Source organism: Opisthocomus hoazin, chromosome 13 (genome assembly GCF_030867145.1).
Source record: "Opisthocomus hoazin isolate bOpiHoa1 chromosome 13, bOpiHoa1.hap1, whole genome shotgun sequence".
Taxonomy (NCBI): Eukaryota; Metazoa; Chordata; class Aves; order Opisthocomiformes; family Opisthocomidae; genus Opisthocomus; species Opisthocomus hoazin.
This window is the reverse complement of record NC_134426.1, coordinates 28,359,872-28,465,760: the sequence shown is the minus strand read 5'-3', so window position 1 is coordinate 28,465,760 and position 105,889 is coordinate 28,359,872. Positions and strand designations below refer to the sequence as shown.

Sequence of the window (105,889 nt, the reverse complement as noted above, 5' to 3'; positions counted from 1 at the left end):
GGTCACCCCAGCCCCACCACCTGGGGCTGCCCACAGCCCCCGGACCCCCGGCCACCGCCGCGCCCTGGGCTGGACGCCCTCCCGCAGGGGAGCCGGCAGCGCTGGGGAGAGCAGGGAAAAAGCCACGAGCAGAGCTCCCCCCGCCCGGGGAGATGCTTTGAGAAGGGGCAGAGGGACGGGAAAAGCCCTTGGCAAGTGCCCCAAGCCCACCGCCCCGGGGCAGGGCTCCACGCCGCTCCGCTCACCGGTTATTCCTGGAGAGCTGCAGCCTTCACGTAACGCTGCACAGACTCGCTCTGTACCTGCCCCTGCTCTGCACGGGAGCTGCTGGGGGGCCACGTGGTCCACGCCTGGACCACAGCTTGACTTGCTGCACCCCCCCAAGCCCAGCCCCAACCCCAGTCCAGGCAGGCCCTCGGCAGCCTCCAGCTCAGAGCTTTATTGAGGTTTTGCACAGAAAAACACCAAGGTCACGCCTCAGCCGGGGGCATCGTGTCAGCCAGCCCCCGGCGCGCACAGCAGCGGGGCCGGGGTCCCTCAGCTGTTCTCGAAGGCTCCCCGCTGGTGCCACTGCTGGTCCCGCACGCGGCGCACGGACTGGAGGAGGGGCTGGTTGGCGTCCCACTCGTTCCAGTGGCGGTACTCGCCCTTCTCGAAGACGTGCTGCCGGCCCCGGTACCCGGGGTACTCGTAGCCCACCCATCTGCAGGGGACGGAGGCGGCGCTGAGCTCCAGCCGCAGCCCCCCACCCCCTGGGCACGGTCCCCCCAGGGTGGGACAGCAGCATCCCCGTGCCAACCCAGAGGCGGTGGCAGTGCTGGTGCCACGCGATGCTCCGCGACGCTGCCCGGGGCCACAGCTCCATCACCACCCAGTGCCACCGCAACAAGGCTGCGGCTGCAGAGCCCCAGGTCAGGGTGACGAGCCGTGGCACAGCCCCGGTGACACTGCCTCGGTCCCCATCCCTCCCTGCGGGCCAGGGAAAGGCTGGCAGTGGGGAGGGGGTGAGGGATGGGACGGGCCCGAGCAGCATCGTGGGGACAGCTGCCACCGTGCCGGTGGGACCAACCACGGTGCCAGGGGATGGGACCTCGTCGGGGTGTCCCCGTGTCCCCACTCCCCCATCCTTACGTTCCGTTCAGGGCCCTGACGCTGGCCACGCGGTCCTGGAAGCCGTGAGCCCAGAGGCTGGGGACGTCGTCATCCACGATCTCCATCTTCCGCCCGGTGTAGCCCGCGTTCTCAAAGAGGTGGATCTTGTGGTCGGGGCCGTCCTGGGGAGCAGCACGGGTCAGGGCTGCCCTGCCCCGCGTGCCCCCGGCCCCCAGGACCCTCCCAGCCTGACGGTCCCCATCACCGCTCGTCCCCGGGGGCACGGACCCCCCAACGCAGCCACTACTCACGATCTGGAGGGGGCGGATGGACATCAGGCTGTCGCTGCTGCGGCTGTTGGACCAGGAGTCCCAGCGCGGGTAGTCCCCCTTCTCCAGCACAAACTGCTCCCCAGCGAAGCCTTGCCGCTCGAAGCCCAGCCACCTGCGGGACCGGGGGGTCGGGGACGGCACGGCCACCCCGCGCGGGGCAGCGCTGCTCCCCCCACCCCGGGGCTTGTCCGTCCTCCGCACCCCGGACTTACGGGCCAGACTCCACCTGGATGGAGCCCACTTTCTCCAGGTCTTGCTCGTTGATGTTGGAGAGCTCCTCTGTCAGCTCGCACTTCTTCCCCTGGAAATTCTCCAGCTCATAGATCGTGATCTAACGGGGGGGAGACGCCATCAGCTGCCGCTCCAGCCACGCCGGGGACCAGCGCAGGACCCCCCCTCAGCAAACGCAGGCAGCAGCGGAGCGAAGCACTCTGCCCATGTCCCCTCCGTCCCTGCTGCCCCACGCCAACGTCGCTCCTCTCCCACAGCAGAGCCGGGTCCCTCCACGTGCCTCTGCCCCGACAGACGGCTCCTGGGCTTCGCTGCGCAGCCGTGTGTTATAGAACCACAGAGTCACTGAGGTTGAAAAGATCTCTAAGATCATCAGGTCCAACCATCACCCCAACACCCCCCTGCCTGCTAAACCTTGTCCCGAAGTGCCACATCCACACGGGTTTTGAACCCCTCCAGGGATGGGGACTCCCCCACTGCCCTGGGCAGCCTGTCCCAGTGCCTGACCACTCTGCCAGTAAAGACATTTTTCCTAATATCCAGTCTAAACCTCCCCTGACGCAGCTTGAGGCCATCTCCTTACATCCTACCATGAGTTACTTGGGAGAAGAGACCAACAAAGGTCCACTATCGGCTAAAGACCTTTGCTCAGTAAAACACAGGCTGATATTTCATCCATGGCAGGCTAAAAACAAGCTGACCGCCTCAAACACGGCATAGAAAACAGAGAGGGTTTGTGCTAGGAGACCTGTGGGGCCGTGGGCTGTGGGCTCTGGCCCCCTGCCTGGTCATAGCCCGTCCTTCCCTTCTCGCTGCTCCCTCCAGACTCATCCCTTCCCCTGGCCTGGCCCAAGCTCAGTTTTCGGTGTTTTCCTCTGGCGGGTGCAGAGACCCCAACGCCTCCCTGGGGTCTCCTGCTCTTGGTAGAGCTTCGAGGCTGAGCTGCAGGTGAGCCTGAGCCGGGGCCAGCAGCCGGCAGGGAGCGGGGCCCAGGGCGCCCGGCACAATTCGGGGAGCGGGAGGGTCAGCACGGCAGCCAGGCACCCCCCGGCCCCTGCCCCAAAGGGGTCCCCGCCGAAACCCCTGGGTCTGGGGCAAGGGCAGAGCCTCCTGCAGACACCGCGTGACGGGGTATCGAGGGACGGAGGTGACACCCGTGGGCCTCGGGGACTTCTTCCCACCCCACAGCAGAAGCAGCCCCAGCTCCCAGCACCTCTTCACCCCAGTTGCAGGGTCTGCTCCCACACCCGGCCTTCCCCGGCCAGAAGCGGCTTTGCCCAGCGTCCCGAGCCGCGGGAGCCGTTGCGGCCGTCGCGACGCCCGCAGCCGATGTACCTCCAACCAACCCACCAGCGTGGGAATCACAGCCTAAAAAAACACGCCAGGAGTTTCACCGCCCGAGCCCACAGCCGATCCCCGCCGTGAGGGGATACTTCATCTCCCAGATCCGAACGCTGCGCAGCCGCACGCCAGCCCAGCTCGGCAGCCACAAACGCGGCGAGCAGCGTCTCCTCCTGCCAGGCAGCAGCAAATCCCCGGACGAAGCCTCCCTCCCCGCCTGCAGCTCTGCTCGGCTCCGCTCGGCGGACGAGGAGTGGATTTATCAGAGCGGTGACACTAACGAGCTGCTGCATTAGGCGAGCCGGAGGCCGCTCACCGCCCCAGTGCAGCCTGCAGCGCTCCCCAGTACGGCCTGCAGCGCTCCCCAGTACGGCCTGCAGCGCTCCCCAGTGCAGCCTGTAGCGCTCCCCAGTGCAGCCTGTAGCGCTCCCCAGTGCAGCCTGCAGCGCTCCCCAGTGCAGCCTGCAGCGCTCCCCAGTGCAGCCTGTAGCGCTCCCCAGTGCAGCCTGCAGCGCTCCCCAGTACAGCCTGCAGCGCTCCCCAGTACGGCCTGCAGCGCTCCCCAGTACGGCCTGCAGCGCTCCCCAGTACGGCCTGCAGCGCTCCCCAGTACAGCCTGCAGCGCTCCCCAGTACGGCCTGCAGCGCTCCCCAGTACAGCCTGCAGCGCTCCCCAGTACAGCCTGCAGCGCTCCCCAGTGCAGCCTGCAGCGCTCCCCAGTGCAGCCTGTAGCGCTCCCCAGTGCAGCCTGTAGCGCTCCCCAGTGCAGCCTGCAGCGCTCCCCAGTGCAGCCTGCAGCGCTCCCCAGTGCAGCCTGCAGCGCTCCCCAGTGCAGCCTGCAGCGCTCCCCAGTACAGCCTGCAGCGCTCCCCAGTACGGCCTGCAGCGCTCCCCAGTACGGCCTGCAGCGCTCCCCAGTACGGCCTGCAGCGCTCCCCAGTACAGCCTGCAGCGCTCCCCAGTACGGCCTGCAGCGCTCCCCAGTACAGCCTGCAGTGCTCCCCAGTACGGCCTGCAGTGCTCCAACGCTGGCACCAGCCTGGTGCACGCACGCTGCAACGCGCAGTGACCGACAGCATCACCCAAAGTCCCTCCATAACCAGTTGCTCCCAGTATACCTTGTAATTGCCACCTGGCTCGCTGGCACCCTCCCCAGTCGCCATCTGCTCGGGGGGACTTTGCTGCTCCGTCATCGTGCCTGGAAAACCCAAATTGCAGGAGGTTAACGCAGCGCCGCTTCCATGCGAGGTGTCAGCCTTGAAATTCTACAGCGCTTCGTAACCGAGCGCGGCCGCTGTAAATCCCCAGGGATGTCCAGGCCGGAAGGAAGCGCTCCGTTCTCCATCCTCCTCCTCTCCCTCCCGCACACGGGCCCTGCATCCTCAGCCAGGGATCACTGTGGGGCCGCAGAGCCCGTGGCCAAACCGAGCCGCCTTCCGAGTGGCCCGGGATCCCTCTCTGACCCCGGGCCGCTCGCCCAGTTGCTCGTTAAACTCACGTCTAAGAGCCCGGCCTTTGCTTCCGGCAGGAATTTGCCGGGTTTCAGCTTCCAGCTGCTGACATCTTTCCCCTCTAACAGAAACCTCCCGCAGCCCAGCGTCCCGGGGGGATCAGACCCCGGGGGGGATCAGGCCCTGGGGGGGATCAGGCCCCGGCAGCCAGAGCTGCTGCCACACGTCGGCTGGTGGGACGGCAGCGAGAGCCCCCTCCTTGCTCTCCAGGAACATCTCACAAAGCTCCTACTCGCACGGGAAAGCCCGGCCGAACACGCCTCGCTCGCCTGCTCCCGCCACGCGAACGCAGGGGGCTGTCCAGAGGTTAACAGGAGACCAAGAAAAGAAACCAAGCTTGACCGGCGTCCTTAACCAAAACCCTGCGGCATCGCTTCTCGCCGAGCACCAGCACAACACCCGCTGCAGCGAGACCTCGACTCGGACACGCTCATTCTCTTTTACAGCCCCTTCCAGTCCAAGCAGTGGTGCCGCTACCTCTCCCGGCGTGGTTCCGCTCTGCCGGCCGCCACGGGCGGCCCTGCTATTTATGGGTTGCTTCTGAACAGAACAGCACATTATTCGGACGCTGATACAGCAGCTGCGTCCACCGAATTCCATCCGTGAGATTTCATCTCAATAGCACAGGCTCGCGGCGCGCTGTGGAAGCGTTATTCGGATTTCTCCCGGCTGCCCCTTAAAAATGTGCCACTCGATTTACAGAAGATTAACGGCGAAATTCAACTCAGCACGTTCACGCTGCTTCTTGCCAGGTTCTCTGGAAAACTCTCCCGTCAGCAGTTAGGGGAGGGGTTCAGCCTGGAAACCAGGCGCAGCGCAACGCAAGGACAACACGCAGAATATTCACAGCGCGTTTGGGCTCGGAGGCAAGACGAGACGCGGGGCCGGTGTCCGCTCCCGGCAGCTCTGCTGGAAGCTGGGGGTGGTGGGTGCCACGGCAGGAGAGCTCGGCTCGTGCTTCAGCTTCGACCCTTACCGGGGACATCGCCTCCATCGAGGCTCTTCTCCGCGCCCCGGCACGCGCCCTGCCCCGGGCTCAGGGGACCAACGGGGCCGGTGGAGCCGCGCGCCTTGGGCTCACCCACCGTCACACAGCACGACGGAATGGGGGAAGCGCAGCCCCGCTGGCCCAGACGCCGAGCCGAGGGCGTTCTGGGGTTCTGCTCTGCTGGTGGTGGGCCCGATCCCTTCTCCTGCAGGGAACACCAAGCTGCGCACGTCTCCATCTACCCTGCTCTTGGCACATCTCATCTTGAAACCAAGAGCACCTTGTGAATTATTCACCGAAATGGCCAAAAAGCCACCCCGCTAGGACACGTCAGACGAACCTGACGTTTGTCCAGTTGGCAGACGGCCGGAAAACTGCCCCGTCCCGACCCAGAGCTCTCCGCTGCCGTTGGCCGTGCGGTGCCACGCACGCTGTGCATGGCGAGGCTCCTCTTCCCCGTCCCGGTCCTGCGGCCACGCTGGCGGCTCTCCCGGGGAGCCTCAGCGCCGGCACAGCGCGGGGCGAGCCGCGGGGGGATGCGCCCAGCCCGCTGCGGCAGAGACGTCCCGCGCTGGGTCTGCGGCTGTGCACCAACAGCCACCTCCACCCCTGCCCGCTGCTGCAGCTCTGGGGAATCCCACAATCCCAGCATGGCTGGGGTTGGAAGGGACCTCTGGGGTCTCCCAGCCCAACCCCCTGCCCAAGCAGGGTCACCCAGAGCAGGCTGCACAGCACCACGGCCAGGCGGGGCTGGAATATCTCCAGAGAAGGAGACTCCACAGCCTCCCTGGGCAGCCTGGGCCAGGGCTCCATCACCCTCAGAGGGAAGAAGTTCTTCCTCGGGTTCAGACGGAAAAGGACGAGGCACATCGCCTCCAACCGCACCTCGCCCTCCCCGCCGCACGGCTCCGCAAACGGGGCGCAGGCAGCACGGGACGGGGATGCTGGTGGTGTAAAGCTGAACACGGAGCACAGCCGGCAGCCGGCGCGAGCCCGTTTGTTGTCACTGTTGCACCTACAAAGACCCCCGCACGGACAGCGCCTCGACAGCCCTTCGTTACTGCAGTTATTTTTCACATTTTCACCTTTTCTTCAAATACAAAACCTGTAAAATATAAAATCGCTTCCATAGAGGACTCAAAGGAGAGCACAGAATGGATTAATTTGTCTCTTTTACCAAACACAACAGCATCCATTTTCCACAGAAATGCAGAATTTTTCTCACCAGCCCAGCCCTCGCCAGCGTCCCCCCTACCCTCAGCTGCGCAGCGGCTGCCGTGCCCGGGCCTCTTCCTCTCCCAGGCTCACGGAGCCCGCGCATCGATACGGCAGCTACAGAAACGCGGCAGAAGGGACACTGCATCCCACCGATTTCTCTTCCTACAGAACTCCACTTCCTTTCGTGGTCAGCCTCTTAAATCCCCTTGAGAAATGCTTCCACTACAGTGACAGAAAATGGATTTTTTTTTTCTTAATACCTGGCAAAGCTAAATTTGAATCATGATTGTACAGTACAACGCAGAACAGCCTGAATATCTTTATTACTTAGGAAACTACGCAGTACAAAATATTTTCTATAGCACAATGTATTTTGTGACCCGTATTTACACACTCCGTAAGGCTATGTGGAACAGTTCAAAACTTCCATCTATGCGACAGCGCCTTTACAAACAGGCTTGGTACCACCCTGACTAACAGGGAAAAATCCGTAAGCCCTTAGGCCTCGTCTCTGCTTCTCCAGGTTACTCCCGCTGCTGTTCTTGTGCAAACACCTTGAGCCGAGGGTGCCCACGGGAGGGGACGGGGGCGGCTGGGCTGCTCAGCACCCGGCTCGCCCCCAGCAGCTCTTCCCAAGGCCACCTCAGCAGGGCCGCCCAGCAGCCTCCCTCCCCGCATCGGCGCAGGCAGAGCTGGGTGAGACCAGAGGTTCCTGGACACCGCAGTCCCAGATGAGAGGCCTTGGAACGCTGCGTCCCCAAATCCACGCTAAAGCTCCACGGAGGCTGGGCTCTGCCCCAAAAGCCCTGTCCTCCTTAAAAGCCCACTTTTGTTCCTTGAATTCACCTGATGATCTAGGAGAAACGACCAATAGCTCTCAGGAGCACTGAGCTCCCGGCGACGAGCAAACACAGAATCACAGAATGGTAGGGGTTGGAAGGGACCTCTGTGGGTCACCCAGCCCAACCCCCTGCCCAAGCAGGGTTACCCACAGCAGGCTGCACAGGACCTTGTCCAGGCGGGTCTTGAATATCTCCAGAGAAGGAGACTCCACAACCTCCCTGGGCAGCCTGGGCCAGGGCTCCGGCACCCTCAGAGGGAAGAAGTTCTTCCTCATCTTCAGACGGAACTTCCTGTGCCTCAGTTTGTGCCCATTGCCCCTTGTCCTGTCACTGGGCACCACTGAAAAGAGCTTGGCCCCATCCTCCTGACACCCACCCTTCAGATATTTGTAGGCATTTATAAGGTCCCCTCGCAGCCTTCTCTTCTTCAGGCTGAACAAGCCCACACCTGCGTTTCCTTCACAGCATTTCTCTCTGAGGACGGCGAGACGTCCACCTCCGGCCCTCAGCCCGCAGGCAGCGGCTGGGGTGACCCCCCCAACACAGAGCGTCATGGAAGGGCCCCTATAGCTCATCCTTCACGCCTTGCGACGCAGGCTGGGCTGCAGGCTGCTCTGCTGCTTCTACACCACACACGGGTCCTTCAGGACGGTGAAGACAGTGATCTCTGACCACAGGCGTCTTCCTCACGTGAGCACGGTCTGGTGTAGGCTGGAACAGTCCGTTTCCTTCACCGGGGCTGGCTTGGCAGCAGAGCAACAGCGCTGAGAACACGGCTCCAGGAGCTTCTGCCCTGGACACCTGCGGAAGAGCCATCCTGCGTGGCCGGACGCCGAACACCCACCCCACCTCCCAGCAAGCCAAGCCACCCAGCAGAACGCGCGGGTTCACCGTTCGGTCATCTGCGGGAGGCGACCAGCAAAGCCCTCGCGCTGCACGCACGTGGGAGATGCCACCACCGCCCAGAAAGCCACGTCCAGCTGACTTCACCATTTCTCACCGAGCAGAGCGAGCCGGCGGTCCTGCTCTGCCCCGCGGACGCACCGACCGCAGTCGGGCACCGCGCACACGGAGCGCGGCGGGGCTGGGACCACCGGAGTGCGGACACGCAGCTCCTCCGGCTCCCGAGGGCCGAGCCGAACGTCTGCCGAGGGTTCCCTCGCCTCCCGCGGGCAGCGACACTCCGGGCAGCCCTGCTGCGGTGTCGGCACCAGGTATTTTTCATAGTAAAGGGAAAAAGGCAGAGACAGAGGTGCCTTTTACTGAGGCACAGACTTTTAAAGCGTTGTATTTAACCTATTTACATGATACTTGTCTTAGAAGTGCCCCGATCCCCTCCGAGCTATTTCGGTATGCCAGCTCTCCGTTTCACACCGTGCCTCGGCCGAACGCTTCGCACAGCGGGCGCACTGCCCTGTGTTTGCCCAAGCACCACAGGCTACGAAGCACCTGATGCTGCTGCGCCCCATGAAACGGCCGATCAGCAGCTTGCATTTACACACCTGACACACCGTGCATTTAACAGCTTGCCAAAAATTGTCTGCCAGCAAACAGCAGCGTGAAACACGCTCTTGTGCAAGCAAAAAGGCGAGGGGGATAACTCCGATAGGGCCCCTTCACAAGGGGGTTTCAGACTTCAAAGGCTGCAGAACAGAAACGCTGCCTCTCTCTCTGCAGGGAGCAAAACCAGGGCAGCAAGACTCGGAACAGCTAAGGGCTCAAATTCAAGCTGCACAGACCTTAAACGGGTGAACTTGCAAACAGAAGGAGGAGGAAATCCACAACCGGGGATTCCAATAAAAAGAAACAGAACAGCAGCGTGAATCCACAACTGACAAACTCCCCAAATTACAAACTAAAACGGAGGGAGGATTTCTGGTAATAACGAGAGAAGCACAATCGGAAAAGAGGTGTTTCTAAATCCCACAAACCATGTACTTTCACTTTTAAAAAAATATTACTGATGCAGCTTTTTAAGCAAGCGAAAAAAAGGTGAGCAGCTGTACCAGCAGGGACGAGGGCACTGCACTCCATGGGGAGGGACAGGATCTCCATCACGCTCGTTACTCCTCAGACACTGCTCGGACAAGAGCTGAAGCCTGCTCTGAAGCACACCTGAAGCAAGCGCTGAAGCTCAGAGCTCACTCCCATCCTGTATCAATGGCAAAAAAGGCATGTAGCAACAAAAGTAAAAGCGTAAAGAAATCAAACGAGCAATATTTGGAATTAAAATAGAATTATATAAAGTGTATTACAGTTTGTTCTATTATTTCAGAAGTAATAACATATTTATATATCTTTATTACATAGTGATAACCTGAAGAGAAGGAAGTAGATATTTAATCCATGTACAATATAAAGAAATGATAGAGCAGAAAAAAACACTTTCCCATTCAACAACATTCTAAAGATGCTTTTTAATCGGACACTTAAGCATTAAACATTTCTCAGTAGTATGTTCAGCTACTACACACAGTCAGTTTCAGTGCATCGTCCAAGCGATGTGGAAACGCACACACATTCACCGGGCTTTGGGGAAACCTCGCATTGATCCCCTCCGTTTCCGCAAACACCGAGCAAACCCTGCAGGGGCAGAACCTCTGGCCTTTGTTTATTCGACCAAGAACCAGTAACTCCTCCAACTGTCGGCAATGCCACTCTGTCAACCTGCTGAATTCGAAAATCAAGCCTGTGTAACACTCCTGTAAGCAGGGGGAATTTACCTGATTTCTAGATACTGTTTGAAGTAAGCCCCACTTCACCCGGGTGAGAAAAGCCATCACCGTTCCTCTCCTACGCCTGCCCACGCCGCTGCTCGGGGCTGACCCAAGCGTGCGTTGTCGCACGTGGCATGCAGCTGGCGGTACCCTCGAGCGCTGCCGTCAAAAAAAATATCCCAAAAGACACATATGCAAAGCTTATCTTAAAAAGTCACCCTTTCCACCGTCATCTAGAGAAAAGGGAAGAAGAAAACCTGTGCAACGTTTTAAAATTCGCTAAGAGGAGCTCTTTAACAGTCTGGTCGGGCGCATTCCATCTCCCATCGCCCAGTTAGAAGCCACTCAGAACGAAACGCTTGGCAGAAATCTCGGGTGATCATTTCTTAACTGGTCAGAAGGGGCTGTAAAACAGTGGCAACAGCTCTGATGTGAAACAGGGCAAAGCAGCAAGTAAAGACTGTTCTACACAAGAGACACGTACCCATCTCATCTCCATCACGCACACGGAGCCGCTATCGGACTAAGCCTGGGAGAGAGATAGGCGCATATGGGACTCGTCTCCTGACACACTGCTGTTCTTTCCTGTGAGCAGACTGGGACTAAAAATCACCTCATCTGCGACTCCTCCATGAGGAGAATTGGCACGTGGGTTTGGCAGCGACAAGCTTGATAGACAGCAGACCAGGCACGCTACTCTGGCTCGCAGACACACCGCTGTGGTAACCCCACAGAAATCAAGCTTTCTGAAACGCTGGTCACAACAAAAAACAAAAAAAACAACAAAAAAAGGAAAATGAGTTCAAGTGCTGGTGCTTTATCTTCAATACCTAGCGAAGCCCGTCAGCAGGGCGCGGGAGGTGCAGCTCGCCGCTGCCCGGCCGTCCCACGGTGCTGGGGGCATGGGGAGCTCCCCTCTCGCTGCGGCTGCCCGCGCTGCGGCTCGCTCAGTCGAGTCGAGGGGAACGCTGACGCGACAGAATACCCTCCCTCGTTGGGCTACATTTTTCAAGGTTTACTGAAAAGAGCACTTCTTCGGGGAAAGAATAAAGTACGTCTTAAATGGACATCTTGGTTGATCTCAGAATCTGTATTCAAGGATATTAACATATTTCAGATATTAGTGATATTCATAACACCCGTGTTATGCATGAGATATCCATACTGCTATTATAACATCAGTCTTACCAGAAGAAGAAGAGTAAATCACCAGAGAAATTGAAGATCACACTTAGGTGATCTTCACATTTAGGTTATCCCACAAAATCAGCACAAAAATAAAAACTTAAACCTGGTATTTACAGATTAGCGAATAAAAATATGAAGTGGGACTATCCAAACTGCTATTAAAGTGACATTCAACAATTAACGGGAACCCTGATATGAGTGTAATAGCCTCCCTCTTCCCTTCCTTTTTTGTTATAAAAACAGTATTTACATATTTTTCTTTTTTTTTTTTTTTTTAAAGAGAACTGGTTGACATTATTGCTTGATCGTTTTTAGGAAAGACACTCCAATGAAGCAATTATTCCACATGCTGACAAAACACAGAATATACCACTTCAAGAGTGACAAAAGTTAAGATTTTGTTCATCTAAAAATTACATTCATCTGCTAGGTCAGCAGATCACACGTAAATATAAGCCAATCAAAAATACGTTTTACAAAAAATAATCAAGTTTCCTTTTTCAATATGGCAGTAAACATAATTTGTTCTTTCACTCTCACCTTCCACAAACTTCATTCTAAACAGGAGCTTACTATTTTTTCACAAAAAAAGATAAATTTGATTAAAATTGTTATTTTCATAGACAAACACAAAGCCCAGCCTTACACCTGACATGCCTACCGAAGGTCGTCCTCCCGAGTTGCTGCACACCTACGCAGCAGCGCAGCCTTTGCTCACAGCGAGGGGACTTTCCCGGTGCACAGCGCTCCTAGCTCAAACCCTACGATCTTTCAAGGCTTTCTCAAGTGCTAACCCTGCATCCCCGGTCCTTCTTCCAGGCAGGTCTACGGGGACTGTCCTCCCTCATCTGAAAAGATACAGCTTTGTGTTTGACTATGAACACTAAGCAGCTTTCTCCACGAAACAGGAAGGCACCATGCACATAGCAGTTGAGGCAGGAAGCAAACAGCAGCAACATGACGTGTGAATTTTAGGTTCAGATGAGTTAAGGCTTCTGTCAAACTTCTTCATCTTCTTTTCGTTAGAATCACTATCTGGAAAGGAAAAACAGAAGCAATTGAAGCAATGGTATGACACGGTCGAGCAAGCATTTAGGCCTCTCTCAGCATCTGTAACAGGTAAGCCCCCACAAATACGTATTCTGGTTGCAAGGCCACCTTTGTCTCGTCCCATTTAATGTGCCAGATGCTCAAGAGCAGTCCAGATTTACAAAATGTGTGCAAGCCTCAGTTATCCAGCGACAGCCTCGCTCCTGCTTGATGGAAGCACTGCGAAATGGCAGCACAACCGAGCGCTGTCAACGTGAAATTCTCTGCAGAGATCAGCGAGACTGCATCACCCGCGAATGAACACCTCACTTCTACAAGAACTGCTCTGCCTCTGCACAGAGCTACTTCACATTCCTGGGCGCACGCTTCACGGGAAGTCTGCGTTAATATTTCCACCCAGAGCTGCCATACTGACAGGTTACCGAAACCCCTTCCACGCGTGTTTTTACTACTACGTGCGTTTCCTTAGCCAAGCCCCTCTTTCTGCCAGAGGTACCTTTTCAAACCTGATTCTCGTAATGGCTCTGTCTCTTCTTTGATTTCAGCTCCTTCAGCCACTGTGGAGACTTTTCTTCTGACCTAAGATATAAAAAAAAATAATCCTTATTCTTTAATTACAAAACTCATTACAGAAATTTTAAAAAAAAAAAAGAAATCTCCAATTTCCCCTACAGCCTTGGGAAGCCTACTTCCACTCCTTTTTTCCCCCCACAAAAAGGAGTCCTGGTGTCTTTCTGCACGGGTGGCAGGCTCTCACCTGTCCTCCTTCTCCACGCTGGAGGGCAGCACTCTGCTGCCAGGAGCTCCGAGCTGCAGCTTCGGGGATCTGAACTGCTGAGCAGAACTTGCTTCACCAGGACTCTCAGACTCATGTCTTTTCCGCAGTTGGGCCTAAATATAAAAATAAAGCAGAGGGCTCTTTTTTAAGCCAGCATTCAGACTTTTTTTTGGAGTGCAACACAAATTACTCAGATTTATAAAAACAAAAACCCCATGCCTGAAACCAGTGAAGGGATTCCTTACAAACCTATGCAGTTTTGAAAGCGCATTTGCTATTGCGAAGCTAATTTTTTTCCAAAGCGCTCCATATTTCAAGCCAACAGTTAGAAGTGAGAAAGGTAGCTGCAAGGTTTTCTACACCTCACACCCGTACCCCATGGAGAACACTGTCATCTCCAGCACAGTCTCCTAGCTGCACTCCTGGAGAGCACCTGCGGCTACCGAACCGGCCTGACTCTGCTGGCGTGTCCTGCCCACGCTCACCTTGAGCACGGCGGGGTCCATCCCTGGAAATATGGGAAGTCTCTGAGCGTGCGCAGAGGACGATCTCGCAGTATGCTGTACCTTTTCTTCCTCATCAGAATCTTCCTGTTGCATAGTTTTTTTCTCTTCTAATTAATTGTTAAAAAAAAAAAATAGAAGAGGGAAAAACCCCGTTAGTCAGCACGCTTTTCATCTATACCTTGTTCTAGATCTCTGCTTCCATTCAAAAACGTATGAAGAGCAGTATCAACACACCACGGAACCGAGTTCAGCGCTTCAAGAGGGATCAAAGCAACAAACATACTAAGTACTGAGCAGTGGAAAGATCTCTTGCCGACAGAGATGAGGGAGCAGAAGGTACTCCTAATTTAATGAACGTTGCTGCTTCTATACACCTGAGCTGATCACAGAATGTGAGACTTCTTTAGATGGGAAGAGACATCTCAGAGTTCTCTGGCCCACCCCCAGCCCGCACACTACCAGGAAAGGCGCAATGGTGTGGTCGCCTTCACACGCACTGGGTCCTCAGCTGATAATGGAACTCCAGCTTCCAGTACAGCGTTTCTTTTCAAGGTAAGTCTTCAAAAATATTTTAGGTCTGGTAGACCTGCACCAAAGCAACCACCACACAGATAACAGCGTTTCCACTGATTGGGAGGCTACAGAAGAGAGCAGTTTGATCACACGTTCTTCCCTACACTCACAGGCTTTCAGGGAAAGCAGAAACGCAGGTCACAAAACCGACTTTTTTAATAGGGCCCCTCAGTTACAAACACATCACCAGCCTCTCTGAAGAAGAGGCTGCAACACCAGCAATTCCTCCGCTCGGGGGTATCAGAAGGGTGTCTGCAGCACATACCACCACAGGACCAAAGTGCCGCAGGTACTAAACCATGCGTCCATCATGAGCACGTGCATTAAGCCGTTCATTCTCTTCCCCAAGCAAGCATTTTCAAGGCCCGATGCATTTCCTTAATGCATCCTAAGGAACAGGACAGGCCAGGAGGAGCAGATCTTTAATAGAATGGATTTGAAGGAGTTGATTTATCCTTAACTAGGCCTCTTTAGTCCTGTAGTACTTACAGCTGCTAGAAAGAATATTTATGAGCACCTACAGAATATGAATAATTACAGTTGCTCTTATCAATAACACACAGGCTTAGATATAAAGCATGTGCTAGAGAATGCATCCAACCACAGCAGTTTCTGAACTCAGTATTTTCTCAGTGAACCAAACTCTCTTCAGTCAGCAGCCAGAAGCTAAAGGAAATTGCATCAAAGCTCTCCCTCGCCCTGCTCATCTGTAGGTCTGGCTACTGCTGTTCCCTCACTCCACAGGCTCCAAGGCATGAAGACGACAACTTCATTTCGAGGATGACCCAGAGGTGGGAAAAGGAAGCTGTTAAACCTGGATGCTACTTCAGGTGTGTTATACGGTTTAGAAATTCCTGCTCTTACAGTCGATGACGGCTAAGTATTTCAGATAGTTGAGGGATACCTGTGGAATCTCTAAACATCCAGGTATTATCTGGTTCTTCCGTCAAAGAAAATCTGTTTTCATACTCCAGCCCTCTGCTTCTTCTAAGCGAGTGGGAAATAGGAGCCCGATGGCGTCTCTTTTTGCTGAGCTGTGCACGAGTTTTCAGCGCGCTGGAGTCCAGAATAGTGGTCTGCTATAAAAAGAAACAAAGCCTTTACTTTCAACCAGCCTGAACATAAAAGTCATCTCCTCCACAATGATTTCCCAACCTACTTTAATGCATTAACCCATTCAGTTTAATTAAACTATATCTATTTGCCTGATTATTATTCTTGTAGTCACTTAAAGCTATATTAAAGAGAATTTATGATGAGGATATGCTACATTGTGAATAACTGGGTGCCATGCTGATTCTTTGATCTCTCTTGGCTGTGGATGTCTTATCTGTGTGAATTATCTTCACTAAATTAATAAAAAAAATTACCACTATAAATAGGATTTTGGTTCCTAGAGTGCTTTAAGAATACAGGCCTTGCAAGCTAGTAACAGCCAAAGGCCAGTAAAAAGACTGGGATCTAAAAAGAGCAACTACACAAAATTCTCCTGTAGCAGAGTGCTGCAATTGCATCGTTCTGAGGGGTTGCCATTCATGGAAATTTCAAGCCACTCACCAGCAGCAAGCAGACTGCAAGTTAAGTGCCATGGGATTCAGAAAATTTCTGTGATCAGTCATTTCAAACACCCCCACCCTTGTGCATGACAGTAAGGCAGTAACATTCACCGAGTAAAAGAATGAGCTGCAATTTATTCATTTATTTAAAGCAATTTGTTGTTAGCAACTCCCTGTAACCAGCAAGCATCACTGAGTCTCCTCTTCTTCTCCACAAGATGTGGTTTTGTTTCTTTTCAAGAGATTTCAGGTCAGGAATAAACTCCTCATTAAAACAGCAGATTGCCAGCTGCACTTGGAGCTATTAATGTTTCAGAGAGACACCTCCAGATGTGCAGGGAACAGCACAACACAGGACCCATCTCCACGACCTGCGGAACCTCTGATGGACGGAGACAAAATGCCACCCGCACTGCTGTGGGCTGCTAACGCTGCCTTCCCAGAACAAAACGTGCACTTGGGCCATCCCGCCAAGGGACTGTTCACTGACACCGCGGCCACGGCACATGCGGTTCGGGATCACCACCAAACGTGGCCTCTGCTTCAGAGCCGGAGGGGGCTGGCAGACGAGAGCAGCACCCGCTCTGGCAAAACAGAGGCGTCTGCCGCTCCCCTCGGACAGCAGCGCCGGCGGAGAGCAGAGCGGGCCGGCGGCACTTTCCACCAGCCTGGCAGGAAGCGGCTGGGGTATTAACAGTCAATTCTGCTGCACCAGACCACGCTGCCTCCAGCACAAACCTGCCTGCATCCCTCCCACGTTTTACAGAGCAGCCTGCTCCTCAGTTCCGAAGGCATTTCGGCACTTCGACAGGCCCAGCAGTGTGCCAAGACCTTCCTAGCAGCTTCACGATCCATTTCAGCTGGGAATCTCGCACTTGCCAATATATCTGTCATTAGATATTATAGAACTAAAAAAAGGGGCACCAATTCTTAGTAAAGAAAAAGCAGTACTTTCCAGATGCTATACTGAAAAACTACAGTTGCATTAGTGCTTTCAGAAAAACACTAAACCTCATCCAACCACATATGGCCAGCAACTACTGTTCTTAGAGCAGCTGCAAGAGTCTTAAGTATGAAAACAATCCTTTAAAATGCAGTTGTAAGCTACTACAGAAAGAGACCAACTGTAAATAAGAACAGTATTAGTAAACATCTTTATAGCCTTAAATCTGCATGGTTTATAGCACAGCACTCGCTAGCTATTTGTGTCATTTATGTTCCCAAAGTTCACAGAGCCATTGAACTCCTCTGTTACAGCCCACTGAGGAGCAGAAAGAGAAACAGCAACTTTATCAAGCCACTGGCAGACATTCTCCGAGGACAATAGCTTTTTGGAATCTCTTAGAACCTAGGCATTACAGGGACTAGAAGAATTCTGCAGCTTTGATCTTCAACTTTTCAGGCAGGAAGTCAGCTGGGAAAATTCATTGTGGTAAAGAAATGGCAGAGGAAGATTGGGCGCAAAGTTTCCAGCAGATACTGCTTCCTGGTGATCAAGGCGGGTAACAACAGAGTTAACACAGCAGGAGATGGGCTGTGTCCCGTTCTGGTGACTTACGTCAATGAAAGAGAAATCGGTGGTCTTCGCATCAGGGTAGGTGTCTCCCGGAGGAGGCAAATCGGTCCCATCAGTAGAGTCCATGTCAGTGCTGGAACGGTCCAAACTCGTGCTCCTTTGGTCTTTTGAGAAGTCATGGTGATCCACCAGGGAGGCAGGTTCCGTCTGAGAGGACAGCGAAGACGGGTGGCTATTGGGAGGTTGCTTTCTTGTTGAAATGACGCCATTTTCCGAGGAAGGAGATTCAGGCGCAAAACTGCAAATTGAAATGAAATCTGTGAGACTGCAGGGTAAACAAACACATGCAAGTATAGTTTGGATCACGCACACTCAGCAGATGATAAATAAAGGCAGAACTGAAGCTACAGGTACAGTAACCACGGCGTCTGCGGAGGCAGCAGGTACCAGCCGCAAGGCTGAATCGCTTCCATTATCACAGCTTTTCACCCACTTGGATTTACAGCGTATTGAATAATACAAATATGCAGATAAACTGTAATGACTTGATTGTAATGTGCTTTTATTGCTTGGGGTTTCTTCTCCCCAACACGAAGGCCCCTTGCCAAGCTCTTTTCAGTGGTGCCCAGCGACAGGACAAGGGGCAACGGGCACAAACTGGAGCAGAGGAAGCTCCAGCTGAAGATGAGGAAGAACTTCTTCCCTCTGAGGGTGACGGAGCCCTGGCCCAGGCTGCCCAGGGAGGCTGTGGAGTCTCCTTCTCTGGAGATATTCCAGCCCCGCCTGCACAAGGTCCTGTGCAGCCTGCTCTGGGTGACCCTGCTTCAGCAGGAGGGTTGGACTGGATGACCCACAGAGGTCCCTTCCAATCCCTACTATTCTGTGATTCTGTGAAATGAGACGATGGAAACAGCAAGCTGCTTAAAACCTGCTTAACTTTGCCCACTTGATATACAACATCAGCAGACCTCACACTTTGGCACTGTATACACTTCAAAACCTTGCGAAGGGTTTGCAGGCCACAGCCAAAGAGTAACTGTTGAAAGATTCTTCTCCTTGCTCATCCAAAATTACCTTAGATACATATAAATGCTTATAAATAGAAAACAACAAATACTTGTTTACTGCAAGTGAATTCCTGCAGGACACCACAAGCTTCCCGCAGCCCTTTTCAGAGCACACCTCACCAACACTTCTGTTGTTCATGTTCCCATCTTCTCCCTAGGAGGGCGCTTTTTTATATATATATATATATATATATAAATATGTATATATATATAGTGTATTTATTTTAATTCATACTCATCTGTTCTTAATATATTATATATTCATATTTTTATATATATGGTAAATACCAAAGTTTCATGCATACTTTCTGAAGTGGCAACAAGGCTGTGCATAGACGCCTGGCCCTGAAGAAGACGCGGCTGCACTGGGAGCAGCCCTGGCCACCACGGCAGCTCCTGCAGCGCAGGGCATGCTCCACGCAGACCCAGCAGCTGGCGGGAGGAACTGCCATTTCACAGGACGTCACGGAAACTGAAGCATCTTCAGCAGCCCCGAGGACTTAAACACTGTGGGATGCGATTTTTAGATGCTAGTAGACATTGGCTTTAAAAAAACTGCATCCCTTGTGTCCTGACAGAAAGACGCGTCTCCGTCGGCACGATCCCAACAGCTCTCCCACTGGAGCTGCCTTAGATTTTGTTTCTCTTACTGCCTCTCGTTTTGGTCCGCACGAGACCAGGAACACAGCAACAGTAACCCAGTGACCCAAACTGCCAAGGTGTGAATGTGGAGGGCGGACGCTGCCCGTTCAGGTGGCTCAGACGCTGCTGGGAAGTCCAGCAGCCACACAGAAGTGCTGAGGGCTTATCGACTCGCTCCTGCCAGGCTCCCCTGCTGCTTCAGAGCGGGTGACTTTGAAGCAGGCAAAGAGCGAACTGGCAGGGAACGGGACTGGAAAGGGGCAAGAGGACAACTGGAAACCACCCCAGAAAACTCTGCAGGGGAGAGGCTGAGCCAGTACCCCTGGACTGGGGACGATGGTCAGGACAAATGCCCTGTGCTGCCCCACCACGCTCATTTGCAGCACGGAAACCAACCTGAGTGATGCCCACGCAACCGGTTCTGCGAGCCAGCCCCTTCCTTACGAGCATCTCTTATCTCTGGGGCTGTTTCGGAGAGAGCTGCCCCGCCAGCCAGCGGTATTTTTCTTGCTCAGAGGAGCTGAAGGGAGAGGGGGGCAGCAGGTGGCACCCGAAGGCAGGGCTCGAGGAGCAGAGGCTTTCGGGGTGCTGGGGGAGAGCCCCAAGGGCGGCACCCCGGCGCTCCCCGTGTATTCCTAGAAATCGTCCCTTTGCCTAGACTCACAGAAACGCGTTGCAGTGGCAGGGCTGAAAGCTGCATACAGCTATGTGTCTCCCTTTGCCATGCAGGTCGGAGCGTTCCTTCAAGCAGCAGGAGACTGCAGGAAACAGTAAGACTCTACTGTCAGTAACAATAGGGCTGTCTTGCTTCTCATTTTAGGAGTTTCTCATTTAAAAAACAAAACCTAAAGTATTTAAGGAGTTCAGTTTTTTTTTCCCCTCTGCCTAACAAGAGTCTTTTGTTACTAAGCACCTTTTCTTCAGCAAATGGTCTAGGAAAACCATTCTAAACCAAAAAAATCTGAACACGTATGTATGAACGCATGCACATTTTTGAAACAATGGACCTCAGCATTTGGCACAGTCCACAGCGATAGCGATCTGCGGAGGAAAACACTCATGAGCCTACTGTTGAATAACAACTTTCTAGCAAGCTGCAGTACGTGATATAATTTCCAGCCTGGCAGAGCAAACACTGCACAGAGGCGTTCCAGCACACGAGGAGAGCGAAGGCCTCTTCCCTCCCTCAGCAGTGGGCCCCGGGATAATTAAGAAATGGTAATGAGCTGCAGGGGGAAGTTTTTGTCTAGTATTTTTGCTTCGAATGATATCTGGTATCTGCTGTGTTAGGCTTTAGATCCACTAGAATACGGAAGAATGCAGGGAGGAAAGACAATCTGCAGTCTTCTCACCTTTCATGGCAATTAAAACGCGTATTAAAAGGATCCCGCCTGTTCTGCACGCCTCCAGAAAGCCTCTTCCCTTCCACCTCCCAGGGCCTCAGCTAATACAGCTCAGTGCAGTTCCTCAAACTGAAATATCCGAGTAAGCCATGACGGAAACAGAGATAAATTCACACTGCCTGGTGGCTTCTAATGCACACACCTCCCTGATGGATTCTCGTCTGGGGCTCTGGCACAGCTACGGCATCGTTACACACTAAGCACTGTGGCACCGCTAATCACCCAACGCGGCGAGGACGGCTCGAGCACAAGCGCTCTGCTACGCACAGTGGATTCTTTCCATCCAAACAGCAAATTAGGGACAAAGTCCCTTCAGAATATTGAAATTTAAAACATGTTCTCAGTTCTCATTACTGAGATGCGCTATGTATCTTCCTCTCCTGCTTCAGAGCTGAAGCTCTACGAGCGTATCCGTAAGCTGCCCACAACGTCAGCAGGTGTCGTCTGCAGACACTTGCTTCTCTGAAAAACCATCCTTCATGCAGCACACACAAATGCCAGCAGATTGGTTATCACAAATACGCAATAAACGAAGCTAGGCCTTCACTTTCAATCCCAATTAAATTTAATTAGTTTTAGCAAGACAGTGCTAAGAGCCTATAAAGAACGTGTTGCTTCATCATGTGCAACCAGGAGTCAAAAAGAACAGGAATCCTGCTTTTTACAGCAGCACTGCTGAGGAGCCAGAATCAAAAGGCAGCTCTCAGTGCTTGCCTAGGGCACCACACCAGAAATAACGGCCACGGAAAAATGCCCTTTCATGTTCTGTAACTGCAGAGTCCCATCTATTACAGGTAGCGGATACCCTACAGCGGCTTTTCTTTTCTGAAACTTTGTTGTAGTCTAGCTTCAGGGATTTGAAGAAACAAATAGCTGAAACCTTTTGAAGTCAGAGCTGTGTAGATCCATCATCTAAAAAACATAGCCCCTTCTCTGCAAAAGAGAACTGTTCATCATTACGAAGACTGTTCTGATCTAAAAGTAAGAATTTTCTGTGACGCCAAGTTGGAAGAGCTTACCAAAGCACTTCAGAAAAAAGAAAATCTTTTAGATAAGCTAAGAGAAATCCAAGTAACGCCTCCAAATTAAACCATCTCCTTCCATTCTCAGAAGTTATTTGCCCAAGCCCGTTGCAGCCAGCCAAGAGCAGCCCCTTCTCATTGACAGCGATCCTTCCTCCGCCTTCCTAGCAGCCTGTCTAGCTACAGGACCACATTCACCCTGTTGCCAGGTAGTCAAGCCTTTTTACTTTAAAATTCTCTTCCTCTCTCAGAGAAAATTAGTTCTTTCACAGATGCATTAATGAAACACTCCTAAAAGGGCTAAAATAATCCTTTCACGACTCAAATACTGCAAAATGCCAGCCCCCGGGACTCCCTCCCACAGAGCAGCAGCAGCAGGCCGGTGGCGTTGCTTTGTCCCCCGTCTGCCCCGTGGGTGCCCTCCCGGGGTGCCGGTAAGCGAGGCACGGCGCCGGTTCCCCCGTCACCCTCTCAGCGTGGCCAAACGCCGGCTGCGAGGGCGTATCGAGGAATGCAACGCCACGGCCGTAGGCTGGCAAGCTACAGAGGCTAAGGGAAGCGAGCCAGGCAAAACAGGAAAGCGGAATTCTCAGGGTCTCCTGCGAGTTCCTGCCCCGGGGCCAGGCAGAGGAGGAGACGACGACCGCTGCGGCAGCGCCGAACGCAGAGACGTGCTCCAGTCACCCATGGTAAGAGGAGGACAGTGCCTGCACCTGGCCTGGCTTCTACTGTGTAAAACAAACTGCAGAAAAAAAAAGCAGTTTCAGTATATTCCAGGAAGATTTCCATTACAAATTTGGTATTTAAAAGTACGTTGCCCTCATTCCTCTCCAAATGCTTGAATTAATACACCAGTAATTCCCCCAGGATGAACCATAAGTCAAGCTAAAGCAGAGCAAGGGGGTGGCATAATGCTGAAGAGTCACTATACTAAACATTTCTTACAGTGGAAACCAAATTCCAGGACATGGGGACTGAGTTCAATACTTCAGTAAACCAGAATGTTTAGGTGGAGTTTTTCTAATCAGGAATAATCCTCCGGGTTTGAAACAACATTCAAACGCTGTCTGTTTGGGAGCTGAGACAAGCAGCTTCGTTCAGAAACCGATTTCAGAAGATGTTGGAACATACTGAAATCAAAGTTAGTTTTACAGAAGACTTGGATGTCACTGTTGGCACGTCACTTAGCTCCCTGAACTTTAGGCTCAAAGCTATCCTGATTGCATAAGCAATAAAGTATTTATAAGCACAGTTCTCAAGTGCAGAACACACCAAACATAATTGACACTAATGTCTGCTATAAGATCTCAACAAGTATCACATTAAAATAACCCACAGCAGATACAATGCTATTTTCAGACCACACGGAGCAGATAAGGTCTTGGCTCAGACAGCGCAGCTCGAGCTATAACTTACACAACACCTCACACTTTAACGCTCTGGGTTTACTTCACGAATTCGTTTTAGTAACAGAAAATCATCAGTAATACATCTTTCATTCAACTCCATTTCACCCACCCCACTGAAACGCTTCAGAGCTGGGCAGGGGCCACGCCAGCAGACGCACCGCGCGGAGCCGGTGCCTGGCCTTCGGGGCACCCACTGCACACTGTTTGCTGTTCAGCCTCCCTGGCTGCACAGCTTTTAAGGCAGTGCTAACTGGTACGGGAGAGACCCAAATTTACAAAAAAACCCAAAACCACCCCCCAGACTGTTAGTGTACCCTGTCTCACCACAATCAGAATCTTCCTTACCCACCTGAGAGGGAGGAAATCAGACAATTTTAGCAAAATCCTCCCGGAACCCTAGTTCTACCCACCAGAGGCACATAGCACACAAGCAGGAAATCGCTTTCTACATGTGAAATTTCTAATTACAAACACGTAAATACAAAGCATAAAAAAAAGTTTTAGTATCTATGTTTAATCTAGTGAAAGCCATTTGGTGCACTCATTGGGAAAAACTGTTTTTCCCATCTCTTCTTTCTACCATTTTAGCACTAAAAACTAACATCTAACTTGTGTTTCGCTCACTAGCAGACTTGTTAAATCTATTCCAGTCCAAGCGGGTTTTGTCGTCGCTTATGAAAGTGGCAATACTGCACTCTCACTGGAGGATGGAGTTTACATTTCAAAGCTTATTGCAATTTGCAGACCTTAAAGAAAATTTCCTCCAGTCACAGACTAAAGGAACCGTACAGTCACTGAAGCTGAGCAGCTTTCAAACCCCACGTGTGTACACGCACGCGCCCACCCACAGCAAGGGTTTCCTCCGCTTCCCCAGCCAGGGCAAAGCCCCTGCTCCCCCGTACCTGTCCCCGCTGTGCCGCTGCTCGGCCCAGGTGCCGTACTGGCTGTCCCGCTCCGGCACGAGCGTGTCTGTGTCCTTGGCGTCCGGGGGCTCTCTGGAGAAGCACTTCTTCAGCTGATCCTGCAACAGAACAGTTCCGACATTTCATCACTCTATAGCCCTTGGCCGAACGCTTACCAGATGTTAATTGCCATAGTGGTTCTGAATCTACCAGTTAAACTTGGTCAACACAAAACTGGGAATAAACTTAAACCTGGAAACTGGCTATGAAGACAGAACAAGAAGCACCGTTCTCCTGGGCAAATAACCAGTTCTAGAGGCCGGAATTGACTCCCTGGCTTTAGTAACTCCCCCTTGCTTTAAAACTAGTCTTATCTCAGGCTGCACAAAATTTTTAGAACTAACTATGCAAACACAAACAATTCTGCTGGGGACTAAATTTAATCTCCCCAAGCACACAAGGGAAACATCAACTCTGCTGCTCTTTTCCTGGGTTTACTAAAAAGACCTTTTTTTTAGGTCTTTCTCTGGAAGATATTCAAAATACAAACCAGAAATAAATAAATAAGCACAGAGCCAGACACTAGAAAGCCTCTGACAAATTGATGTGTGCTAATGTAAAGTTCAAACACGATGTACAGAGCAGAAGGACAGACCGTGGTGGGTTTTTCTGTGTTCTACTCCGACCTTTCATTTCCTGAGTAACTATTTTTATCCCACAGATCTGCGGCTTTCCTGCGAGCGAGCCGGAGCACCGGAGCACCGGCCTCCGAGGGGAGCGAAGTGGGTCAGCTGCTGCTGCTGGCACCCCAGATTTGCAGCAGTTAACATGCTCCAGAATGTAGCACTGTCGCACCCTTTGTGCTGCAGTTGTACTGAGTTACACACTGAAGTTAGATAGTTACTGAAATAACACATTGTGCACAGATAACTAATGTTAGCCTCCTTTGCAGCCATTATCCTGAATAAATACAAGTATGGCTTTCAGCGCCGTATCAGCTTTGCTTACGAAGATCTCATCTGACAGCAGATTTCATTGTTTTCCACCTGTCCCAAGCTTTTTCTTTCTTTCAAAAAAAAGAAAAAAAAGGGGGGTGGGTGGAATAGACAACACTCCTGCACCCCCTCAGTTCCCCAGCAGAACCTACAGGTGGAAACACCGACACATCTCTCTCGCTTCAGGCAGCGCACACAAAGCGACAGCCGTGTTCAACAACACGCGATTCCTTAGTATCAGAGGAAAAAAAAGAGGGGTTTTTTTTGTGTGGTTTAATTTTGTAAACCTAAAGACTGCTGCCTTAATACTATACAAGTATTGATGTTCAGGATAATTCACCAATACTGGCACTTGGCTACTGCAGAAGTCCTACAACGCTTGCATCTTTTGCAACCGGCTGACAAACGATTGCCGCTCTCTGGTTACACCACACTCCTCGCTGCTGACAAAGGGGTCTATTTTCATGCCGAGTAAAATAAACAACAAAAGGCTCCACCACCTATTCCCACTATTGCAATGCACTGTTACTAGACCAAGTCAAATTCTCATTTTGCAATACTCAAGTAGTACAGGGGCTCGGTTTGTGAGTTACAAGAAACAGAAGTTCCCTGCTTTCCATCTTCCAGATGTTCCCACAGCCTAACAACTCGCTGGCAGCAATTCTGACGCTTTCAGCACAGATGCATACACGCGTGGACAGAGTTCTCCCATCTCCAGTCCCTTCCAGGCACACGCGGTCCATCGTGCCCACAGCACACACTTCACAGCGAGCTGGGTGGAGGGGGAAGCGTCTTGGACTCCCCCGACCCCACAGGGCCTTTCCCCCTTCTTGGCTCGGGCATATGCCTTGGTTTCCCAAACTCCCTCTAGCTCCACGATGCCACGCTTCGCACCGGGGGCTACAGCAAGGCCCCTGGGCTCGGGCTCCTGCTGTCACGTGGTGGCCGTGCCACCTTGGGAAGCCGATTCGCTGCTAGGGAAGGCACGTCGCTCTTCTCGCGTTCCTCCCTACTGCTCAGCTTAGCTCAGGGGTTTCTTTTCTTTCAACTTGATGCTTGTTATGAATTTTTTTTCAATCCCAATCTCACATTACAAACTACCGCTCTTGCCAACAATACGGCCAGAGCATTTATCAACTTTTGCCACTCTGCGCAGCAGAAGCCGCCTCTGCACGAGGAGCTGTAGCTGCAGCCCTGGCACACCCGCCTCCACCGCCCGGCACCCCGGGGCACGCTGCCCGGGCAGGCGACCCGGCAGACACCGGCAGGTTACCCCCTGTACTGGACGCCAGTACCTTCCACCAGCGACGACCACAGCACATTGTCTCTACGGGCGGCACAGACCGTACCACTGCTTGCAATTACTCACACTGGACTGCAGCCAAAAGCAAAAAGCTCAGCAGCAGGAAGGGGAGCAGCAGAGCAGCAACTCCGCGCGCTGCACTTGGGAGACGTTGTTTATAAAAAGTGCAGTGTTAGCGTGAATGCAATGGTTGCAAGGAGAGCACAGGCACAACCCAGATAATACCATTTCGGTCGCGACAGGAAAGAAATGTAGATGCAATTACACCGCCCATCTGAAGGCTCAGTAATTCTTACTAAAGTTTCACACTGCAGACAAACCCATCGGCACATATTCCTCGGTTTCGGGCAACAGTTTACTTGATGCTCTATGCATTTGAACCCTGAGCTGTGGTTTTATAACCCAAATGACATAATTAACACTCAGCAATTCTATGTGCTAAAACCAAAACAAGCTTGAAAAAGCAATAACACTACTACTTCTGTAGACTTTGTGAACTTAAACTCAATAAAACAGACTGGAAAGTCTAAATGTAAGGAATACGACGCTCCAGATTTTATGAGATTACTTTGTTATATCAAGTAATGTTATTACATTTTGCTTCTGGAGGAGGCTACTTATTTCAGAAGACAACTGTGCATCTTTCCCCAGTGATCCCTTTCCAGCCATACTTCTTCACAGGCCAAATGATTAGCTGGGAAAAATACACATTCTTCCACATCTACAAATCACTCTTCAGGCCTAAACTATCTAAAGACTCCGGCTTCTCCCAGCTGCGAAGAACTGCAGAGAATTTAGTGCGGCGCGGTAGCCTGGTCAGCTAGCTGAGCGGAAATCGGAGGGGGCCGCAGCGGGGGCACCGAGGGCGACGCAGAAAAGCAGTTTATAGCCCGTGCAGCTTGGAGGAGACAGCGTGTGATGAAGAAGGAAGCGACAAACAACCATAAAGATTATTCTTTCCAGTACGTGATTAGTAGCAAGCACATGAATGATGAGTTTTGGCTCTTCATTTGCAGATCTTTTCTCTATCCTCTTCACCACACTCCAGAAAGACTCCAGGCAATCTGGTAATACCGAGGCACTGGGAATCAGGACCCTGGAGGTGCCTGGGAAAAATCCATCCCCTCCATTTTCAAAATGTTTACTCTCAGTAACAATAAGCTTGTTTTAAAAAAACAGTAGAGGCTGGCAAAAAAAAGGGTGGGGAGGAGGGGGCAATTTTCTCTACTTCCATCCTCGTTCAGCCTTCACGCTCTCTGGATAGCGCTTGCTATTAAACTTGCTATTAAGTTGCTATTAACCTTCTGGGTTTTAAAATACCGGTCAAAACCACACAAATTCTCTGAGAACTATACATACATACCGCTGTGTTTTACGGCTGAGATGCTTTTAGACACAAGCAACTGAAATCAGATCATACAGCTACATTTGCATTTCCTGGCACTAACATTTTACTTGGAACAACTTGGCATTACAGACCAAAAGCATGAATGAAGAACAAACTGGGATTACAAATCGAAAGCTTTAAAGCATATGACAGACTGGGAAATAACGTCAGACTTAGCGAATGCACCAGAGTGACAAGCTGCAGTCTGCCGCAAGCCCGCTCGATCGCACAGCGCTCAGCGCCCTGGCTCACGTGAATTTACAGACAGCCAGAGCAGGCAGCCCGAAGCGCCCTGCCTGTCGCCCACCAGCGCCTGCAAAGCACCCGGTGGCACGAGAAAGTGCACCAAAGCCACTTTTTTACCCAAGGATTGGGAGGAGAAAGGAGGAAATACTTTCCAACATGTACCGCTCCCAAACGTGAACAGTTTCTTCTTCATACTTTGCTCCCTAGCCTAAATCCTAATTTAAAGCTCACTTCTTCAGATGGAAGAAAATCATGTGGGTGGGGATTTTTTAGTTTTTTGGGTTGATTTCTTCTAACGTATAAGCTCCATAGAACAAGAGATCCTGCACGATGAAGAACTGGCACATCTGGCTTTGGCTTTTGTTGCTCTCATGAACAGGTCTGATCACCATCCCCCAGAAGAGACCAAAGCTGAAAGAAGAGGTGTCCAACACGAGAAGCCAGGCCAGATAACAGCCATGCGCTTGATAAACAGAGTATTCATGATACAGTAAAAACAGACATTTCAAAACAAAAGGCAATAAAAAGACGGGTCTGGTGTCTTCTTAGCACACAAGATAAACTCAAATTAGGAATTTTCTTATTTATGATCACAGAAAAATCTCCCCAATCACATAAATACTACTCTCAATCCAGCATTCAAATGCTGTAATTCTCCATGCTTTGATCTTGAACTTCATAATTCTTACAACAGCAGCCAGGAAAAAATCAACTTCATTTTCATATGAAATAAAACAGCCAAGTTGTGTACTGCCTTGCTTCTAGTTCTTCTTCTAAAATGAGACATTATGATTATGCCTCTTCCAGGACTCCCTTGGAATCAAGCTGGGTTTGGCAGCAGCCCAGGGCTGATTACTCCTGCAATTTCCAGTTCCTGAACATGATGCACACACAATATTGGTCCTACCAGTGGGAAAATTAACTGTAACCAAGAATGAATGCACACGTTTATGTGGAAAATTCTTTTGCACTGATGTGAAGACCTGGCATATGAGGAATACCAGCTGAAAGAGATCTCATGAGTCAGAATCTGCACAGACGGTTTCAAAAATATCTTTGTTTGCAAGAGAGCCCGAGACACCAGACAGCCAGAACGACACCCCACAGCTTGAAGGGTAAAAATTGCAATCTACTGCCATGACCTGAATATGAAATTGCACAATGGAATCAACTTTTGACCATCCACCTTGTTAATGCAGAATTCAAAGCGAAAAATTTTTGTCGATTTCCTGAAAAGCTTCCCCCCCCCCCCCAATCTTTTTAATTACAAGAAGTGAGAAGCTGGGTCGAGTTGCCCACGTTCAGACCTCCCCTGCCGCGTGAGCGTGACACTGCACTTGAGGAGAGCTCACAGGCCCTCACAAACCCAGAAAGCCGTCCCAGCTGTTCCCTGCAATATGGCAGGAAGATGGCAACACACCTTGTTCTAGTAAACCTTTCTTCTGCTGTTTCACAGCTGACTCTGCTTTGAGCAGGACGCTAGGCTACATGACCTCCAGGGGCCCTTTCTACCCAAATTATTCCACAATTACTCTAATGATTCTCAGGATTATTGCTAAAAGGTAAATTATGTATTTTGGACCACTACTAACATAATCACCAAGAGCATAACACCACAACAAAACCCACCAACCAACCCACCCCACCACAAAGAGAGGGCCTTAGAAACGATACAACATGTCACAAGCCGTACTGTTTTTTCTTTGCAAGTGTCTAAATGCCAGCACAGCGAGTGGAAAGTCTAACGTTGTGGACTCAGCACCCTAGGATTTCCATGTATACTTACGATCCGGCGAACAAGTGCTGCCCACAAGGAGTAAGTCATGGCTCAAGACCAACGCTCCAGTTTGTTCCTAGCGACCAGGCAAGAAGATTTGCCAACTCAGACTTTAAATAAATTATTGAGAGAAGCAACTGCCTTAGAGTAACGTCCCCGGCAGCAGGCAGCACCTTCTGCCTCCCACCCCACCCCACCCCTGGTGCTGCAGTGACAGATAACAGTTCCAGGAATTGTACATTTTCCTTCTGACCTCACTGGCGAGGGAAGTTCAGAGACCTCCAGCGCAGGCTCCACCCACGGGCATCGGTACGTGGGGACGTCCCCAGCCCTGTCCAACACCCTGCTCAGCGCAACATCTCCAAGCCGAGGAAGCGGCTTCGCAAACGCTGCAGACCAGGCCCAAGAGCAGTGGCAAAAGGAACTGAACCAATTAATCCCATAACCTCCACGTCTCTACGCTGCCGCACAGGCCACCTCCAGGGCTGCCGGCGGGGTGGGCAGGGGGGCCGCAGCGAGCAGCCCGGGGGTCTGCTCCAGAGGAACGCCCCGCCAGCCCCGGTGCCCTCCGTGCTGGAGGGAACAACCTGGTGCAAGGTGACAAACCGCAGCCGCTGCCGGGGTGCGTGAGCACACACACGGGGAGGCACAAGCGTGTCCCAGCCTGGCTCTGAAAGCACTCACACAACACATTTAGCACCGTTACGTCCTAAGGAGCGACACTGCTCTACCCGAAAAACCTTTACAGAATCACAGAATCCCAGCATGGCAGGGGTTGGCAGGGACCTCTGTGGGGTCATCTAGTCCAACCCTCCTGCTGAACCAGGGTCACCCAGAGCCGGCTGCACAGGACCTTGTCCAGGCGGGGCTGGAATATCTCCAGAGAAGGAGACTCCACAGCCTCCCTGGGCAGCCTGGGCCAGGGCTCCGTCACCCTCAGAGGGAAGAAGTTCTTCCTCGGGTTCAGCTGGAGCTTCCTCTGCTTCAGTTTGTGCCCGGTGCCCCTTGTCCTGTCGCTGGGCACCACTGAAAAGAGCTTGGCCCCATCCTCCTGACACCCACCCTGCAGATATTTATAAGCATTTATTAGGTCCCCTCGCAGTCTTCTCTTCTTCAGGCTGAACAAGCCCAGCTCCCTCAGCCTCTCCTCGTAGGGGAGATGTTCCAGTCCCCTCACCATCCTCGTAGCCCTCCGCTGGACTCTCTCCAGTAGCTCCTCATCTTTCTTGAACTGGGGAGCCCAGAACTGGACACAGTACTCTAGATGGGGCCTCACCAGGACAGTGTAGAGGGGAAGGAGAACCTCCCTCGTCCTGCTGGCCACACTCTTCTTGATGCACCCCAGGATCCCATTGGCTTTCTTGGCAGCCAGGGCACACTGCTGGCTCATGGTTAACCTGTCGTCCACCAGGACACCCAGGTCCCTCTCCGCAGAGCTGCTCTCCAGCAGGTCCACCCCAAGCCTGTACTGGTGCATGGGGTTGTTCCTCCCCAGGTGCAGGACCCCGCATTTGCCTTTGTTGAACCTCATCAGGTTCCTCTCTGCCCAGCTTTCCAGCCTATCCAGGTCACGCTGAATGGCAGCACAGCCTTCCGGTGTGTCTACCACACCTCCCAGTTTGGTGTCATCAGCAAACTTGCTGAGGGTACATTCTTTAAATCGGAAATGTTTAGGTCTTCCGTGTGCTGTGGAGTACATACCAAGTGCCACGGTATAAAGCATTCTCATAAATGACATCAGCCACTACATCCTCACCGTTGCTATGCAACCCGGGGCTGTCTCAGCCATACGTGTGTTCTCTACCTCTTCCACCGGGATACGATAAGCAACCGCCAATTATAGCCTGAATGTTCAAAGCTTACGAAACGCAGGTTGTTTTTAGAGGGTGACTGGTGTAATTCTTCACCTTTTCATGGCTTCCCAGCTTGATGCACGGGCCTGAATCTCAATCCCTTACTCCAGGGATGGCATGCCAAGAAACGCCGAAGAGCAGCCCTGCGCCTGCAGAAATAACGGGAAGGGCAGTCGCTGCTCCCAGCCCCCAACCCGAGGGAGCAAATGCCAGGAGTAAGCTGTGAACAGCTGGTACCACGAGTAACTGGATAGAGGGGCAGAGAACAGCCCAAGCCGCGACACCCCACGTCCACGGCTAGCTCAGCTGCTCCCCTTTGAAAAGCTCTGTATTACACCCACGACGGGCCTTACCACCGCTCCTGCGGCCGTGCTGATGGGACAGCCAGCCCTCATCTCAGAAGCAAACCTCTTTGCTTCGGTACTGCATTTGAATTGAATCCAAACAAAACTAAATCCACTGTATTTAACTTCTATCCCTTTGAAATGTATACACGCCTTACGCTATGGTAGAAATATTTTCTCAGCTTAATCAAAACACTGAAACCATGCAACAGACCTAAACGCTACAAACGCTTTGACAAGAGGGTTAGGGCAGAGCCGACAGGGATCCTCCCCACCACGCCAGCACAAACAGCAACAAAGGAGCCGGAGAAAATCACTGCCAGCAAGTTCAATGATTTACCCAAGTTCAAACAGCACGTTCCCAGCGACACCTTTCCAGCCTAAACTTAAACTCCCGAGAGGCTGAATACTATCACAGCTCCCCAAAACCCAGCATTTTCCATGCCTTTTGAGCATACAAAATTACTTCCCCTGCTTGCCGGTCTTTAGCCAGACTTCCTCAGCTTCTCTGTTAGCGGATCTTTCGCTCACAAGCCCCAGGTACCCCATGCTCCGGAGCCAGGCCCAGCCGAGAGGCTCCCGATTGCAAAGGCAGCAGCACCAAATCAGACCTGACGTCTGCCTGGAGCTGGCTCTGGCACAAAAGGGAATGTGGCCAAGTTTTCATTAAATTGATGAAGATGAAGTTAGTTTTGCCAGGAATATGGTTACCATTGCACAAAGAAATCCGCTCCCTGCTTCTGCAGTGACTCTTGGTGAAGTTCACCTCCTGGCTCCACTGAGGATTTCAAAGACGTTTCAGAGTTTGTCATTTTTTTGTACCCTGAAAACAGAGCTGCTATGACTCGCTGTGAACACTCACCACACGTGGTTTCAGTGCAAGGCTGAAGAGAGAGCAGAGGCTGCCTTGATGTGCAAAAGGCAGCCTAGAGCCAGGTGCTAAATGTGTGCCTTGCTAGGGCCGAGCGAGCCGTGACAGCGCTCCCTCCGGGAAGTGGGAAAGTAGCAAACCAGCACAGAGCAGAGGAAATAGTTGGGAACATCTTTAAAATCCCTCCTGTATGAACACAGCAGATCCTCCTCTCAGCCTCGGGCAGCCAGGCCAGGCAGCGCGGGCAGGCGCAGAGCCAGCGGAGCAGCCTGTCCACCCGGCAGGCTCTGCCCTCCTCCAGGAACCCGCTCTCTCGCAGCGGGCACGCGCAGCTCCCACCAGCGCTAATGGAAGCTGGCACCGAGAGCTGAGCAGGATCCCTCATCGCCAACATCGCGAGAGGCGCAAGCCAGAACACGACCGTTTCATGCCGTTATGCTAGGAAGTGAATATATTTGCTTTTTTTGAAAAGCTGCATACTTGAAATCAACACCTCCTACTTGAAACACTTTATTTCACAGCTCTTCTGCACAGTTAACGTGTTTCCACATAAGAAACAAAGTCAAACTTCAAACAAACACTCCTGGGAAAAAGGACTCCTTCAGTTTAAAGTCTAGGTTTAAAGATGCACAGAAAATTATAGGATTTCTTGACAACAAGTGAATAACAAATACGCAGACTTTGGAGACTGCACTGCTCGTTTAAACAAAAATCTCAGACAACTTTGAAGATGTTCTAGAAGAGAACAGTCAAAATACACACACGGAGACCAACGAGACACCGCCAGCCTCTCCTCAAACGACCACAACGTCACAAAGTTTCAGCTGAAATGGGTTGCCAGCGTTGTGTTCAGGGATGGTTTCGTTTAATGCGATTTATTTTCCTCTGAAAGCTAACTGCTATCACTTTGTGCTTTTTAAAGAAAGAAAAAAGCAAGGTGAATGAGCACAAAATGATCAGCTCTAAATGTATTTACGTTCTTTTCTTGCACTCTAAGAATACGGTAAAAATCAACTCCTTGCAGCCAGCCTAAGTAAAATCACGAGTGAAGTCATTTAAGTGATTATTCCTGTCAAACTAACAAGGGAACAACAAAGGCAGCCTGCTAAATACCCATCACTGCAGTTTTCTGGCCCAGATTTATGCTGCCAGCTATCTTCATGGCCTGTTAAACCAAAGAAAAGTTATTAAGAATGAAAAAGCATGAACTCTTTCAGTATTGGCCCTTGTATCTTCATTAATTAAACTGCACAGCTTTACTCCGGAAACAAGACAAACAACTCATTTTTAAAAGCGTGCTTTCTGCAAACATGCTTCACGCCACCATAACAGCTTGATGGAAATTTAAAGATAAAGTCTATTCACTGATGGTACCAAAAAAAAAAAAAATATTTCTGAGAGCAATCCATTGCACTTCCACTGGATATTCGGGCAAAAGAGCTCAGCAGCTGTTTGTTGCAGGGTCCGCACCGCAATAGCCAAGCTCAGAATAAAAATGCCAACTTGTGCTGACTTGTTTCCACAGTTTGTTGAAGGATGTTCACCACGAAGGCCAAACCCTGGCAGACAGACTTTGGGTAAAACCGAACCAGACAGCACAGGGCCACGCTCTCTCACGTGCCGAGCCGCAGCCCCTGGCGACGCGCAGCTGAGCGGCACGGCTACGACTCAACGCGGGTTTGAGCCGCGCTCCTCCTGGTCCCTCACCCGCTCTTCAGCGCCAGAGAGGGACCCTGCTCAGACGGAAAAAGCGATACCCACCAGCTCTCCCAGGAAACCACCCGACTGCACAACCTTGTACTGGCTTCGGCAGAAACACCTGTGCAGATCACAAAACCAGGCTGGGAGTTCCGACCCCCAGCAGAGCGGGTGCTAGCGAGCGGGCTGCGGGTGCAAAGCAAACCCTCGGAAGGACTACAGGCCCTCCCAGCAAGCTGGGACATGTGCAGTCAAACCCACCTTTCTTCTGGAACTATATTAAAACTGAATCCAAACAAAATAACTAATGCTCTCAGACCAAGCATGGTCAAAACGACCATTTTCATCAACTGAGCAGTGCAGCAGAAAGCAAAACACAATTAGTGAACTTCAGCGTGATTTTCAGCATGTCAGAACAACTCGCGTAAAACACGCTGACTACTCACAGCCCGAGCAGCCACGGAGTTCAGCGTTTCTGTTCTATTTCAAAATCTTCTCCCAAAGAACTCGAAACACCTCTGGAGTTTTCCATAGCTCTGTTGCTCATGCCAGCAGTCTGAAAGCAGTTAAACTTCTTACAAAGAAGCAAACTGCCACACTTTTTTAGCAGGGGAAGGGGATAGCTAAGGAACTGAGGGCATTAAGCAAGGACCCTGTTTTTACTGCGTGGCAACAAACTTAAGAGATCTAGAACTCATGGTGTTGGCTGTGAAACCAGATATTACACCCATAGTAGAAACATGAGCAATACTACCATGATTAAAACAGAGGCAATGTTTAACGAAAGTATCTCTGCTCTTATTACAGCAAAGACACTCAGGTGACGTGAGAGGAAAAATGGAAAAAAGCCTCAAAAAAAAAATATTTGGGAGAAGAATCAGTTTCCATCTAAAAGGTTTCACTGTAAAGCAAAAAATTCTGCAAGCTCAGCTACAGATTCCCGGATCTGATATTAATATGCCAGAATAATGACGCAATTAAGACGGGTCCTGTGTCCTGACGTGCGGACACCTCCACGTACGCGTGACCCCCAACAGCAGGGCCCAGCCGCTCGTGGGTGCAGCAGCCAGGCAGTCTGCTCAGCCATGATGACACCTTTTTTCCTTAAATTCCATATGAGAACACTGTATTACATCTATTTGTAGAAAATAATCTCAGACCAATTAAATTCAGTTTCAGTGGAAACAAGAAGGCCAGATGAGTAGCTTTGAAGACACAGCTGCACAACCAGACCACCACAAGGCAACAGAGAGGAAGGCAAGGCTTGCTGGGAAACAGCAACCCATGAGAAAACCAGTGTGCCATGCAGGAAGGCAGGGCAAAGCCCAGAGTATTCTGTTCCAGTGAAGAAATTAATAGGAGTACTACAGGGAAAAATAATAATTAAAAAAATAATCTTTTTTCCAAATAGTCCACGATTGAATATACCAGACCAGCTATTTAAAATAAAAATCATTCTTGCACTCCTGTCTGTGATTTGCATATATTACGTTCTGACTGATCAACTGTTGGTTTGACAACCACAAGATAAATTAGTTTTAGCTCTCAGGCTCATTTTACCCCTTGATTGGACTAGCTTTTAAGCAATTCTTAAAAACGTGCCTGTACTCCTCTAGAATCAGAATCAGATCGCCCCGTGTTAGACATTTATTTATCTAGGTGTAATTTAAGGCGTATGGATTTAAATTTAAAAAAAAAAAGGAAAGAAAAAAGGGAGGTTAGAATAGATTTTAAAAGGCACAAATGAAATTCACAATGTTCTGTGTATGAAGACTGGTTCCCATACAAAAATGAGAGGATTACATATTATTTTAGGCCTGTGCAGCCAGCCCTTCCTGAGGGATCTGCTGCAGAACCTCCTCTCCGTGGGGGCACAGCGAAACACTGAGCCTCAGAGACGGCAGCAGGTCAGGAAGCCCGTCCTGCCAGACATCGAACGGGAAAACGTGACAAGGGATGAACAGAAGGACAAGGCAAACCCGTAATCCCCGAGCTGCTAAACAGAAGTGTTTGAAAAGAAAACTATTTCTCTCTCTTGCAGCCCCATTCCTATCTCTGTAGCCTCCAGCAAGGAAATCACCAATTACGTCAAATCCCTTTCACTCCAACCTTAAAGCTCCTCTGCAGTGGATAAAAATCTCCCTCACAGGCCAGAAAAAAACTGTGATATCCATGAGCCCTTCCCCAGCTGCATAGCTTGCAGTAGTCGCCATCTAACATATGTTGGAGTATGTTACTGGTATGGTGCCGACCTGCCAGCTTCCCCACATTTGAAAAGATTCGGAACTGCACCTACGTCAGACCTACGGAACAGCCCCAGGTTTTGCCCCGCCACCAGGCACAGCACCAGCCCTTCTCCAGAACAGCTGGCACAAACCGAGGATGGAAACTGCTGTACAGAACTAAACGGAAAACAAGACCATCTTTGAGCCTAAGCATTTTTTAAAAGTCACAGATATCCAAATAAACGGATGAATACTTACAATACTCCTAATTCCTCTAGAAGATATGTGAAGCAGCGATAGGAGAGCCACACAAACTGTAACCTAGTATTTCCCTTGGTTATTTAACATGAAGGTCCGCCACATTCACGAGAGGGGACACACGGACAGCTACATGGATGCAGCTGAATGCCCTCTCACACCTCCACCACCTTCAACCTCAGCAGCAAGTTCACTCACACCATCTCAAACTGTGTTGTCAGACTGGCGTTTTGAGAGGTTTCTCGGCCTGGTCCAGCGCTGCGGTCTCAGCCAGCAGCGACAGCAGAGCCCCGGGCCCTCGCCGTGCCCGGCCCAAGGCAGCAGCTGGCTCTGCAGCCCGCCAGCCCGGCCACTCCGCGTTCAAAAACCACATCGCTGAAGTATCAGCACGAGTCACTACTCTACAACACATCCCTAAAACAACAAACGAGTCAGTTCATGATGAATTACACGCTTTACACTAATTCCACAGATCTTTTGTAGAAAAATGTTAGTAGTTCCAAGGACTAAGTAAAACCAGGACCCTGTTCCAGCCAGACAAAAAAAACAAAAATAACAGCTCAAGGTCCATGTTCACAAGTTGTTCTGCAGAAGATGCAATGGCATGAACTTCCACAAGTGTCAAGACCTTAAGTTTGAGCACAGGAGTCGGGCGCACGTTAAACCAAATTCATGCAGAAAGCCGGGCCCGTGCAAAATCTCTGCTGGAACAGAGGGTCAGCAGCTCCCGTGGCCGTCACCGGTGCACGGAGCGGAAAGGTCATCCCGCACCACACGATTTCGGCTCTGCAAGCTGTGGCCGTGGAAGGAGAGCAGTACAGTTGCCCTCTGCAGGTTCCACATCTCCATTTTTCAGTCTTCATTTCTTTTAAACAAGTGTTTTATTCCGATGATTCTACTAAATCTAAAATATCAGCTTAAAAAAAGAAACCAACAGAACTTCACCGTGCTGACACTGTAACAGTGGTTACCAAATATTTTTCTCTTCATTCCTTTGTGCTCACTTGACAACATCTTCTTTTCCAGTACAGCCAAACAGGAGATGAATAGCAAGCTAGGACAAAAATGCTGTAACCATAACGGATAAAAAGCACTGGAAACAGCCCGCACACAAACACCACGCCTGCCTGAGGAATGCAGCTTCACCTCCAGTCACTCAATGAACAAACCTCTGCAAGGCCACACCACAACTTCACACTTTACAATGAATAACCACTCCATTTGAAACAAACAAAGCCAACCCCAAACATTTTCGCCACTTCAGAGAGCAAGCTGCCCAGGATTCACCCACGTGCTGGTGCCAAGGCTTCGGTCCCGGCTCCCCGCAAGCCAACCACGGAACTGCCGCTGCCCACAGCTGGGGCGTCAGTCTCAAACCACCAGTTCCAGGTACAACTCAAATCACCAGTTAGGCTCCCCTCTATGAAATAAAACAGAATAAACCGGATTCGTTTACCTTTCACACACTATAACCTAAAAACATCGCAGCTTTGCAGGAACTAGAAGCAGGGGGTGTCGAATAATGCCTGCAAGGAGCCTGGCAGACCCCAGCCCAGCGACAAGAGCCTGCGCTCCTTCACCCGGGAACAACTGGGCTGCCTCCACCGCTCTGCCACGCCATTCAGCAGAGACCTTCCCTCCTGAAAATAGCCCAGAGACCAGGAAAGTATTTAACAGAAAAGGGAGGGGTGGGGGGCTCTGCCTGGCACCCAGCGCGGTGAACCCAGGGCTCTTCACCTCTCCTTTGCTCCCAGGACATCACCCCCTGCCTCCGCCCCACCACAGACCTCAAGTCATGCTGGTCATGTAACTTCTATTTCATGACAAAGTAGCAATTATACTAAGAATAAACACCTCTTTTTCAACAGAGACTAATGAACATTTACCATCGATGCAGCGTGACAGCATTTAACTCTTTCTACAAGTTCAGCTTCAGGCATTTTTCTACCAAAAGATTACAAATACCGATCTGCACTCAAAGTCACGCTGACCCGCGGTGTTGAACTGACCCACACAAGGACAGTCTCAGACTAACTTTCTACTTCTAATTTTAGACAAATATTTGTCCTGTCCTGCTGTGTTGCTTTAAAACAGATCAACAGCATTCTTCCCCATTCCCAGACCCCTGGTTAACTGTGTTCCCTGGTAAATGAAAATATCCACCTGGCTGCAGCAGGAAACCAGCCGGGAGCAGACAGGCAGACACCGCTACCTGGAAGTGTTCCGGGGGCTATTTTTAAACTGAAAAGCAGACACGATACAGGTTTTGTGATTAGTCAAAATGCTGCAACAAAACCCAGGTTTTTTCATTGTATTCTCTACCTCGAGAGTGTCAGAAAGGTGTATAGCTTACAAGCTCAGGCGGCTCTGAACTGGTCTGCCTCTTCCTCAAAGAGGAAAACCTCTGCTGACTCCGCACTGAAAACCTTCGGAAGGACTCTCTGCTCCGGGATGCAAAGTGCCTGAAGGAGGAGGTTCGCTTGAAGGGAGTCCTGCTTCCACCTTCCCCGCTAGTCCGCTCGTGAGCAACCGCAGTAGTGACCAAATTTAGTGCTTCCTGTAAGGATCTCCGCACTGTACCCATCCACTGGGTCATGTGAGTTTGTGCCACTGTCAGCTTGTCTCCAAGGTAATCCATTTTTCCAGCAGAGATGAGAAATCGATTTTCAGTAGCAACTACTGTAAAATATATTCTCCTTAACAACCCTGATTATATTTTGCAAAAAACATTCCACTTCTAAAATATTTTCAAGCTAATGTAAATAGCACTACATTATAACCATCAGCATATTTCTATATTTAAATAACAAAAGATATCCGAGGCTGGAGACTGGCATTTGTCAAGTAGGAAAAAATAAAAGACTTTTCCTACTTACAATTAGATTTCCAGAGTTCCATCAAAATATGTTTAATTCAGCCATGTTAAAGAGAGAAATCAAGGTTTAAATCCTGACACAGTCACCTGAAATTAGTCCATTTACGAGCACTAAATTAGTCTCTTACTGTCTGACTTCGCAGCTGGAAAAGCAACTCCCTTTTTAAGCCAAGTTTTTGTTTTCCTGTAAATATCAGAAGAATAAAAAAAATCGTCGTCTTCTGGCTTGGCAGCTTTTCAGGTAACAGTACATTAAACAAAGTTCTGATGCTTCTATACAATCCATTTAGCAGCAAAGCGATTAGATCTTCTGACCAATAAATCCAAATTATTTTCTTCCCAAACAACTCTGCGGGAAGGTATCAGCACCGGCAGAATCCCCTCCTCAGCAGCCTTCCCACCTTCAGAGCCAGTCTCGAGATTTTTCACCTCCCGAGACGCAGACCACGGGCTCGTGCGGCTCCATGAAGCTGGCGGGGAACCGCGTCCAGCTCAGAGCCTGCCAGCAGATCTGAACGACCTCAGCTCCTCTGCTTCGAGAGGGGCTGCACCGCGGAGGAATGTGCCTGGGAAGGGCAAAGCGCTGAGCCAGTAGCCAGCACAGAGACTTTCCCCACGCCGGCAGAAGCCGCGGCACACGCCGGCTCCTCTCCTCACGCAGCCGGCAGACGCACTCGGAAGATGCTGCTGGGCATCGTGGCTGCTCGCAAGCCCAGCCCAGGCTGGCACAGCGAGGTCCGCCGTGCTCCCGACGCTCCCTGAACCAGGCGCAGGAGGTCACACGCAGGCGAGAGCTGCCTCTGGTGTCCAGCTGCCCCTGCTCCGGGAGGAAACAACGAGCGAGGTGCAAGAGCCGCAGAGGTCTGCCCAAGGAAGGATCTGGGCTGGGCTTTATTATAGTACAGGCAGGGTTACCATGGCAACAAAGGGAACAGCATCTGCTTGCTGCCTAAGCGGGCAGGAGTTGCACAGATCTATTGGAATGATTCATAGTTTGCATATGTCACGTGTACTTACTGATTTTAACCCTTCCTTGGGAAAACAAGAGCAACGTCTTTGCCAGGGAACGTTTCACACGGACACCAAAGGGCTTCCCGTGGGATGGGGCAGGTTGGGACAAGCCCCAGGCCCCGCTCCCGCTGTCTGACGGGGCACTCGGGCAGCACCATCACCTACAGCTGTTTCGTGTATGATTTACAGACGCAGACCAGACACTCGCAAGTTAGCGACTACGGTATCAGCGCAAGATAATCATTAAGCCAGAAGTTCGTAACGAAGCTGAACAGGTCTGACCATTTGAAGCAGTTTTCTCCCCACTTTCACCCACTGTTAACAACTTTTGCAAGCAAGGGCTCGCTGTCAGTCCCCAGCTCTGCTCCCTCCCCAGCAGCCGGAGAGCACGGGGTCGGTTCTGGGACCCCAGAACGGGTCGGGGTAATGAGAGGGGCTCATCGATAAAAGCAGGTAACGCTCAGCGGTCAGATGTCACCAGCCACGCAATTTCTGGAAACATTTGGGAGGACAGCAGAAGTAAGAGCTACAGTTTTAAATAAATAAACCTAAGTAAGTGTCTAAAGTCAAGACGTGACTAGTTCAGAACGGAGGGGAGAGAGAGACAGGTATGAAGGTAAGAAAAGCGTGTTGAAAGCTGCTCGCTTTCTTGTTTGTTCAAGGGGGGGTTTGCTGCTGTTGCTTAATTTGTGACACAAAGTACCATGGCCTTGCATCATCTGCTCCTCCCCTAAGCCTTTCAGGAAGAGATTTAATGGAATGAATAATTTCTAGATAATATTTTCTGAAATGGTTCTCACATAAAGCTTTATCGTATCAGAAATGCTACTGACAAACACGGCACGCCAGCAGAAGATGCTCCGAGGAAACGGGGTGTCTTGCCTTTTACGCATTGTTTTTAACAACTCACCAACCTGTAGCTATCTCCAAGAAAAACTTCAGTGACAAAGCGCAGCATTCCATATCTTATTCTTCATTTCTGAATACATTATATTTGTTCTGAACATTCTCAAATTAGCAGTCTAATAAAAACCATCAGTCTTGAAAGGGAATCTGACCAACAGAGAAAAACCTTTTTTCCTCACATAGCTCCTCTTTTAAAGAGCTACAGAGTTGTTTTTGTATGGAAATGGAAAGATACTTTTGAGCAGGTGCCCCAAGGGCTGAGTGTTTCTTACATTTTTAGAAACAGGAAAACATTTTTATATTTATTCTGTCACAGTTATGGATAACGCTTCATGAACAATGGAGATCCTATGTCCCAGGCTAAAATTTCAGACTCACTACACATTTTCACGCTGTTTAATCTAAGCTTTATATTTCAAAGATCTGCACATTTGCAAGTGCAGCTCTGTGCTTGCTGCAGTACAGGGATTCTTCACGAGGCACTTTGCTATTTTAGATGGTTTCAGGCTCTGTCTGACGCGGAACCCCCTGAAATAGCAAGCGGAGAGCTGTGGACTGTGGCTGCCACGCAAGTTCGGCAGCGGTCCCTTCACCTGACCAGGACGGGCAGAGCAGAACTGAAACGTAACCGACCTTCTGGCGTGTGCCTGTCACAAAACCGGAGGAGATGGGCGACCAGATGCAGCCCAGCATCCACGGAAGGCGGCTTTCTTACAGCTTGCTGCAAGAACTTCTCACGCGTGTATGTGACTTGGAAGGAACTGAAAATTCACTAGAGAATATATTCCACCTTTTCATTAGGCCTCCCCTGAAAAGAGTGAGATGTTACGACCACTTTACCATTTTCATCCTTAGAAGACTGTAAAACTGCTGATTTGAGTCTATCTGCAATACTAAATTTAGTATCTCTGGCTACCACGTGAACATACTGCTGGGTATTTAAGTATGCTCAGCATCTAAACTATTGCTTAGATTTACACTTCAATTAACATCATGGAAAAACGTTGTAGAAGATAAATCAGATGCACTTTCCTCATCAGATTCAAACGGGTGAAGATTTTTCCACCCCTTCAGCTGAAATGCAGAAAGTGACTGCATGTTCTCCTGCTCGAGCTCCAGACCAAAAGCGGCCGAGTTCAGCGGCTGCCAGGAGACCGACCGACTACGCGGCCAAACTTCGGCTCCTTAGAAAATCCATCTAAAAACAACTGAGGTCTCAAATAAAAAGGATTAAGTTTTAAGAAAATTTGTAGGAATATTGCTTTATTGGAACGCATCTGCATAGCAATTAATTAGAAGAAGAAGCGTCCTCAAAAATATGTCTCACTGGACACTGCAAGGACTGGATAGATTATTTCACAATCTATTTTTTGATTTTCACTCCTCCCCGCCAAACGCATAACATGCTGACCTCTGCCTTGATCCGAGCAGAGCGTGCGTGTGTGAGGCGGGTTATTCTACTTTATTAAAATGGACTGCTTCTGTCCCTTCTATTCTGGTAAGTAAAATAATCCACCGAAGCCTCAGAGGACCCTGTTACATCAGCCACCAAAACTGGAGAACACTTCAAAAGTCTAAAGGATGGAGCTTTCCAAAGCTGGATAAAACCGAGTAGCGGACAAGCGAGATTTCACCTGTATGAAAAACACAAGCTACAATTAAAAATAATTTTAAGAGACATAAATCAACATCACGATGGATTAGGGACTACGCTAGCCATAGCAGAGTACCAATTTCAAAGAGCACGCTGCCAGGACGAGATCTCCTGCCTGCGGGCACGCACACAGCGGACCAGGCAAGCCCGGGCTCCCCGGGGAGCACACCCTTTTGTTCTCTTTATTTCTTTTCTAAGGCTGCCCAGAATATGCTGCTCTGCAGGACTCCACAAAAAACTTTCCAGCCAGCAACAGCTCGTAACTGTATTTTAATTAAATAACAGCATGTGGGTTACACAGGGGCTATATTTACTTCTGTTCTGGTGAATCTACGTATCTTTTTAAAACCGTCAGCCTACAGAACTTAGCCCAAACCATACAGATGTGCTATAGTTGTCTCCCAGCCACTTCAGTCCGGCAGTCTTCCTGGCTGAGCAAGGGGTTGTTTCTAAACAAGAACAGCACAAGATGCTCTTCTGCCCTTGAAAAATTAGTGATTATATCATGCAGCAGCCACCCTGCCTCTGTCAGGGGTCTGCGGTTTCAGGAAACAGAGAGCTCACGTTGCCAACCAGTACCGCACGGCTAATTACCACCGCCGCAAACAGGACCTTGTTATTCAAACATTGCTGGGTACTTCTATTGTAAGATCTATTCCACCTACAACTAAAAAATACAATCCTGCACAAAGAAGTAACAACCCCTATTTTCCCCTCAATTCAGTAGAAACCGAACCGCTGCGGTTACACCCTATTTTCCGAAAGCTTCTTTCAGCTCATTTTGAGCTCTACCCGTTCTCAAATACACACAATCATGCTAATGGCTACAGAGGACTGGAAGGTCAAATTAAGCACAGGCCTGCTCGTAGCCCAGCACAGCACAGAGCCCCGTGAGCAGACGGAGCCTGCAGCACAGCCCCTCGATGAGTGCGAGCCGTCCATGCCCACGGGCCTTCAGCAACGGCCAGGCCCCCCCCCTCCCCTTTCTGGCAGCACTGGCATGCATGGAGCTGGGAAGGCCATCCAGCTGGAGACCCAGCCAAAGGATACTGGGGATTCGTTTTCACCCAGACTGGATCCCTGAACCACCCTCTGTCAGCAAAGCAGATGTGACAGGAAAGGATGGGCAACATTAGTTTAAACTCACGGCAAAAACCAAGTCCCCGCTTTTCCCTTGCGGGACCCGCAGTCAGAAACCCATTCTCCTGATGCTCACCTGCTTCACACCCCATCGCTCCGCTTAAGCTAGCAATTATTAATAATTCATGCATTTCCCAAGTGTTTTCTGTGAGCCATCATCCCACATACAAACAAACACCATGATCAAGTACACGCAGAGATCACGACAGCTTCACCTCCGTCTCGAGCCCCGCAGTTTGTCCATCTCAATTGCGCCCGGTCATCAGCAGCCACGGCGCAGCAGAGCCTGCCCTTGTAAGGCTGTTCTGGCCTTGCATTCCACACCGAATCTCTTTCCGTTTCATTAGTAAGAGAACTTAATTTAACCTGTTGTGTTTGACATTACGGACTATTTAAAGATGCAGCACTGTGCTGAGCTTAGCTGCATGGCTCCTGACTCAATTACTCCTTGGGTTCCTCAGACGCTACAAAACAATTTATGTTTTTCATATCCTCCTTATTTTTGCTTATGTATTCTCTGTTTTGCCACCCGAATTGTCCCGTTCAAAGAAGGACTAGCAAGCACTCTTAACTACAGGCTGAATTTCTCACATGTAACATCCCATAACAGAAGTTTTTACTACATCACCTTCAAATTCTCATTTGAAGTAAAAAAGCAATGCTCTAGTGCTCAGCTATCTGAAATGCCAAGTATTATTCTCAAAGATTCCCAATGATCCACCAGTCTGCAACCATCCCGCTCCCCCCACGAACCGTTCCCCATCCGGGCCGGCCGGCAGGGCCCTGGCCGCACATCTGGCAGACTCCAGAGCCTAACAGCTGGAGCAGAGGCTTTTGGGTTTTTCTTTCATTCCAAACCAAGACCAACGAACTGCTTTAAAACAGTCTTAACTTGGGCAAACACATCATTTGCTCAGTGCCTGGGCAGATACAGTGTGTTTTGCTTTCCACATACAAAGAACAAAACTGTTTGTGTATCAAGTTGGTTCCTTGAACGTGCTCCTATCTGCTTGCCAGCTCTCAGCCCCCCCGTCTCTTCCAAATGACTTGCTACTGCACTAACAACAGACAGATGCCCTGGGTGCATTTTGTACAATATCTGGATTTGGGGAAATCTGAAAAATGCGCAAGTTTCAGTCAGATTATCAGATTTATGGGTAATACCTGTCTTAAGTTTGTCTGCCAGGTTAAATCTCACGTCACTGGCAAGAAGTCAGACTTATAGAACTAAAGGCACTTCCTCTGTCACTGTCAGTGAGCTGTCACAACTATTCACAGAACAGCCTTACTGCACAACATCTTTAATTTTCATCTTTGTTCACAGCACACAGCAACCCTTTTCATTTAAGCTGAAAAAAGTTAACTCAGAGCTTAAGTTAAACAAAAGGCTTACGCTGAGGTCCATGCACAGAACACTGGGACTGCTCAGGCTCCTGCCCACGTTTCTACCTGCCAGAGTTCAAAACTGAACCAAGCTGCTCGGTGCACGGGTGCAGAAGGCTGCCGTGAAACGCATCACCTAGGGGAACAGAAATCAACCCCTTGGTGCAGCCAGGGTCTGTTCCGAGAGAGGAGCCCGAGCTGCCACGACTCGCACCGCAGCATCGGTGTGGACCTCGCAGCCCGCAGGCCAGGCACCGGCCGGCAGCAGGCTGGCACCTTGGCTCCAGCTCAGCGTCCCGCAGACTCGCGCCTTCCCCGCACGCTTCCAACACGCTGGCCGTCACCAGCTGTGCCCACGCTGCAACAGATTCACGACACTAGGGCTACAAGGATGGTGAGGGGACTGGAGCATCTCCACTACGAGGAGAGGTTGAGGGAACTGGGCTTGTTCAGCCTGAAGAAGAGAAGGCTGAGAGGGGACCTTAGAAATGCCTCTAAATATCTGAAGGGTGGGGGTCAGGAGGACGGGGCCAGACTCTTTCCAGTGGTGCCCAGCGACAGGACAAGGGGCAACGGGCACAAACTGAAGCAGAGGAAGCTCCAGCTGAACCCGAGGAAGAACTTCTTCCCTCTGAGGGTGACGGAGCCCTGGCCCAGGCTGCCCAGGGAGGCTGTGGAGTCTCCTTCTCTGGAGATATTCCAGACCCGCCTGGACAAGGTCCTGTGCAGCCTGCTGTAGGTGACCCTGCTTCGGCAGGAGGGTTGGACTAGATGACCCACAGAGGTCCCCTCCAACCCCTGCTATTCTGTGATTCTGTGACACAGGCCACGACAAAACCAACGCTGCTGCCCAGGGACTCGGCAGACAACAAACCCTCGCCTCCCCTCTGATTTTCACACAGTGTCACATACACCGTCACAAAATAATTGACACGACACGGACTCGACGCCAGTCGCTGGGGTATGTTTGCTTCCTACTTCGTCCTTTTTCCATCTGCTGTACCCAGCTCTCCCACCCCTCAAATCCAAGATTCCCCATGAAACTTTACACAGCCAGAGTTGAAAGGACCTCACGATTTTATCTGTCTTGGATTTTCTCATTTTCATGGTGGTACGATAAATACAGTTCATTCAGACGGCTCGACTGTCTCAGCCGCCACAATAGCCATAAGCAGTCTATGGTCAAAAGGGAAAAAAAAAGGGTGAGGAAAAAAAATGGTTGAATGGATGGAGCATTTCAGCACAAGGACTTTGTACAGCACCCATATACAGCGAAATCTCTTTTGCAACCTGAAACACTGGGTATCTCAATATTTACACTAAATATTTGTTTTCTGTTCCTGTTTTTGCTTCCTACTGAAACTAAGTGAATTCAGCTTACGTATACAGTTTTAATTTATACTTATTCATAATTAAGACAACTTATTCCCCTCGTACACACAGCCAATTACAAATGAGATTGAAATTCCATTTCCAGACTTTCTTCTTATATTAAGTTATCTTAAAAGCCACAGAGGCCTCACAAACTAGTGAGCAAGGAGAAACTGCAGTAGCGAGCACACATTAATACAAGAGACTTTCAAAATAAAGGTGCTGAAGCACTTCATAAAGTATCTCCATGTAGTCCATGGCCGTTTTTAAAACCTTTGTTTTAAACCGAGGGAATAACCTCAGAGCAATACTAATTCCTTAAAAGAAGTAATGCATTTCAAACGTGGGAAACAATTACATTTTGAAATTCAGTTGCTGAATTTCAAGACAGTTGCTTTGCAGACAAACACTTTCGAATTTATTCCTCCAGATTGAAGAGCAAAAGGAATTTTCTCGATACTTAGCACCACAACTGCAAAAAGGCCTATGTAATACAACTGTCTTTGCAATTTGCTTCTGAAATCTGAGTCTCATCTGATCTGGAACAGGACACAAGAATTCTTTATTTATCATCCAGTCCAATTTGCTTCAGGACAACCCTCGCTCAGGAACTAATTTGTGTCCCTTTGAAGACACCACATTCCCCAGCACGCAAGCGTCCGCACAGACCACGTCACGTTAGGACAAATACTCATCATGGCCTCATCTCCTGCCCCGCGACGGAACGGAACGGTGGCAGCGCAAGCTCTGGAAGGCTGAATCCCTTTGACAGCCGGCTGTCGAAACCGCATGCTGCACATCCTTATTGCACAACTACCCGACTCTGGCAGTTGACCCATGGTGTTACTACTTTGATAAATAACAGAGTTGAACTCACTTGGCTGCCACCACGCTACCCTGCCTGCTCCAGCTGAAACATCCAGCGCAAGGAGAAAATGATGATCCAGAGCAGCCCAGCTCCCAGGCACGGAAGGGTAGGGGAAGGCTCTGCTCTCTGCCTTGCTGTGCGCTAACCTGGCGATCCTCGCAAAGCACAAAAAGCAGTATAAAAATAACCCTGTTGTACGGCAAGCACAACAGAGTGCCCTCGTGCAGGGGTGGAAAATGAGCAAGAACATTCCCTGCCACAGAAAGTGACTCCAGCGAGGAAGCCAGCAACCTCCCTGCAGCCCCACGGCACAGGTCTTGCCACTTCCCCAATACAGATGAATACGCTCGGCCAAGCTTGCACCAACAGCCAAACAGCTCAGAGGCCCTGCACGTAGTTTCTTGAATATCAGCTGAGAGACGACAATAAAAGGAACACGGAAAGACAAAACAAGAGAAAAAACATCCTTTCTCCAGGCCTCGTGCAGAAAGAGACTTCGTTGACTACAGAGGGGACAAAATGGCAGTGAAATTAAAATTCTAAAAAAAGGGAAAGAAGAAACAAAATCCCTGCACTCCCCAGGTATAGCTGGCATCTCACAGCATCGCTGGAACCTCCCTGGCCAGGCGAAGGGACAGGTACGAGCTGCTCCCCGCTCAGCGTGCAGAGGGATAGTGGACACGCTGCTCCCGGGCTCGGCGCTGGCCGAGCGCTGCTGCCCAGAGGGGCCAACGCTCCGCGACGGTAAGAATGGAGCTGACATCAGACAGGGCCTCCTTCCTCACCTGCAGTCCAGCTCCTCTCTCCCTGTCCCCACTGCAGAACGTGAGTTTTGCTTCCAAAGGTCTCTACAAGCAGCAGATCGCCTGTCCGGGGAGCAGGAAGGAAATCTTTTTCACCGTATGTTGTAGCATTTTTCTTGACTGCAGGCACTCCAACCTGCTCGCTCTGTATATATTCATCTGCAGCAAGAATGACTTGGAGTCAGGAGCGTGAAAACAAGCAGAAAAAACGCACCTGGTGCTCAGGAAGTAAAGGTTAAAACGGCCAGTTCTAAAGAGAACTGGAGGATTTGGAAGCAGGGAGGAGGGAGGTCCTGGACACTGTAACCCAACAAGGTGGCAGGACCATTAAAGGAGTAGAAGTCCCGTACCTACCTAGTGGCAACTTACTCAAGCTGAAGCTCATGCCTGAACATGGATTCCTGTCTCGCCCATCTCTTCTGACAAATCAAGCATTCTCCACAGCACACAGTCAGAACTGCCCACCACAACTGAAAACAGCAAAAAGCTGTGGAAGTGTTACGTGCGCAGCTGATGAAACTTCCGTGCGCGAGGTTCCAAACCGTTTTTATATACAAAGAGCTACCACTTTTAACTTCTTTTCTTCATCAATCTCTCACAAAAATAGAGCGACCCAGTCTGACCAATAAATCCAAAACACACAGTTAGACATCCCCACGCTTCAAAAAAGACAAGAAAAAGATCAGAAGTTTTCCTGGGACACCATCTTTTCCCCTGTGACACAAGCAGCACGTTAGCACATGTGAAATGAAGCTTTTTATCCCAGCGCAGCGTTTTGCCATGTTTGCTAACGGAGGTCGGGTAGCGAGGGCCTCCACTCCGCCTGCGAGGCCAGCCCGCAGCCCAGCTCCTCGCACCGGGAAGGCTCGGTGCCCCTCTGCCCGCTTCTGCATCTCTCACCCGCACCGCCCCGCCGCTGCCACCCGCGCCCAACCCGTGCCGTGGTGTCGCCTGGCTTACGCCCGCTCTTTACATCACGAATCTTCCAGGGTAGATTTGTCCTTTTCTGTAAAAGAAACACTCCTGTACAATGGAACAACAACAAACCAAAAACATAACCACAAAGTCACAGCACTGTCACCTCTGTAAGACACAATTCTGTACCTCGCATTCTCATTCACGAAAAGACACATGGAAGTAGGATATTTACACTTCTTACAGATTTAAATCAAAAAATTGTAACAGAAGGGGCAGGAACAGGGGGAAGCAGAGGTACAGGGTGAGTCTTACTGAGCACTTGAAAGCGGCCCTTTCCTCCGAATTAGCCAATATTAGAGAAACCAGGTAAGAAGGAAAAAAAATGACCCTTCAATATGCATTCCTTGTTTTCCTTACAGAACTACACTTGTGCTGAAAGAAAACACATTAATAATTTTCAGAACTTAACACTCCACATACTTGTTTAAACCTTCCAAATAATTTTGCCATTCTACTACCATGGTCACCCTTGATGGGATCAGTAAAAAACTGCCGCTTCCTATTTCATTTGCAATCAAAGCAGGAAGTCAGCCAACCTTTTCTCTGTACAAAACTCTGTGCACTTTTACAGCAGTACACAGTTATTCTAATAAAAATCTGTAAACAAAGGTAATTATGAAATACAACTTTTAATCTAAGTTTTTAAAACAATTTAAATACAGTTACCAGTAATAATTGCAACAACTGGAGTGCCAAAACAGGGTTTTTGGAAAATGTTAGTTCTTTTGTCCCCTCCAACCACGTTTCTCTTGAACTTCAGCAAGGCCCAGTTAAACATCCTGAACATGCATAGTTTTGGTACCTTGAATTGTTTAGCTATAAAACAAAGCTATCAACGTTAAAGCTGAGGGAACAAGCTAAAAATATACTATGTTGTTTGAAAGCCCATGTACATAATCATTCAGCACTTCCCTTCCACCTCAATGGAGGAGGAAAAACTGAGAAACAAAACAGAAACAGGAAATTCCTACAGCACAAATATTCTGGAAAGTACTAAAAACATTTTCTTTACGTTGTTTACGTCAAAAGGATCAGGGCAAGTGAAAGACGGATAGTTACAGTTTTTTCCATTTACACAAATAAAAATCCACCATGAAGAAAGCGCTTTGTCGATAAACCTTACCATACAAATACTAGACATTCCCTCCAGTGTGGGCTGAAACTACAAACAAATCGGCTACGAGCTTAGCAATAAGGTAAGCATCAGCTTTTGTATCCCCCAAGACAGATGCCATGGAAAACCAGGAGCTATCTTACAGCAGGGGAGATATCTAATGTCAACAAGAAACACAGTGTGAAACTCACCCGTGAGGAAGGGAAGCTACTTGCACAGTGAAATGAAAATGTGAGCAGTACAAACACAAAGCCGGCTGAACCCCACGCGCTCCCTGCCAACGTGCCCGAGCGCCTCGGGAGCAGTTCGGTTGTTTGGATCCAATGCGGGATCTCAACAAGTGACCGATCCCACCTTCCCCGAGGTGCCCATCTCCAGCCAGCGAATCTGCCCAGCACGCCGGCAGCCACAGTGTGCAAGCTTCAGCGGGTGAAGGATCTCCTTGCTGCAGGGAGGCAAAGCAGAGCAGTACCAGAGCCATGGCTGCTATACCAAGTCCAACATGGGAACAGTTATTTCTCCATCACTTGAGCCAACGGACTCTCACACGTTGAGCATAGGTAGCTGCAAAATGTCTTTAACAGAGACTCCCCGAGGACAGAATGGGGCCTAAAACACCTCCAGCTGCTAAACTTCTCTCACGGGGCAAAGAAGGTAAGTGAAGGTAAAGAAAACAAGCATGGGAACAGGCTACTTCTGCTCAAAACAACAGGAAGAAGAGTGGTTGGGAAATCTCTTGTTCCCATAAGAGTGAGTCAAGTTACGTGCAAATGAGACACGGAATCCAACACGAAGAGACATTCAAAGTCTTTCCTTCTCTTTGACTGGTACGAAGTCCTGCTGTCGCTTCAGACCCGCTTACAAGCAGTCATTCCAAGCCCTCCTCACCAACATCCTCTGCAAAGGCATCAACATCCAACCTCAGCCATAATGCCAGATTCACCCATTTCTCTCCACCTCCTTAAAATTTCGCCACGAAATTCTGAACCACCTCGCCAAACACTGTCTGAGCAGTTTTGCAGCGTTACAGCTCAGCCAGCATCTCCCTCCTCAGCAGCGGCAGCCAGCCCCGCTACGTAGGCTGGACGGGGTTTGTCACCCCACCCTGTCACGGCAGGAATCCCCCTTCGTGAGCAGAGCTCTTCTCTGGTGCGTCGCTGAGCTTTTGGGGAAGCAGGATTCGGCCCACACACGTTACATTCATGAAGCAGGTTCCAGCAGTCAGCAAATGTCTCCTCACACCTCACAAGTTTTGGTGTTGCGTGGTAATGCTCTGCCTGACGTCAGGGCCCGTTTCAGTGTGCTCCCGAGCGTCAGGCAGCACGGGCGACTCAAAACACAGCACACAGGCGCGGGCCGATTTCAAGAAGTGACAGACAGACAGACTGCATGCTATGCTGGGGAACGGGATGTTCTCTGAAGAGTTAGATTTGGTCCAAAGCACACGGCTCTCTTACATCAGTCAGTAAATGCCAAATTTACTGTTTCTTAAATAGTGCATTTCTGTCACCCTTTTCAAAGAGATAAAATACAGAACTTCTTGTTACTGCCTGCCTGGAGAAATTTGCCAGTACTACTTCTCACAGAGGGTGCTCGGGTGATCTCCAGCCACTGAAGGCTCAAATCTGACTTTCAGAACTCAGAGAACACGCCGAAGGAAGAGCGTGTTTTTTTGTGCAAGGGACTTCCTTCTTCAAAGAGTAGCACCAAGCAGCTGGACAATAAAACTGCATCTTCCATCACTTCAGGTGTTCTCCGCACACTCACACAGTGCCTAACACCTGTCTGAAGCACCTTCCACCGCCCAGCCGGGAAGCACTGCGTGCCTGATTGCTCTTCCCATTTCCTCCCTGAAAAACACTATTCCACACAGCTTTCATTTACACCAAGTAGAACAAATACCAGGTATAAGTTTATACAATACATCTTTCACCCATTCTATCTCACAACATGTTGTTTTTATGAAAAAAGCAATCGCGCTTCTTTGCCACTGCCGTGTAGCACCGAGTGCGCACACGGTTCCATCACTCCGTGGACTCTCTGCTCTTCCCGTCTCCTCCTCCTCCCATGCACAGCACGGCAGCCCCACATCCCCTGACATGAGGGTGGTTGCACAAGGGCCTGAAGCTCCCCGGTCCCCTGGGACAGGGTCAGTGTGCTGGCGGGGGACCCCGTGGCCGCGCTGAGCTCCACCCAGGCAGCACGCTCTCCTGGAGCCCCGAGCTGCGGCACCGCACACCAACAGCCCGCGACTCCGCGGAAGGCTGCATCTTAAACTGCTTATCAGGTTCATTGGTACAGGCGTGGCCTTCGCTTACATTTTTTAGATGAAGTGCATTATTTCCTACTGGGCCTGGGACTCTGTGGAGCTAAAAGGCTGATTTGCTATGATTCCTTCTGTGTTCCCAACCGGATTTTCTGTATTTCCTGCCCCAAACGGTGAAGTACTGCTGAATTACAGAACAAACGCAGCAGTAAACCCAGTCTCACCCAACATCTGCAATCTCCAACCCTAGCAATCAAAGCTTGCCAAACATGTACTGCGGCCAGCAAACAATCTACACCGCCGTCCTTCACGTGGCAAGCATTTATTAGCCTCAGCCATGAATCACTAAACCAAATACCACACTTTTTCCAAGCTTCATTCAGGCTTAAGATTTACCTTAAGTTACTTTTAAAGAGAAGCTTTGCACTACAGCACAGAGTCCTGCCGCATCTTGAGGAAAGGCCACCACAAAGAACTGCTTTCACCACGCTCAAGTTGCTCTCCAGAACGCCGCTTCCTTTCGGTACAGTAAACACGCACCGGCTGCACGAACAACTCGCAACTGCCGCAAGAACAGGGACAATAGTGGGAACTTGGCCGTCCCCCAGCATCAGCGGCAGGGACAACAGCACGGGGAAGCAGGAACTGAGTCAAAACAGCTTCAGATCAAAATATTAGTGGAGAGGCAGTGCGGTTACCTCTGCTTTGTATTTATAAATGAGGTTCAACAACCCACTTTACCCTTGTATCAGAAGCGTACTCGCTCCTTTGGATTCAAATTCAAGAGGTGAGGGGCAGGGGCAGACAGCCCTCCAGTTCCAGCTGCTCTGAGCCAGGAATGACACAGTCATTACAAAAAAAAAAATTACCAGGTCTACAAATGGTTACGTCTTACTAAATGCAAACCTTATTGCACCGAGTTAACCCAGAACGCACTATTTCATAAAAGCATTTTATGGTAAATTAAGCTTAATACCACACCTAATTATAACAAACCGTCCTGGATTCTGCACGGCTTCCCAGCTCTGAGCTGCGAGGACGCGTGGCCTGAGGCCAGCACGCCGGCCTCGCACGGCTGAACAGCACTCTCTCGCGTTCCCGCGGGGAGCAGGCTTCCCCGGCCGGGTTCACTTTGTCTTCCTGCTCCTAACAATGACACCAAAGTTAGAAATCCTCTTCGACAGCAGCATTCAGGAATTAGGAAAATGCCTTTCCGAGCAGATTTTCCCCTGCAACAGGGCTTCGTTTACTCAGATGATTCCAAAGGAAGATTTAGCCGCTGACACCAGCCCAGCAGATGCACCTCCGACACCACCCGCGTGTCAGGGATTTTTAAGCATTTGGCAAACACACCCGCCCGAAACGCGACTGCCCCATCATCAAAGCAAACCCGGTAACAGGGCGGCAGCAGACGCTGCCCACAGGCAATCCGCCGGCCGCGCAGACGACGGGAAGCCACACCACACCGACACAGCAGGCCTTCCCTCCCTCGGAGCAGGGGTAGCCACCCGCCGTGGCACGCAGGCCCGTGGTCAGGGTTTCCTTCCAACACCCATCAAAATGCCGCTGCCGTGACGTGCCGCGGCAGCACGGTTATTAACGAGCTGCCACTTCCTCTGGAGTCACCTGATAAAGAGAGGTATCAAAACCCCTCTTAAGAGGCAGCAACTAAAATCTTGTCAAAACAAACCTAGATCTATCTTGAACATCCCCAATTTTCTTTTGATTTTGTAATTATTGTTGCATGACTGTCAATAAAGAATAAGGTCTTTTTAAACCATCACAGCGCCGCAGAGTAACATTTTCTTTAAAACATGCCATTTTCTTTTGAGCGCTTTCAGGATGTAGCATTTGTTTGCTACTGGAACAAAGACTAGTGCCAGACTGGGAAGAAACCACTCATCAACAGTGGCACCCAGCACGCTCAGGGGACTCGCCACCATCATCCACAGCGGGCGGCCACAGCTGAGCAACGACTCTGGAGCCCACCCTCGCTTCCACAGTGTCTCACAGCATGATGTATGCATAACGCAGAGCTACAGGATTTACGAGACAGTCACAGAATCACAGAATAGTAGGGGTTGGAAGGGACCTCTGTGGGTCATCTAGTCCAACCCCCCTGCCGAAGCAGGGTCACCTACAGCAGGCTGCACAGGACCTTGTCCAGGCGGGGCTGGAATATCTCCAGAGAAGGAGACTCCACAGCCTCCCTGGGCAGCCTGGGCCAGGGCTCCGGCACCCTCAGAGGGAAGAAGTTCTTCCTCATGGTCAGACGGAACTTCCTGTGCCTCAGTTTGTGCCCATTGCCCCTTGTCCTGTCACTGGGCACCACTGAAAAGAGCTTGGCCCCATCCTCCTGACCCCCACCCTGCAGATATTTGTAAGCATTTATTAGGTCCCCTCGCAGCCTTCTCTTCTTCAGGCTGAACAAGCCCAGTTCCCTCAACCTCTCCTCGTAGGGGAGATGCTCCAGTCCCGTCCTCATCCTCGTAGCCCTCCGCTGGACTCTCTCCAGTAGCTCCTCATCCTTCTTGAACTGGGGAGCCCAGAACTGGACACAGTACTCCAGATGAGGCCTCACTAGGGCAGTGTAGAGGGGAAGGAGAACCTCCCTCCACCTGCTGGCCACGCTCTTCTTGATGCACCCCAGGATCCCGTTGGCTTTCTTGGCAGTCAGGGCACACTGCTGGCTCATGGTTAACCTGTCGTCCTCCCACAGGCTCTTCTGACCTTCATTCTGTTAAAGTGGAGCCAAGGCCACTCTTAGACCATACCTATCATGTTTTCATGGCATCTTCAGTCGCTCACCTGCCCCAGATGTTTCTCCTGTCACACTCAGTTGGAACTAATGAAACCATCCATTTTAGGTGTCAGATTTATCCACCAACCACCCATGCTGTGGGGGATCCAGACCAGGCCAACACCTGACTGCCGAGGAGAGCCCACCTATTCACCAGAGATCGCAGGGCCCTCTCACATCAGGGGCTGTGCCGGCAGCTGCCCTCAGCTCTTCCAGCTGTCTTCTCTCATCTACTGACTTTATCTGCCTTATCTGGATTGAACAGCAATCCCAGAGCTCTCCATCACACTCTAGGATTTTGATCGTCGATTGTCTCCGGTACAACAGCTGGAGGCTCCGCCAGCTCTCCGCCCCGTCCCACACTAACCATCAAACCAGCCAGGACCATTCTGAAGGTGGCTCAGCAGAAGCAACAACCAAAGCTGCAGCTGGTTCCTGACCAAGGCACTAAGAACTACACCTCCCAGCACAGTTCCTGTCCTGACACCAGCCCTCTTCTCCCCGCGAGTACTGCAGCGCCTGTTCCAAATCAGCCAGGGCCCCTATTCTTTCCCTCCAGCACCTCTTCTGGAACGGATCCAGAGCTCCCTATCTCTTGCCAGCTCTGCCCCCACTGCAGGAGGCCTGGCCTCCACTCACTGAGATGGCTTAGGTTACCCGGTCCCACTCGAGACTCGGGTCGTTGTTTATCAGTGTGCTCCTACAGCAGCCTCAGGTCCAGCAACAGGGAGATTACATCGCCAACCTGGAGCAGCCCACAAAACGCCCTGGGGCAGAGCAAGCATTGCTCACAGCTCTGAGATGGCTACGGGCCGGAACAGAACCAACTGAGAGCACTCCACGAGTGGCTGTGTCCACAAGCAAGCCAAAAACGCTGGTTATCGGACACGGGGCACTACACAGGAACAGGAAACCTCATCGCTGTGGCTGCATACCTGGCGCGCTGACCAGCAATGGGTGCGAGCAGCTGGACAACAGACTGCTGAGCTGCGCTTCGAGGCCTTCTGACGCAAGTCAGACCTAAAGATGTCTTGCATCAGCTGCAGCAAAGCTCCTCACCAACTGGAGAAGGGATGATGACTACCCCATGTACCCTGGAAAATACTCAAATATAATAAATATAGCACATGGTCACTGAAAGACTGGCACTTGAATACATAATTACAATAATTAACCAATTAAAGATGATGAAAAGATCAGAGCTAGGAGGAAGGTACATGGCAGAGCAGAGAAGGAAGTGATGATGGGGAACACGGAGGGGCTATGATTCAGTCTCTGAATTTCAGCGGCTGAACTACAGACCACCACAGTGCATTTGGTGATCAGAGTGCCGTGCTCTGCTTTATGCTTACCTGAACATCTGACTGAAGGGCTCCAAACAACAAACACAGTCTGTAACTGAGAACAGGACTGAAAGCAACACAGGAAGTTTACATTCCAGGTTGATGGAAAAGGCAGCAAAAGGAATCAGTGCTGACACCAGCTGGCTGGTGAACATCCAGCCCTGAAACCGCCAGGAAGAAAAGCATCAGCAGCAGCCTCTGGGAAAGCACAGGTACGGCAGGACCTAGCAAGGGCTGCAGACAGACCTCGGAGGCAGCCTGGACCCTTTTTGCCCCCCACGACCAGCAAAAGGTCAGCTGTATGCCATACAGGTTATGTATCACACCATCTGTAATCTGTATGGTCAGAACCAAGGAAGGATCGATATACTGCTGGAGTCACAAACCACAAACTGCTGAGAAGTGTCTCTCAACAACGAGCACGTTTACCGTATGAAGAGACAATTTTCTGAGAGTGAACCAAACACAGAGTGGTGTTTAAGAGTCCTGCTCCTCCCCCACCCAAAGAAACATCAACAAACTTGACCAAACCCAGACTGCGTTATCACACCAGCCAGGAACTTCTGCATTCTTGAACAGCCATCCTAAAGACTCATAGAAGCCTCACGCAGCAAGCCACAAGGCCTCGTCAGTACTCTTGGCTTTCCTCTTCTATTGCTTTTTGTTTGGTTTTTTTTTTCCTAGCTGGTACAGTTGCAGCGATAGCTTTCAGTTAGTCCATCTTCTGTGATCAAAAAGTCCAACGCTCAGTCTTCCCCAGGAACCCGCTTCTCAGCAACGCCTGCTTCAGTGTTACACTGAACTAAAGATGCAGAATTTCAGAGTCCTGCAGCGCGCGCCACGAAGAATGCAAATGATCCAGGCTTGATAAGCTTGCTCTTCTCATCATTACAAACAAAATCGAACAGGGAGCTGACAGGGTTGAGTTACTGCACAGAACTCTGCCTGCATCTCATGCAAGCTACTGAACAAAACATGTTGCTGGACACACAGACAGCTTCTCCAAAACTTAGAGCTGTCAGTCAACACCCCTGACTATAGGACACAGACCTTTTGGTGGTCAGTCATCACCTCACACACACTCAGGCAGAGCACAAACTATGCTGTGTGCAAAAAATACCATGAGGACTTCTTTTGACAACTTTCCTATGCATCACAGCAATACATACCCTATTCAAAAGACCAGAAGAGGAATCAGCAAGTCATCAGCAGATAGCTGGCACTGACTGGGTTCACTGATGCCCAGCAGCTCCACCACTGTGTAGGAGTAAAACAAATACACAGCAGAAGAGATGCAACCTATCAACAATTCAAAATAGTAGCCTTAAAAATGGATTTTCATTATAATATTTTTTCATTAAGCATTACAGCTTCTTCAGGTATGTCTACCTAATGAATAAAGTATCTTAGCTTCTCAGGATAGATCGAATAACACAAAGCTTGACAACTAACCCCGACATCTCTGGTTACTCCTGATGATAAAGAGAGAGAAGGGATAAATATCTCCTTAGTAGCCTTCAGCTGTAACATCAACACAGAAAGCGCCAACAGGCACAGCTGTGCTTTTCCTTTTACATTTCTTTTTTTATATATATTTAATGTTTAACAATATGAATATATTATTTCATTTATATCTATTTAATATTACATTTAATATATGCAGCATATCAGGAGAGTGTACACTAATGAAAATGTTTAAGAAATACTTCAAGGCCCCCAAAAGAGCATATACACACAGAAAATACAACATAGCTGTTCTGTTACAGACCAAAACTGCAGAATAGTAGATATCACCCCAGTGACCTTCTGGACCAATCAAAAAGTTTGGTTTATGTTTTTTTTTTCCTGACCGTACGGAAAAATCACCAAATATACGTGAAAGCAAAAGCGTTCAGCAATCTCCTTCCGACTTCTCACACTGGCAAACCACGAAGAACATCCGCCCTCTCATCGTATTGAAGTCTGCTATATCATGCTCGTTTTTTAATGTGCAATTTAAAGAAAGCTTGTCACTTAAAAATGTAGCTAAACAAACAAAGAAATTAAGAAATGTCCAAAGACTTCCATGTTTTACGATGCTACAGTCTCCAACAGGAAAAGGCTTTTAAGAAAATCTTCAAGTACTATGCTCTCTCCCAGCTCCAAAAAAATTACAGTAGGCAATCTCATCTCCCTTCTGATCAAAGCACACACAAGGCAAGGACTGTAAAAGTCAACTCTAAATGAGGGACACCAGCTCTTTGCTACAGTTTCAAAATGCACCAGCAAGCAGCTACCATTAAAAGGCTTAAAGTGTCAGTGCGGATTACACGCTGAATTTATAGGCGAAAAAATTGCTAGATCAATGCAGACAATACCACAAACAAATGAAAATTGGTATTAGTAGCAATGAAATTAAAACACTAAGTAATTAGGTTCAAAGTAGTACAGTATCTATTCATAAAAGCTTTAAAAAAAAATCAAATTCACCTTTTCTAAATGTGAAAATATCAGACAAATAGCAATCACTGTGCAAAAGTAACCCTTCCCAGCTGGCAGACTAGCACAGTAAAAGCAGCCTGTTAAAAAGAGCTTTTCATTGGAGAGGGCCCGAGGGATTGTTTGAAGAGGAAGTGCTCACCAAGACAAGTGAAACCTATTAAGAGAGTCGAATTAAAAATAAGTAAGGAATTGTAAAAGTACACACTTCTAGAGCCATTAGTGCTGGCCCTTTGACTTAACCAGCAGGCAGCAGCTCTCGCTAGCAGCAGGGGAAGGAGAGCTTCCGCAAGCAGCCGTCTCCAGCGTCCAAGACAGCTTCTCAACACCTGGGGAAGAACGTTTCCAATACGCAGCTACAACTCCCATGGTTGGGCATAAGCAAGGAAGAAATTCCAGTTACTAAGAGGGTTTTCTGAGGCACGTTTAAGTAGTCTGCAGTCTCCTCATTTTAAGCGAGTATTAAAGATAAAACAGTCTTTCTCACTCAAAATAAACCCCAAGTTCAATGTCACCATTCAGAAGGATCAGGAAGAAACTGCAAAGCAAAGCCATCGCCACACACGAACACTCTCAGGATTTCTGCAAACAGCTAAAAACAGCCAACTTGGTACGTGCAGTTACATTAAAGAGTACACTTACCCACAAATATTGCAGCAACTTTAGCAAACGTGGACAGTAATAATACTCCATCTTCCACAGCACGAAGTTAACGCAAAACCATCGCCGCTCGAGCCAGCCTCCCCACTCCTCCCTGCCTCCAGCAGAAGTTAACAGCAGACCCGAGCAAATAAAGGCCACATGAATAACGTACGGTGTCTGCTTCGCCGGCCCCACGTCACCAGGCTGAGCTCTGCGCCTTTAACAGATGCTGTGGCTACTTATAAGCAGTAGCTGAGCTACCCGCACCACGTGACTTCACCACTTGTTATTTGGCGTCCAACTGCTCCGACTTCTCCCATCTCGGTAAGCTGCAACGTGTTAGTCTAGAATTAATAATAGCACTTTGGGTTTCACACTCAAAAGCCCTTCATCTGGAAGGGGAGAGAAGCTTCTAAACCCACTCGGTTTTGCTGGCAGGGTTATGAAACGCTGTTAATGCCAGAGCAGTTGGCGGGGTTGCTGGCTGACCTTATTTTTCAGTAATGTACAAGAAAAAGGAAAAAAAAAAACACAGGAAAGAAAAGCTCCTGCTTTTAATATAAAAATGTCTTTTGTGAACAAGCAGAAACAGACACAACAAAGTATCTTTTTCTATACCCCTGGAATGTTCCCAGCAAACGAATACTACCAAAAAAGGAAGAAAGCCTGGGCAAGCCGAGTTATTAACCAACACTGGCTCATCTGCTCTGGGCTGTTTTTAGAAATAGGAAGCAGAGCTGAATGACCAAATGATGGTAGGTATTCTGTGAAGAGAGAAAATGGGAAACGGAACACTTCTACCTGTTCCTACTTTTTTGACCTGCGCCCCTTTTTTCGACAGGAAAAGGAAAGGTAATGGCAAGGGCTGGAAGGGAGCCAGCGCAGGGAGGGCTGCGGCTGCCTCCCCCCTCCCAGCACGCCTCCGGCCTCACCTTTCCCAGGGAGGGACACCGCCAGGGTGACACAAACCAGCTCCCTGGACTCCACAGTCTGCCTGAAATTTCAGTTCTGGATGTTTGAGAAAAACCTCCCCCACTTTCCTAATCGCCACCTATAAGACCTCGTGCTGCTGGCAAATTGCTTTGATTTTCTGCCAGGCTGATTCAGGTTTTAAGCGAACACAACGATTTGGCGGTGATGATTTTTCAGCACGTCTGGGTCCACCTGGGAAGGAGCGAAGCCGCAATATTAGAGCTTGACACGGTCAGAAGATGAGAACGTTGCTTTTCGATGGGCAGGAGAGCTGTCATGGCCAGAACTGGGAACAACTGGTGATCTCTGACAAGCCAAACTATAAATTCATCTGGCCATGTTTATAAAATATTTATCTTCTCTCCCTTGCCGTTCATTTCCAAAATATTTTTAAGAGTCAGCTCATGATTTTCTTAGGCAAATCCTTTTCCACCCACACATCACAGTCTCAAATAAGTGCATCTTTATATGGAGACCATTATAGATACCAGATTTTCCTCACCAAAGGAAAAAACAAAGTTAAATATAAGATAAGTTTAAAATACATATATAACTTCAAAATAATTCACGCCTACACCAGTCCTAGCACCAGAGTGCTCCCTTTTAACTACACAAAGCAGCACTTTTGGTTATAAACCATGGTCGCGTTAAAGCTGCTCTGTTTCCAGACGAAGGCCCACTAGAGCAAGCACAGTTACTTCTGCTGGGGAAGGAGCCACATCGCTCCTTCCTCAGTTTTTAATTCATCAGACTCCTATAGGTCTTGATGACTTCATCAGGAGTTGAGGTTTGTGACCAAACGTCAGAGGATGAGACCTGTCAGCTGTGACGGAATCATCACCAGCTACGAAAGCCGACCCTTGAAGACGTCTGCTGAAACGCCCGTGGTTTGCCACAGCGCGCTGCCAGCCCAGCGCAGAGCGCGCAACAACCCCGAGCCTTACCGCAGACCCACAGCCAGAGAGCACTTCTGTTCTACAGACAGTTACAGCAGAGGCTCGCAGACTGCGTTCACGGGCTGGAGGCAGACTCCTCCACCAGCCGAAGGCACTAAGCCGTGCAGATGAGCTCCCTGCCCGAGAGGTTTGCAGCTAATTCTGTGAGCAGAAATCCCAGTTGTCCAGAGCAACCGTAAGGAAAACAACTTCATTTTTATACCTATACTGTGCTGCAGGCAGGGCTAAGCACAACATTCCAAGTATTTGACTTCTTGAAGGAGTAAATATTTTTAAATGGGCAGGGAAAAGTTTTGTTTTCTCGATACTGTTAGCTCTAGTGAAGCAAACAAGAAACCACTTATTCATATAAATTCTATTCTTTTCCTTAATTCTCTATTAGATTAATGCATTTAAAACTGAAACTATTTCATTTTTTACTAGAATCAGGCTATATCAAAGAGTGAGAAGGGAAAGAAAAAAAAGGCTTATGTGGGCATAGAACATTTAAGCATTAAGCTACAGTTAGCAGTAATATTTATAACATAGTCGGTCAATTGTTACAAAAATACTAACAACAAAGCTTACAATCATAAACTTACTCTAACTTCCAGGGAACAGAAATAAAGGCCAAAATACTCACACAGGAATCATAAATTAGAAGAACTTGCCTTGCTGTTCACCAGTCCCTCTGCCACTGCGGCACCCTGGGAAGCAGAAGTCCAGGTCCAGCCCTATCCCAAGGCCGGGGCTATCGGGCTGGCTCCTGCTGCACAGGTCACCTTCCGAACACCTCAGCAGGAGGGAGCCAAGGGAACACCAAAGCCTCCCACCACACAGCAGCAGGAACAGCTTGCAGATCATCGCTGTCCTCCAGTACATGAGACACGTAATGCTACTGACCTCCGAGAAAAATACACTCCAAGAAATCTGTCAGGCTTCAAAGTTCTTCTCAGTTTGAAGGTGTTAAACCATGACACCTCCACAGACTCAAAGACCATCGCATTAAAATGTAGACTGTGTTATCTTCTATCCTGGAACAGCCCAAATTAATACGGGGCAGTTCCAAACTGTGATATTTGTATTTCTCATGGGGAGGGAAACCATCTTTTCAGGTTGTAGAACACGCTGTAGCCCTGTTCTTCCTCAAGCTCCACCATATAAACCACAGGTAGTACGATACGTCTGAAGTCATTAATTTACCACAGTCCAATACATTCACTGTCATTAATTCACCACAATCTTCGAAGCTGGTGAAGTCTGGAAGCTACTGCTCTAAGAACAGAACACCTCTCCTTTCCTTCCCACTAGGAACATCACCTCTCCGAACGCTGTGACGCTGCACCAGCCTTGTAATGCTTACAGCACTGAGGATTTTCTTCGTAAGAGACACCCCAAGGGAAGTACCACCCACAGTAAAAACACAGAGGATTACAGTCTAGCAACGATGCTGGAATCTTTATAAAAGCCTTATTCTGGCTTCAAGCAATACAAACTCAGAATAGCTAAAAGAAGCAATCCAGATGAGTGTTAAATCTGAAGAGTATCATCCTTCACAATTTCAACCACCAAGCCCATATTGTCAATTGTATATTGTAATGGTTTGATCTCAAAGAAGTCCTACATAATGTTTCGAAAAATAACCTCATCGGAAGCAGATTCCCTAGAATATAATCACAAAGAAATGACTTCACCAGAAGTAAAATTCTACTATGGCACCTTGCTTCCATTTAGAATTGTGTTTATCCGTAAGAGTCTAGTTCATCAGCTGTCCTGGAAAAATTCATTCAAGAAGTTCTTCATAATCATAGACATAAAATAATGCAACAAACGCCTGTTAATTTAGGTTAGCTTGTCAAATACCAAAGGGTACAGGACAGTTCATGACACTACTTTAGTAGTCAATGTGAATGAAAGTGAATCTTTTATTCTACAGTCAAGGTAGGAACTTGTCACTCTGAGCACTACAGTCTCGTTAGGAAGATAACGGCATCTTGAGGGACCAGCGAGACGTACTGTAGCATATTTTTTGTCACTATGCCACAAGAAAAAGCAAGGAACTTCGCAGCTAAACAGACAGACTAGAAACTGTTCAAACAGCGGCAGTTTTCTTTCCTTCTAATCCTCTTTCAGAGGTGTACTAAGCCAAACACAGATTGCACTCAAATTCAGAGGCAATGTATCACTTAACAGTGATTCTCCTGTGGATTTATCTTGACCTCTCGCATCCCTCGAACTCAACACAACGCATCTCTCTGCCAGAGGGAAGCACTGAAACGTGCTGCCGAGAACGGCGACTGCACAGCAAACATCTTCGTATTTTCTCCAAATGAAAACAAAGGTATTAACCTTAGGGCCAGAAGAAATGGTTCAGTTCTACAAAATATTCTGCAATATCTATGTGGGGCTTTGGAAAACACGAAAGTATGGCGAGTTTTCGACCTCCAGAACGTGTGTAAAAATCACCTCTCTGCACCTGCTCCCTCGCGATTTCTGTGCACAAAGGCAGAGTGCCTTTTTGCTACCATGGCACTGCAGAACAACAAATACAGCACCATCAGGCTTTTCAAAGCAACACAAAGGAGCGCAGCACTTGGATCCTACCGAATTCCAGTGGACGCTGGACGTGCAAGTTTTCTCTTTTCCTGGGGCTGACAGCCTTCCTTCCCCGTCTTGGGCTACACTTGATGAAGTCAAGGGTTTATTCTGAGAAATCTCAAACTTAATGACCAAGTTGGAGAATAAAAGCTGTATTTTGCCAAGTACACTACCTAAATAGCTCAATTATTCCAGCACTGTTCCTGACAGCACTTTTCTCCCACATATTCTACCTTGTCACTGACATCTTTATATATTTGTGCTGTAAGCTGAAGGCATGTAACAACTTTTAGGGATTGAGTGACAGTTGCCAATTCTGTAAATAACCCAAACTCCCACCAAGATGAACATTCAACCTGAAGTCCATGCTAAAAATGGGAAAGACAAGGAGCTATCAGCCCCTGGATACCTTTCCTGAAGTTTTAAGAGTAGAATTGGAACAATATGAGCCTGTTTCCAAAATTCCTATTTAGAAACTTCTTTACAAAATCCTTATAGGTTTGGGTTTTTTCTTTTTCTTCACTTCGAGAGAAAAAAGGACTCGCTCTGTTCCTTTCCTTTTTTACCTTTTTGTCTGCTCTCTATCAAAGGGCTGTCCATAGCGGCACGAGTCCCTGCAAACCCGGGCTCTCTGCAGAGGGCAGTACGTTCCGCCACCACACGGGTGCGCTAGCAGACCAAGAGCACGGACGAGATTTGACCTTGGGACCGTTAGCGGGGGAACATCGTTCAGTCACCCCAGATTTTCAAAAGACTGCAAATATGAATGTACAGAGTTACAAAAGACTGCACTCTGAAGTGACTACAATATTATTCCAGTGTATCAAATATGTTTCCATGCATAAGGTTTAAAAAAAAAACAAAAACGCATCACAGCCCTTGCGGTGGTTCAAAACAAGTCCTTCCAGTAAGGAAGGATTTCAGTAGCAGCAGCAACGTCTCTCCAAACTGTAGAGTTCTGTGCTGTTGATGTGGTTTACAAATCCTTTATTTTTCACAGAAAATTTTGGTACTTCTTTTACCGTGTAACTTTCGGAAGATTGAGATCTTTGCATGGTATCTCAGAACAACACCTGGACATAGCACGCTAACTATTTCCCAGTGTAAACGCCACCTGTGGACTAAAGTCAGGGAATCCTTCTGTAACTTAAGAGTATCACCCAACAACTTTAAGCAGGAATTAACCCCGAAAGTATGCATATTAGAGACAAATGAGACTTCCAAAAAAGTCAGCTGTGATTCTTCACTGTGTGCTGCCAACAGAGAGAAAGTTAAGCCCATCATTTTTCAGGCTATGACATGGCTCTACTGGTCTGCACAGTTTTCCAGAAAAGTTTTTCTGGTATCTAACCAGTTTTCATCGTCTAAGCTGAGAAACAAACAGCGTAATGACCTAGATCCATCCTCCTGGCTTCGGTTGAGATAGTTGATTTTCTTTCTGGTAGCTCGTGTAATGCTGTGTTTTGGATTTGGGATGAAAACAATGTTGGTAACATACTGATGTTTTCAGTTGTTGCTAGGCAGTCCGGGATTCTTTCAGCTGCTCAGGCCGGCCTGGCCTGCCAGGCGTACGGGAAGCAGGGAGCTGGACCCAGCCGGGACAGCGGACCCAAACTGCCCGCAGGGATACTCCACACCATGCTCAGTGCATCAGCTGGGGGAGCTGGCCAAGCGGGAGCGATCGCTGCTTGGGGTGGGCTGGGTATCGTTCATCCAGCGGTGAGCAATTGCATTTGTGCACTACTTGTTTTGTGTATATATTATTACTACTATTATTATTATAATCTCTTCCTTTGCTTTGCTATTAGACTGTCCTTATCTCAACCCACGAGTTTTTACTTTTTCCTATTCTCCTCCCCATTCCGCAGGGGAAAGAGAAGAAACAAGTGAGCAGCTGTCTGGTGCTTAGTTGCTGGCAGGGGTTAAACCACGACACCCATCTTCAGAGTTCAGGATGAAAACTCTTTGCTTAGAAAGAAAAACGGATAAGCTGCGCGGTTAACACTTTGTGTTTGAAGATTTCGCATAGACCGGTGCGACGGAATCCCAGAGAGAAGCATTCTCTGCCAGTCAAGCTCCACAGAAAGTGCACCTGCGCCTTCTGCTAAGAAGACACATACTTTCTTTCACAGCTATTTGCAAAAAGGAAAACAGTGCTGAATGCAGTAAGCCAGGCTGCACCTCCCTCATCTCTCCCCTAGCCCCTGCCCAAGAACCTCCTCCAAAACAATATACCAACATACCGTGCCGTCGTCTGCCCTTCTGTCCTTGTAAAAACTGTGGCGGCTTTTCTGAGTCGAAACCAAGGAAAAGTCTGTTCCGCCTGTTTTGTCTGAACTCTGCTTGGTCCCCTCCTTCCTAGAAGCCTGTTAAAGTAAAGTTCGGTATGTTGTTACAGACAGATGCATACTACATTTGTATACGAAATACCCTTTTGAATGAAAACTGAGAAAGTTCAAAGCTGAAAATGTAAAATGGAAAGCACTATACCCAATAACACGTAGCCAGCTGGACGCTGATATGTCACTGCGTTAAATGAATCACTGGCGCTCCACTGAAGTCACTATCAGTAGTGAGGTTTCACAGACAAATGAGGGCAACTCACCCAGGGAAAAAAAAAATTGCTTCCTTCAGGAAAAAACACACCAAACCCAACAAAAAGCACTCCAAAAAGATCACTGTTGACAACTTGTAAAATAAACCCAAAGCATTTCTTTTCAAATAATTATAAAATTGCAGAGTTAATCTAACATCCTAGGTTCACAGCATTAACAATATGCACGTTCTAAAGATTTTTGAAGCTCTCCATGGAAACATCAATAAATATTTATCCACTTGAAACAAAAGTCTAGTCACCTAGTACAATACCAACTCCTTAAGAAAATACAACCCAAAAGGAAATGAACGCTATTGAAAAGTATGTATCCGCTCACTTGCTGCACCGCCACAGCTAACTCTGAACAGCAGCACAGAGCCATCACCCAAGCTTCTCCTCGCTCTCCATGTTAGTTACAGGAAACACGTAGACACCATTTGGCAATACCTTTTTATCCTCATGGAAGAAAGTTTCTGACTGAGACAACATCTTGTGTTTCCACCCGTTGTCTGCAGTGTCCAGCGGGAAGCTTTGCCGGCATCGGTACAGATCCCTTCTTCCCCTCACTTCCTGCACAAGCAGCAGGCTGTCTTTTCCTTGGCGGCTCTTTTCTGAATAGGATCGTCTCAAATCGGGGGCTGCACTTCCTAAACCACATGTATAGCTCTGCCAACCAGTTTTACTTCTCACATTGGAAGAGTCATTCTCCCACACCGTCTTAGTTGCATTGTCTCTGTTCCTTGTTATAGAGCTCCTTGCTGCATTTTTGCTCCAGTGACCTTCTGGAGACACCCCCAAGAACTCCTCTTTTGTGACCAACTTCTGTAAGAGGCCATCCTCTGCCTTTATGGACAACCTGGAAGCAAAATTACCTTCCAGCCTGTGGTCTGCACCAGCTGTATTTACAGGCTGCACCTTTTCAACTACAGATTTTGCACTTTGATTCCTGGAAGTTAAGTTCACTTCTTCATCCTCATCAACGATGAATGTCTTCTTCCTAGCGAACTCCACAGGCGAATTTACAAACTTCTCTGAAAAAAAGCTGCTGGGATTTCCCCAGTAAGGAGGACTGAACTTTCTGTCTTTGGACTTTCGTTTATCAAATTCAGCGCCACAGGGTTCCAGTTTCTCTTTGCTCTTTTCACTTACAATTAATTTCTCTGGCCTGTGATACTCTCCCGCACCGCTGCCTTGTTTGTTATTAACAGAATAGCGATCTGATCCCTTCCACTCTTTCCAGCTATGGGAAGAAGTTGTCCTATCTGACACATTTGCTTTGTTCTTTGATTTCTCCCTACTAAATAAACTGTGATCTTCAGAGAGCTTGTCTTGAATGTTACCGGCCTTCACTGATTCTTCCTTATACTCTGCCATAAGCGCATCAATATCAAGAATTTGGGATCTGTAACCATTCTCAGACTTCCTTCCAGATAAATCATAATTATTTTCACTACTTTTCGGGGCGACTGGTTCACTGTCTTTCTGTAGCTGTGCAAAATGTAGGGGGGATCTGGGTTCATGGTAAGAGGAGACTTTTCTTCTGCTACTTTTGAGATCAGTTTGAGTTGTATTTTCCAGATCCTGTTTTAACAGAAAAGCATCAACATCTGTAATTTTCTCTTTAGAATGATCCAGACCTCTTTCACTATACTGCTGGTTATCCTTCCCAGGTACATGAAAATTACCAAATGCAGTGTTTTTGGAAAAAATATCATCCTTATCTTCTTCTTTGACCCAATCCTCATTAATACGCACTTCCCGCAGGTCTTCTCTACAATTTGTACTCACCATATTTTTATTTGGCTGCTGCAATAAAGGTTTGGACCTTCCAGGGAAAACAGGGTCCAGATTAATTGTTGCTCCCTCACTTGAGCCAGAAATGGTCGTAGTTTCACTTGCACTAGGAGTACCAACAAAGCTTTTCTCTTTCTTGTTATCAGGAATCTGGTAAGTCACTGCAAAGTAAGTTGCCTTTGGCTCAAAAGCAGAACTCTGCTTTTTCAAGTAATCATCAGGACTGCCAAGAACAGTTTGGTTTGCCTCATTCCCTTCCATCCCTTCTTTGATTTTTTTGCTTCTCTTTTTAATCGAACCTTCATCCAATTGCAATGAATCTGTCCGACTCAGCCTTTTGATATCCTCAGGAGTGAGCCATGCAACTTCTTCTGTCTTGCCAGAATCCTGAGGCAACGTCTTCCTCCTCCACCTTTCAGAAATCTTCAAGTCAGAAATGCTACTTCTCGTTCTCCGGACCTTTTCTTCTGCATCTGTTACTCTGATTTTTTTGCTGTTTTCATGAGCTGTACTAGCTAAGCTAAAGTCTTGTTCTTTGCAGTTTAAGTCTAGACTTCTCCTTAAACCAAAGGCCCTCGATTCCTCTTTAATGGCTTGTACCTTTGTATTAGGATGGTGGCTACTGGAAGATTTACAAAATTGCTCACTTGAAAGCACTGCAGAAGACTGGACCCCATGTTTATTTCCGCTCGCTGAAATACCTTCATGATCAAATTTAGTTCTGAACTCATAGCTGTCTGTCCCACCTGGTCTAAAATTCCCTTTCTCAGAAGAGCATTTCATTATATTAGACCTCTCTGTTTTATTCATGGAAGAGATTTCACTCTTATAATGTTTAATTTCAGAATGTAGTTCGTTTACTTTTTCATTCATTCCCAAATATTTACTTTTGTTTGTAGAATAAGGTATTTTCTCAGCTATTGATATCGGATCAGTTTTGGTTTTCTCAGACTCTTTCTTCTGCTCATGTGAAGTGCATTCACTGGCGAAAAACCCAGCAGGTTCTCTCAACACAGACGTGCTCATAAATCCTTTTGTGTCTCTAGTTTCTGAAATAATGTTATCTTCTTTCAAGTAGAGAGTTTTATTACTCGCCCTAGCCGACTGACCAGTGTGTAAAACATCCTCATCAGTTTTTTTCTCTTTCACAGATGATTTTCTAGTTCTGAGTGTCATGGCCTTTTTTTCAGGAGCCATTGTAATGGCTTCACTAAGAGCTCTTTCACCACACGTCTGAAAGATTTCATATCTCGGCTCTACTCTTTGGTAAATTAGAGAGTCTTCTCCATTTTTAGGCGCCAGTTTTTCACTCTTACCAACCAAAGATTTTTCTAAGAGAATTCCCGGAGTCATTTTCTTGTCTTCACTCGAACAGGCTGGTTTTCCACTTTTTTCTACATCTGTTATATGTTTTGATGAATCAGCTTGTTTGTGATACTCCTTCATACTAGCGGCTTCCTCCACCTCTCCCATCCACGACCGTCTGTTGTGCCCCGAAGTCACTACATCATCCTTTGCCTCAAGCTCATGATTCGTTTTCAGTGCAGACTCAATTCCAGGGTGATCAGCAGCAATGTTATGCCTCTGAACATTATGGTCAAACATGGTGGCTCGGACAGTTTTAATGTAGGTCTTTTCCGTAAGTGTGGTTGGCTTTAATTTTTTTTCCAAGTTGCTTGTGAATGAGACAGAATTTCCACTTTGCTCGGAAAAATGCTGACCATCTCCAAGGAAGCTTCCTTTTCTCTCTATCTGATCAGGTTTATTTGTTATTTTTAAAATCTGCCGCTGTTTCCAAGAGCTCCCAGTAGCACGCGCTTCAGTGACATCTGTGCCATGTGCCAGCTTGATTTCTTTACTCTGGAACAAGAAAATCCAACAGTTAAGAAAGTTTATTTAAAAATGTGTAATAACATTTATTTTAAAACTTGCACCTACTCTGTGCAACACAGCCTGCACAACTTAACCACATCCATCTTCTCCAAGCACAAAACCCACTGAGACCAAGGTGATCTAAGCAAATGTGTACCTCCAGCTCCTGAATCTTCATTATAACAGAATTATGTCATAGCTTGATTTTTACTTTTAACACAAGAAAGGAAAAAACATATGAAGTGTTGATACATGAGATATGCATGGTTCTGTGAGTTCCTGAGTTCCAATTTCACAAGACATTTTAAACTGCAGCAAATTTATACCCACACCACACTCCCAAGCAGGCAACACATGCAAAAACAGTACAAAACTTCCGAAGGTCATCCATGACCCCAGCGACCACAAACATTTCTGACCGCTTACGTTGCAAGTCCTACAGAAATTCAAGTTCAAAAGCAAAGCACAGAACAGCACCACAGGGATGCAGACACCTTCAGAGGAAGCCTAAACTCCTTGGAGGCATCAGATCTGCTGGATTGTGTCAAAACTGTCCTTCAAATAACGGCTGTTTGCTAACTAAACAGTTACATGGTCAGTAACTGCAAGGAACGTGAAGATCTGAGTAAACATCGCAGCTGGAGCTGCTCAGCTACGAAGGATGTTAAGGCTGAGCTGAAGTAAAAAGAGAAAGCAGGAATTAATATTTATTTCCAGTTCTTTACTATTCTTTACTTGCAGGAAATACAACTAGCATCCTGAAAGCTGTTATTTTTAATAACATTTGTTGAAAAAGCACAGCATGCAAATAATAAACAGAACCAAAGAATACTCCCTGGTCCTACAAGAGTTCAATCTTTTTTCAAGTTTTAAAAACTATAACTTGGAATTGACTTAAGAGTCTCTTAAGACAAAAAAAAAAGCGGAAGAATGTCAGAAAATTAACACTAAAGGCATTTATAAATAAAGATTTTAAAATCTGATCCGTGTTTTTCTAGGCACAGCAAAGGATTTTTTTTTTAATCCTACTTTATTGTCAGATTCTGAAAACAGCACTTGCATTAATGGAAGATTTCCTTTTTAAAACAAATTGATCTTATTCAAAAGAAAACTAACTTACAGAAAAATTGTATCTAGCTGCTAGTTTCCTTACCATATATGCCTCTCTTACACCTAGACAGTAAAAAAACCATATCCATGAGTACTCACAAGAAATACCCTTAAAACTACATTAAATCTCCAACACTAAGAGGCGTCAGCAGAGAATTCATGGTTTGCAACGCCAAAGTGTTGCTTAGAAACAAAGACAGCCTAACAGCTCTCGTAGCAGATCAGAACTTCCTGTGTAATACATTATTGTCAAACCTTCCAAGTTAAATGTTATTTAGGAGATTGATATGAAACACACAGCATGTATTTAATAAGGAGTTGTGACCTGGACGTAGAATGCACTACACTAACGCTATGCTTAGAAAAAATAAAGGATAATCACTGCACAAAACCACAACAGCCACAGTCGATTCACTACAGGTTTTGATGCATTGAAAGTCCCATTAAAATAGTATATAAAATATTTCTTACTCTGTATCACTGCATGTATTTAACAGCATGCATATCTAACTTTTTAAAAAGCTCAGCGGAGATGATACTCCAATACTTTATCAGTGTGTCCTAAAGATAGACTGACACAAGTAAACCTATCAGGATTACGTCACTCTTAATACCCTCAATACCCATTCTAAGGTCACTGATTGATAGAGACACACGCACAGGACACAGGACAGCGTGCTCTGCATCCTACACGCGAACCTGGGTGGAGACCACACCACCTGACGCCATTTACTTACTTTTTGATTTTCTTGCATTTCATCGATAGAGTCGTTTCTAGCTTCTGCAGGTTTCTCATGCTTTATTTCACTCGATGTTGGACTTGAAAACCTAAGACAAAAGACACTTGTTAATTCTTTTAGTCCTGTTAGTTAGCAGATACACTTCCTACCAAAGTGTAGAAGTCATCCAATACATTATATTTCATTATGAAGAAACATCACTATTTCACAGTTAGTAACTGTATTTGGTGGTTTAATTGTATCTAGACCGAAGGACTGTTGTTTCCTGAAAAATGGTTAGTTATTATTGTACAGTATAAAATTTTAGAGACACATAAGGAGGCACAGTGAAAGAGATACTAGCACTCTTATGCGTCAGTTAAATATATTTTCTTTATTCTGATAACAATGTCAAAAGACCAAGGTTTACTCAAAATTTGAACTATTCCAGTGTTCATAAAGCAGGTCCTGTTAGCCAAACATCTGCTGCATTCATTATGCAAAGCACCATTCCTTCACACTACCAAAAAACCATGATTCTTCCTTCCTCACCCCTCTGCCATCACATACAGAACACAAACTACCCAGACCAGTCCAGGCCCTGCACTGTGGCCTCAGGCAGTACTGCAAAGGGCATAAAGTGCTATCTTACTGCAAAAAAAAAATGTTTATGACTTTGAATTATCAATGACCCAACTTTGTACTGAGAAAATAGATTTTATCTTGGACTAAATGTCTTCTTACTGGAAAAGACTGAGTTTGTTTCGGTATGTAAAAATTAGCAGATCTCGTATTACTCTGAAAACGCCACTCACAGCCACAGCTTAGGCAGAATGGACACGGATCTGTAGGCTTTAACATGACAGCAAAACAGATTCCTGTCTGGCTGAAAACCTGACACTCTACACCGCTGTCAGAGACATGGCAACCATTCTTTCGCTTTCTCACAAACACACAAGCTTGCAGTCTACAATGCTCACCTCCAGATTTCAGAATGCACGAAATTTTGCAAATAGATATACAGTTACATTAACATGCAAAGGCTGCATTATCGACAGCATTTTTTCTTTTCTACAGCTGTTGTCAAGGTATATTTCATTAAATTTTCTTTTTATGGGGTCAGAAAAGGTGGGAAAGAGGCTCAAGAATAATAGTATAAAAAAATAATTACAGTTAGTGAAACCAAAACATTTAGCTATTTTACTGTACTGAAAGAGCAAGTTTTACTGAAGGAGAAGCAGTTAGGAAGATTAAACAGCACTTCTCTGCAACCTACATCTTTGTTAAGTCCGCAGAAAGTGGTCGTGATTGAAGCGACCTACGTAGATTTCCTGGCTTAACATCAGTATTATCTGTTGTCAGTTCTTTGATTCTCTGTTGGATATTCATGCATCTGTTTTCCCTCTCAGCAGCTGACTGGGGAAGTTCTGTATCCACTGAGATACCGGGATTTTCTGAAGTAAACAAACTAATGTGTTTTTTAACACTACCTCTTACGATAGCGTTCTCTTTTTCTGAGGAAGCTGCAGGGCTCTCAGAGCCTAGAAACACATTAGTTTCTTTTTGCTCCAGTCTATTCCCCTCCTTATTAGTTCTGCTTCCACTAGTGGTTTCATGGCTTCTTTCAGAACTGTGCAAGTTAGTCGTTATTTCTGATTTTGTCTCAGTTTGCTCACTTTTAGATTTAAGTTTCGATTCCCATATGTACTTTCCATTATTTAAGATTCCAATGTCCCGACTACTGCACTTCAAATTTGTTTTAGAAGAACTGCCTTTATTAAACTCAGTTTCTTCAGTTTTTGGCCTCATTTCAGACTGATCACGACAGCCTATGTCAATAAAAGAAATTACTGATACGTTCTCCTTGCTTTCATGAGACAAACAAGTCTTCTTGCAAGAAGAAAGATCTTTATGTTCAAACTTCGCTGTCAGGTCCATGGACAAAGGCCTTGGTTTTCTAACCCAGGATTTCTCTGTAGGAGACTTTTCCTCGGAAGCTTCCACAGTCTGATGCTTTTGATCTCGTAATGACTCCAGAAAAACAGCAGATACTGGTCTATGTTTTGGCCTTTGCTGCACATCAACAGAAAAATCAACTTTATTGTTAGTATTATTTGCATCATCGTTTTTCTCCCCCGGATGACCTTCATAAGCATCTTTTTTTTCACCAGTTTTGATGGAGTTCCAAGAGACTGGTCTAATACTGGAGGAAAGCGATATCTGCCTATGAAGAGACCCTGCAGGATTCCTGGATGTCTCCGATGGCTGAGGTGGTTTCTCCAGCTTCGCACTGCACTGAAGCTCTTTTGTTTGCATAGTACTAAACACTCTGCCATCAGCAGCAGCTGTTTTTTCTTGGGCCAGGCTTACTTTTGATTGCTCTGTGCCTGTTGTCTCAAAAAGAATGACAGTATTTGCACTGGGACCAGTGTAGAAAGTCATGTTTGTGACTACTTCACTGCCAGTCTTATTTTCATTTTCAATTACTTTCTGGTCTACTAATGGAGGAACATTTCCGCTTAATACCTTAACAGATGATGTTTCCTCAGTGGCCTTTCTAATAAGACTACTTGATCTGAAAGCTGGAATAGGTGGTTTTACATTTGCAAAAGTATCTGAAGATTTCTCTTTAGAAAAAGGCTTTGGGAAAAGTCTTGGCCTCGATCCTAGCGACGGCATTGTTGCAGATCTCAAAGCGCTCCCAAATTTGTTCTTGTCTTCAAGAGTCAGTGATGCTGAATCTTCCTTTGTCTTGTTACTTGCATCCGAAAGCACACTTACATACACACGCTGTGATTTGTCCTCAGCTCGGATTTCATTTAAGTCAGGTACTGTCGTCAAAGACGCCAAAGTAGAATTTATTTCTACTCTTGTTGCCATAGTTGTAACTACACATTCAACAGAATTGAAAAGATCCAACAAGGAAAAAGAATCTGAAAAAAAAAAAAAGAAAGGAAATGCAAGTATTGATGTAGAGTCAGCATGAACATCAGATAACATTATTCTAATTTAAATTCATAAGGTAGCTAAACTCAGATTAAGGTGCCTTTCAGGTACACTGTTCACAGAGTGTATCACATAATGAAAGACATGCTCTTCCTCCTCCTCTAGAAAAACAGCAAGCAATACAATTATTCATTGATTAGGCCTGACAACCAAAGAATACACCACAAAACCTACAAGAGCATCAGCACAGCGCTGAGTTCCCATTAGTCAAGTAAATTTCAAGGGTTGAGATACTTAAAAATAAACAAATTAATTTCTTTTTGGAAGCAGACTTCTCATTGTTGACATACAAACATCAACTCCTTTTTACAATATAAATAGCTGGCCAGATGCACTGAGTATGTACTTTCAAACAAAACAGTGAGACTGGTGTGACTGAAAGTGTTATTTGTTATCTATTAACTAAGGTCTACAATTAAACAATGGAGATAAATGCATATTCTGCAAGTCTCTGAAGGCTTTGCCACCACTCACCATGATTTGCATTTTCTGCTGCAACCAGTCTATACAACCCGATTCTCTTCTCATAGTGAAAACACGATCTGGGTCGCCAGGATCACACTGCGAACAGGGGGAAGCGACGGCTCCAGCAGCAGCGATCAGACCTCTCCTGCAAACAAACAGAGCGCTCAGATTCAAGTCTGGCACACACCCAGATCTACGCAGGTAACACCACCTAGGACAAAAATCCTGCGCATTCGAAAGAAAAAAGCTGGCTCCCGTTTTGAAGTATAAAGCCACCCGATTTAACCATATAAAGCAAAAGAGTGTTTATTTTTCAGACAGTTACTAAAGAATCGACAAGAAATTATCCTCTAACGCCTGAAAGGTGAAGGGTAAATACGAGTCTGCACAACAGACAGACCAAACGTGAACACAGTTAAAATCACATTTCAGGGAGTTCTGTTTGCAAATTCAAGTGTTGTCAATCACTGGGGAAACACAGCTCTGTATTACTGTAATCGCAATTACTGTAATTTACTTTCTATTGTAAATCTCCTTTCTGCAACAACAGCATGTGAAGTGCTACCTGAGACGCTGACCTTCAAACGGCCAATTTTCAATCAAAATATGAATTTTACCATGACAAAGCAGTTTTTCCAGTATCTGCCCAACAAAGGCAGGAGATTAGCTTTGGTTTTAATTATATTCTTACTGCACAGATGAGGGAAACCCAACAGTAATTAGAATTCCAGCAACCAGAAGTAACACGAATTTTTCCTAATAAAAAGTATATTTAAACTTTGTAGCACTTGCAGGTGATATGTGAGGTCAGATGCCTTCCCCCCCCCCCCCCCCCCCTTCAAAAGCTGTCATGCTCTTGATTTTTAGGAAATTCATACTGTATTTCACGGTCTTTCACTTGAGGTCTCAATCTTGTGTTGCCACCCTCTTGTCTACTTTTGGGCAGTCTTTGAAGAGGAAGTCTTTGGACTCCTCCCACCTGATCTGTTTCAGTGTGTGTTTACCCTACAAAAATGCCTGTTTGTAGATTCTGTGGAATACGCAGTCCCTTGCATGTGAATATTTAAAAAAAAGAAAGAAAAAAAAAAGAATATTGCCTTCCTGAGTCTGCAGCCTGGAGAAATGGTTATTTCACCTCCAGCTTCCCTAGAACAGACCAATCCACACTGGCACCATGAATTGCAGAGATTTATTTTTGTCCCTTGCATTTATGCTGCTTCTCTCCGGCAGGCTAATGAGCTCTGTTCACCTTGCGCGTTCCCTTTCATCTTTCAATCCACTTGAAATTCTGCCTCAACTACTTAGACACCACGCTAGTCCCCTCCGAGCCCACGACCTCTGCTTTCCAAAATAGTCACTAATGCAATCAGCTTATCAGAATCAATCTGTCCTTTCCACAATCTCACAGCTGTTAATGAAATCTTCCTCCCTCGCCCGCTCCTTATTCCAGGAACCACCATCAAACTCCGACTAAAATGCTCTCACATTCCAAGGTGAGGGGGAAGAGCTGTTATGATCTAGAAGTAGAATAGTAACACTTGCTGAAAAAGGGCTGATGCTAACAGCAAATCCCGTGAAGCGAAAAATGAACCCATAAAACCAGCATCTGTCTTTCAATACCTGAGAACAGGCTCGCTCGTATCATTCTGTAGCTCTTTCTCTTTGGAAAAGAAGAAGGGGGCACAGAGCTTCTTAAATGGAATAAAACTTGATCCTCAACGGAACGCAAGGCGGTGAGTATACAATGCGGGACATAATCCTTGCTAACAGCATACAACTCGTTTCTCCTGCCAACATTCCTAAACCACAGTTTACCCTTCTGATATTTGTCCCTTAGTTTTATTACACTACACTTCAGCTTTACAGGATCCCGATTTTTCTACATGATCTAGTGAAGACAGTTTTGAAGTTTTAAATTCTTATTACTCGGATGCCCTACAACAGACACATGGCCCAAAACAGCCAAGTATTCAAAAAAGGAGAACAAAATAATTGGGGAAAAAAATATCACCCAATTTTGGAACTGACCAAGCTCCTGGAACTTCAAAGAGCTGTACATTTGATAAAGAGGAATCACATTATCAATGCCACATATAACATACACTACACACTGTCTCTCCGTCTTGAAATTCACACCTTGGTTTTGATAAATGTGCTTCTCTAATAGAAGAGTATCTAGTTGAGTTGGCAATGTACAAAAATCAACTGTCAATGAAATTGCATGAGAATGTGGATGCTATTCATATTGAGTGTTACAACTGTAATCGCACTGCTACAGTTGTGAGCCCCTCATCGTCACCTACGGTGTGTTCTACTGCCTGCCCCTGACTTGACGCTGCGCAGGGGCAGTCGGCCCATTTACACCCGCATCCGCGGCCAACGGCCGGCTGCGCTGCCCCACGCTGCCAGTCCGTCCTCTCCGCGTCCCCCCCCACGCTGCCAGTCCGTCCTCTCCGCGTCCCCCCCCACGCTGCCAGTCCGTCCTCTCCGCGTCCCCACCCCGTGCAAAGCATCCAAACCGCGCTGTCACCTCTTCTGGGCAATCCCTAAGCTTCGGTCACACTCCCCTCGGCTGTTCTGGGCTGCATTCCGCATCCACAAATAAAGTATAAATGGTACTGAAATACCTTTTATAACTCGTCTTGTTTTTAATGAAAAGAATGGTGCACGAAGGCCTGGCTTTTCCCCTGCTGCTTCTCTTCCTCAGCTTCAAAACAGCTGCAACTGTGATTTTTCCTGGGCCAAGCTGAACCACACAGGGTGTCACAGAGATGCACACACAAACACCATTCCAGGCTTACACCCAGTCTTCAACCCTTCATGTCTTGGTGTTGTCTGGGTTTTTAACTAAACAATCTATTTTCACAAAGATTACTAACATTGCTCATTAGAAATCAAAATAGATTATTCACTTCAGTGCTATTTTTGCAAAAATCATATGGGAAGGCCTTTACCCAGAACACACCCTTCACATTTGGTGCTTGCCCGCCCTGCCTTGCCCACCAGCCGCACACAGAACTATTATTTACATCGGTGGTAATTCCTTTAAGCCTATTAGGGCAACAGGAGCAGCAGCCTGCAGATAATTTTTCCACCATGAATCACGTGATCACTGCCAACTTCCTTACTCATAAATACGAATGTTTTGAATGACACAAAGCAAAATAACCTATAATCTGTCCCCCAACCTCACAGCAGATAAACAAGTCCATGTGTCTTTTGTAAGGATATAAAGCATAAAAAGTCTACACAGAAAATCTCTCTGCTATTAAAAAAAGAAGTTTATAAAATGGAAAAGAACCAGAAAGCACGGCTCCAACAGTGAACATCCATGCCTGTTTACACTAAGACTACTCCAGTAGAAAACTACCAAATAAACACAAGCTTTTCCTCCTTTAAACATAATTTAACCAGCAAACCAGCTACAAGTATGATAAAATTACTCCCTTAGTGTGTATATACAGGCAGAGATTTGTACAAGGACATATACTAGCAGCTTCTGAACACACAGCTTTGCCAGTGACCACACGCTCACCAGTCCTGCGGGTTGTCACTGGTGCAGCAAGCCACAGGAGCTACTGAGAGCAAACGCGAATGACCACATACGCTGCACAGCCACAAAACAATACCAGATGTATTTCATTCCCTCTACAAAAAGCTTCCCCTCTGTCTTCAATGTTTCAGTCTTTAAAAAGAAGTTCTTTTTTCCCCTTTCTCTCCTGACTGACCATATACTGACATCAGGCTACAGCAATTCATGTCAGCCAGCCTCAGCAATCATCCTGCTGCTGCTTCCTACGACCCGTGGAGTTGCCGGTAAGAATTAGCAGAGCGGATCCTATTTAACCCAGTCACTTACTGGGCATGTATGAAGAAAAGAACAACTTCCGTGTGAATGCTGTCAACAACACAAGACTTACCACAGCACAATCAAAATAACACGGAGAGAAAAGAAAACCTTTTCTGAAACTTTTATAGCTAAGTAGATCATGCAACTAATTCAGTAAAAAAAAGGCTTTTTCTATTCTTGGATTTAAGCCTGATTCACATTATTAGTACCGTCATTCACTGAAATGGGATCCATCAGTTGTATTTAAGAGGACATACAGGGTCTTTTCAAGAGAAAGATTAACTAAAATATTGTCATACTGGCTCTAGTTTTCAAAAGTATCCCCGGACAAATTTATTCAACAAAGTAAGAACAAGTAATTAAATACATTTAAATTATCTTTTCCCAAATTCACAGTGAGAAGTTCATTAAAACAAGACACTTGCTCTGCTTCTCAATAATTACAGTTAACAAGTTGAGAACTAAAAATACATATTCCAGATCTCAAAAGACAGGTATCTTCTGACCTACAAAGCCCCACAGATCTTTAATACTAATATTCCACAGCATTGCAAAATTTAAAATATTCCTCCTCCATTTCCCATGTGCAAGCCTATTTGAATCCTCCAGGTTGGTTTTTTTTTTTAATAAAAAAAGGATGAAGTACTGCTCTTTTGGATATTATAGTCCAGTCCCATCACAAGGATGAAATACTCCACTCTGACATTTTCTTCCATTGCAGAGAAAGATTAGCATTTTGCTAAATAAAGTGCCCATCCTATAAATAGCAGCATTTACAAGCACTTGTAAGTCTCTAATTGCTATTGCCAGTACAATTGCATAACTATCATCCCTTGTTAGAGCCTCACTGAGATCTAGACATGTACTAAAGAACAGAAACATTTTCAGCTACCCTTTTGATTTTGCTGGCATCTCAGTTCTAGAGTGAAAACTTTACACCTTGTATTTTAATACCCATTATTTTAATAATTCAAATACTCTAATCCATGCTACAAGGTAGGATAGTTAAATGGGTAACAAATTATAAAGCACTACAACCAAGTAGCTCCAATAACTCTAACTGACCCCACACAGTCAATACCACTTACAGCGAACCAAAAATTTTAATGTCAAATACACTGATGTGTCCATGTAAAGACAACATTCTTGATGCAGCAGGGCAACGAATTGATTGAGACAACCATTCAGAACACACACTAATTTATATTAAAATGGGATTCAACAGCACAATGCAACTGTCTGTGACTGAGGCGGAACACACTGTGCCAGCTGTGGGGTAGAGGGAGTCACCATCCTCCAAATTTCCTTGAATTTGTGAGACAAAGACTAGTCTGGAGGGAATGACTTGTGAAAAAAATTACAGGTAATTGGCTGCTTCCGCAGCTGTCAGTCCTATAGAGTTTTCATAACGATGTTTGCTCGTCACATATAAAAGTAACCAAACAGGATTAATCTACAAAACCCACAATCACTGCTGGCGAGCAGTGACGTCCCCGGCCCCTGCCTGTTCGGCAACGTGTCTGCACTCTGTTCAGACAGAAAAGGTTACTCTACAAAACCGTTTCAGAATTCCACCCTTTACAAATGTCGGGTTTGAGCCTGGATTATCAGCCTGCCTGCTCCGTTGCTCTTCGCCCCACGCAGCACCGGTGGACGCGGCACCCACCAGCCCAACAAACCGCTCTTCTCCTCTGTGCTGCTGAAAGGCTTTGAAGGAAGAACCCATGATTCCTCCCAGCAAATGGAAATCCCGCCAAACACCAACCATGACCATACTTTCACCTGCACGGTCATCACATTTATTATCAATCCTCATCCATTTTCAGGGTTTTCAGCTCTGAAAAGATCGCCAAAAAAATCTGCAGTGTGAGTTTTGGGGGTAACTACTACCATTCCACAGACAACTAAGGGCAACTACTGCTGTGTCAAGGTAAACTTTGTTAAAAGCAGACTCTTGGCTAGGGTTTTTACTCTTTGTTGCCAGTGTGTTCTTCTCAAGAGAGAGATCCACCATGAGCACACAGGCTGAAAAAGCACGCTAGGCACTTCCTCTGACCTGTACAACTACCTCATTACTTCTCATTCTTCCATAATTTCATTCTCCACAATCCTCTCATCGACAGTTTGAGAGCAAACTCTTTTCCATTCCAAGTTTCAGAGAGTCTAATTTGTTTTGATAGTCTCAGGAGACCCAGCTAGAACAAACCCTAACCAAAGGAAAAATGTTTTGAAATGTTGGTGAATCATCATTTTTTGGTCCCAGATACTGTGCATCCTCACCCTCCTGAGTGAGTCATCTTTCATTTCCAGCTAGCAGTCTGCATGAGGGATTCCACCTGGCTCATTAGTGGGTGGGTATTTTCAGAAAGCGCAATTCTTTCAGTCGTTAAAACAGAGAACAAAAGCAAAATCTCAATTTCTGCCAACGGAGGATGACGTTCAGCAGGAACAACACGAATTACTGGATAAGGCTGAAGTCAGGCTAAAAGCATGTTTGTGCGGAAGGACGGTATTCCCAGCAGGCCTCAGAAAGCGCTGGTTTGTTTGCTTATGTCATCAAACATTTGCTTTTGTGGTCAGCTTCAACTCCTGCTAATATTCGTTTAGGTTTCATCCTCATAAATGCGCTGCACCCACAAACAAGCCCTGCAAATAACTCCCCCCCATTACATGCACTTTAGCATGAAAAAAAAGACATTCCAGAAACAACTGCATTGCATGTCAGATGAAATATTAATGATCAGGTTTGGCTACAAGCAAGAAAAATTGACTATGGAACTGAATAAAGAAAAAGAAGTCAAACCAAGGCTCTTGCAGGAAGATGCTCAGTTGCTTCAGGCAGAATTCTGTTCCCCACGCAGCTCCCACTGGTCAGCAGGGTTACATCCCTAACCCCACCGAGGGTGGATACTTTCACCTGCAACCTGGCAAGTTTCTCCTCAAACCTTTTTAGAATCGTTATAAAACTTCTCCTGGTTAATTTCTAGGAACAACACTGTCTTCTTGATGCAGGAAGCTTACCTTGACTTTTAATGGTATTTAAAATAAACTTTGATTAGAATAAGGGGGGGAGGGGTTTGCACAGATTCTAAAGGAACAGGGTTAAATCCCTTGCTATGTCTTTTTTGTACTCTTTTGCTGCACGTCATGAATATGATGAAATTAATCACATACTAATTTATTCATACCTCCTTTGACTGTATGATCTCCATCGCCTTACTTTAGAAGAGGTGCAATTTGATTCATTACTGTCTCAGAAATACATCAAGTAGCTACCGATCCCTCTGACCTCGAGCAGGCAGCGCGTTCCATCAGCCTTTCTAGCCGCAGCCCATCGAGGCGAGGCAGGGCTGCGTTTTCTCTAGAGGCTCCAGCCTTGACGGAGAATGCTCTCATTTGGCAGGCACACCATGGACGCGGCTGAAGGAGGCTAAGGAGATGGATGAGCCAGCTGTCTGCAGCACGGACAGAAATACAGGACTGGAAAAAAAACTTTGGCACTCTTCATTTAATACTCCCCTACAGAATACCATGCTCAAGACCATGTTTCCACAGTAAAAGGAGCTTAGAGACCACACACACCTGAAAATATTTACCGTAACTGCACGTACTCCTTGTCCTCTTGGCAGTAAGGGAGGACAAAGGGCAACCATCTCCGACCTCAGAGCTGACAGGACACAGATGCTACCACTGGATTTTCTCTTTCACTCACTGCGCTTGCGGTCGTACCAGCTGCTGAAAATGCTTTATAAAGCAGTAACAACATGATTGGTGCAGTCTCCTCCCAGAACACTGGTGAAAACTACACAGACACTAACATTGGAACTATTTCCTTCATGGAGAAAATGCAAAGTTAACATACCCCTCAGCAAATCTCTGCACTCAACCGCCTCGCTAAGCTTGCTAGCCAGGATGGAAACAAGCAAAGCTAATGAGAACTGCAAAGGTGCAGCATTGCGCCAGCTCATGAGAGATGGGTCTTCTTCTGACCTGCAGTGGCATGCAAGGCAAAGTATCGAGTGAAACAGATCTGTGGGCTTTGGTTTATTAAAGAAAAATCCACCTACTTGTTATAAAAATAGACAAGTGCCTTCACAGAACTACTGCTTGCAAGCAAAGGCTATGAAGCCTTCAGAAATAAACCTGACCCGTTGCCCTCTGCACCCAGGAAGGAATCAGTGGGAACAGATCATTTCATCTCAACCGAGCTTCTGAAGGTCACTATACTACAGAAATAGCCCGACGTGAGAAGACATTTCCTGCTTGCCTTTCTGCCTGGCAGGTGCTTTTGTGTCAGAAGGGACTGTACAAAAGGACAAAGCCCATAATCCTCTGATCTTCCTCTTCAAATTCTAACAGGATTTCCAGCGCTGGAAAATGCATTTGTGACCTGGCCCGGTAGGTAAACTGCCTTCAGAAAGCACAACCAGCTCGCTTTGTTCTGTGATTCGGAATCTCCGCTACTAATTTGTAAATGCTATGTCTTTTATACATTTGTCTGGCTGCTGAACAACGGATTAAGGTACCACCACATGGAGAAAGAACAAATTAGTTTCATCAAGACTAAGAAAACCTGAGGCTACTGGCCTTGGAGCACTACCTTCAACACGCTAGGAGATCACTTCAGCAGTCTCATCATCTGAAGAAAACCCATAAAATGAAGGACAAAGGAAATGGAGTGAAGGGATAGAAGACCAAAACGAATCATGACAGATTAAAAATTATATATATATACACATATATATGCATCTTCTCCAAGACAGAACACCTGGGCAAAGCTGAACTGCACAGCTTCCATAAGGAAGGTGGCTTTCCTCCCATTTTAATCCTCAGGATCTGATCTTGCCATGAAGGTTTAAAGCCAGCTCGGGCCTCTGTACAGCTACTGCCAACAATCCTTAAAGAACAAAAACTAACTGACCCTAGGAAAATGTCTCTGGTGTTAGCTTCACACCTGTACTTATCTTGGAGGATAGATTTTGAGCTGCACACTCACTAGCTAACAGACTCCTTCACAAAAAGCATGTGCCAGCTACAGATGAAATACTTCGAGCAAAGATGCTGTAATAGATTACGCTGCTTTTAAGATTTCACCTAAATAAAAAGAAATTTGTCATCGCCTATTCTTGTTACAAATGTTTATGTTCCACTTCAGCTCTTACAGCTATGCCATCGATGTCTTCACTAGCTTATTTTCCACTTCTTTTCTTAAAAATAATACACGAAAAAGCTCTCTGTTCAACAGCCTTGGATTTTGCTGCTAACGACGCATTTTCTTTCAATAGAGACAGTCAATATTGTCTAGCAGCAATTTCTCCATTCAGTCTACCATTCCACCTTTCAAATATCTGCGTTAGTCGCAACAGAAGCATGTAGCTCAGCTTGGTCAACAAGTAACTATACTCAAGCCCAAAACAGTTGTCCCCAGCACTTCTCTAGAAATGAACTGCAGCATAACAGGAGAACCACACTCTGAACTGGCCCTGCCCGGGACAGGGGGTCGGACCAGATGATTCCCAGGAACAGATCATCCTGTTCCATGAACAAATGAACAATTTCTAAGCCTGCTCCGCTAAGTTATAGCAACCTTTGTCTTAAAGATCAAGCTTGCCACGAAGCTGCACAATGGTGGCACCTATCTGAAGTGGACAATAACAGTATCTCACTGCTACCGTTGGAAAAGACAAATGCTATGACAACAGACCGTCAGAGTTAGCATTAATCATAGACTCACAGAATGGTTTGCGTTGGAAGGGACCTTATAGCTCACCTCATTCCAGCCCCCCTGCCATGGGCAGGGACCCCTTCCACCAGACCGGGTTGCTCAAAGTCCCATGCAACCTGGCCTTGAGCACTGCCAGGGAGGCGGCAGCCACAGCTTCTCTGGGCAGCCTGGGCCTCACCACCCTCACAGTAAACCATTTCTTTCTTGTACCTAATCTAAATCTCCCCTCTTTCAGTCTAAAGCCATTACCCCTTGCCCTATCACTCCATGCCCTTGTAAAAAGCCCCTCTCCAGCTCTCTCACAGGCCCCTTCAGGTACTGGAAGGCTGCTCTAAGGTGTCCTCTAACAAACACCACAACTCGGTCTCACTGCTCCCGTTCCCATGCCAAGGCAGGCAGGTGGTCCCACGGAGCAGCTTTCGAAGGCTCTGCCAGCAGGAACACTGAGTGCTGGCACCAGAACAACGCCTCGCACCAAGCTTCTCCAAGATTCAGCTCGGAATCGCCACAGGATGCAACCAAGCGCACTGTATACAAACATCAAAACAAAAAAAAAAGGCATAGGCACTAAGAGATTTGGACTACAGACATTGCTAACAGCTGTCATAACACCGGTGGCAGCAGACGTAACATGGACTGCCAGGAAAGGGGGAAGCACCTCCGTCCCGAGCCGCGGGGTCTGCAGCCGCAGGGCTGACTGGCACTGCCCAGCCTCGCTGACAAGCTGCCTTTTGTGCGCCCGCACAGGCGCGTCCCGACACGTCTCACTCGGACGGGTGACCGCAGAGCAGTTTTTGTGACTCACTCTTTTTTATGCGTGGTCTCCAGAACCCAAAAATGTTTAAGGCAAAATGAAGGGAATAGTAGAACTGAAATTGGACTTGGGTTAACATGTCATCGGCATCAGCAATGGCCTGACCACGGTGAAAATCCACCCTCGGCGCCAGTTCTGGTCGGCCAACACCACGCAGCACGGAAAATACCTGTCTCTCGGCTGTTTTACCCAGCACTACCTATGATGCAGGGTGGGTTATCTGATAAAAATCCTCCTTCACCCAAGCTCTTGGTCCTATGGCAGCAATTCAAATGCTTTACTTAAAAGATGACACAATTTTGAACAAGCCAATTATTAACAATCTTCAATTGGATTAATTTTACTCTAGTTATGCCTTTCAGTATACAGATGGAGCCACTAAAACTCATCCAAATTCAAATGGACGCAACCATCAGATTTATAATTTCCACTCACTTCCCATAAATACTGAAAAAAGCTACTAGACTAGCAAGAAATGGGTGGATCTATTGTGACTCAAAATACCATTGCAGAAGGAAAATACTTGGCGGCATTTATCATTCTCTGGACCAAAATCCCTTATGTCACCCTCCGCTCTACAAAACAACTACATACTTTGAAATTAATCTTTTTGCCTCTGAGGTTGTTAACAATTTTCAGACAGCTTTTTGATCTCTTCCTTGTACACTCAACACAGCCTTCATTTGGGTAGCAGCATTACTGCAGCAGGGTGCTGCCTCCTGTCAGGCATCAATAATCTGCCCCAAGCTGCACACCCATAAAAAAGCTGCTATGTCAAGAATGTTTTATGTACCCGAGGAGCTGCTGCTGCTCCCTTGATGATAAGGCTCCCATTTTTCCTTCAGTGGTCACATCTAGCTTTTCACACATGCAGGAAACACTCTATGTTTTTTGCCCCCACCAACGCAATTACCCATTTCAGAAACACTGCCTGGTTTTGCCAACTTGTACACGTTTCTTCTGTTACCTGCTAACACGTTATTGTTATCAGCACTCCACAACAGAGTTTCCTCTTCCTCCAAAAGCGATACCAAATGAACAGAGCATCAGAGTCCTGTATGACCACGAGGAGTCAAAGCAGTGACACCGCGTTTCTCCCCGTTTGTGAACAAAGGCACGTTTAAGCCAAGAACTCTGACAACACAGAGCCTGCCCATGCACGTTAGCCATCTTTTGCTACCTTGTTCTTCAGAAACACGATGTTATTCAGCGAAATCAAGGCCTGTAATGAATTATTGGTCAACACACCATCCAGAAGCTCTATGACTATAAAACAATCTCCCTATATGCTTGAGAAAGCACAGGAAGGGAAAAACTGCCTATTAATTAAAAGGCAACAGTTCAAATACTTAAAATGTTAACATTTTTATTGAGGGGGGCGGAACAACAAAAAAAATCCAGCAGCAGTGTGAACAAAACAGCAGTGAAATCCAACCCGTGGAGGCACTGGGAACCTGGAAGGGCCCGGCTGTGAGCAAACACTCGCAGGGGCACGCGGGGCGAGCGAAGGAAAGCCCAAGTGGCCACTTCAGCAACACTCACAGGCTTTAGCACAGAAGTGCATTTTTAACAACAAGTGAACAGTGGGGTTTTTAAACTTTCTGGTAAGTTTTAAGCACAGAAGCCACAGAACCACTCTAACACATCAAAATAAGGTAAGAGAGTAACATAAAAAACACTTGAAAAAAAAAATGCAGACAGTGTAAAAGAACACATGGTACAGCGTAGAGATCACCTACATTTTAAGGCAGGGTAATAATGAATCACTGGCACAGGCATATTTTGGAGCTGACAAAAATTAGCAGGAATGAAAGATCACAGGTATGTTCTCAACAGTCCATCCAGACCGGAGAACCTCCGCATGAGCACCCACTTGCCTGTGAGCGTTCAGGCCGAGCAACTTCCATCACATCACGCCCACCTAACCACACTCACACGGGTATGGCAGCAGCCCCAGCGCCTGACCCAAATGTCTCAGGGCATATCCAAAGAAGGGATTTTGCCAGCATTTTAGTAACCTGAGAATGATCTCACAGTGAACTTGGAACATCATCTTTCCAAGCTTCTTAGAAAGAAGGTTCCTTCGACTGAAGTCTAATCCAAAACAAAATCAGAACACACCGAGCTCTCCCAGCTCCCCTCCTCTGTCCACTCCTGCCAACAGAAAGCCCCACAGCGAAGCGTGACTCACTGCCCGTGGGTTTACCCTCACTGTTAACACGGCTGGATGCCTCTGGAAGGCACGAGACACATTCACAAGCTTCCGGAGGCACTGTAAGTCCTGCAGCTACTGGGGAATCTGCTGAGCTGACTCCCTCACTGGCCTTTTTGTTCCAGATCTGCAAGTCCTTCAAACAGCGACATGATGCCATCATGAAAACAACAGGTAACTGACACTGGATCCAGAACTCCTGCAGGAGGAATCCCATCCGAATCAAACCATTTACAGAACAGCAGCCATGCCAATCCAAGTAGCCGAACGTTAAGGCCAAACGTATCTTCGGCTTCCTCAAGTCAGTGGCAAACTGGGTAAGTGAAATCAAAGATCCACACATCCCAGCACAGAATCACAGAATCACAGAATGGTAGGGGTTGGCAGGGACCTCTGGGGTCACCCAGCCCAGCCCCCTGCCCAAGCAGGGTCACCCAGAGCAGGGGGCACAGCACCACGGCCAGGCGGGGCTGGAATATCTCCAGAGAAGGAGACTCCACAGCCTCCCTGGGCAGCCTGGGCCAGGGCTCCGTCACCCTCAGAGGGAAGAAGTTCTTCCTCATCTTCAGCTGGAGCTTCCTCTGCTTCAGTTTGTGCCCGTTGCCCCTTGTCCTGTCGCTGGGCACCACTGGAAAGAGTCTGGCCCCGTCCTCCTGACCCCCCCCTGCAGATATTTAGAGGCATTTCTAAGGTCCCCTCTCAGCCTTCTCTTCTCCAGGCTGAACAAGCCCAGCTCCCTCAGCCTCTCCTCGCAGGAGAGATGCTCCAGTCCCCTCCTCATCCTCGCAGCCCTCCGCTGGACTCTCTCCACCAGCTCCTCATCTCTCTTGAACTGGGGAGCCCAGCACTGGACACAGCACTGCAGATGGGGCCTCACTAGGGCAGTGTAGAGGGGGAGGAGAACCTCCCTCGCCCTGCTGCCCACACTCTGCTTAATGCACCCCAGGATCCCTTCTTGGCACCCAGGGCACGCTGCTGGCTCATGGTTAACCTGTCATCCACCAGAACACCCAGGTCCCTCTCTGCAGAGCTGCTCTCCAGCAGGTCCACCCCGCCACTCCAGCCTCCTCTCCAATACACTCTCCAGACACAATCGAGAGCAGAACCATTCAATGTGGCCAACAGTGCACTCTCTAGTTCGTCTTTGAACACAAGTTCGGGTATTGACTCTCCCCGTTTCATTAGCAGTCACCGCTCCTCATCTCAAACACATCAGAGAGCTCCACAACCAGAGCCCATGAAGCACTGGCAGTGGCCACCACAGCCACAGCAATGTCAGGGACTCAGACTAACCCCCTCAGCAGCAGCAGCTGAGCAGGGAGCTGCCAGGCAGCACAGTGTCCAAATGCCATCCTCTGCCTTCCAGTATGGGCTGTTACCAGTGTTAAAGCTCTCCAGATGCTGGTCTGCCATCTGCTTCATCATCTCCTCCTTCACACTCCTGACAATGTTCTCAAAATGCCGGGTTTCGGTGCCCCTCCCATATTCACAGGCTTCTTCCACACTCCCATCAGCAGCTGAGTCCTGGTGAAACCAGTGTAATTAACAGGATGCCGAGATGCAGATCTCCAGAATAGCGTTGCCTCACAGTATTTCAAGGAGCCAACATAAGCAGAAAATGGAGCAGGCCACAGTTTATAAAGGTTTTCAAAGCAGTAAGAAAAATCCAGGCTACAGCAGCCCTGAGCAGGAGGTAGGCAGCAAAGCAGAAGCCGCCCTGCCCCGAGAGCTTGTGGGCAGGCTCCAGCTGCCCCGAGGTAGAATAATGCTTCCAGTTCATCAGGAGAAGCACCACCGAGTTCAACTTCCCAGTGCTATTAAAAAAGACATAACAGACATAAGAGCACAGTCATTTCGAGAGCCAGGCTGAACAGAGAAGATGGCAAGGTCTTTAGCCTCCAAGTAGCAGGAGCATCTATAAAGCATTCTCAGCATCTATAAAGGCAGCATTCTGAAAGTGTACTAATCTGGAATTAAAGCTGTTATATTAAAAAAAAAAAAAACCCCTCAATGGAGCCATGACAAGACTTTCGGAGACAATTTGAAAAATATACTAACCTGCTCCTTACAGAGCCAAGCTTGCAGAAAAGCCATCTTAGTCAACCACACATCCACAGTACAAAAATACTGGATTCAAAATTGACTACATTTTACGTTGTGTGCAATAGTCCAATACCAACAAATATGACACACTGTGTGATCATTACTTTACACGTATATCGCATACGCTTTAACACATCACAGATAATCTCTAAAGATACTACACATGCTGGTTAGGAAACAACACTAACATGCATTCCTACTATTCAAGACCAAATGCAAGAGAAAAGGCTTAGTATTGTCTGTAAGAGGTGTTGCATCTGCTTCAACACCCACTCTCATTTCATTTTTGCACGCCCACAAACAATGAATTCAATCCTTACAGCTGCTTGTCTCCCCTAGCCTTTTACCCCAATATAAAGTGCCTTTGGGAGAGGAAAATATGTATTTCATCTTAAACTAGGCTTCAATCTCTCCATCATGGTATCATCTCCTTGGAGTTCATCTTCATGCATAAGCACCAACATGACAGTGACGCTATTTAAGCGATTGCTTCATGTAAAGAACTCGATCCAAACCGAGATCTGCAGAACCGTTTCTCGCAGGCGGTTCTAATACAGCACACAAGAAAGCTTCTCCCTGTCCAAAACTCACCCTCTGCACTCCAAGCGCAGAGCAAAGGCTCTGATGGAATCTGCAAGCACTGCAGAAGCAAAAGGAAGCGCAATTCCAATATGTTTAACACCCGAATTAGCATAATGCTCACCATGCAGAAACCAGCTTCCCTGACCTTCTTGAAATGCTGATCTGTAACTATTGACGAATCTTTCCTATGTGTACTGTGATTCAAGTATATTAAGGAAGAAGTCAAGAAAACATCCACTGCCCTATCAAGTTTAGTGAGAATAGGTCAGACACGCGGAAACCTCTCCTGCAGCCTCACACGACCATGCAGCAGTAGTGAGCACCCCTTCCCTACTAGGTAAAATTCTGTTTAGGAGAGTAACAACAGATCTGAAGTTGTACCAGAAACTCTGCTGTCATCAAATCAATTCACTCAATCTCTCCTTCAAAAGCAGTAACCACAGAGAGCTGCAGTGATTTATTAAAAAAAAAAAAACAAAACCAACTCGTTTTGTGAAGAACGCAAACTGAACAATACAACAACCAGCAAGAATTACGAGATATATAAATTCAAACATGTTTTAGAAATACTTACATTATTTGCATAAATCAAGATACCTATTTTCTTGGACATAAGTGTTACTGTAGGCTCGAACATGTAAAAGAAAAACCCTGAATCATTTGTACCTGAGTACTGCAAGAATAGGATGATATTTAGATAAGTCTGCAACCATCGTGTTGCTTAAAAAGTTCTAAGGGCAGATGACGCTAATATCTGACATTCAATAGTGCCAATACAGTAAGAGCACTGTTTGACAACAAATAATAAAAATTACATTTCTTGTAAGGTCTCTAAATAAAGGAAGGAGCCAGCTGAGCTGCACGACTTCAGCATAAATGCCCGTTTCAGAAAGGCACCTGTGCTCATTTTGTTCAATGAAGGCTTCTGAGTGTTCTCATAAAGTATCAAATACAATTACAGCAGCCAAAAATTCCAACCCTGTTTAAAATGTATCCTGGCTTTGCTGGGCCAAATGCTTTCATTACGGATGAGACAGCTTGGTCCATCGAATGCCTTGTATGGTTGAACACAACCCGCAGCAAATAAACATCCCTCTTAAATTTTGGCACAACTCACTCCCTACCAAGAGCTACTGATGCTATGGCTGAACTGAAAAAGCGGCCAGGCTTAATCCAAGCTGAAGTCTGACCTCATTAAAAGGACAGAATAAAGACAAACTTAAATTCCGTTCCTCTTTATGTCTTTCAAATTCTCATTAACATTGTAAAATAAAGATCATCCTAGTACTATAACAGGAGGAATAACAAATTCTAGAACTTCACATTTATTAATATCACTTGTTGAAAGGCACAGAAAGCATGTAACCAATACTAAGAGCAGAAAAAACAGTCACTATGAAAACATAAACAGAAGGGGCTGATGTGTATAGCACCATTGTTTGCATCAGCAAAAGCACAGACAAATACTCATCTTTTCATGCATTTCACTAAAAAAACATCAGCTTTTTACTCTTAGAAACTACAAAGGGTAAAACAGTTTTTCTTTAGCAGTTGAAAATGAAAAGAATAAAGCATTAGCATCTTCACTTCTTCATCTCTCCTCCCATGTGCCAAACCTCTGTATTTCAGATTTAAACAACAAAATGCAGCTAATTTCTTTTTCTTCTACTTTTGCCATCCATCTTACTTGCAGACAAGTGCCGCTGCGGCAGCCCAGTTCAAGCTGGCTGTTCCCATGCCGGCCCGGCTCGGAGCACACGCGCTGCCCAGCCACGCCGCAGCTCGGCAGCCCTCGCTGCCCAACTGCAACTGGGTCAAGCCCGTTGCTGGAGTTCACCGGCCTCTTCACCACAGCAACCCTCACCCCAGCCCCCGCCCCAATTAAAGGGATGTTTTGACCTGGAAGTAGAGGGTGTTATATCTCCTATCACCCCACATTAAAGCTTACACTAATTCTGTAAAATGAGACAAGTAAAAATCACACCAAAGCTAGAGCCGTTCGTAAGCTGCACACATGTGCTCTCTAACGCAACTGCTGGAACGCACCCTTTTTCCCCTCCAAGTGAAAACTGTGTAGATAATTCAATCGCTGAAGGTTTGGTTATCTTCTACTTGTTACAGCAGGCTAATGACCATCCTGACTCATAATTACTACAACAGTAAGAAGCTTTCAGTTCTCACACTGCTGCAAGACCAACGCTTATCTTCTTTCAGGCATGCAGCAGCTTTACTATAACCCAAAACTGAAAGTTTTGGCACTTAATTCTGATAAGAACTTTCAATGAATGGCTCTGAAAGCGGCTTTAGAGGAGCCCAGATTTTCCCCACCAATGTTTAAGTGCATGTTGATAGGACACGACTCAAATCAAAAACAAGCAATGTTTCAGATAATAATCCTCTGTAGTCCCAGCCTGCTCAAATTGCATCACCACAATCACAAAAGCCTAAGAAAAAATTCATTTCCTCTCCTCAAGCATGTTTTGTAGAGATGAAGTGTATAAAAAGAAAATTCAACTCCCATTGTTTCAACGTAATTGTAAGGTATTCGGAACTGTGAAAATATGTATTATTAATCTCCTACTTACACAGATGCATTGAAAAATAACCCTGAAAAGTCTGGAACGCTGTTTGAAGGCCTTCTTGCCTGCAGAAGTTCCAGCACTACATGTTTCCAGAATAAACCAAAGACAGTGCAAAGCAAGAAAATAAGCCCCCTTGATGTGAGAAAAGAATCTAAAGATTAAGCTGTTTATGGAAGTATGCTTCTTTTAAGAGTCTAGATTATTTAAGCCTATGCCTGAGGAAAATTGTCACCCAGCAGATCTGCATATCCCTTCCTGGTCAGATGTTCAGGTCATACTTGCGTAAATCAATACCCAGTCATGAGAAGGAAAAAAAGAAAAAAAAGGGAAACGTTACTAATATTTTTAACCAATAGCTGCAAAAAGAATAGTTACCATACTAAAGTTAGTGCGTTCCGCCAAAACTCAATACCCAGGTCTTCTTCAGAATTGGTTTCTCCCGCCACTTAACAGGACCTAAGACATAGAGAGCCCACGGTGCACAACACCACTCCACCCACAGAAGCCCATCCAAGGCAAACAGTAACTAACTTGCTATGGTTTTGATTTGTTACTTTTTTAAAACAAAAAACGAAACAACTTGCTCTTTCAATCCAACAAGTGGAGTATCTCCTGAGAATCAGCTCCTTCCAGCCACGTCTCACTGGAAGCACATATATGGACATCAAATTCCAGTACGTTTTTAGGAAAAGTCTATACATCCAGCTGCATAGGGCAGGTGCATCCAGAGTTTATCAAGCATGGTGTCTTCTAGTTCAACTCTTAAATCTGCCAGGTCTGGGGTCATTCAGAAGGTTGTGGTTAGGTCAAGCCTAGTTTGCTGCAGAGGGAATTCCACAGCTCTCCTGATGCTATTATTCCAGTCTCTGTGGCTGCAGGCTCCGGACAACCACGCGGCGGTTTGCACTGCAAAGGCTACTGCTGCAACCAGGGAGTCTTCACTTGAGCACATTTCTGAGGCAAAAGCAAAAAGTTTGGGGCTTTTTCCATATGGGAGATTCCTACACATGAAACAAAAACACACACCTAACACATTGCAACATTCTCAGGTCCTAGTCACCCTTGTGCATCAGACGCAAAGAAGTGATACAGATTGTGCCCACAGCATCACTGCAAGCTTCATGCCTGGGCTTGCAGGATTAAGCAGTTTACTTCAGTCTCGCTTTTACAAACAGCCCACTGAACACCGTGTGATCGCCTACTCCACGAACGTCTCTTTGAAGCACCAAACAGACACAGTACTTTCCTCCCAAAAGCCGCCTGCTACTTAAGAATTGATCAAGCAGCCCCGAAAGGCTGTGTCTGCGTTAAGAAATAAATTAATAACATAAATTAGCAGAAAAGCTAAGACATTGATTGCCCCCCTGCAGCCAACATCATCATGTAAATTTACCAAGCTATGAAAGTGAAAGAAAGCCTTCCAACTAGCATTATTCATATCCCCACTCAGGAAAGCATCCCATAAAAAGAAATGGCTTGAAAATAAGAACAGAACAGCGACATTACATGTAACTGGATGCAGAACATTTAAAACTTGCATTTAGACATGCACGCACACACATACCCCTTTTACTAGTCACATTTTTAAATGACTACACAGCACACCACTCAGCATGACAAATTCATTTGCCACAGGAAACTTGCCCTGGCTAGTGAGCAGTGCCAAGTTATCAATTTCTGTGGAACATCAATTTGGGAAAACATATAAGTCATAGAGAAAAATCTTGATATATGAGGCTCCTCAGTAAGAAACCAGTAGAACTTTTAAACACATGAGCAGCCAAAAGTACGACAGAGGTAGTTCTCTGCAGCCACCACTGTACCGTGTCCCAGACTGACACGCTTGGAGTAATCCTCTCGAACACAATTCCGAGTCCTGTGTCCCTGACCTGCAGAGTACTCCCCACAAGCACCGCTATACTGAAATTTTCAAGACTATGGGAAGTTTTCTTACCACTATTTAAAGTGGACAGGAGAAATATCAGCAGGAGTCCTATCAACTTGATTCTGATGATACTCAGGAAAGCTACCAAAATAGAGAAAGCTCCATGACCAAAGATGAAACAAAGACTAGTCCCGAGGAAAGGACTAGGCAGGGAGCTCAGCAACACATGCTTCACCAAGGAGAGAGAGCTCATTTTTTACTTCACAGTAGCCAAGCACGTGTGAAAGAAAAGGGAGGTGACAGGACTAGTTTCAAAATTAGCTAGTAGCTAGAGAAACAGAAGCCCTGAATGGAGCAGAGTCCAGGACAACACCCAAGCAAAATCACAGAGCCGTGCAAAGGATCCCGGGAGGTGGAATAGCCAAGCTCCCCATCTACCTTCCACCTGGGACCTGCCGGTCAGGACTTGCTTCTTTCACATGTGGTCTAAATTTTACCTTCAGACCATGGAGCAGTAAGGGCTGGCAAACTTTTCAACAGATTCTAAAGCCTGAAATTCTTTCTTTCGATAACACCTATTTCCAAGTCAGAAATTACTTTCCCCTCCCCACCTTGGGAAAAACCAGGCATGGAGGAAGCATATTACTACTGTCAGAGGAGCCTGCAGACACACAAGAGGCTCAATTAGCATCCACGATGACAGTGCTGCACATGGTTGGAAAGAGTATTTAAAAAAAACAAACCACCAAACAACACTATCATTGCTACACACAGGTCTCGGTATGGCAAGGATCAGAGGTAATAAATTGTTTAATCACCAGACATTAAAGTTTCCCTACTACCTTGGTAGCTGGTCAGTTATGGAGCCCAGGTCAGGAGAAGGCAGGCGGGTACCTGCCCTTCCTCCTCTCGCCATCAGCCTGCCTCCAGAACTGCCGCGTGAGCACAAACCTGGCACTGGTGACATTCACCTCGTTCACTACCATATATAAAATGAGACCATAAAAGTGACAAACGCAAGTATTTGACTTTGAAAAAAGTCCTAGATTCTTACTTCTGCTAGGGATTTTCCACACTCTGACACTCCAGAGTGGCTTTGTTCTATGCCGTATCTACCAGAAAAGAAACACTTAGTTTAGAATTAGTTCAGAGCACCATCTGCAACAGAACAGGCTAAAGTTTACAAGTATATTTTCAACAAACTATACACCTATCAAAAGTGAATTACAGCCCATATCTTCTATTTAAATAAGATACCTACATCTTTAAATATTCTAAAATAGAAAGGCTTTATAGATTTACTTGCTAATAAATATCCTTGAGTACTTTTACAGAAAAAGGCATAGCATACAATGAAGAAAATCCTACCAAAAAGAAAAAAAAAGTTTGCAAATCTTTGAAAGATTTTTTGGAAAAAGTCTTTACCTGGATTAAGCTGCCAGGCAACTTTATTGCCATTTCTGCCATACACGTCTCTTTCCCTACCACAGCCCAAAAATGTCACGGGAAAACAAAGAAAAACAATCTTTTCTTGTGGTTGTTAAAAAGGTGCATAGCCTTCTAATTTATGCAGGAGAGACAAGGAAAAGAAAATACCAACAACCTCCAATTCTGGCAAAAAGTGCCTCTGAAGTAGCTACACAACTTCACAGTTACCCTGGAAACACAGTTTACCTCTTCAGCCTACCATGAAAATTGCCTGCAATCACCACAATGGAATAAAGCATCAGTTTTGACAAAACACCAAGGGCTATACGCTGCAATTCCTTTAATGCAGTACCAGTAATTTATCGTGAGCAACACTTTACCTTAAATAGAATTATGTTACTAAACTCTGAAGAATCAAATCTATAGGTATAATAAAAGGTAACGATATCTCATAATGGTATAGAAGAGCTCCGCCATCTGCCAAGTGTGATTTCCCTTAATCCCATTCCTCGCACACAAATCAAAATCACATGGATTACGCCACCGAAATAGAAGTCAACACCTGAATCCACATGATTAATCTCCTACCTTCAGACAGAAGAAATGCAAGAGCAGTAACAACGCTGCAGACAGACTCAGGAAGGCAAAGCTTTTTACACGGCTCGACGCAACACCACACAGGAAATAAAGTGATTTCACGGATTAACTTCACCCTTTCAGAATCCCGATTTGGTCCCTCCCAAATCCAAGCGCAGAAGTCCATGCAAATTCAGGGAACTGGGAACTGACCTCCAGGCGATCTTTTGGATCGGCTATTTCCACCCATAAGCAGAACTCCACATCCCTCCAACCACACGTAAATCACGTTTGGAGTTAGGAAGAAAAATGGACAAATGGGTTGCATAACACAAGCGAGCAACACCAATCTGTCCACCCAGATGTCAGACACGCTTCTAAAATAAAAGCATACGCACACGCACGGGTGGATATGCCAACAAGCCAAGGTGCGTGCATCCACAACAAAAAGAACCAGCACGATGACCTTAAACTGGCACTTAAAACTAACTCTGGAGAGCAGGTTCTTCTCCTGAAGTCCAAGGCAGGAGGGATCCACACACACTGCACGCCTGGAACACCCGTGTCCGCTCTGCAGACTGCTGCGAACCCAGGCAGGGGTCGGCCCGGCTGGAAAAAATTCGGGGAGCAATAGAGGTGCGGGGGGAAAGCATCTTTATTTGTAGGTTTAAGAACGCCAAGCACATTATCATCACTAATCCGGAGGGGAACAGATAATTGCAGCGCTTACAAAAGTCATCTTGGATTACAAAATAAGGCTCTAATCTGCAGCGCTCGCCAGCAGCGCATTATATCCGCGACCCACCGAAATCACCAGGAAACCACCTATAAGCGAATTAAAAAGCACGAAAAGGTGGGGGTTTGGGGGGGGGGGTTTCTCCTTTTTAACTCGGGAGCGCGCACACACGCGAGGAGCCAACTTCTCCCCTCGCCCTTGGCTCTGACGCAGTGAAAAACAAGCGGCGGGACGATCCCCGCACCGGGGGGACCGGTCCCCCCACCGCCCCCGAGTCCGGGGGGAGTTTGTCCCCCCTCATCCCCGCGTGTTTTTGCCCCCCCCCGCCCACGGGAACCGCACAGGCAACACTGCTCCAGCGCCCCCCCCCCCCCTTTCCCCCCGGGGCCGCCCTCAGAGGCGGCCCCGGGGGGCAAGGGGGGGGGGGGGCGGAGGTCGCCGCTCCCCTCAGGGTGCCCCACACCAGGCCGGGCCCCCTTTGTCCCTCAGCGAGGGCCCGCCGCCGAGACTCACCCCGCCGGTGCAGCGGCTCGTCCCTCAGCGAAACCGAGGCGGGCCGGCGCCGAGCTCCTCCGCCAACGGGGAAGTTGCTGAGCGAAGTTGGAGCGCGGCGGGCCTGAGGTGATCGGTGATCGGTGCGCGGCCGGACACCCCCACCCGGAGGGCGGGGTGGGGCGGAGCAGGGGGACGGGGCCGCCCTTCCGCGCTTACCCCGGGGGCGAGGGGCTGCCGGGGGCAGCGGGAGGGCCGCGCCGGGCTGCTCCGCCCCGGTTCCGCCGCGTCCCGGGCTGCGGGCCCGGCCCGGCCCCCCTCTCCCCCCCCCCGCGGGAAGCGCCTCTGTTACCATGGCGACCGCCGGGGTGGGCGGGGCCTGGCGAGCGCGCGCGCCCGGTGGCCGTTCGCGGGTGGCTCCGCCCCCCCTCCACCTGCCCCTCGGTGGAGCCGGGCGAGGCGGTGGTGGCGGGGAGCGCGCGGGTTCGCGTCCCGGCCCGGGCCCTAATGTCCCCGCGCCTCCAGCCCCGGTCCCCTGAGGGAGAGGGCCCGGATGAAGGCAGCCACTCCCGGCACGCCGCCGCCCTTCCTCCTCCTCTGAGCACGGCCCCTTCTCCCGCTCTCCCGCAGGCTCCCGGGCCTCTCCGTCCCCGGGCAGGCGTTGGGTGAGAGGCTCCCCGGGCAGGGGTGGCCGTTCCGGGTGAGCTTTCTGCCACCATGGTTGCTTTGGGCTGCAGAGAGGGACCCTGCGAGAGCCTCCCCACTAGCCCTGCCAGAGCCGCAGCCATTGCAGGGCACTCAGATGGCGCCCGGGAAGTCACGGGATCCCAGTCCAGGGAGCGCATCTCCTCAGAGGGGGAGCATTTCTCCTCAGAGGGGGAGCATTTCTCCTCAGACGAGGGCCATTTCTCCTCAGAGGGGCAACGTTTCTCCTCAGATGGGGACCATTTCTCCTCAGAGGGGGACAATTTCTCCTCAGATGGGGACCATTTCTCCTCAGAGGGGGACTATTTCTCCTCAGATGGGGGGCGTTTCTCCTCAGAGAGGGAGCGTTTCTCCTCAGCCAGGAATGGTGCCCGAGTCACTGAATCTGCCCGCAGGCACCTTGGTGGCCCCTGTGCCGGCTCCGAGGCCGCACCACGGTTGTCACAACTCACGTGCCCCGAATGCTGCTTTTTGTCATTACGAAAGGTGTGGTTCCACGTGACGGAGGAGTCCAAAGTCGGCTTCCGAGGCAGGGCCGGCGCGGCGGCGGTGACTCATGGCAGTGCCCGCGTCGCAGCCATGAACCAGCCCTCGAGGGAGCCAATTCAGCTCGCTCCTCTTTCGCAGACGCCGGGGCTCCTGAGCAATCCCAGCTGGGCGATCCCTCTGCCGCCTGCTCCGGAGCCGCCCGAGGGAGGCAAGGCCTCCTCGGCTGCGCAATGGCTGCCTCCTGGCAGGTGCATGGCCGGGGGCCAGCGGCAAGGGTTCAGCAGGAGAAGCACCCAGCGCTGCACCAGCGGCAGGAGCCAACGAGCGTGCCTCGCCTCTTCTGTCCCACCCTTGGCGCACACACCTGCAGCCCATTCAAACTGAGATCCCTTTCCCACAGACCCCCCCTTGCTCCCAAATCAGGATAATGTATGTGTTTCCCCCGCCTTCGCGATCCTTTTATCTTCACCACACAGGCAAACACAAAGGGATCCCAATTCCATGACCCACTTGCCTTTCTCTTTTCCAGAAGCCGAGACATAACCCGTCCCCTCATGCAGCCGTGCCCCCAGCACCCTTCCTGGCAGCAGCTGCCTCCCTGGCAGCACCCACCCTGCGGCTCCGGCTGTTGCTGGCGACCGGTACCCGAATGGGAGAGGGTGGTCCATGGCTCAGACCAGTGCCTCTGCAAAGACAGTGCTACTGCTTCTCACACCTCTTTGAAGTGGTTCTTGTTCCACCCATGGCCTGGGAAGCCCTGCTCTAACATACAGGGCTTTCAGCAAGTAATGCGAAGCAAGGAAATCGTCTGATCAGTTATTCAGGAGCCGCGCTAATGGCAGCACCCTCCACAAAAACACCTACATGTGGCGGCACAGCCCGAGACGAGAGAACTGGCCAAGCCAGGCTGCGGAGGCTACATAGCCTCTGGGAGGCTGCATTCAAATGGACAGCTTCAAGAAGAGCAGACGCGTTCCCAAGAAGCTTCTTTCTCATTTCCCACTGTCTGAGGAGGAACTTCAGTGTGAGCCTTTACAAATGCCCGGGGAGATGAGACCTGGGAACTTCAAAGTACCCACAAAAGCTCTGGGTGCTTCAAGCCCCGGCAGGCCAGAGGCAGGAGCTGCACCTGTGGGACTGCGGAGCTGCGGTGTAGATGCGGTGCCGCAAAGCAGGCCTGGTCTCGACGAGCCTCTGGTGCCAAGCTGGAGGGGCCATATCCTCACCGTCAGCTGCCCTGGGGCCGTCTCGACCACGTGGGAACGGCCGTGGTGTGGGTCCAGCACAGAGCAGGGAGCCGTGGGACCTGCCGTGCTGCTGCGGGGAGCTGGGTACCCCACCAGCCACCATGCTCGGCCCTCGCAGCCCGCACTGGCACTGGGCAGGAGAACCACCAGCCCACCACCCCCCCACTGCAGCGGCTCCTGAGGCAGGACCTCAGACGTGACACACAGCCCCAGCTCCAGGAAAGGCTTCTTCCCCCGTGCTCGCTCCCCACCTGAGACCCTGCACAAACCTTTCTCCCACTGTGCTTATCAGCAAGCATTGGACTGGAGTTAACCGCAATCTAGGGGCAGAGTTAAATGCAGAGTCCTGTCCTGTCACCCCATGTATATGAATTAGAGCTGTAATTCCACCCTGCGGTGTGGATGGCAATAGCAAAGAGACACTGCCAGACCCATCTCACACAGGCATTTGAGCTTTGAACCTTTGGTTTATGATTTCACCAGAACCATCAGTGCGATGATATGCAAGCAATATGCAGTGAAGGAGTGCTTGTACTTGGAAAAAATGACAGGCCCCTTATCTATGAGAAGTTTCCATTTTTTAAGCACAAATGTTCTTTGCCATTGAACCAACAAAAGGCTCTGCCAGGCTGATGCACCAGTTTACCAGCAGCTCCGCTTCTCAGATGGGCAATGCCACTGTTTCTCCTCTCTACCATACAACTAACTTTCAGGGTGGGACCTTTCCAGAATTCCACTAAGAATAGCAACAACCAGTGCAGAACAGCAAATGCCGCGCATACCAGCGGGGCTGCTCAGGTGATCTGGTTCCTCTCTCATAGTCTCTCAGTGCCCTGCAGTGGAGAAATGGGTTAATTGCATATGTCACAGGGAGCGACCGCCTGCCAAGCCGCCCTGCTACGCTCCTGCCAACCTGAGGCCAGGCCCCAGCAGCCGGTGGGGAGATCCCAGGCAAACACCATGGCTGCTTCGTAACAGCGGCTGGCCTGCTGCCTCCGCGGCCATGTCCCCTCTGCCGTAACGGCAGCTGGGCTCTGCCTGACTTCGCCAGCTGCCATGGCAAGACTCCCTCCTTAGTTCCAGCTATTAACGATCTCCGTCTCTTCCCAGCGAGCAAGTTGCTCCTGTTACAAAGAGGTGGAGATGTACGCAAGAACACTTCATCTGGATCTGGGGAACAAGCGTCTACTCCTTAGGCCCACGTGGGTTTGAAATGCTCCAGCCCGAAGCAGTGAAGCGCTTCAGTCTCCTGCCTTGCAGCCCTCCACAAAGTGTGTGCTCCCATGAAAGCCAAAAGTCGTGGTGAAGGTTCAAGACAAGGCTCTGAGAGGCACCGGCCAGGAGCTCCCTGCACATCTCAGGCAGTAAGTACTGCAGGAAGGTGCTCCGCTGCTGACTACAGATAATCTGCAAAAAGGAAAGCAGAAAATCCTCCTACTCCCCATCACCACCACGGCAGGGGTCCTTAAAAGCTCCTTTCCCACCTCTTCATGTTCATCCACCGCGAAAATCGGTGCAGAGCTACACAGAGAGAGCACTAAGCACCCAGCTCAGCGCACAGCAGAGGGGACAGCCCCGGCCCAGCCCTTCTGGTAAGAGCCCCACCAGCCACAGGACCCTCCATTGCTTCCTCTCCCGCCCCCCAGTTTCACTCCTGATTTAAATGGGAGCAGGACTGGGAGAAGGAACGCAAAAGAGAAAGTTCTGATTTAATTGGAAGAGTCTGTAAAGCACACAGTCCCACGTCAACCCGCTCGCTTTGACCATCGTTCATGCCCTTGCGAGGGCTGAGCTCTGCCAGGGCGCCGAGCAGCCCTGGCTGCGGGCCTGGAAGGGGCATCGCCCCTCCGATGGGTGCACGGTGCCTGCAGGAATATACCTCCAGTATCCACAAAACACCTCTTCCTCCAGAAAGGAGAAATTCAGCAAGGTAGCAGTTGTCAAACCTCAGCTGCTGAAAGCAGCTATAGCCAGAAATCCTTGATGAAAAAACAAGGATAACTGAGCATCACGTTCACCAGGGAGGTTGTGGAGTCTCCTTCTCTGGAGATATTCAAGACCCGCCTGGACAAGGTCCTGTGCAGCCTGCTCTGGGTGACCCTGCTTCGGCAGGAGGGTTGGACTAGATGACCCACAGAGGTCCCTGCCAACCCCTACTATTCTGTGATTCTGTGTGTATAATGCTCTTCAGTAGGAAGGGGTTGTTAGACTGCACTGTAGTGCACTGGAGGTTCTATTGCATCAGAGTGAAAAAGTCAAAAAGCAGTGGGTGGGGAATTTTTGCCAATTATATAATCTCTGGCAGTTTTGCGTCAGCTGGTTGGGGCGAGGACACAGCACCCATCCCGGTCGGAGGCCCGCCCGGTGCTACCGGCCAACAGCACACGGCGGGGGGGGGGGGCTGTGGGGAGAACAAAGGAAAGCAGATTTCCTGGGAGTCTGTTGTTGTTTTCCCAAGCAGAAGAGTGACTCAGATTTCAGCTCGCACTCCTGTACCTCAGCCAACAATAACACGCTGTTGGTCAAAGTGATAAAGGCGAGTATCTTTGTTCCACTTGCTGAACTAAGGAAAGCTGAAATAAACCTGTTCACCCAGCAGCCAGCTCAGTCACTAAACCAGAGACCACGCGCTGAACCCCAAGCCCCCCTCGCGGTGACGACAGCATCTTGCTCCTGAACAGTCTCGCTGAGCTCCTGGAAGCTCCTCGGCAAATCCACTTCTGTCTCAACCAGCACAGACAATGTCAGTTTGTGCATTATCATAGCGGAGAGCTTTCTGATAAATATCGTGACTGCTTACACGTCACTCCAACGCAGCTTTTAAAAGTGTTGCAGAAATGCTTTCACTTTCTGAGAAATGCTCCAGGAAAAAGCACTTTACTTCCCTGTGCTTAAGAAACGGCTTAACACATCCCAGCTCTTTTGTCTCCTGTATCTGGGCTTGTTTTTCATGGCTGTGAGGTAGGTCCACAGACCTCTGGGAACACCAGAGCACGAATTGCTCCGCCACAGCCACCGCGCACAAAACCAGCAAAAGGAGACCCCGCATCCCAGGCTGGCAAAGCCCGTCCCTGTTGCGCAGACCCCTGGGTCTTGGCGCTGCCGGGCTGGGTAGAGACCCAAGGCTGCTGGCATAGTTTGTGCTGGTCCACCTTACCCTGGCATCGGGGTAAGTCCGCGGCGCCCGTGCAAACCGTGCTGTACCGGTGCAAAATGGGGCTCTCCAAAGGGTTTGCCCGGGTATTGCCGCAGCCAGCTGCAGGTAAGCCTTTGGACACTGGCTTTATTCTCCCTAGAAAAAGGGCATCTCTGAAAAGCATGCTGGAACACATGAGACAAGTCAGCTGTAGCTAGCGGCGTCGACAGAGCAGGCCTTAGCAGAAGCAGATGTCGAGGCTCAAAGTACTTTGTTTGTGCTGAGATTTACCGTGTTCATTCACGTGTGGTAACAACGTGCTATAAATACGCCCGGCCCTTCCCGGCGGCTGCGGCCACGGCCGAGGTACCGGCGGGTGTGTTTGGACAACCCTGGCAGCCGGGCTTCCCAGCACAGCCCCTGGGCTGCCCCTCGCCCCGTCGGGCACCGTGGGCTGCCCTGGGCACGGGCCACAGGAAACTGGTTTGCCAGCCGCTCGCGCAGGCAGCCGGAGGGCTCAGACTCGGGCAGCAGAGGATCAAAACGGGGCCATGGAAAATAGGGGGCTGCTACCACCCCTCCTGCCCTCGGAGGAGCTGCCACCCCCCGACACGGCTGATGGCGAAGCATCACCTGAAGCGCCCTTGTTCTCAGCCCCGCGCACAACGTCGGGAACAGTTCTGCTTCCCGCAGCGCACAGAAAGTTGCTCTTGTTCAGGAGCTGCTTTGCGGGCTGGTGTCTGCTCCGCTCCGTGGAGGGGGCAATTCTGATGGAAATTTCAGCGGC

At 48.2% G+C, this 105,889-nt stretch overlaps 2 protein-coding genes across 7 annotated transcripts; both read right to left on the bottom strand.

The window, feature by feature from the left end:
• Positions 1-456: 456 nt before the first annotated feature.
• CRYBB3 (crystallin beta B3) lies at positions 457-9,856 on the bottom strand. Of its 2 annotated transcripts, none has more exons than XM_075435039.1 (6): positions 9,562-9,856; positions 4,115-4,194; positions 1,637-1,755; positions 1,404-1,536; positions 1,132-1,274; positions 457-703 (listed from the first exon to the last, which is right to left on the bottom strand). In XM_075435039.1, the coding sequence occupies exons 1-6, from the start codon at positions 9,608-9,610 to the stop codon at positions 538-540; spliced, it is 690 nt and encodes a 229-aa protein (XP_075291154.1). In that variant the 5' UTR covers positions 9,611-9,856; the 3' UTR covers positions 457-537. The 2 variants fall into 2 exon arrangements, with proteins under 2 accessions (XP_075291154.1, XP_075291155.1); XM_075435040.1 differs by lacking the exon at positions 9,562-9,856 and adding an exon at positions 4,985-5,117.
• A 97-nt stretch (positions 9,857-9,953) lies between these two features.
• KIAA1671 (KIAA1671 ortholog) lies at positions 9,954-99,782 on the bottom strand. 5 transcript variants are annotated; one of them, XM_075435009.1, is made up of 13 exons: positions 99,547-99,782; positions 76,550-76,685; positions 74,346-76,002; positions 73,088-73,178; positions 68,022-71,228; positions 67,222-67,344; positions 23,885-24,003; positions 17,482-17,737; positions 15,272-15,443; positions 13,774-13,901; positions 13,268-13,401; positions 13,007-13,089; positions 9,954-12,495 (listed from the first exon to the last, which is right to left on the bottom strand). In XM_075435009.1, the coding sequence occupies exons 3-12, from the start codon at positions 75,947-75,949 to the stop codon at positions 13,011-13,013; spliced, it is 5,913 nt and encodes a 1,970-aa protein (XP_075291124.1). In that variant the 5' UTR covers positions 75,950-76,002; positions 76,550-76,685; positions 99,547-99,782; the 3' UTR covers positions 9,954-12,495; positions 13,007-13,010. The 5 variants fall into 5 exon arrangements, with proteins under 5 accessions (XP_075291124.1, XP_075291123.1, XP_009933370.2 ...); XM_075435008.1 differs by having other exon boundaries at positions 15,272-15,446; positions 99,547-99,780; XM_009935068.2 differs by lacking the exons at positions 67,222-67,344; positions 68,022-71,228; positions 73,088-73,178; ... (1 more) ...; positions 76,550-76,685; positions 99,547-99,782 and adding an exon at positions 60,474-60,698 and having other exon boundaries at positions 15,272-15,446.
• Between the last annotated feature and the right edge of the window lie 6,107 nt (positions 99,783-105,889).

Bases quoted from the DNA above. Each gene is read 5' to 3' on its own strand.
- CRYBB3 (XM_075435039.1), bottom strand. From the start codon at position 9,610: ATGGAGATCCTGTCCCTCCCCATGGAGTGCAGTGCCCTCGTCCCTGCT. The intron at 4,195-9,561 runs GTACAGCTGCTC...TGGGTTTTCCAG, and splicing joins CAGTGCCCTCGTCCCTGCTG to GCACGATGACGGAGCAGCAA. The intron at 1,756-4,114 runs GTATACTGGGAG...CCCCCCCGTTAG, and splicing joins AGCCAGGTGGCAATTACAAG to ATCACGATCTATGAGCTGGA.
- KIAA1671 (XM_075435008.1), bottom strand. From the start codon at position 75,949: ATGGCAACAAGAGTAGAAATAAATTCTACTTTGGCGTCTTTGACGACA. The intron at 71,229-73,087 runs GTAAGTAAATGG...TTCTTGTTCCAG, and splicing joins AAATGCAAGAAAATCAAAAA to AGTAAAGAAATCAAGCTGGC. The intron at 67,345-68,021 runs GTATTGCCAAAT...TTACTTTAACAG, and splicing joins TCTTCCATGAGGATAAAAAG to GCTTCTAGGAAGGAGGGGAC.